Raw genomic sequence first — 144,179 nt, forward strand, 5'->3', positions numbered from 1 at the left:
CCAGGCAGGTGCCCCTACCGCAGATCTTCTTGTCGCTCCGTCTTCGTCGAAGGTTGATCCATGCGCCCAACTCTTGGGTTGCTTCCGCGTGAACTTCGAGGCTCTCCAGAAGAGAAGGGAGGCCCTGGGCGACGATTACCCTTGTCGCCTGCTGAAGCGTAGGAAGTACTTCGCCACTGATGAGTAAGCCTTTTCCTTTCCCGGCTCCCGATCCTTCTATTACTTGTACTGACCCTTGCTCCGCAGGGCCCTTTCCAGCCGAGCTTGCAGAGACGGCTGAGGAGCCGTCCCCCTTGGCTTCGCCCCCACCATCGTCCTCGAGCGCTCCGAGCAGCGGAGCCCTTGTGGTGAGGGCGATCGAAGAGGCAAACCATCCCGAGGCGCACCGCGGCCCCGCGCACCTCGCGATCCTCCTTCACGGTCCTTCTCGTGGCGTAGCCAGCCTGCCATGGGCCTCTCGCCTGGTCGTGAACTGTGATTGGCTGAGGCGCTTCCTGCGCTCTTCTCTTGAGGACGGGCTGGCCCCAAGCCGGGCTTCTGACACGGCGTGCCCGGCCGTCGCGAGGGTGCCAGCCCCCAGCCCCCAGCCCGGAGGGGGAGTGCTGACTCATGGCCCCCAGCCCTTGCTCGGGGCGGATGATGGTGTGGAAGACGTGCTCGAGCGCGCCCGGGAGCGCCGCGCTCTCCGCCAAGGGTTCCTTCGAAGGGCGACTGACACAGTGAGCCTGCTTGGTGCGGAGCTTGCTGATTAAGACGCGCGCCTTGAGGCCAAGGGCCTGCGCCTGGCTGCAGAGAGGCGCGCGTTGGAGGGCGCCATCGCCCTTGCGCGCTGTGAGCGTGATCTTGATGAATCAGAGTCCAAGGCGTCGTTGGTGGCCTCTCGGGAGGCCCGGTCTCGTGCCGCTAAGGAGGCTCGGGAAGCTGACCGGCGGAGAACGGCTGCGGAGGAGCGGTCTCGGGAGCTTCTGGCCTGGTGCCACTCGCTGGAGGAGCAGGTGGAGCTACGCGAGGCAGCCCTCGCGTTGATGAAGGTGGCCTCTGGCGACTCAACTGACACTGGAAGTTGCCAAACGTACCCGCGAGTACGAGCGTCTGGAGACGAGGGAGCGGGCGGAGGATGATGTTGCTGCACAGGAAGCCCGCGTCCTGGAGGAGCTCGGACGTCGAGTGGCGATGGCGCATTTGAACCTCGAGCACGAGTTCGAAGAGAAGCTGGGGTTGATCCGGGCCGAAGCTGAAGGCAGGACTGCCGCTTTGAGGGCCAAGCTGGAGGAGGCGGTGCGGCGGGCCGATGCTTCCCGGGCCGCCCTTGAGGTGGCGCGAGGTGAGTTAACCGCCTCCCAGGTAGAGGTGCTCCTTCTTCGCCAGCGGGCGGAGGAGGCTGAGGCCGTCGCGCGTCAAAATGCGGACGAGATACGTCAGCGGCGGATCTTGGAGCATGAGCACGGCCCCATGCTCACCACTCTCCGGGAGAGAGCCAACGCGGCCTTGGGCAACATCTGCGAGGAGGCCGTCGGTGAGCCGCACGCAATCAACTACGCGGGCAATCTCCAGTTCTTCACTGATGTGGTGACGCAGCTGGAGGCGCGGTCGACCAGGGCTGACAGGTTGGTGGAGGAGAGGAGCCGCGCCCTGCTCAGGCGCGCCTTTTCCCGCGTCTTTAGTCACCTCCGGAACATGGATCCCCATTTTGATTTTGATGCCGCCATCGCCCCAGTCCCCCAGGCTGTCCGAGGCGACCTGGCGCACTGGGTGGAGGACAATGTGGACGCTCTTATCAGGGCCTTTGCCTCAGACAACGATGATGCAATCGTGGCGGTCGATGAGGGCGGCGCGATGGGCGGCCCTGATGCCGCTGGCGGCGACGCGGACAGCGATGGCGAGTTCAGCGGTGCCAGCAATGGCCCAGGTGGTGCTCCTAAGGACGCATTGGGGGATTCATCCGACTGACTGTACATCGTTCCTGCTTCCTTACCCTGCATGAATAGAACTCAGGTTTTGGCCTGATGACTATGAGAGCATTTTGGAGGGGGGCCCCTCCTGTAAAACTTGTGTTTATCGTATCAGTAGAAGCCACATCGCCCATGCGCCCACACCAAGTGGCTAGCTTAAGTGACGCGCTGGTCGGCTAGTATACCTTTGTTCCACGCTAGCCCTGAGGCAGCCTGCGGGGGTTGTGGTGTCCTGAGTGTCCCCTGATTGAATCCATAGGATGTGCAATAAAACACCCTCCTGAGAGGACGCGGCGGTGGCAGTCTGGGCTGCGCGCAAGCTAGGCCTGACCCGGCTCGCGAGGGGCTCACGAGGGGAGGCGGCTGAGGCGAAGTGGTAACCAAAACGCGAGAAATTGCTCGAACGAGACTAAGCACCCCTCCCCGAACACACGCAAATCTCAAATTCGAATCCATCTTGAATCCAGCGGGGAAAAGCGACAACCAAGGGGAAGAGCAACAAAAGCAAACAAAAGGCCGCGTCCGGCACCTAGTCTAGTCTTGGACGTCTTCTCACCAGCGCGGAGCTAAGTGCTGCCACTGGGCGTGGGAGGGAGCCCCAGGGCCTGAGGCCGGCACCCCTGAGACTCCGGGGCGTGTACAACCCCACTCATTATTACGTGAGGGTGTCACAGGGCGGCGAGCTTCACAGGCACTGGGCCTTCTTCACAGGTACTGGCCTTGCTTCATATCGCCAGATGAGGGCCCCGCCTTGCGCCACACTCTAGTGCCATCAACGACGACCGGAAACCAGGACGCCGCCGATGGGGTAGAGCGGTCGCCAGCGGTTCCCCCGACGACCACGGGTCCTCCGCCGGGGGCAGGCCCTGGGGCACCTCCCCAGCGGAGGGCCTACCTCCTGAGAACACCTTGCTCCGAACGCCGCGGTGGTGATGTCGAATCCCTGCCCCTCTCCTGCAGCCCCCTGCGTCCTCCTCCCGAGGGCTAGGAGGCTGTGGGAGCGGGGCAGCTGCCCGCTGCGGCAACCTGCACCTCCTGCGATCCATGGTTAGTGTATGCCTATTGAAGAATTAGTAGTACCCGATAATCGCTGCTTCCAGCATGCCCAGTGGGACCGTCCCGAGAATCCTGGAAGGGCTCAGCTTCTGGCGCCTCGTCCCCCCGGCTCGGGCTGAGGAGCGAGCCTGGCTCGCCCTCGCGTGAGTGTCCTTGAACCATCATGAGGGGCACGTATTCCTCTAGCGCCGCCACCCCGAAGGCCACGCCGTAGTGCTCTGCGCGCCATGCGGTCCTGCGTGACGCGCCTACCATGGGGTGGCAGCGCGACTGTCCACTAGGGCCGCGGGTCGCGTCGAGCCCTTCTTCTTCGCGGACCAGGAGCGGGGGCTGTGCCGCTGCCGGTCCGGTGCTAACAGCCTCGCTGGTGTTGGTGTAGCCTTGGAGCCGGCGGGCGCGCGCGGGGCCCCCGTGCGGGCCGCCCTGGGTTGGAGCTGGTAGCTGGATGTAGAAGGGGTGAGCCCCCGAGGCGGCGAAGCCCAGGAGCTTTGCCACCCGCTCCAGCAGCACGTCATGGCTGCCCTCCAGCAATCTGCACTGCAGCAGCTCTCGAGCCACCGTGAGTGCGGCCCTCGAGTTTGCTTGCTCCCGGCAGGTGTACGGTGTCGTGGTCGCGGCGTGATTGGAGGCCCTTGCTGCCGACCGCGCCTGCCGCTGTGTGAGAGCTGTCGAAGCCTGTCCGCGTCGCCCGAGGCCTGTAGCGCCCTGCGGACTGCGAGCTGCCTGGGCATGGGGTCGCCTGAGGCGAGCGGCTCTGCACGGGCGGGCCATGCCGCCCATGGGTCTGGGTTGCCTTCCTGGTCGCCGGGCATGGTGATGACGACGCGACGGGGCACGGAGCGGTGGAAGACGAATTCCGGCGCACCCCTACCTGGCGCGCCAAATGTCAGATTTCGGGTTCCGGCAGACCCTTGTGGTTCGAACACTGGGGTGCGCGCGGAGATTTCGCCTCCTACCTACCTGCACCCCTCTGCCATGCTAGGATCTAAACTAAGGAAAGAACAACACAAGAGACACAGGGTTTATACTGGTTCGGGCCACCGTTGTGGTGTAATACCCTACTCCAGTGTGTGGTGTGTGGATTGCCCCTTGGGCTGATGATGATGAACAATACAAGGAAGAACAGCCTCGCGAGGGTCTGTTCTTGGCTGAGGAGATGAACTGCTGGGAGGAGTTCAGCCACCTTTCTCTCTCTCTCTCTGATCTGCTCTGACCGACCCTTCTAACGAGCCCTTTCCTTCCTCCTTTTCGTCCTCCCCAGCCATGTGGGTGGCTGGTCCTATTTATAGTGGCCCTGGTCCTATGCCCGAATATTGATCGGGAAGGGAGCCAACAATGGCGGGCTAATTTGAAGGGGGACAGCAAGTATCAGCTATCCTGACAAAAGTAGTCTTCGCCTGCGCAAAGCTCTGGTGATGACGCCGTCTTGGGCTCCACGGTGACCTCCGTCTCATAGTCCTCCTGGTCTTGGTCTTGTTGCACCGAAATGGCAACCTTTGCCTGATGCCTCGGTACTCTGCAGCTGAGCTTGCCCCCTTTGCACCAAAGAGGAAAGGAGGACGCTGCGCGGGCTGGCACCCGCCTGGCACCCTGAGTTGTCACGGCTTGCGTCATGGGCACCTCGTGAGGTACCCCGCCTTGATCTCTCCGCCTCCTCGTGAGCCAGCCTGACGAGGCCGTGCCTGAGGAGGCTTCGCGTTGTCTGCCCCGCGAGGCTTGGCCCCTCGCGAGGGTCTTGGGTTTGTGTTGGTGAAGATGGGTTGTGCTGGGCCCCCTTTTGAGCCACGCCGCAGTCCGCAGGCAGGCAAGTCTGGGGACCCTCGTTCCCAGAATGCCGACAAAAACGATTTTCGAAAAGATTTGTGAGGGAGTCCTGGATTAGGGGGTGTTCGGGTAGCCGGACTATACCTTCAGCCGGACTCCTGGACTATGAAGATACAAGATTGAAGACTTCGTCCCGTGTCCGGATAGGACTTTCCTTGGCGATGCGGATATTCAAGATCTCCTACCATTGTAACTGACTCCATGTAACCCTAACCCTATCCGGTGTCTATATAAACCGGAGGGTTGTAGTCCGTAGGCAATCGACTCCATACACAACAATCATACCATAGGCTAGCTTCTAGGGTTTAGCCTCCTTGATCTCGTGGTAGATCTACTCTTGTACTACCCATATCTTCAATATTAATCAAGCAGGAGTAGGGTATTACCTCCATCGAGAGGGCCCGAACCTGGGTAAAACAAAGTGTTCCCTGCCTCCTGTTACCATCCGGCCTAGACGCACAGTTCGGGACCCCCTACCCGAGATCCGCCGGTTTTGACACCGACATTGGTGCTTTCATTGAGAGTTCCTCTGTGCGGTCGCCCTTAGGCCCGATGGCTCCTTTGATCATCAACAACTATACTATCCAGGGTGAGACTTCTCTCCCCAGACAGATCTTCGTCTTTGGCGGCTTCGCTCTGTGGGCCAATTCGCTCGGCCACCTGGAGCAGATCGAAAGCTACGCCCCTGGCCATCAGGTCAGGTTTGGAAGTTTAAACTACACAGCCGACATCCACGGGGACTTGATATTCGACGGATTTGAGCTACAGCCAAGCGCGCCGCACTGTCTCGATGGGCATGATATAGCTCTGCCACCGAACAGCCCTTGGAGGCCGCATACGCATTGGTTTCGACCATTGATTTGGAGCCTACTGCGCCGATCGAGGATCAGCGGTTGGACGCTTCCTCAGGGGCTGCGATCTCAGAGGCGATCGAGCCGAACGCTAGCCCCGCACTCTGCACTATCCGTGACTCCGAGGATCCGGACTCTACCCCGGACTCCGAACCCCCTTCGCCCCTGCCAGTCGAATCCGATTGGGCGCCGATAATGGAGTTCACCACCGCAGCCATCTTTCAGCATTCGCCTTTTGGCGACATCCTGAATTCTCTTAAGTCTATCTCTTTATCAGGAGAGCCCTGGCCGGACTACGGTCAGCGATGGTGGAATACGGACAATGAGGAAATTCAAAGCCCACCCACCACCCACTTTGTAGCCACTGTCAATGATCTAACCGACATGCTTGACTTCAGCTCCGAAGACATCGACGGCATGGACGACGATGTAGGAGACGAACAGGAACCAGCACCTGTAGGGTGCTGGAAGGCCACCTCATCATATGACATATATATGGTGGATACTCCAAAAGATGGAGATGACGATGGAACAGTGGGGGATGACGCCCCAAAGAAACAGCCGAAGTCAGCAGCGCCGGGGCAGCGGCGCCGCTCTAAATCCCGCCAAAGTAAAAACGGTGATTCCGGCACGGGAGATAATACTACCCCGGATAACGCCGAAGAACACCCACCTCAGCAAGATTCAGCGCAGGAAGATGGAGAAGCCAGCCCTCATGAGAGAGCGGCAGATCGAGAGGTCGAGGATGATAACTATACACCTCCCTCCGAAGACGAGGCAAGCCTCGATGACGACGAATTCGTCATACCATCAGACCCCGCCGAACAAGAGCGTTTTAAATGCAGGCTTTTAGCCACGGCAAGCAGCCTCAAGAAAAAGCAGAAACAACTTAAAGCTGCACAAGATTTGCTAGCTGACAGATGGACTGAAGTCCTTACGGCCGAAGAGTATGAACTTGAACGCCCCTCCAAGAGTTACCCGAAGCACAGGCCGCTACCCCGATCAGAGGAGGAAGCACCTACATCACCAGTGCATGACATAGCAGACCGGCCACCTCGCGGCCGCGATAGAGAGGCCTCTCAGCCCTCCACCCAAGCCATGCCCTGACGCCGCTCAACTAAGGCACGGGAAAATGTGCCCGACCTGCGAGACATACTGGAGGATAAGGCAAGACAAACAAGATCGATCTACGGATCGCGCAGGCACCATACGGCATGTGACAATGATCTTCACTCCGGATACAACAAATCCGGCCGGGCCAAACACAACAGACATAGCGCTTTCGAGCTACATCGTGATATAGCCCAGTACAGAGGCGCCACACACCCACTATGCTTCACGAATGAAGTAATGGATCATAAAATCCCAGAGGGTTTCAAACCCGTAAACATCGAATCATACGATGGCACAACAGACCCGGTGGTATGGATCGAGGATTATCTCCTTCACATCCACATGGCATGCGGCGATGATCTACATGCCATGAAATACCTCCCGCTCAAACTTAAAGGACCGGCCCGGCATTGGCTTAACAGCTTGCCAGCAGACTCAATCGGTTCTTGGGAGGACCTGGAAGGCGCATTCCTCGACAACTTCCAGGGCACTTACGTGCGACCGCCGGATGCCGACGACTTAAGCCACATAATTCAGCAGCCAGAAGAATCGGCTAGACAATTCTGGACACGGTTCCTAACAAAGAAAAACCAGATAGTCGACTGTCCGGACGCAGAGGCCCTAGCAGCCTTCAAGCATAACATCCGCGACGAGTTGCTTGCCCGGCACCTGGGACAGGAAAAGCCGAAATCCATGGCAGCCCTCACGACACTCATGACCCGCTTTTGCGCGGGAGAAGACAGCTGGCTAGCTCACATTAACAACTTATCAAAGAACCCTGGTAATTTGGATACCAAGGACAAAAGTGGCAGGACACGTCGGAATAAGCAAAAACGCCGCGTTAATAGTGATAGCAATGAAGACAAGGCAGTCAACACCGGATTCAAAGGCTATAAATCCGGTCAGCGGAAAAAGCCATTCAAAAAGAATACTCAGGGCCCGTCCAGTTTGGACCGAATACTCGATCGCTTGTGCCAAATACATGGAACCCCCGAAAGGCCAGCCAATCACACTAACAGGGATTGTTGGGTGTTCAAGCAGGCAGGCAAGTTAAGGGCCAAAAACAGAAACAAGGGGCTGAACAGCGATGACGAGGAGCCCAAGCCGCCGAACAACAATGGACAGAAGGGCTTCCCCCCACAAGTGCGGACGGTGAACATGATATACGCAACCCACATTCCCAAGCGGGAGCGGAAGCGTGCGCTATGGGACGTATACGCGATAGAGCCAGTCGCCCCAAAGTTCAACCCATGGTCCTCCTGCCCGATCACTTTTGATCGAAGGGACCATCCCACTAGCATCCGTCATGGCGGCTTCGCCACATTGGTTCTCGACCCAATCATCGACGGATTTCATCTCACAAGAGTCCTCATGGACGGCGGCAGTAGCCTGAACCTGCTTTATCAGGATACAGTGCGGAAAATGGGCATAGATCCCTCAAGGATTAAACCCACAAGAACGACCTTTAAAGGCGTTATACCAGGTGTGGCAGCCAACTGTACAGGCTCAGTAACACTTGATGTGGTCTTCGGATCCCCGGACAATTTCTGAAGCGAAGAGTTAATCTTCGATATAGTCCCATTTCGCAGTGGCTATCACGCCCTGCTCGGATGAACCGCATTCGCAAAGTTCAATGCGGTGCCGCACTACGCATATCTCAAGCTCAAGATGCTAGGCTCTCGAGGAGTAATTACGGTCAACGGAAACACCGAACGCTCCCTCCGTACGGAGGAGCATACGGCGGCTCTCGCAGCGGAGGTACAAAGTAGCCTTCTCAGGCAATTCTCTAGTCCGGCCATTAAAAAGCCAGACACTGCCAAGCGCGCCCGGAGTAACCCACAGAAGGACCGCCTGGCACACTCTGAGGAAGCGTAGCAATGCGGCCCCAACCCCAACTTTCGCGACATAGCGAAACCAGTACCTAGCGTACATAACTACGCCCTTGAAATACCATGGGCACAGGGGAAGGGGCACAATAACGGCATGCCCAAAATACGGCTTAAAACGTACTAGGGGCTGCCGGATTCTTTTTTTAATTTTTTCTTACTTTCAGGACTCCATACTTCGGACGACCTGTTCGGCAACTCGACTACCGCACAAACGACGCAAGATCCAGGGAGGTAGACAAGCCATGCCGCATTATGGAACTATCAGGTGGTCTCTGTTACGAGCGGTATACCTGTTTTAAATACAATTCCGCGGCCTCCCCCTGGTCAGGACATACTGAATAGTCCAACATCTTTTTTCTTATCGCACTACTTGTATTGTTCGGCTTTGATAAATAGCCTCTCTATAAACAATGCATAGCTTTTGTCTATTTTCTACATTACTCTCTTTTATATATGTTCATTAATGACATGTTGCACCCGTACACTGTGGTACGGCAATTACGCCAGGGGCTTCAGTACCCTTTAATATGGTATGAGAAGTCCGTACACTTTCACAAGTGCGGCACCCCGAACTTATAGCACTATATGCATCGGCTCCGAATCATGATTTGGGTCAATAGTTGGGTTTGCCCGGCTCCTATGTTTTGTTGCCTTACGTTCCGCTCTATCGGCTAAGGTAGCACTAGGAGAACCACTGGGATTGTGCCCCGGTTGAGCTGGGTTAAGCACCTCAGTGGAGAAAGCTAAAACTGACTGTCATGATGAGGCGAGAGACCAGTCGCTGTTCAAGAGGTTTTTTGAGTCCCTAAAGACTTATGCCGCTTCGAGCGAGGAGCCGGATTTGTCCGGCCAAGGCGTGGATAGCACCCCGAACTCGGTCTTCCGAACTAGGGGCTTCGCCGAAATTTAAAATTATAAAGTTCTATGGCTAAGTGAGAGTGTTCAAGCATTATAGTCCGATTGCCTGGTTCGTCGTGCTGAGCGCCTCCCTCGAAGGACCCAAACATGGGAAAAAGAGCGCTCAGGTTTATCACCGAAGACCCCAGCACTAGTGGCATGGGGGTAGAAGCCGACGACTGGCCATCTCTCAATTTTTAATAAACGGCCGCACAGAAAATAATATTTTAAATTCAATAAGCATTGCTTAGCGCATATGAACGGCAAGGGAGCCGGATAGTTAATCGATCCAGACTTCGCCCGCCAAGCCTGTCAAAGGTAAGGGAGTTTAGATCCCGCATAGAGTCAAACTATGAAAAAACTTGACATCCTGTAAAAGGTGAAAATGGCTTACCTCGCTAGCGTGACGCTGCGAGCTGTATCCGCGGTCCTCGGAAGCGGATGTGGGAGCCTCGGCGCCTTTGGTTAGCACCTTCCAAACGTCTTCACACGTCGTATCGAAGAGCCTGTTAAGGGTTTGGTGCTGCGCCGGGTCGAACTCCCACTGATTAAAGTCCCGTTGTTGACATGGGAGGATCCGGCGGACGAGCCTGATCGGCTTGCTCACCAGGGACTGGATGCATGTCTGCTGTCCGGTCAGCTCTTTTTCGTCGCCCCACGACAGGCCAGTCTCTTTCCAGGACATAAGCCGTGTGGGGGGTCTGGATCGGAACTCGGGGGCTGCGATCCATTTCGGATCGCACGGCTCGGTGATGTAAAACCACCACGATTGCCACCCCTTCAGGGTCTCCACGAAGGAGCCCTCGAGCCATAGGACGTTGGCCATTTTGCCCGCCATGGCGCCTCCGCACTCCGTCTGGCTGCCGCGCACCACCTTGGGCTTGACGTTGAAGGTCTTGAGCCAGAGGCCGAAATGGGGGCAGATGCGGAGGAAAGCCTCGCACACGACGATAAACGACGAGATGTTGAGGACGAAGTTCGGGGCCAGATCGTGGAAATCCAGGCCATAGTAAAACATGAGCCCCGGACAAATGGGTGGAGTGGAAAACCCAGTCCGCGGAGAAAGTGGGGAAGGAATACTACCCTCTCATGGGGCCTTGGGGTGGGGAGAAACTGCACCTCCTCGGGAAGCCGGTGCGCGATGTCTTTGGACAAGTATCCGGCCTTCCTTAGCCTTTTGACATGGCCCTCCATGACGGAGGAGACCATCCACTTGCCTCCCGCTCCGGACATTGCTGGAGAAGGTTGAGGTGGGAAGTGCGGGCTTGGGCGCTGGAGCTCGAGTGAGCAGGAGATGGATAGGCAAAGGAGGAAGAAGGCGTAGGTAAAAAGGTGGATCCTTATCCCCTTATATGGGCGGATGCGGTTGTGCGTCCCCACCTGCCTAGTAAAACTCGCTTGCCTCCCAAGCGCCGTGATAAATGGCGCAGTTGGGTTATCCACGTCCGTATTGATGAGAATCCCGTAAAGGGGGTACATGATCTCTGCTTTGACAAGACGTGCCAAGGAAACCGCCTCGCAAAACATGCTGAGGTGGAAAAGTAAAAACGATTCGAGTAAAGGACTTGGCCGTAGTGTGATGACGCACTGCGGAATACGTCAGCAGATTTGATTTGTGTCAATATTATTCTCTCTATGGCAATATGTGGAAACTTATTTTGCAGAGCCGGACACTACTCTTGGTGTTACAATCTTCAACGAAGGACTTGGAGGAGCAACCCGCCTTGCAATGCCGAAGACAATTTGTGCGCCGGACTCGTCGTCATTGAAGCCTGGTTCAGGGGCTACTGAGGGAGTCCTGGATTAGGGGGTGTTTGGGTAGCCGGACTATACCTTCACCCGGACTCCTGGACTATAAAGATACAAGATTGAAGACTTCGTCCCGTGTCCGGATGGGACTTTCCTTGGCGTGGAAGGCAAGCTTGGCGATGCGGATATTCAAGATCTCCTACCATTGTAATCGACTCCATGTAACCCTAACCCTATCCGGTGTCTATATAAACCGGAGGGTTGTAGTCTGTAGGCAATCGACTCCATACACAACAATCATACCATAGGCTAGATTCTAGGGTTTAGCCTCCTTGATCTCGTGGTATATCTACTCTTGTACTACCCATATCATCAATATTAATCAAGCAGGAGTAGGGTATTACCTCCATCGAGAGGGCCCGAACCTGGGTAAAACAAAGTGTTCCCTGCCTCCTGTTACCATCCGGCCTAGACGCACAGTTCGGGACCCCCTACCCGAGATCCGCCGGTTTTGACACTGACAATTTGCATTTTCTTCGCCATTCTTTTGTTCATCTTTTTTTGTTTTCTTTCGGGTTGCTCGTTTGCTAGATTGGTTTGTTGGCACCATATCTGAAATTGGGGAGGTTATCACTGAAAAGGATATAGTAACGATGGGGGAAACTTTGATGCTTTTTCTAATACTAATCCTCATGAAGAATCTACTATTCTACACACTAAAAGGCTTCTCATAGGTAGCGGCAATATTATTGGAAAAGGGGTTATTCAAGACTTCTTTACTTGTGCCGGTGCGCTTCCCGCTTTGGGTGGATCCATTCTCCATAAAACTAGTGTCTTGTGGATCCTATATCTTCGCTCATAGTCGAACTTGAAAGACAATTTGTTCATATGGATCCATCCATACAAAGGATTTTTCTAGAGTTTTCTAATATTGAGCATTCTTCTATTAAGCGCGCCGCCACTGTAATTCTAGCCCACGAGTTCAGATTTATTATGAAAGAAGCTAGTGAAATATTTGCGCATTATGAAGTAGATGGTGGTCGTCCTCCCATAGAGGGAATTCTTTTTAACCAAGAGGACATAATGCATTTACGTTCTTTAGATCATGTTGCTTATAACGAAAATTTAAGAAAGAGGGTCACTGCCGATGTTTTAGTTGATAAGATTTCCGAGCATAATGATAATATTTCTATACAAAACAACGGATTGGGTTTCTCTCTTGGACACAAGCTCATGACTTTTCGCCAAAAGAATTCTTATAATGATGAGTTGGTCATACAATATGAGGGGCCAAAGGTGGAACCAATTCCTCCCGAACATGATCTTGGGGATTCTTATCCCATTAAATTTAGCCATTTTCATTGCTTTTGCTTAACAAAAAGAAAACTTGCTGCTAAACGAAGGGAGTATGAGAGTTTTAGAGATTTGCCTTACCATTATTACGATTACACCTAGATCTATTCATGTTTTATGCCTAGCTAAGGGCGTTAAACAATAGCATTTGTTGGGAGGCAACCCAAGTTTATTTTTGTTTTTGCTTTTTAGGTTCTGTTTTGAAATAAATAATTCATCTAGCCTCCGGTTAGATGTGGTTTTGTATTTTAATTAGTGTTTGTGCCAAGTAAGACTTTTGGGATGGCTTGCGGTGATAGTTGATTTGATCTTGCTGCAAAACAGAAACTTTTGCACTCAGGAAAACAATTCTCATTTTTAAAAGAAGTTCGATAAAATACGGATTCTTTTAGTAGAAGATTAACAAACAAATTTCTCAGGTTGTCCTAATTTTTCATAATTGTTGGAGTTACAGAAGTATTCTAGAGTTACAGATTACTACAGACTGTTCTGTTTTCAATAGATTATGTTTTCTATGTGTTGATTGCTTATTTTGATGATTCTATGAGTAGTATTGGGGGGTACGAACCATGGAAAAGTTGGAATACAATAGATATTACACCAATATAAATAAAGAATTAGTTCACAATAGTACCAAAAGTGGTGATTTATTTTCTTATACTAACGGAGCTTATGAGATTTTCTGTTGAGTTTTGTGTTATGAAGTTTTCAAGTTTTGGGTAAGGATTTGATGGACTATGGAATAAGGAGTGGCAAGAGCCTAAGCTTGGGATGCCCAAGGCACCCCAAGTTAATATTCAAGGACAACCAAGAGCCAGGGCATCCCCTCTTTCATCTTCGTCTATCGATAACTTTACTTGAGGCTATATTTTTATTCACCACATGATGTGTGTTTTGCTTGGAGCGTCTTCTATGATTTGAGTCTTTGCTTTTTAACTTTCCACAATCATCCTTGCTGTACACACCTTTTGAGAGGGACACGCATGAATCGTGATTTATTTGAATACTCTATGTGCTTCGCTTATATCTTTTGAGCTAGGCAATTTTGCTCTAGTACTTCACTTATATCTTTTTAGAGCACGGCGGTGGTTTTATTTTATAGATATTGATGAAATCTTATGCTTCACTTATATTATTTTGAGAGTCTTTAAATAGCATGGTAATTTTATTTGGTTATAAAATTAGTCCTAATATGATAGGCATCCAAGAGGGATATAATAAAAACTTTCATATAAAGTGCATAGAATACTATGAGAAGTTTGATTCCTTATGATTGTTTTGAGATATAAAGATGGTGATATTAGAGTCATGCTAGTGAGTAATTGTGAATTTGAGAAATACTTGTGTTAAGGTTTGTGAGTCACGTAGCATGCACGTATGGTGAACCGTTATGTAATGAAGTTGGAGCATGAGATATTTTTTGATTGTCTTCCCTATGGGACGAGCGATGGTCTTTTCCTACCAATCTATCCCCCTAGGAGCATGCGGCAGTACTTTGTTTCAATGACTAATAGATTTTTGCAATAAGTATGTGAGTTCTTTATGACTAATGTTGAGTCCATGCACTACAAAAAATACACTTCCATGATGATACGTGTTTGTCATAGTAGGTCATGTTTTCTGTCATGCATGTACATCCATGACAATTTTATGAAAGAATCAAGATAGTCATACCTGTGTTGTCATAGAAGTGTTACATGACATTACCAAAATTATCATCACGGAAGTTTCCACTTCCATGATGATAAATGGCACAACAAGGAAGTGCTTTCATCAAGGGTGACCGACACATGGCATCCACCGTAACGGGTCGTCGTTAAGCTATGGACTCCGGTTTTGGATCCGATAACCCGCTAACAGCCCGGACCAATGAGGATTTTCCACGTGTAAAATTCTCATTGGCCGGAGGAAACACGTGTTGGCTCATCGTTGGGACAGATGTCATCCATTAATTGGACAGGAGGTGCCTATGATACGTCCACACGTGGCACGGCCCAAATAAGGCCCATTCAAGTGAAAAGGTTGGCCCGTTTGACTTGGTCAAAAGGTAATGGACCGGCCCACGGACAACCTGTTAACGGCCTGTTTGTATATAGCCCATTTATGGCCCGCTAACTCACGGCCCGTTACGGCCTATTGGAATTAAGCCAGTAGCTCCATCTGGGCCGCCCAATATGATTCCATCCCCATGTAACTTCCGGCCCATGTATGGCCCATGATGTCTTTCGGCCCATACGAGGCCATTTGTAACTCTTGGCCCATTAACGACCCGTGGTGAATCTGGCCCACAATAAACAGTGTACCGCTTTATACCCATTAACGGGCGATTATTTCATTGGGCCATTTCCAACCCGTGTTATCTTTCGGCCTTCTCACGGCCCATTTATTCTTGGGCTCATTTCCAGCATTCGGTTACTTATGGCCCGTTACTGGCCTTTTCTCCTTGTGGGCCAAATTTAGCCCGTGGTTACAATCGGCCCGTTTGCGGCCCATTAATCTGTTGGGCCGTTTTCACAACATCATCAAATATGGCCGATTAATGATGGCCTGTTATTGTCGGCCCATGAACGGACGATTCAAAATCTAGCCCGTTTACGGCCCATAATGTGGTCTGTTATTGGCCCATGTTTGGTCGATCGATCATACGGCCCGTACAAGGCCCATTGATGCTACAGCCCGTAGAAACCCCATTGTTTCTATGGCCCTTAGAAGGCCCATTGCTTCTACGGCCCGTAGGAGGCCCATGGTAACTACAGTAAATATGTTGCCCATGGTTATTATGGCCTAGTTTTAAAAAATAGGCTATTGCGGCCACTAGCAAACCGCGGAAAAAGAACTGCACTGACTACAAATAACAAATAAACAAGACAACAAGGAAATAAATAAGAAAGCAACTTATGCTAGGCTATCATGGCTGTAACACATATTACATCCACTAGGCATCAAAGTTCGCCACCAGTGCAAATATAGGGAACAAAACAGCATATCATATACACTGGTTGTCAAAGTTGGCGACTAGTGCAAATAAACGCCGTAGCAAAACAAGTCCAGAACTGAAACCTCTTCAGAAGAGCTCAAGAAACAATATCCTGGGTACCCATAATGCTGGCAAGATGCTTAGCAAGCTTATTAACTTTCTCTTGTTTGGCGCTTAAATCCTCCAGCACTTGTTGTTGCACCAGAAAGTATGCATCTGAATTCTGTTGGGACTTCCTCAGTCCTTCGGCTTCCTATCGCATAACATCCGCTCGATGTCTTTGAACTTGAAGTTGAGACTCAAGAAGCCAAACTGATTCAGGCAGCGAGTTCTAAGAGCTGGTGCCAGTAGTAGTAGCCAGTAACTCAAACACTACATCAAGACAGAACTTTGGGGTTGTCTCAGTGTCTTCAATATAGTTTTCATCAGCTTTCTTGGAGACCAACAGGGATGTCTCACTATCTTGAACATCATCTGCATCACTTCCTTTACCATTGCATAACGGGGTACTCTTCTCCAATATTTTATCTGCGTTCTAAAAGAGAAACAAACAAACACATCACAGGTTTACTATGTTTGGTAAACCAGTTCAGTAGTAAGGTGGATAGGATAACAGCATGAAACAAACATATATCTATGTAGTATGGTCATTATATGGTCTATATCATTGTAGTTTATGTTGCCAAATCAAGATAGAGACAGTTTGAATCATATCTATTTAAGACAAAACAACATAGACATAATTTAAGTGTGGGAAACTACACAGCAATAACAACACTTGTAATCTGCATGGCATGAGAACATAAGTGTTTATTCAATTGAAACTGAAATCAACATAGAGCAAGTTACAACAGCAAACACATTAAATAAACAGGTTTAAAACATACCTGTTGCACCATTGGAGTTTCAATTGCATCCTTCAAATATGAAATTAGTTGGTATGAGTAAATACAGTGATGCAAGAGCAAAGTAGTATGAACCATAGCTACGGAACCTGACCTGAGAAATTCTTCTTCTGCTTTAAGCGTTGACTTGAGGTTCGGAGTGGTGGTCATCATGCTTTGGGCACTGCAGTTGCCTTACTAATTGCTCGTGTTTGGGTGCTCTGTGGTGGAGACGGTGTTGTGTCAATTGGAACTAGGTTACTATCTTCTAGGGTTGGGGTTAGAAGGGGTGTAGCTGGTTCTCTGTCCAACTGGGTAGGGATACAATCTACGTGAGTCTGGGTTATGTGTGGTGGGGCTGGTTCTTGGGCATGTACAATCGTGGTTCTATCTACATCAAAAAGTAGCACGATCTTTTCTAAAGACCGTGTTTTTACTCCCACATATACTGCCATCACCCCCTCCAATTGAAATGGCTGATAAACAAGAAAAGTAATTGAATGTACAGACATTGTAAGATAGACAGGTGCAATGGATATTAGGGAAGAAAACAGGGCATGAAATAATTCACATTTATGTTGTCTAACCAAACAGAATAGCAGGAGATAATTTCACATATATGATGGCTAATTAAACAGGATAGCATGACACAATTTCACATGTATGATGGCTAACTAAATAGGATAGAATGACAAACTTCAAAATATGATGACTATGTAAACAGGATGACATGATATAACTATACAATTTGTCTATTGAAGTGTTTGGCATGCGATAAATTACAAACCTGTCATCAATGGAAACATGATGGCATGATATAATTCACCGATAGAATGACATAATTCAAAATATGATGACTATATAAACTGGATGAGACGATATAACTATATTATGTCTTTAGAAAATGGGTTGGCATGCCATAATTCAGATACATGATGTCTAGGTAAACATCATGGCATGATATAATTCAAATATATGATTTATATACTAAGCAAGTGAGGAGAGGGCAATCGCATATATGATGTGTCAACTAAGGAGATGGCATTCAATATTGTGTATATGATGTAAAAAACAAAGCATTGCAATATAACATATGCATGATATGAGTAATATAACCCTGCCAAGTTTGAGCATACACCTCAGGGGGATAATAGGACCGGTCATCTGCCTCTGAATCCTCCTCTGAAGAGCTATCTGTAACCAGCAAGATATCTTCTTCAGTAGGTAGCATTATCTGCTCTGAAGACCTTGTTTTCACTCCAGAATTCTCCATCACCAATTCAAATGGTTGATGCACAGGAAGAGCATTTGAATATACAAACATTGTCGACAAATGCAACGAGAAATAGAAAAAAAGGACGGCATGATATAATTCACATATATGACGCTTGGCTAAACAATATGGCATTGCATAATTAACATATATGATGCCTTGCAACAAGATAGCATTGCATAATTTGCATATATAATGTCTTGCAACAAGATGGCATTGCATAATTCACATATATGGTAATTAGACACTAAACAGGTGGCATTCACACAAAGCATGTCTAAACTAAGCAAATGACATAGCAATGCAAGATACCATACGCACGATATGAGCGACATAACCCTGCCAAGTTAGAGCATGCACCTTGGGCGGAAATAGGAGTGGTCATCTGTCTCTGAATCCTCCTTTGAGGAGCTATCTGTAACCAGCAAGACATGTGCTTCGTCAAATAGCATTGTCTGCTCTGAAGACCTTGTTTCCACTCCAGATTTTTCCATGACGTGCCAAATGGCTGATGCACAGGAAGAGTAATTGAATGTACTAAAATTGTTGACAAATTTAACACGTAATAAAAAAATGATGGCATGATATAATTCACATATAAGATGACTGGCTAACCGGGGTGGCATTGCAAAATTCACATATATGATGCCTGGCTAAACAAGATGGCATTGCATGATTCACATATACGATAAAGAAACTAAAAAGATGGCATTCACACAAAGCATGTCTAAACTAAGCAGATGACATATTTTATGTATAAAGTAAGCAATGCAAGGCACCATATGCATGATATTACCAACATTAGCATGCCATGTTAGAGTGAAGACCTTAGGGGGTAAATAGGAGTGGTCGTCTCCTTCTGAATCCCCCTCAGAACAGTTATCTTCCTCTTGATTACAATCCGAAATGGGTGGAGGGGGGCTCCCTTTGCGCCCACCGTGGAGCGACGTCTGCATGAAATTTTATTGCCACACAAGGCTCGTCTCTTTTGCTCTACATGTTCAGTTCCATTGTGTACAATAACTGACATGCATAGGAATAAAACATAGTGATATTACGTAAGGAGTGCATGCACAAATCCAGAGTGATGGTAGCAAACTATGGATAGACCCAAAACCAATGATAGCAGGCAGATAATAGCTTTAGTTAAAAATACAGATAATGGCTCCTTTAATGTTTGTTTGAGCCCAATATGAAACTGATAGTACACACCCGAGATTAACCAGATAGTAGACAGATAGTACTGATTGCTGCCCCAATATGTACCCCACAACCATTTAAAAACTGAAGTTTCAACATTAGTTTGGACCTGACTCGGAGTCTAATAGGTGTCGGGGCGGTGTCAAGGCGGCGGGGCAGCGTCGAGGCGGCGGGGCAGCGGCGTCGGGGGAGAGGGGAAGGGGATCGAGGGCGAGGGTGAGGGAGAGAGAGGGGATAGGTTTGGGCCAGGGTGGAAATATGGATGGGGGCGGCAAAATACTAATGGCGCACCACCCCTCGGTGCGCCATAAGTACATCCATACTAATGGCGCACCTCACCCTGGTGCGCCATAAGTACATCCATACTAATGGCGCACCTCACCCCGGTGCGCCATTAGTATTTGTGTTTAAATATGTTCAAACTTGTTTTATAAGACAGTAATAATTTTTTTATAAGACTGTAATAATTTTTTTATAAGATGGCTACTGCAACAGTAATATTTTTTTTATAAGACAGTAATAATTTTTTAAAAAATATCATCAAACAGTAATGCCGGTTGAGCGGGGGAGGGTGCGGGGGGTCGGCAGCGGCGGTTGAGTAGGGGAGGGGTGCGGGGGGTCGGCGGTGGCGGTTGAGTAGGGGAATCGAGGGTGCGGGGGGTCGGCGGCGGCGGCCGGTGGACCGGGGGGTGCTCGGCGGCGAGGGGGACCGCATCTGGCGAGGTGGGATAGCGATCAAGATGGAGGGGGATCGAGATCGAGTGTCCATGAAATTTAAAAATATTCATGATAGTTCAAAAAGTGCCCATGAAATACAATCGAGAAATGAAGGCTATGATTTAAATACAATCGATCTTAGCTAGCTATCTGTTCACAATCTTCTTGCCCTTCTTTTTCGCAAATGGAGTTCTTCTGTGGAACGGACGTCCTTTAGGTAGGGTGGTCCTGCTTCTTCTTGTGGTGTATGCTGCTACTTCATCATCGTCGTCATGTTCGATCCTCGGGTCACCGTACTTGTCGAAGTCTTGCTCATTGGCTACTCCATCCATTCCGATGATCTTCCTTTTGCCTCTCCTCACGACAACACGACTGGGCTTTGACGGGTCGGTAATGAAGAAGCATTGGTCCACTTGGGAAGCCAGTACCCATGGCTCATTTTTCGCGGTGACGTTTGCGCCCGCGGTCTTGGATTTGGCTTCGGGTATAACCATGGTGGTGAAATATCGGTCTTCTTTTAGGACGCTCTTCACCCATCTGACACGGAACATCGGGACCTTCTTTCCAGCGTAGCTCAGCTCCCAGATCTCCTCGATCCTTCCGTAGTATCTGTCCTTGTCATTACCGGTGTAGGATTCCATCGTTACCCCGGAGTTCTGATAACCATCGCTCTTCATGTCCTTGGCCTCGGTGTAGAATGTGTAGCCGTTGATATCGTACGCCTCATAGGTCATCAGGTTGTGCTCGGCGCCCTGTGACAAGGCGAATATGAGTTGTTCTTCCGTGGAAGAATCCTCATGTAAAGGGTACGACAGAAGCTTCTGCTTGAACCAACACGTGAAACATGAGTTGTGCTCTTTTAAATCTGAGGGTATATCTCCGTCCGTCCTCTGTTGGCCTCGGTCATTGTACGTCATCTTAATAAAGGTTTTGTGCTCTACCACCCAAGGATCGACCATGTCTATGTGTTGTAGCGCGACTAGGTTTGCTCTTTCAAAGTCGGCGAGTCGACCCTCGAAGTCGACATGCATTTCGCGGCGACCCTCACAGTGACCCCATCCAGCGAGCCTGCCGAGGTGCCTGTTGACGGGCAGACCAACGGGGTTCTCGATGCCTAGATAATTCGTGTAGTAGGAGATGCACTCTTCGGTCAGAAAGCCCCTGGCTATGCTTCCCTCTGGACGTGACATGTTGCGAACGTATCCTTTGATGACACCATTCATCCTTTCGAACGGCATCATGCTGTGCAGGAACGTCGGCCCGAATTGGATGATATGGTCCATGATATGGACCAGCAGATGCACCATAATGTCGAAGAATGCGGGCGGGAAGTACATCTCAAGCTCGCATAGTATCACCACGATCTCTTCCTGTAGCCTTCTGAGTTGCCACACGCCAACAGACTTCCGAGAGATGACGTCGAAAAAGTTGCATAGGCCAAATAGCGTTTCACAGACGTGCGCGTCCATGATCCCACGGATTGCAACTGGAAGTATCTGCGTCATCAGCACGTGACAGTCATGAGACTTCATCCCGCTGAACTTCTGCTTCGCGGGGTCTAGGTATCTGCTTATCTTCCCCGTGTAACCGTAAGGAAGTTTTACTCCTAGGAGGCAGGTGAAAAACTGCTCGATCTCCTCCTGACTTAGAGTGAAGCACGCGGTAGGGTAGTCATTTCCGGTCTTCTTGGCCTTTTTGCCTTTGCGACGACTTTCCGTGTCCTGCTTCGCCTCATCATCATCATCATCATCATATATATAGCGTGAAGCTCCTGCCTGATGCCCATTGATTTCAAGTCTGCCCTTGCTTTTTGCCCATCTTTGGTCCTCTCTGGCATGTTGAGCAGGGTACCAAGAAGACTCTCGCACACGTTCTTCGTGATATGCATTACATCAAGGCTGTGAGGCACATGGTGGATCTTCCAGTATGGCAAGTCCCAGAAAACAGACCTCGTTTTCCATACCTTCACCAGCGGCTCTGGCGCCTTTCGCTTCTTTCCCGGCTCTGGCGCCTTTTGCTTCTTTCCTAGCAGTGGGCAATCTTTCCAATTTTTCAACAGCTCGTCTATTTCCTCGCCGCTCCTCGTACGCGGGCGTCCTCAGGATTCGGTTTCACCATCGAACAAATCCTTGCGTTTTCTCCACGGGTCATCGTCGCGAAGCCACCTTCGATGTCCCATGAACACGGTTTACGAAGACCCGGGATCTCTATCTAGCTGGCGATACGTTGTGTCATCCATGCACCTGACGCATCCAGAAAATCCGTGGACCACCTGCCCCGTGACATATCCGTAACCGAGATAGTCGTGCACCGTCGTGAGCAGCGCGGCTCTCATAGGGAAATATTCTTTCTCTGCGGCGTCCCACGTATTGGCTGGCGTTTTCCACAGCGTGTCAAGATCCTCTTTCAGCAGCCCCAGATAAAGATTGATGTCGTTCCCTGGTTGTTTCGGTCCTTCAATTAGCATACTCATGTGAATGTACTTCCTCTTCATGCACAACCAGGGGGAAAGGTTGTACATCGACACAAACATAGGCCAGGTGCTATGTGTGCTTCTCTGGCTGCCAAACGGATTGACTCCATCGGTGCTCGCTCCCAGCACGATGTTCCTTGGATCATTCCCAAATTCTAGGTCTTCGAAGTTCAACGCTTGCCACTGGCTCGCATCCTTAGGGTGACTCAGCATCTTGTCTTTTTTATCTATCTCCGGATCATTTGCGTCGTCTTCTCGCTTCTTCTCCTCCCTATCCGCGTGCCAACGGAGGAGCTTTGCTACCTTAGGGTCTGCGAAATACCGCTGCAGACGAGGAGTGATCGGAAAGTACCACACCACTTTTCGAGGAGCTTTCTTCCTCTTCTTGTACCGAGTGACGCCGCACACCGGACATATGGTAGACTCCGCGTGCTCGTCCCGATAAATGATGCAATTGTTCATGCACACATGGTATTTCACGTGTGGTAAATCCAGAGGACACACGATTTTATTCGCCTCCTCCAAACAGGTCGGGCACTTGTTCCCCTTGGGAAGACGTTCGTGCCAGAATGACATGTTCTCGTCGAAGCATGCGTCGGTCATTTGTGTTTTACCTTCATCTCCAGAGCCATGAGCGTTACTTTCAGGCGGGTATCCTCGGGCCTGCATCCTTCATACAATGGAGTAACCGCGTCTAACTCAAGTTGATCCATCTTGGCTTTCTCTCGGGCGGCAGCTCTTGCGTTATCCGTCTGCATGAGAAGCAGCTCTTGAATATGAGGGTCCTGCACCCAGCCCATCGATGGTCCAGCGTCGTCTGCTCCGCCGGCATCATCATCTTCATGATCATGCCCGTCGTCTGCTCCGGCATCTTCCTCATCATCATGTCCTGCATCTTCTACATGATGACCGTGTATAGCATCACCGTCATGATCATCTCCTGGGGATTCTTTGCCTTCTCGCCTGCCCGAGCTGCGGTGGTTGTCTTGCTGCCCTTCCTCATTTCTTGCCCGGCCCCCATGGACGACTTCGTAGTCATCTTCATCACCTTGCCACCGATAGCCATCCATGAAACCACGCAAGAGCAGGTGGTCCCGCACCTGCCCAGATTCCGGGTCCACAATAAGGCTCTTCAGCTTGCATCTTCGACACGGACATCTTATCTCCGTCTCGTTCTTTTGAAGCATCTCGGCCTTCGCGGACCTCAAAAACCTATTCACGATGCCTTCGGTCATCGTGCGGACCATGGTCACCTGCGGGGTAGAGCAAAACGATATTTTAGAACCAAGAAAAAATTTGGCATGACTTTCCCTAAAAATAGGACCAAAAAGAATGCTTAATGCCAAAATTCTCGCCGAAACGGAAATGAATCAACATTCCGGCAAAATATTGGCAACTATCGCATTTCAAATACCGGTACACCTCCAAACACAAACACATATGCAACACCACAAACATATGCAACACCACGAACATACATAGATCTAGCTAGGCCATAAAAAGTGCATGTGCACATTGTTGTAGGGAGAACAACATAAATATAGCTTCCCCCCTTACTTACCTATCAAAACAAGGTAATTTAACCACATAAATTGAATGAATCTATGGTGGAAATGAGGTGAAAAAGAGGAGGCACCCGAGACAAGGAGGAGGTGGAGAGAATGAAGTGGGGATAAAGTGAGTGTGGGTAGGAGAGGCTGTCCAAAATGTCTTGTTGCTGCCCACTTACTAATGGCGCACCAACTCTAAATGCGCCATTAGTAATCCAGGTTACTAATGGCGCACCTTCTGGTGGTGCACCATTAGTAGTTTTGCAAAAAAAAACATACTAATGGCGCACTGTTCCACAGTGCGCCATTAGTAGTTTTGCAAAAAAAGGAATAAAAAAATATAATAAAAAAACAACATTAGTGGCGCACTTTCCGACTGGTGCGCCATTACTAGTTACAACTAGTAATGGCGCACTGTGTCTGGATGCGCCATTAGTATGTTTGGACAGGCGCACTAGTTAAAAAAAAATTTTTGATACTAATGGCGCACCCTGGACCAGGTGCGCCGTTAGTAGTTTCAGCTCTAATGGCGTATCGGAAGGTGGTGCGCCATTAGTATATACTAATGGCACACCGCTTGTCTGGTGCGCCATTAGTGTCAATCCCATCTATAGCCCTTTTTCTAGTAGTGTCCTCCAGACGGCTGATCCATCTGTTCTCTCCCGCCACATAATCCTAGTGGGAGGCGGCCTCATTCGCCCGCAGCTGCTTCTCCTCCTCCAGGCTCCTGGTCAGGATCTCCTCCCGAGCCCTTCTCTCCGATAGCATCTTCTCGAGATCCTCCAGCTTTAGCTTGAGGTCTCTGACGGAGTTCTGTGCTTCGGAGAGCTCCCCAGCCCTGCTGACGACCGCTCCTTGCGCCTCCACCAAGGCACTGTTGAGCGTGCTCTTCTCATTGGACAACTTGAGGGCCTGCTCCTTCAGCTCGTCCTGCGCCACCTCCAACTCCCTTACCTTGTCGGCATGGGCCAGAGCCTGGGCATCGAGTGCCTCCTTGTGCCTCTACTCCAGTTCGCGAGTCCGCTACGCGACAAGGGCCTCGAGCTCCTCATCCTTGCCACGGAGAGCTGCGGCAAGCTTAGCCTCACGCGCGGCGAGGTCCTCTTCCTGGGAATCCAAGGTGGCTTGATGCTGGTTCTGGGCGGCCTCGGCCGCGGCAGCCAAGTTCTCCGCCTTTTCCTGGGCCTTCTCGATGTCGGCCATCTTCATGGTGAGATACACATCGCGCTCGGCCAATTTCTCCTGAAAGGCCCTCTGCTCCTCGCGAGCCTGGGGGAACCAGGTCTGCTTCTCGGCACCGCGCGCCTTGAAGTCCACCTCCGCGTTGTCCACCGTTGCCATCCTGGACTTGACCTTGTCCAGGCGAGCATGGTAGAGCACTTGGAGCTTCCGGAAATTGGCCCCCATGGCACGAAAAAGCTGCTCTTCTGGAGAACCGTCGCCACCAACGCCCGGCTCATCAACCACCTCGAGCCCGGTGGCGGCAAGCACCTCACCGTCGAAAACTTCCCCTTCGGCGGGCGCCCGGCTTGACGCCCCTGGGAGGTGGACGAAGAGATCGTCGCCCACCTTCAGATATCTGCCGAGGCCCGAGGTTGAGGAGGAGGGAGGCTGGTCACCCACTACCTCTTCCTCAGCGGAGGCCTTGCCGGCCTCACCGGCAGGTCCACCGCTGGCGCCCTCGGCAGAAGCCTCGCCGGTCGCCTTGGCGGCCCCCGCCGCGGTGTCCTCGGCAGCATCCTTGGCGGCCTCCTCTGCAATGCTCCCAGCAACGGTATCCATGTCCTCCATACCTGTTGAAGGAGGGCCTAGGCAACAACGGGAGCAATGAAGCCAAGAAAAGAGTAAGGGAAAAACAGAGACGAAGGACAGGCGACTCACCGGTGCCAGGCTGTGAAGCAGAAGTCCCCTCTCCGCCAGTATTTGGCGCCACGACAGAGCCACCAGCGCCCAAGTTCCCCTCTTCCTCCATGCGTGTGGGCTCCGTGCCTGATGCCCTTGCCGGGGACGCCCCCTGCGGCGGCGTAGTCGATGGCGGTGGTGTGTTAGGAGTAGCTCTCTGTGGCTCCTCCTGCTGCCACTCCCCTCCTGCAGACCCGGCAAGGTCAGCACCATAACATCGAGCACCTACCACATGTCGAGTAAGAAGAGGGTGACGAACTTACGCTGGGGGCTGTGCCGGGGGCTGCTGTCCGGGCTGCTCAGCACCACCAGTGGTGTCTTTGAAGCCCCAGCCGGGGGCTGGCTGCTCGCCGAGGTCCTCGCCCTCTTCACCCTCTGGGCCAACGTCTTTGTCTCCCTACGGAAGCAAAAATGGATCAAGACAAGCGACCCAATTCGACGAAATTGAAATGACAGTAAGGAACGGAGAACTTACCCGTCATCCGTCTCCTCCTCTTCCACCAGTTTCCTTTTCCTCTCCGGGCTGAGAGGCCCGAGATCAAAACGGAGCTCCACATCAATATCCGAGTCGACGCCTGCCGGAGGAGGCGAAGGAGGCGGCGGGGTTTGTGCACGCCCGGATGAGGAAGGGGCTGTGGTCTTCTTCTTCTCAGCGGCCTTTGTCAGCCTCTTGGCTACCGTGGCCCTGATGTGGCGCCCAGACCCCTCCAGGGTCAATTGAGGCCGCGCAGCCCTGCCGGGCGGGACCATCTCACCGAAGCCAGCCCGCCGCGGGACTTGCCCTCTTCCCATGGTTGGCGTCGAGCCCGCCGCCATGTCCTCCTCCTCCCCCGATGACTCGTCGGCCGCGTCCTCGCCAAGAGGAGCTCCGGTGTCGGAGCTACTGACCTCCCCGGGGGCCGCCGCCCACCGAGTGAGCTCCTCTTCCTCTGCCCCCGTTGCGGCCTTGTCCTCCACACCCCCGACGCTGCCGGCCTCCATGGCAAGCTGTGCCTCCCTCGCCCTAATGGCGATGTAGTCCAGCTCTGCCTAGGTGGTGGCCATGATAATCCACCGCTCGGCGTCGGCATTGACGTACACCTCAATCAGGGTGTCGAAGAATTGCTGCACATCCTCGTCCTTCGGCTCCTCCCAGCTCGGGGCAGGGCCGTGCGCATTACAATCCAGCATCATCGCGATGATCTCGGACCAACGCGAATTGTTGCACAACGGGACCACCCCCACTGGCAGCTTGAAAAATGGCCCCTTGAGGGCCTTGCCAACCTTTGCGGCAGCCCTCACGACATTGCCGGTCTGCTCGACCTCGCCATCACGACACACATCAAGCTGGAAAAGTCGCTGGCAGAAGTGGGCATGCGCCAGCACTGTGAAGTTGTGATCGAGGCCGGAGTGGAGTCTCATAATGTCAGCCGGGTTCGTAAAGAGCCATGCTGGCCTCCCCTTGCTGTGCAACGGCGCGATCCGGCGGCGAATGAAGTCCGCGCCGATCATCTCAAGGGTGAGTCCGGCCTGGGTGAGCCGGAGAATCCTGGTGGTGGCGACGGTGAGCCTCCTGTCGGCGGCGTCGACATCGCTCCAATCGCTGCCGCGGACCGGCGGCACTCGGTGGACCTTGCAGAATTCCGGCGGGTTTTCATCTTCAATCCAGCACCACCGGCCACGCCATTCCTCCCACCTCTCCTTCACGGCACCGTTCGGGTACGCCCCCTTGGATCTTGGGATCCAGGTGACGCAACCGGAGACGGCTCCTCCCGGCTGGATTCGAGGGAAGAAGTAATGGCAGAAGAGCGCCGTGTTGGGCTGCACCCCGGCAAAGCCTTCGCAAAGATGCGCGAAGAAAGCCATGCACGCCACCGCATTCGGAGTAAAACCCAAGAGGCGAAAGCCGAAGGTGCGCATAACGTCGCAGAAGAAATCGGAGAAAGGAGGACATAACCCGCAAGAAAAGTAATCAACGAAGAAGGGGTACCGATTCGAGGCAGGATCAGCGCAAGCAGCAGGAATGATGCGTGTCGCCAGGTGTCCCGAATCCTCTCCCCCCGTCTTCACTCCCCATAGGGGCTTGAAGGAGGCTCGGAGCTCTTGAACATCAACCGTCAAGGGGAAGAAGAAGGCGGACTTCGTCCGGTCCCGCGACAGCGCGCTCTCCGGCGGCTCCACCGTCCCGGCGCCCTTAGCCACCCCCTTGCCCTTGGCGAATTTGGGAGCCATGGCGACCAAGAAGTTCAGAGGGCTGAGGAAGGGGGATGGCAAAGCAGCGGCGGTGGGCGACAGCGAAAGCTTAGGAAGGAAGGAAGAGAGGGAACGGCGGCTCTGAGATTGGAAAAGGAACAAGGGAAGAAGGGGAAGTGAGCAGCGCACCCACGGTTATTCCTTCTTATGGGGGAAAAATGTGGGCCGCCTCCTTTCACATTAACTGTGATGTGACGCATGCCCGCGGGAAGCAACCCCACGCATGCCGCCCATGTCACACATGCCTCCCCACGCCGCGCCATGCGCTGGAAGCATGGGAAGCGCAACGCGCGAAGAGACTTACCGCGGTAAAAACCGCCCCGCCTGCCCGCACACCGTTTTTGGGCCTAGCCCAACGACGCGATTGCGCTTACCTGTGGCCCAGGACCGGGGGCTCCTGTGTACCCCTATAACTATGCACGGGCAGTCTGAGCCATGGGCACCACCACACTGAGCAAGGCAAGGGAGGTGAGCCTAGGTAAGGCCGAAGCTCAGGAGAAGCAGAACGACGCCAAGACAAAGACCACAAAGAGCAAAGGGGACGAAGCGGACCCCCGGCAAGATCATTGCCGGGAGGCGGTTTTACCAAACCCGGCAAGACCCTTGCCATGGCAGCTCGCCCCACACCTATGGAGTGAGTCACCCTTGAGTCCACTGCCCCCATGGGGCAAGGATTCGGGAGACATCCCCGTGGTGGCTTGCAGATCTTTGTGAAGACATTCAAGATCAGATACACCCTTTAGGAGATGATGATCCCTGGCGGGATCCCAGCCAAGGAGGACCACAAGGCCCCCGGCAAGAGCCTTGCCGGGGATGACAGCAGGCGCCACGGCAAGACCCTTGCGGGGCCCCGGCAAGGCCCTTGCCAAGAACACCCGTAGGGCCACCATCAGGCCCACACCAGTCAAACCTCCACCGTCGTTCGCATGCAGCTGCCGACCCATCCAGCTGGGCAGGCACCTACGTGGCGGCATGAAGATCTTCATGGAGACCCACCACTGCGCCACCTCAGCTACCTGCCTGCCTACATGGCATCGCGGGCGCCGCTGCCAGGGCGCGTGTCGACGCGAGAGGGAGCGGCGACGGACGAGACAGGGCTCTCCCCCGTCCCCGATAAAGCAAGGACACCTGGGTAAGACGCATTAAATGCGCCTTGTCATGTAATGCGAGGGATAACCTCACATCACTGTACCCTTTCCACCTCCTGTGTGCTACTGTGGCAACCCCTTTCCTATAAAAGGAGGCCCGAGGCGACCAGGAGGAGGATTCAGCTCTTTGGAGCTCCTCACGGCCCATAGCTAGCTCAAGAACACAGATATACAATCCACCAAATCAGGAGTAGGGTTTTACGCATCCCCGCGGCCCGAACCTGGATAAACGAACCGTGTGCTATCTATTTGATCCGCTCTTCTCATGACCCCGCGCCCCGCAACCGTAGTAGGGATTCTTGTGATCCCATAGGTGTCATTCCCACCGACAATTCCCCCTCCGGCAGGGTGCCGGAACGGGGTCTATATTGGTTTTCGGTGGCTACAGAGCCTTGCCGCGGTGGAATTTCTGATCTAGGTTCACCTTGAGGGTTTTTGTAATATTTGTTTATTTATAGGGTAAAGAGGGGGGCGGGGGCCACCGAGGTGGGCACAACCCACCTGGGCGCGCCTGGCCCCCCCGGGCGCGCCCTGCTGGGTTGTGCCCCCCTTGGGGCACCCCCCCCCCCCCCAGGTGCAGCTCTGGCCCATCCTGGGTGTTCTGGTCCATAATAATTCTCCAAAAAGTTTCGCGGTGTTTGGAGTCCGTTTGATATTGATTTTCTGTGATGTAAAAAACAAGCAAAAAACAACAACTGGCACTGGGCACTGCGTCAATAGTTTAGTCCCAAAAAATGATGTAAATTGCAATAAATGATTGTAAAACATCCAAGAATGATAATATAACAGCATGAATACTTCATAAATTATAGATACGTTGGAGATGTATCACCGCCCCGCTGCCGGGCTCGGATCGGGGAACGCGACGGGTCGTCCCGCCACCGTGCTCCGGTCAAGCGGGAGGAGGACTCCCGCGGAGCATGCGGCTGTTGGAGCCTGGCTCGGGAGCTACTGTGGCCGTGTGGGGCACTTTTGTTTAACCTTTCCTTTTTCCTACATTTTGAGAAAAAGTAGATGGCCCCGCTAGGGTGTGTAATGAACTGCGGCACTTATGCCACTATGCTATGCTTATTATTTTGATGTTACGATATGCTATCTATGTTCCGAATAGACGTGGTTTGGGTAACTTAGCTTGGCAGGCTCGCGGTAGTTTAGTTTCCCATCCCGCGAGGGCGCGCCCTTTGGCATCTGGTGAAGCTCCCTTCCCGACAACTCAGGAGCCATCGGCCTCAGGACATGTTGTTGAGCTCCAGAGATGTTAGAAAATCTGACAGGGTGCCTTTTTCTTCCTTGCGCGAGCCCCCCAGGCATGAGTTAGTTGTGGCTTAGTGCACCGCGTCACGCTGCCCGAGGGGCACAGACTTAGATTGTGCTCAGGCCCACGAGCTCATTCGAGAGCGCCTCGCGAGGATCAAGGAAGCTGAAGCCCTGGAAGTTGAGGCTCTGGGGTGACAGGGCTTTGGCGAAGTGTGTTTGCGGCTTGGGCGAACCCAACACGCGCACACACCTGCCCAGCCCAGCCCCCACGCGAGAGACAGGCGAGGAGGAGCAATGGGAAACTGCCGCTCCCCTGAGCCAAGACTAAAATGCGAGATAAATAAAAGGGGAGAATTCAACTTGTCCATCAAAAAAACGCAAGAACTCCAAATTCCATGAAGAAGTTGCAAACCAGCTACGGAAAGCAAGGAAATGAACAGCCGCGTCCTGCACCTAGTCTAGTCTTCTCACCTACGCGGAGCTAAGTGTTACCACTAGGACGTGGGAGGGAGCCCCCAAGGCCCGAGGGTGGCACTCTAGAGACTCCGAGGCATGTACAACCCCACTCTTTATTATGTGAGAGTGTCACGAGCGGAGACCTTCACAGGCATGGGGCCTTGCTTCATGGGTAGAACTTCCAGAGGTGCTGGATGTTCCAGGCGTTCAGGATGGGGATCCTCTCATGTGTCTCCAGGCACACGGCGCCAGCCCTGGCGACACGGGTGTTCCTGAACGGGCCCTCCCACATGGGTGAAAGCTTATGCAACCCCTCCCTGGAGAGCACCCGCCTCAGGATGAGATCAACCACCTGGAGCATCCTGGAGCGGACGCTGCGGCAGTGGTACCACCGCAGCGCCTGCTGGTACCTTGCTGCTCGGAGCACGGCTTGACGCTGGCGTTCCTCCCCCAGCACGAGGTCCATCCCCCACGAGGCATCCTGGCGTGCCTCGTCAAACTCCAAGACCCGCGCGGAGCAATGCCTGACCTCATGAGGGAGAACCGCTTCGGCTCCATAGACGAGGAAGAATGGAGTATCGCCTATTTGCTTGGTTGCGGTGGTGCGGATGGACCGTGGCATGGACTGGAGCTCGTCCAGCCAGCCCCTGCCGCATGCCTCGAGCTTCTTCTTGAAGGTTCTTGCCTTGAGGCCTCTCAGGACCTCTGCCTTGGCGCATTCGGCCTAGCCGTTGCTCCTGGGGTGTGCCACTTAGGCGTAGCATATCTGCGATCCAAGGTTAGCACAATATGTTTTGAAAAGGTTGCTAGTGAACTGCGAGCCGTTGTCGGTGATGATGCGATTGGGGACCCCGAACCGGCTCATGAGGCCCTTGATGAACTTGACTGCCGAGCAGGGTGGGATAGTGCGGACAACCTCCACCTCCGCCCACTTGGTGAATTTGTCCATGGTGATGTAGCGGTAGCGGTAGACCCGGGACGCCCAAGGAAATGGCCCCAAGATGTCCAGCCTCCAGACCGCAAATGGCCACAAGAGCGGGATGATCTAGAGACCCTGAGCGAGCTGGTGGATCTGCTTCACATGGAATTGGCATGCTTCACAAGATCTCACCAGCTCTATGGCATCATTGAGCATCATGGGCCGGTAGAACCCGTTGCGGAATGCTTTACCCATGAGGGTGCGCGATGAAGAGTGATGCCCGCAGTTCTCGCCGTGTATGTCAGCCAACAACTCATGTCCCTGCTCCCTGGAGATGCACCGCAAAGAAACATCATTTTGCTATTTCCTATAGAGCCCACCGTCTTGGATGCAGTAGGCAGTGGCCTGTCGAGCCAAATGCTTTGCATCCTCCTTCTCCGGCAGGGTCCCCTAAAGAAGGTACGCCTTAAACTCTTCGATCCAGCACCCCTCCTGAGGCTCGAGTGTGAGAAGTAGATGCGCTCCCGAGGTTGGGCCGCAAGCGGGGGCTCCTGAGAGGGCCGATGGTGGGAGATCCTCCTGAGGCAATGTTGGTTCCGCAGCAAGAGGGGCTGCTGAAGATTTGAAGAGCCGCTCCTTGAAGACGCCATGACCCTAGGGGGAAGCGTCGGGACGCCCTCTTGGCGTTGTCGTGAGCTTCCTTGTTCGTTCGGTGCGGCACATGCTGCAGTTCCAGGCCCAAGAAATGTTTCTCAATTTTTCGTACTTCCGCAAGGTATGCCTCCATGTGCTCGTCCTTCAGCTTGTATACTTTGTTGGAGAAGTTAACGAGGAGCTGGGAGTCGCCCTTGATGGTGAGCTGCTTCACTCCCAAGGTTACTGTAGCCTTGAGACCGACAATCAGGCCTTTGTACTCCGCGATGTTGTTGGAGACCTTCTCCCCCTACTGGAAGCAGAGCTGCATGGCATAGTAAAGCTTGTCCTGGGTGGGCGAGATGAGCACGACGCCAGCCCCCACGACCTGACGCACGAAGGCTCCATCGAAGTACATGACCCAGCCGTCAGGTGACTCGCTCCCTAGTGAGAGGGATCGGTCCTCTCCCACTTCGGGGTTGGGGATGTCAGTCCATTCCGCTATGAAGTCGGCGAATGTGGTGCCCTTGATGACTCTGGTGGTGCTGAACTCCAACTGGAATGCCTGCAATTCGATGTTCCATTCTGCCACCCTTCCTGCTGCATTGGGGCTCCTGAGCACTCTCTCCAGCGGGTAAGCTGAGACGACCTTGATGGAGTGGCCTTGAAAGTAGTGGTGCAACTTGCATGAGGCGACGAGAAGCACGAGCTAGAGCTTTTGTGTCATCGCGCAACATGGGAGTGCACCCGCGCACCGCGCAACACCGTACTGACGAAGTACCCCGGGTGCTCGACGAGGGCGGAAGTGTGGGTGACACATTGCGCCTCCTGAGGCCCGATGGTCTCAGGAGGCTGGTCACCGGTCGAGGCAGTCAGGGCCCCATGAGCTCCGTCCTGAGGGGCTTGGTCTTCTATTGGGGTAGCCGAGGCCTTAGGAGCGACATCCTAGAACCGATGCGTTCCGGCCGGCCGTGGGGTGCTACTTTGAGAGTCCTTGGCCGGGCGTTCCTCCCAGACTGCCACCAGCGCCGTGCTGGCCGAGTGAGGGGTGGTGGCCAGGTAGAGCACCAGTGGCTCGAGGGGGCATGGCGCTACCATCACCAGCGGGCTGGTGAGGTACTTCTTCAGGTCTTGGAATGCCGCGTCGGCCTCCGGAGTCCACTCGAATGGTCCCTTCTTTTTCATCAGCTTGAAGAATGGGAGGGTGCACTCCCACGGCTTGGAGACGAAGCGCCCCAACGATGTCACACAGCCCGCCAGCTTCTGCATCTTCTTGAGGGTATGTGGCGGGCTCATCCCTTCTATGTCCTAGACCTTCTCGGGGTTGGCCTCGATTCCCCTATGTGACACCAAAAAGCCCAGCAGCTTGCTGGAGGGGACGCCAAACATGCATTTCTCCGGATTGAGCCGTAGATCCACCTTGCGCAAGCTGGCGAATGTTTCCTCCAGGTATTCAATGAGAGTCCTTGCCACCTGAGATGTCACCACTATATCGTCAACATAGGTCTCAGCGTTCCTCCCGAGCTGCCAGCCCAGAGTGATGTGCATTAGCCGCTGGAAAGTTGCTCCGGCATTACGCAGCCCGAACGGCATGCAGGTGTAGCAATACACCCCGCATGGGGTCAGGAAAGCCGTCTTCTCAACATCTTGCACTGCCATCTTGATTTGGTGATAGCCTGAGAATGCATCTAGAAAACATAGCAGGTCGCACTTGGCGGTGGAGTCGACGATCTGATCGATACGCGGAAGTGGGAAGGGGTCTTGGGGCAAGCCTTGTTGAGGTTGGTGAAGTCGATGCACATGCGCTCCTTCCTGCCCTTCTTGGGGACGACGACCAGATTCGCCAGCCATTCCGGGTACCGCACCTCCCGAATGACACCGGCTTCTTGCAGTTTGCGAGTCTCCTGGACGATGAACGATTGCTTTTCTATGAAATGCCGCCGCGTCTTTTGCTTCATTGGCGCACGTTAGGGCATGCCCTTAGGTGATGCTCGATTACCCCCCTCAGGATCCAGACCAGATCCTTAGGCTCCCATGCAAATACATCGTTGTTCTTGCGCAAGAAGCTGACCAACGCCTCGTCTTGATCTGAAGGGAGGCCGACACCTATGGTGAAGGTGGCGCCCGACGCCCCATCCTCATCAACTGATACTTGCTTCGTCTTGGCGTGATCTTGGGAGAATAGTTGCTTCCTGTTTGCTGGTGCAGCTCCCATAGCATTCGGGGCTCCTTCCTCACCTGGCCGCATAGTAGCCGTGGCACTGAAGGCGAGCTTGAGGGCCGACAAGGCTTCCTTGGTGTCCCCGGCCACAGTGAGGACGTCACTGATCCCCGGCATCTTCATGAGATTGTAGGCAGGGTGGGTTGCTGCCACGAACTGGGCCAAGGCCGGGTACCCGAGGATGGTGTTGTAAGGGAGGCCAATGTGGGCGATGTCGAAGTCGATGAGCTCAGTGCGGTAGTTGTCGCGGGTGTCGAAGGTGACAGGGAGGCGGATCTACCCCAGTGGGCTGGTGGAGCCGTAGATGACCCCAGAGAAGGGTTTGGTGGGGCGGAGCCGGCCATGAGGCACATGAATCAAGCCGAATGCCTCAACAGAGAGCACATTGAGGCCGACTCCACCGTCAATGAGGGTCTTGGTGACCGCCATGTTGCAGATGGTGAGGGTGCAGAGCAGCGCCGGCACCCGTGGTGCTCGCAGGATGGTCCCTCGAGTCAAAGGTGAGGTCTGCCTTGGGTGCCTCCTAGCCCGGCGGAGGCCCCCATTGCTCGCGAGCGGCACCCGCCTAGCAAAGGAACTGCTTAACATGGCGATCCGAGGGCGATGCCCGCGAACCAGTGAGGAGGGTCGCGACGGCATGGGGCGCCGGAGCTGCGAAGCGCGCGGCGAAGAGGCTGCGCAGTTCTTCCCAGGAGGCCACATAAGACCCTGGCAGGTTGAGCAGCAAGGCGCGCGGCGCGCCTGTGAGGGCCATAGGAAGCCAGTTGGCCATGGCCTTGTCATCGCCGGCGGCCATCAACACAACTTCCTTGTACGCTTGGAGAAAGCCTGTTGGATCCGTCGCGCCATCATGTTGGGGCGGCAGCTCCGGCCTGAACTTGGGTGGCCACTGCACCCGCCGTAGGGCAGGGGCAAAAGCTCGGAGGCCCTCAACCTCTCCGAAGGTGCGTGCCGATCTGGTCGATGGAGGAGCTTCCGCCATGAGAGCCGACAGTGGAGCGCAGCGGACAGAGTGGCGGTTCGATGCACCCCTACCTGGCACCGCCAACTGTCGGATTTCAGGTTCCGCCGACCCTTGAGAGGTTCAAACTCTGGGGTGCGTGCGAAGAACTCATCCTCCCAGTCTGCCTGCTTGCTGATCTCATGGCCTAGCTCAACGAACTAAATGGACAAGAGACATAACTGTTTACCCAGGTTCGGGCCACCTTGCGGTGTAAAACCCTACTCTTGCTTTGTGGTGGATTTGCGTCGAGGGGCTGAGGATAAACTAGTACAGAGGAGAACGACCTCAGTTGGAGAGGTGTTCTTGTGCTCGGTGAGCTGGTGGGTGTGAGGATGATCTGAATGATCTGTCCCCCTACTACGGTGGTGATGTTGCTATATTTGTAGGGGCCTTGGTCCTCTTCCCAAATGTAGGCGGGAAGGGATCCCACAACGGCCAAATTCGAAGGGAGAAAACTAGTACATGCGATCCTGAAAAAAGTGGTCTTTGCCTGCAAAAGCGTCTGGTGGTGACGCCGCGGTGGACTCGGCGATGACCTCCGTCCTGCCATCCTGGCGGTCTTGGTCTTTTTGCACCAGAATGAAAACCTTTGCTTGATTCCTCGGGACTCTGTGCCTGTGCTGGCCTCCTTAGCACCAAAGAGGAAACTGGTACACTGCGCCCACTGGCGCCTGCTTGGCCTTGGTCATCATGGCTCACATCATCTGAACCTCGCAAGGTGAACCTTGCATAGAAATCTCCGCTCCTCGGGAGCCATCCTGGGCAGGCCGCCCCACGTGAAGGTCTTGGCGTCGTCCACCTCGCGAGCCTTGGCCCCTCGCGAGGGTCTTGAGTAGTTGATGTCGAAGCTGGGCCATACTAGGCCGTCGATGGAGCCACGCCGTGGGCCGCAGGCAGGCAAGTCTGGGTACCCCCGTTCCCAGAACACTGACACCGTCGATCGTGAGATTGTTTTCCTGCATGGCGAAAAACTCCCCTTCGAGGAACACGTGGCGTTGGAGCTGATTATCGAGGAAGAGGTCGCAAAGCCATGTCCAGATGACGTGTGTGGATGAGTCGCGGCAGTTCACCATGTCAAAGAGCCCTCACGAGAACATGAGGAACATCCACTTGATGATGCGTGCGTCGACGGCCAGCCACTCATCGTCACCTTTCATGTTGCGGATGTCGATGTTCCCATCAACATGGTCGATGAGGCGGTAGGAGCGAAATAGGAGCGCGAAGTAGGTGTGCCATGCGTTGTAGGATGGGGAGTCGAGCCTGAGATGGGGACATGGTCTTTGATGTGAAGTTCGTTGAGGTGATCAGAGGTGAAGGCGAGAACGGTGGTGGAGCCGTCGAGGGAGGAAGCGGAACCAACCATGGTGAAGGTGCGGCGGCGGCTTAGGCAAAAGCGACGGCAGGAGGGTAAGTTGGAGGGTGGCGGTGGCGGCTGAGGGGAGAGTTAGCTGCAGCAGCCTAGGAGGTTTTATGGTTTTAGATGGGTAGAGTTGGGGAAGCGGCAGCAGCGGCTTGGGAAGGAAGCAGCGGCGGCGACAGCGTGGGAGAGTTACGGTTTGGGTGCGGTGGTGGCTTGGAGTGAAAGCAACATCGGCAGTGTGGGAGGATGAGGGTTTAGGTACGGTAGCGATGGAGAGGAAGCGACAGCGGCAGAAGAGGAGGAGGCGGCAGCGGCGGGGGCGGCGGGGAGCATGGCGACGGCCTAGAGCGGAAGCGATGGAGATCGGAAGAAAACTGATACCATGTAGAAGACTATATGATGCAACTCAATTGTATCCATCGGAGTCTGTTACAATATATACAGGTGATTGAGGGAGTCCTGGACTAAGGGGTCCTAGGGCGTCCAGCCTGTTAGCCATGGGCCCGACTAATGGGTTGTGAAGATGCGAAGACCGAAGACTGCACCCATGTCCGGATGGGACTCTCCTTGGCATGGAAAGCAAGCTTGGCGACCGAATATGTAGATTCCTTTCTTTGTAACCGACCTTGTGTAACCCTAGATCTCCCCGGTGTCTATATAAACCAGAGGACTTAGTACGGAGGGGGAGAGATTCATTACCATAGCCATACAAGATAGACCTCTAGGGTTTAGATATTACGATCTCGAGGTAGATCAACTCTTTTAACACTCGTATTCATCAATATCAATCAAGCAGGACGTAGGGTATTACCTCCATAGAGAGGGACCAAACCTGGGTAAACATCGTGTCCCCTGTCTCCTGTTACCATCGACCTTACACGCACAGTTCGGGACCCCCTACCCGAGATCCGCCGGTTTTGACATCGACATTAGTGCTTTCATTGGGAGTTCCACTGTGCCATCGAGGAAAGGTTTGATGGCCCCTTCAATCGTCGATAGTGACGCTGTCCAAGGAGAAACCTTTCTCCCCGGATAGATCTTCGTGTTCAGCGGCTTCGCACTGCGGGCCAACTCATTTGGCCACCTGGAGCAGATCGAGAGCTACGCCCCAGGCCATCAGGTTGGGTTTGGGAGCTTGAACTACATTGCGGACATCCGTGGAGACTTGATCTTCGCCGGATTTGAGACCGCTGCTACCACTCCTGGCCACCCCGAGAGACATGACCTAAATCTGCCGTCGGACGGCATCCAGGAGATAGCTCCCGTAACCGCTCTGGCCTTAAACCCAGAGCAGACTGTGCCATCCAAGGACTAGAGGCTCAACCCTGCCATGGAGACCACAGATTCCCCGGCATTGGAGCCGCACATAGACTTGATCTCATACGATACCTGTGCCACCGGAACTCCGGACTCGCCTCCGGCCGTAAGTTCCGAACCATGTGAGCACGCGGACGCCGAACTGGATCGTTTATCGATCTTCAAATTTAGTGCCACAGACATCTTCCAGCATTCGCCTTTGGGTGACGTGCTAAAATCATTAAAAACCTGTCCTTGACAGGGGATTTACAGCTGAACTATACCCGGTTCGAACTAGAAGCTGGTGGTAAGGAATTTCGCTCCCCACCCGCCACCCACTTTAGAGCCATTGTCGAAGACTTAACTGGCATGCTCGATTATGGCTCCGATGTCATTGACGGTATGGACGATGATGCCGGAGATGAAGAGGCCCAGGACCCGCCATTCATCGGACGCTGGACGGCCACTTCCTTGTACGATGTGTACATGGTGGATGCACCAAAGGAGAACAGCGGCGATGACAAGGAAGATCCAGCTGAGGATAAACCTTCCGAAACACAATCCAAGCGTCGGCGTCAGCGGTGCCGCTCTAAGTCATGCCGCAGTAAAGACAGCAATACCGGCACAGGAGAAGATAACACTCCAGAAGGTGCCGAAGACAACCAAGACCCTGTTGATACAGCTAATGAACAAGATGAACGGGAAGATGGGCAGGTCAGCCCTGGTAAACAGGCCACGCATGAAGACTCAGAGGATGGAAGTTATCTTCCGCTCTCTGAGGACGAGGTGAGCCTCGGCACCGACAATTTCGTCGTGCCTGAGGAACCTCTTGAGCAGAAGCGCTTCAAGCGCCAGCTAATAGCCACTACAAGGAGCCTGAAAAAGAAGCAGCAGCAGCTTCGAGCTGACCAAGATCTGCTCAACAATAAATGGACCGTCGTCCTAGCAGCCGAAGAATACGGCCTCAAGCGCCCGGCCAAAAGCTACCCGAAGCACAAATTACTACCTCAGTTCGACGATGAGGCGCCAGAACACATACCACCATCGCGCAATGCGGCTGACCGACAACCACGTGGATGGGACAAAGCGGCAACTCAAGCCGAACACCAGCCCGCCCCGCCTCATCGCAAAGGTAGAGGCAAATCAGCTCACGGTCATACATATGACCTTCGACAAGACCTGAACAATAAAGCAGGATATACCCGGTCGATTTACGGATCGCAAGGATGTTCCTCGACACGTGATGATGGCTACCTATTCGGAGATGACAAACCTAGTCACGCCTGAGCCGACAACCGCAGACGAACTCCATCGGAGCTACGTCGTGATATAGAGGCGCCGCACACCCTCTTTGCTTCACCGATGAATTAATGGATCACGAATTCCCCGAATGGTTCAAACCCGTTAACATTGAATCATACAACGGAACAACCGACCCCACGGTATGGATCGAGGATTTTATTCTCCATATCCACATGGCCCGCGGAGATGACCTTCACGCTATAAAATACCTCCCACTAAATCTCAAAGGGCCAACTCGGCACTGGTTAAATAGCCTGCCTGAAAATTCTATCGGCAGCTGGGAGGACTTGGAAGAACCCTTCCTCGACAACTTCCAAGGTACATATGTCCGGCCACCAGACGCCAATGATTTAAGCCACATAGCCCAACAACCTGGAGAGTCAGCCAGGAAATTTTGGACTAGGTTCCAAACCAAAAAGAACCAGATCGTCGACTATCCGAATGCTGAAGCCCTAGCGGCCTTTAAATATAGCATCCGCGACGAATGGCTCGCCCGCCTCCTCGGCCAAGAAAAACTGAAATCTATGGCAGCCCTCACGGCACTCATGACCCGCTTTTGCGCGGGTGAGGATAGTTGGTTGGCTCATAGCAAAAACACAACCAGCGAGGCAGGCCCCTCTAAGGTTAAGAACCGCAACGGCAAGCTCCGACACAGCAAACACAAACGCCGAAGCAATGACGACAACACCGATGACACTGCTGTCAATGCCGGATTCAGCAGCCCCAAGTCTAGTCTATGGAAAAAGCCGTATAAAAGAAACAATCGGGGACCATCCAGCATATACCGCATACTTGACCATCCGTGCCAAATCCATGGCACCCCATACAAACCAGCCAACCATACCAACAGAGATTGCTGGGTTTTTAAGTAAGGCGGCAAGTTAAATGCCGAAAACAAGGAAAAGGGATCGCACAGCGAGGACGACGACGAGGAGCCCCTGCAGCCAAACACGGGGGGACAGAATAAGTTTCGCCCTTATGTCAAAACGGTGAACATGATATATGCTACACACAACCCCAAGAGGGAGTGCAAGCGCGCACTCAGGGACGTCTGTGCGATAGAGCGAGTCGCCCCAAAATTCAATCCATGGTCATCGTGCCCGATCACTTTTGATTGTTGGGATCCGACCAGTATCCGGCATGGCGGATCAGCTGCACTAGTCCTAGACCCAATCATTGATGTTTTCCACCTGATGCGAGTCCTCATGGACGGTGGCAACAGCCTCAATCTGCTCTATCAGGATACAGTGCGCAAAATGGGCATTAACCCATCATGGGTCAAGCCCACAAGGACTACCTTTAAAGGATTCATCCCAGGCGTAGAGGCCCGCTATACGGGCTCAATCACACTAGAGGTTGTCTTAGGATCTCTGGACAACTTCCGAAGTGAGGAGTTAATCATCGACATCGTCCCCTTTCGTAGCAGCTATCACGCACTGCTTGGATGAACCACATTTGCTCGATTCAATGCAGTACCTCACTACGCTTATCTCAAGCTCAAGATGCCCGGACCACGTGGCGTCATAACAGTCAATGGAAATACAGAACTCTCCCTCCATACCGAGGAGCATACCATGGCCTTAGAAGCAGAAGTACAGCGTGGCCTTTCCGGGCAGAACCTTAATTCGGTGGCCGAGCCCCCGGACACCATTAAGAGAGTCCGGACTATCCTGTAGCAAGACAGCCCGGCTCGTCAAGAGCTTAACTAGCAATTTGGCCTTCGTCCCAGTCCCAATCAAATGGCGGCATTTGTACCGCGTGTACATAACTACGCACTCAAAATCCATGGGCATCGATGGAGGCATAGCTAGCCCGCGATCCACAGTGCGGCTCGACCGACCCTAGGATTCGCACACCTTCACTTTTCCTTTTCATTTTGGGTTTTTCTCTTTTCGAGGTTTCTTCCAACAACCCGTTTGTCGGACACACCAATGAGGCAAGGAGCTTTGGCGTACAAGGGAATCCCCAGGTGCTCTCTGCTAACGATTGCTATACCTGTTTTACATACCTGCACACAGCTCGCTCTTGGTCATGGCATGCTAAATAGACTTACTTGCTTATCCAATTACTTGTACAAGTACGCTTCGACGTATTAATCACTTTACAAATGGTAAAATAAATGGTAGCGTTAGCTTATTACTTAATTTTCCCCTTTTTCTTACCTTTGTATTTATTACTCATTGCACACATACACTCTGGTACATTTTACTTCACCACGGGCTTCATCGCGCCCCGCAATACGGCAACAAAGTCTGAACACTTTTTACAATACAGTTTGGCACCCCAAATTCATTGCATTATATGCATCAGCTCCGAATCATGTCTTTGGTCAATAGTTGGGTTGTCCGGCTCCTGTGCTTACTACCTTATGTTCCGCTATATCGGCTAGGGTAGTAAAGGGAGAACTACTGCGATTGTGTCCCAGTTCTTTCGGACAAGCACCTCACTAGAGAAAGCCGAAAACTGACTGTCATGATGCAGCGAGAGCTGGTCAGCTGTTCGAGAGGTTTCAAATCCTTAGAGGATTTTTTCTGCTTTACACGAGGAATCGGTTTTTATCCGATCAGGTGTATAGAGCCCCTAGATCGGCCTTCCGAATACGAGGGGTTTCGCCAAAATTCTCATTCTCAAACTCCTATGGCTAAGTGAGGGCGATAAAGGCCGTATAGTCTGATTGCCTTGTTCGTTGCGCTAAACACCTCCTTTAAGGACCAGAATATGGACTAAATAGTGTTTAGATTTACCCTAAACACCCCCGTACTATCTACGTGGGGTAGAAGCCGACGACTGGTCAACCCTCAGATTTCATAAACGGTCGCACAGGAGGTAAAATTTTAAAATCACAAGCATTATATTACATAGCATCATTGTTCCATATTACAGGACAGGATAATACGAATGTTTTCATGGGAATATAACATCCTTCATACATTGCTCCTCGACAAGGTGGGATCCCTCCAGGACACCATCAAAATATAACTCGGGTCGGCGGTGCTCCTTGCCCTCAGGCGGCCCCTCGGTCATTAGCTTCTAGGCATCCATATTCGCCCAGTGCATCTTGACGCGGGCAAAGGCCATCCGGGCACCTTCGATACAGACCGACCGCTTTATAACTTCAAGCTGTGGGCAGGCACCCACAAGCTGCTTCACCAGTCCGAAGTAGCTGCTAGGCATGGGCTCGGTAGGCCATAGTCGGACTATTAGGTCCTCCGTGGCTAGCTCGGCCGCCTTATGCAACCCGACCAGCTGTTTCAGCTGATCGCTGAAGGGCACCGGATGTTCTGGTCCAAGGTATTGACACCAGAACAGCTTCTCCATAGAACTCCCTTATTCGGCTCGATAGAACTCGGCAGCATCCGCTACACTGCGCGGGAAATCCGCAAATGACCCTGGAGAGCTCCAAATTCGGGTAAGTAAAAGGAGTGTTTCCTTGATAGACATGCTTTGCATAACGAAAGCCTTATCAGCGGCGATCTTCTTGGCCGCCTGGATTTCCTGAAGGGCGCTCTGGCCTTTGGCTCGGGCATCTTGTGTGCTCTGGCGGGCCTTCGCAAGTTTGGACCCTTGCGTCTTAGAATCATGCTCCAGGGACTTGTACTTCTTGACGGCGTCCTAGAGCTCTTGCTGGACCTCGCTGATCTGAGCCTCGTGCTTGTCGCGCGCGGCCCGTTCCTTGGCCGCTTTGTCCTTGGCCTCGGTTAACGCCTTCTTGAGGGCCGCCACCCCGGTCGTGGCCCCTAATAAAGTTCATGGCACTTTAGTCAGCACGAACCATTTATCCTTCCTAAATATACATGCATGTTACTACATACCTTGGCTGTCCTCCAGCTGCTTCTTTACAAGGCCGAGCTCTTTCTCGGCCCGCTCTAGGTTCTGCTTCAGTCCGGAGACCTCCACAGTATGAGCGGCAGCAGCCAGCAGCGACGTCTGCTTATTGTAATGCCCTCGATGTGGCTATATCTCCCATGTGTCGAAGCACGGCTTAGAGGCATAACCGCATTGAAAGCAATCTCGCAAGTGAGGTAATCTTCACACAACCCATGTAATACATAAGGGAAAAAGATTAATAGTTGGCTTCCAATCGCCACTTCACACAATTACATGAATAAAGCATTACAACATCCAAATATAATCAAGGTCCAACTGCGGAACCAAAATAAAAGAAGAACCCCAAATGTGACAAGGTCCCCGATCGACCCCAACTGGGCTCCACTACTGATCAACTAGAATGAAACAACATAAAGGACACGATCTTCATCGAGCTCCTCCTTGAGCTTGGTTGCGTCATCTGCTCGGGAACATCGGCACCTACAAACTGGTTTTGGAAGTATCTGTGAGTCACGGGGACTCAGCAATCTCACACCCTCGCGATCAAGACTATTTAAGCTTATAGGTAGGGTAATGGTATGAGGTGGAGCTGCAGCAAGCGACTAGCATATATGGTGGCTAGCATACGCAAACGAGAGCGAGAAGAGAAGGCAAAGCACGATCAAACATCTGTGATCAAGAAGTGATCCTAGAACAACCTACGTCAAGCATAACTCCAACACCGTGTTCACTTCCCGGACCCAGCCGAGAAGAGACCATCACGGTTACACACGCGGTTGATGTATTTTAATTAAGGTCAACTTCAGGTTTTCTACAACCGGACATTAACAAATTCCCATCTGCCCATAACAGCGGGCACGACTTCCGAAAGTTCAAATCCCTGCAGGGGTGTCCCAACTTAGCCCATCACAAGCTCTCACGGTCAATGAAGGATATTCCTTCTAGCGGGAAGACCCAATCAGACTCGGAATCCCGGTTACAAGACATTTCGACAATGGTAAAACAAGTCCAGCAAAGCCACCCGAATGTGCCGACAAATCTTGATAGGAGCTGCACATATCTCGTTCTTAGGGCACACCGGATTGTCCAAACTTCCGGTAGGCCATCCCAGAGTTGCCCCTGGTGGCTACCGGCGGCTGACAAGGTGGACCAACACTCAGAGGAGCACTGGCCCGGGGGGGGGGGGGGGTTAAAATAATGATGACCCTCGAGAGCACGACTCCCAAGGGAAAAGAAAAGGCTAGGTGGCGAATGGTAAAACCAAGGTTGGGCCTTGCTGGAGGAGTTTTATTCAAAGCGAACTATCAAGGGGTTCCCATTATAACCCAACCGCGTATGGAACGCAAAATCCGGGAACATAACACCGATATGACGGAAACTAGGGCGGCAAGAGTGGAACAAATCACCAGGCATAAGGCCGAGCCTTCCACCCTTTACCAAGTATATAGATGCATTAATTAAATAAGAGATATTGTGATATCCCAACAAGTAAACATGTTCCAACAAGGAACAACATCTCCATGTTCCAACAAGGAACAAACTTCAATCTTCACCTGCAACTAACAACGCTATAAGAGGGGCTGAGCAAAGCGGTAACATAGCCAAACAACGGTTTGCTAGGACAAGGTGGGTTAGAGGCTTGGTTCAACAATATCGGAGGCATGATAAGCAAGTGGTAGGTATCGCAGCATAGGCATGGCAAAAGAGCGAGAAACTAGCAAGCAAAGATAGAAGTGATTTCGAGGGTATGGTCATCTTGCCTGAAATCCCGCAAGGAAGAAGAACGAGTCCATAAAGAAGACAAATGGGCGTAGTCGAACGAGTCCTCACAAACGCGACGTTATCGGAACCAACCCGAAGAAGCAACACCGAAAAAGAGCAAACAACATAGTAAACAACCACCACATAATCATGGCATGATGCACAAACAATTATGATGCATGTCTGGTTTAACGAAGCATGGCATGGCAAAGTGCACAAACAACCCTACAAATTAAGTGGAGCTCAATATGCAACTCCGTTGCATAGTGATGAAACACCACATTCAAGTTATTTAGTTCGATCTCGTTTATGTACCCAACAATATTAAATGTTGTTAAACAATGGGAAGAGGGGAAGCATGATGAAACTATCTAATCTAGGCATGTTTAAATGAGGCCGGAACAACAAAACAACAAGTCCGGAAACTCCTCATATGCATATATTAGGTTTGGTACTGTTCTGCCCTAAACATAATTTTAGAGTTATTAAACATGCAAAGTAAAGCCACCATCTTAAACTAGGCATTTTTCTACCCCATTTACATATAAAGTTTATTAAATTTGGAGCTACGGTTATTAAGTTATGAAATAAATCATTTTAGCATGGCATTATGGGAAATACACACAAAAATCATTTTAAACATTCTAAACATGGATGAAAGTGATATATTATGAAACTAAACAAAATTCTAAGCAACTTTCATATTAAGTTTGTTTAATTCCGATGCACGGTTAATTAGTTATTAAATGCATGGATGCTGAGGGTTTTTCTGTAAAACATGTAAACTCTAGATAAAGAATAAATTCGTAGCAGGAAAAAAAACTCATCGGGCCGAATCTGAAGGCTGGCCCAACAGAGAAAGAAAAAAAAGGAGGGCGCTCGGGGGGGGGGGGGCTCACCCAATGGGCCAGGCCTAGCTCGGAGGGGAAGCAGGCCGGCCTGGCAGGGCACGCTGGGCCTTGGCGCTTGTTCTTGCTTGCACTGGAACAGGTCAATGCAGGGAGCGAGCGGGCGAAGTAGAGAACCTCGACAGGGGCGCTAGCACGAGGTCGACGCCGCGGGGCGAGGCGGCGCTGTACTTGGCGCGGTCGTCCTCTGAAGGCGGCGCCGCTTGAGGCGGGGTTGGGCTGCAGGTCGTTGGCGGGAGCAGAGCAGGCTTCACGCGAGCGAGTGGCTCGGTCAACGAAGGAACTGATGCATTGCCGAGGCGAAGGTGAGGCATGGCGTCGGTGGACATGGCACGGAGGAAGGAGGTCCAGCGGGCCCGAGGGCACAGGGTGTCGGGGTGGCCGGATCCGGTCGCGGGAGATCGCCGGGGTCCCGTTCCCTGCCGGATCAAAGCGGAGGCGAACCGGTGGACATGGATCTCCATGGCGCGGGGCCCCTGGTCCAAAACAGAGTGAGGGAGACAGAGGTCAGACGAGGTAGGAGCACGGGAGAAAAGAAGAACGCAGGGGCGACGGGACTGGCCTGGTCCAGCGGCGCATGGTGACAAAGACGAGATGCTGTTGCGCGAGAAGAGGAAGAGCTCAACAGGGGCTCGGGTGCTCGCTCGTGGCTGTCTTTGGGAGTAGGGAAGGAAGGTGCGAGGAGGCGTGGGCGCGGAGGAGCTCCACTCCTCTGGATTGAACAGGGAGGAGGAGGCGCTCGATGGATCAGGAGGAGCTGGTGTGGTGGGATTGGTTCGATGGGACAACGAGGAGGAGACCAGGGGAGGTTTATGGTTGGCTGTGGGTGAGATCCCAATGGGGATTTGGGGAATAAGTGCGGCGGCGGTGGCAGGGACAAGTGCCTAGAAGTTAGGGTTTGGTCTAGATTTAGACTAGAGAGTATATATATATAAAGAAAGAAAGAGGAAGACATTTAGGGACTAATCTGTCCCTTCGATCGTAATCGGACGGTCGGGAAAAAATAGACTAGGAAGTACAATTAACAAAACGGAGACGTTTTGTAGATGTTTGGGGATGATCTGGACACAACAGTGACGAAAGTCCGGTTCGGGTCTGGGGCAGCTTTCGGACGCGCGCGAGGAGGGCCGCGGGCTGACAAGAGAGGTTAGGTTGGACCTGACGGTAGGTAGTGGGCTGTGTAGACGGTCTAGAGAGGAAAGAGAGGGAAAGCCCGGCAACAGTTTTCGGAGACCGAAAACGTCCGACGTTAGACCAGCTATACTGCCGCTATAGTTATCCGTTGGGGCATCAAACGGACTCCGAACGTGATGAAACTTGGCAGGCGGCCTACCTACAACATAAAAACACCGCATGCCAACTTTCATCCCATTCCGAGAACATTTTCCGGCCACTTATAAAATAATATTTCGGACGTGTCGCGGGCGCGTGCAAGTGTGGCTGGGCTCAGAACAGACAACAGAAGGAACTAGGGGAACCCGGACGGATGCAGGTGTTGAAAACATGATGATGCAATTCACATAATGACATGATGAAATGCAACACGCAAGCAAATGACATGGCAACGACAGCGAATAACTGGACGACACCTGGCACATCGGTCTCGGGGCGTCACACTTATTCACATAGACATCTTATGTTAGACTCCTGCAAAAATTATTTTTATCTTCTGTTCAGCTTTTCCTTTCCGGACACCGAATAGAGCATCAGGGGCTACTGTCTACACTGTGATATCCTTTCTACAATTACATTACTTACCTCAAAGCCTGTTAAAAGGCTAGTGCAGGCTTCAGTCAGTCCGCTTTTGGCGGACTGAACCTTCTCGATTACCGTGCCCATAAGGACATGGTGCTCATCCACAATGGAAGTGCTTCCAGCAGATTATCCCATGCCCCCGATTGGACAGGGGTCACCGGTGGAATACACATACCCCCTTTTTTCGAAGGAGGTTGCGTGCCGGATTCGGGAGCCGCATTGGTCTCTGGAATTGAATCCGGCTAAGGGCTGGACGGAACACGGCCCTCCTCACCACCAGTCTCCATGGGGATCGGCTCCCACTGATGTCTGGCGACAGAGGCATCGCCTTCTGGTGCCTCCTGAGCCTCTCCCCGGGCTGGGAAAGTCCTTCGGGACAACACCTCTGCGTCGTCCTTGGCCTTGGGGGAGTGAGCGGGCGGCGGTGACACGCGGGCCATCTCCTTTGAATCTAGTGAACCCTCTGTCAAGGATCGCAGGGAGCTGTCGCGGGCTGGACTGTGATGGCATAATTTAAACATATTAATATCACAAAATGGAAAGGCCAGACATTTGGATGTGCATAAGGTACTTATGAGGAAGCCTGAGGCTTGGTTCGGGGGGTCGCTCCAGACTGCTATCGACATCCCATGCGGAGTTATCCGTGAGGAAGCCCTTCCCCTCTTGGGCGCCTTCGCCTCAGAGTTGGGGAGGCCCCCTTTTCTTCCTTTCCTCCTCAGGGGGAGTTTTTTTCTTCCTCCTCTTCGTTGTCGTCTTCGGTGGCCGAAGAGGGAGTCTCATCTCCGGACGTCACGTCTGAAGCACCTTTTCGGCGAAGGCCACTCTTGGCCCCTCTAGCCGTTTTCTTGGCCTTCTTCTCCACCACCTCATAAGGCGCCGAAAATAGCATCTTCGTCAGAAGTGGGGTTTCTTGGTCTTCGGTTAGCGGATCTGGACAGTTAACCCGCCCCACTATACCGATCCAGGCCTGAAAATTGATAGGAAGGCTTAAACTCCTTCCTCAAAATATGCCTGTAGGGGGTATACCTTGAAAACATGAAAGAACTTACCGAATTGGCCTGGTGTTTTAAGCTGAGCCCGTGATCCTTGGTCGTGGGCGGTGGTGTCTCGCCGACCTTGAAGAGCATTTTCTATATGTCTTCGTGCGTTGTGTCAAAGAGCTCTAGTAGCGTCTGGTGCTTGGCCGGATCAGACTCCCACAAATTGCAAGTCCGGTGTTGGCACGGAAGAATCCGGCGAATGAGCATAACCTGGATCACATTGACGAGTTTGATCCTCTTGGTTATCATGTTCTGGACGCACGTCTGGAGCCCAGCCAGCTCGCTTGAAGAGCCCCAGGTTAGGGCCTTCTCTTGCCAGGAGGTGAGCCGCATCGGAGCTCCGGATCGGAATTCGGGGGCCGCCGCCCAATTGGTGTTGCGCGGCTTGGTGATGTAGAACCACCCCGACTGCCACCCCTTCAGTGTCTCCACAAAGGAGCCTTCAGGCTAGGTGACACTGGTCATCTTGCCCACCATGGTGCCTCCACACTCTGCTTGTTGGCCACTCATCACCTTCAGCTTCACATTGAAGGTCTTCAGCCATAGGCCGAAGTAAGGTGGGATATGGAGAAATGCCTCACACATGACAATAAATGCCGAGATATTGAGGATAAAGTTGGGGGCTAGATCATGGAAGTCCAGCCCATAGTAAAACATCAGTCCACAGACAAACGGGTGGAGAGGGAATCCTAGCCCGCAGACGAAATGTGTGAGAAACACAACCCTCTCATGGGGCTCTAGGGTAGGGACGATCTTTCCCTCGGCCGGGAGATGGTGAACGATCTCCTTGGCCAGGTATTCGGCCTCTCGGAGCTCCTTGATGTCTTTCCTCTTAACAGAGGAGGCCATCCACTTGCCACCATCTCTGGATCCGGACATGGTTGGAGTGCTTTCTCCGGCGTGGGAAGCTAGAGCTTGGGCGTTGGAGCTCAAGAATGGATGGGCAGAGGAAGGAGGAGGCAGGGTTGAGTGATAACGAATCCTTATCCCCTTATAAAGGCTGCGAATGTCAAACACCTCCCTACTCGCCTTAAAACTCGCCTATTCCCAAGGGTTGTGTAAATGGCACGGTTGGGTTACCCACGCCCGTGTTGATGAGAATCACGTAATAAGGGGACACGATCTTTGCTTTGACAAGACGTGCCAATGGCAACCGCGTCTCGAGACGTGGAGCTGCAGACGAAAAACGGTTCGAAATTATGACCGGACAGATGTGATGCCATGTTATGGAAAGTTGTCAGCAGATTGGACTCGTGTAAAATTATATTTTATCTACGGTTGTGTGTGTGGTGTGTGTTACAGGTCCAGACACGATTGTTTCGTCCGAAGACTATCTTGGAGTTCAGAAGGAGGAACCCGCCTTGCAATGCCGAAGACAGATCTACGCGCAGGATACCTTGTCATTGAAGCCAGGTTCAGGGGCTACTGAGGGAGTCCTGGAATAAGGGGTCCTCGGGCGTCCGGCCTGTTAGCCATGGGCCGGACTGATGGGTTGTGAAGATGCGAAGACCGAACACTGCACCCGTGTCCGGATGGGACTCTCCTTGGCGTGGAAAGAAAGCTTGGCGACCGAATATGTAGATTCCTTTCTTTGTAACCGACCTTGTGTAACCCTAGATATCCCAGTGTCTATATAAACCAGAGGACTTAGTCCGGAGCGGGAGACATTCATTACCATAGCCATACAAGCTAGACCTCTAGGGTTTAGCCATTACAATCATGAGGTAGATCAACTGTTGTAATACTTGTATTCATCAATATCAATCAAGCAGGACGTAGGGTATTACCTCCATAGAGAGGGCCCGAACCTGGGTAAACATCGTGTCCCATGCCTCCTATTACAATCGACCTTAGACACATAGTTTGGGACCCCCTACCCGAGATCCGCCGGTTTGGACGCCGATAGTGATGTCTTGCGTGATAAGCCAACTAACCCTACAATATCTCTAGGAGTTAACCTATACAAGACTAGAGATGGTAGGAGAATCAGTCGGTAATAAATACAAATATGTCACGGTTCAACAAGGTGAAACTTGTCTGGGCACGTGGCATCTTGCCTATGAAGATACAGCTTTCATGACATCCGTCCAAGTGATGTGTCGAAGGAATAGAAGGTAGATGGGCGAACGACACAGAAGGAGAGACCAACCTTGTTGGAGAGTTCCATCCACAAGACACCTCATAGTGCATTTAATGCATTTGTCCTAACTCATCAGAGTTAGGTATTTAGCACTGTAGCCACTATCTATAGTGTAGATTTATCATTTCGCCACTGTGGTGAACCCTTAGTCTATAAAAGGAGGCCCATGACTACCTTAACAAAGGTCGAAACCCTGTCCATTCTATGCGCGAGCTCCGTGTCGAACGTGTGCTCCTTATAGCTGTATCCATACACACAATCAATACATAAACCATGAGTAGGGTTTTACGCTTCACAATGGCCCGAACCTAGGTGAACACTGTGCGTTCTCTGCTGACCCAGCTCTTTATGACTATCGATCCCTGAAGTCGAACCACAAAGGGATTGACATGATCCCGTAGATGGTCATACGCATGACATCTATGGTGTACCAGGTAGGGGGATCACTTGTGCAAACCAGGATTAGTAGTTAGCACGTGAGCTTCATCATCAACTTCACTGCCATGGCGCCCAAGAAGAAGGGCAGAAGGCGGGTGCTCTGTCGATGTCCAAGCCACTAGTGCCTCCGCCGACAGGTGATGACACAGACGGCGACTTGAGTGGTGGAGGCAGAGACCAAGATCAGCTTCTGTGATGCTCTCGCGATCACAGCCAGGTGAGTGGCAGCGTCTGCACCAACCTACCAGTTGTCATCTCCAAGGACAGAGCCACGCTACCCATGGGGGCAGTGCGACGAACTCCAGGCACAACAGGGCGCACTCCAAGATGCCCACGCCGGCGCACACTCTGTGGCCATCTTAGACCGCCGGCGATGAGTAGCGCTGCGATCGCAAGACCCCTGTGGATTATCCTCGTGATGCCCAGGGCCAACGCACGTGCCAGCATGTTGGCGAGAATGGGGGACAGTCACAAATTCGAGACAGAGCTGATTCCATGTTAGGCGGAAGCAAGCCAACCTCTTGTTCATCACACCTCTCCATGCTCTCCATGCCCGAAGAAGTACTAGCCCGCGCCAAGTTACTCTTGGAGTTTCCTCCCGCATCAGACAAGATGGAGGATTGGAGAGCCACCATCGAGAGTCTTGTTGGATATTTGCCAACAATGACAAGCCACAGCGCACAGGGCCATCACAACAGTAGCCTGCCGCACCGGCGTGTGCTGCTGGAGAAGGGACTGGAGGTGTAGAACCCACAGACCACAGTGCAGCCCCTCCACGACCGAAACAACCTCAGCGGCAAAGCCAGCGGGTCGTATGATCCGTGAACTCACCGGGGTCATTGTCAAGTTCAGCAAGAACAACGCAGAGAAGATGCCCGTACTACCATCGAATGGTAACAGCAAGCATGCCATCAATCTGACAGGCGTGCATGGTCCACTGTTGATGAGCCCACGCCAGGGAACAACGGCAAGTCTAGTGGCCTAATTCCCGAAACTTCAAGCCGGAGGTGGAGAAGTACGACGACAAGACGCACCCATCAGAGTTCCTAAGAATTTACACCATCGTGGTGCAGGCTGCTGGAGCCCGCGACGACAAGATTTTTGCCAACTATTTCCCGTTGGTTCTCAAGCCGAATGTGAGGTCATGTTTGATGAACTTACCAGAGGTTCAATTTCCTGCTGGGCCGATCTGTGCCACAAGTTTGTCGGCGCCTTCACCACAAAGTTGGAGGCCAAGAAATAGATGTGTAGTTGATTCCTCAGAAGGAGGACGAATCGCTCCGCAAGTATATGCAGAGGTTAAATCATGTGCAACATAACATTCCCGATATCCACCCCATGGCAATCATTGTCGCGTTCTGTCAAAATGTGAGGAACCGCAAGATGCGGGAAGAGATGGCCATGACCAAGGTGAGCGATGTCTCCGAGCTATATGCTCTGGCTGACAAGTGCGCACAGGCTGGGGAGGGAACGAGACTTCCTGGAGAGAAGGTTGGCGCAGAATCAGATTCAGAGGATGATGATGTAGCCACCACATCAAAGAAGAAAAGCTGCAAGCACAACAGGAAGCGCAAGGGCAAGGCTGTTCTTGCTATGGAAGGATCCTACAATAGTGGCCCCACCAGGAATGATAAGGCTGAGACCTTCGACAAGGATGTTGACGGGTGTGAATCATGCCAAGCCTTGGTGGTCGCTGATCAGACCGAGGGCTCTGGCAAGCCGTACAACAAGATCCACATAACCAAAAGCCATGACCTTCAAGAGTACCGGCAAGTAGAGCAGCTTGCCGAGAAGCAGAAGGTTGAATATGAGAAAAGAGATAAAGAGAAGGCCAATGGTGCAGATGGATCCAGCAAGAAGCATGGTGGCCGAGAGGGTCACCGTGGCAAGACCAAGCAGCAGAAGGAGAAGACTGCAAGAGGTCGAGACAAGAAGGAAGATGATGATGACGACGATGAACAAGAAGATGATGATGAATATAGTGAGACAAAGTTCAAGAAGCTACGGAAGCAATGTGCATTGATAGAGGGGAATCTTTGCACTCTTCTCACCGCCAACTCAAACAGTGGGTGTGTGAAGTCAATGCTAAAGAGTCGGTTGTAGGTGCCCGGAAGCCGTTGAGATGGTCTAATAGCCCGTCATCATTGACGCCGAGGATCACCCTGATCGTGCAACTGTAGTCGCATGTTTGCCATTGTTGGTTTCACCAATGATACACAACGTCAATATAACAAAGATGTTGGTTGTTGGTGGCACTGGTACAGCGAGGTGCTATACAAACGGTTTTTAACCCCTTTTCACGATGGAATTTGGAACCGTCGCCAAGTGAGTGTGGGTGATAGGGGGGTCCTTCTCACACGAACCAAAAACCATCGGGGATAGGGAGCCTTGATGCATATACAGTACTCGCTACTCATTTGTGCTCGCATTGCCATCGCAGTCGGTATTCTGTGGTGCTACGTTTACGATGCGCGGCTCATCACAAATGGTTCACTATTATAGAACGTGTATGATAAGCAGACAATCACACACATTCGCTTTTCCCAAACCGTATGCGATAAATAATTAAGAAGATTAGCTGATCGTTGTATGAGTTTCGGGTAGGATTACGAAATGTCGGACCGTTGTAACATCATTGTACATGACAACTATTGGACACGCTATTTTGTGGTGCAACATTTATGATGCATACCACAACGAAAACAGTTCAAGGTTGTGAATCGTGTACAATAAGACAACTATCACAAACGTTTAGTTTGCCCGCACCATTTGTGATATTGTCTAACATCACACACGCTTTGCAAACGGCAATGGTGTGCATGCTTTCACATGTTTCCTCTTTGTGAACCATGTCGGATTATGGTGTATATCACAAACGTTTGTGTTTTACCAACCATGTGTGCCATAACGACCTACAGAGCATAATTTCACCATAATTTAATTACTGCTATTTCAAATTGTACCGGATTTGAATTGGAATGTATGCTATAGATTTATCCATATCCATCAGGTTCAAACAACCAATGCATTATTCAATTCATAGGTACATATGTTCAAGTATTACATAAGAACCAAATAAAGAATGATGAACCACAATTGTATACTTGTACTATTAAAGACGGTAAAGAAAGAGGCAAAATACATTCTGGTTGTTGAACAAGGTGAAGCGGAATGCCCATATTGTGCCCTCCTCCATGCAGAAGGAACGCACGACTCTAGTCCAACCCCTTGTGATGGCTGACCGCCCATCCTTCATGGTCTTCATGAAAACATCTGGATAATCATCATGTTCTGGTAGAAATACTTTAATATTTGCATGCCCACCAATCATGTAGTTTGATAGGTAATCGTGAGTAAAGTGCTTTGGGAACCACTGCAAAGGAAAAAGATTCAGACATTGTCATCTAACACAACTCATTATGGGCAGTAAAAAGAAGGCTGCAGAGTTCTTACTTACCATCCTGCAGTTCGCTGTTGTCTTGGATAAAGTGCAAACAAATAATTTAATTGCCATCTTTTGACCCATTTTACTAACAATATTTATCAGCTTCCTCACTTGATGCTGGTTCATCGATATCTCATTGCCCCATACGCAAAAAGGGTCGAAGAGCGGATCTTTACCAATGCCATATGTACCTAAAAGCACCAAGTTAATATTATAAGCTAAACAATAATTGCACAATGATGTAGTACAACACTCTTTTATAATATCTTATAACATCCAATATAATCATATATTAGATGAATTAACATCTCATATTATGGGCCGAAAGGAGTTTATTGCATTCTTACAATTTATCGGCTGATTAACTACTGCTGTATCCGTGGGTTAGAGTTAGTTTGAGCTAGTTCGGTCTCAAATAGCCCTAAAGTATATCCAAACATGAGGGCTAGTTTGAGCTAGTTGCATCTAACCCACCCAAAAGAACTATCCACCCGAAGAGGTGCTAATTGGAGCTAGTTCTCCTAGTGCATTTATTGTCAATCTAAACCTGTCATCCAAACACCTCTAGCTAGAAACTAACTCTAACCTCTAGCTAAGTTGAGTACCAAAGCAGGGCTAAGTTGAGTATCAAAACAGGGATGTGTTGTTGTTGTTATGGTTGTTGTTGTTGTTGTTGCTCTTGTTGTTGTTGTTGCTGCTGTTGTTGATGTTGTTGCTGCTGTTGTTGTTGCTGCTGCTGTTGCTATTGTTGTTGCTGTTCTTGGTGTTGTTGCTGTTGTTGTTGTTGTTGTTGTTGTTGTTGTTGTTGTTGTTGTTGCTGTTGTTGTTGTTGTTGCTGCTGCTGCCGTTGCTGCTGATGTTGCTGTTGTTGTTGTTGTTGTTGTTGTTAGTTGTTGTTAATGCTGCTGTTATTGTTATTGCTATTGCTATTGTTGTTGTTGTTGTTGTTGCATTAAGTACAGTGCATGTTGCTATGTAGCCTCAGATATATTACATATGGCCGTAGTTAAACTAACGTAAATTGGTTATAGATATATTCAGTTAAAAGTCCGATTCACCGATTAGTCCCTTATTAGCCCCCGGCCTATATGGTACCAGCTACCTTTATCCTGAATAGTGAATATATATAAGCCATGGGATGAAACTAACCTTGATGGAAAACATCAGTCGTTCCAAAAATTGTCCTGTGTAGGTACATCGAGAGGCATGTTAAACACAACAGGCTAAACATCAACAAAATATATCCATGTCAGACAAAATAATCTCCAAAAGATAACTTCAGTGTGTAGGTTTAAGCACGCTAGTAAAGCAAAACAAGTGGAAAGATGTGTCAACTGCAAGAGGCCTAACATTTAACAACAAGCAAACCTAGTCATTCAAACTGGTATTGTGCCGGTCTAAGTACTCTGGTTATTGTTAAATAAAAATGGAAAAGCGTGTTAACTACAAGATGCAGCAACCAAATGCAGTCCTTCATAGTGGTATTGTTGAAACTGGCATTGATGAAATTGAACTGCACAGTTCATACTTGCACATATAGAACATCACGATGTGAATAAGTGGAATAAACAAGGCATACTACAAACAAACAAAGATAGCATTTGAAACTGGACATATGCTAACTACAAACAACTGAACAATCCAAAAACTTTAAAAGAGGCATATGCTAGTTATAACAGACTTAACAGGAAGCAAATATATGCATTCCTATCGGTATATTTAAAACTGGATTGATGAAGTGTACTTCATAGTAAATAATTGCACATATAGAGCATCACATTGTAAACAACTGAAATAAACAAGGCATACTCCAAACAAGCAAATATATCAATTAAAACTGGACATATTCTCACAACACTACAAAAGGGACTCGACAAAACAAATCATGGGTTCCCCCCTGTGAAGAGGCACTACAAAAAAATCTTGGGTTTCCTCATTTGTCACAGATGGGCTCGTTCCGGTGGGAAGAGCACGGACTCTGGATGCGCTCCATGTTGTCGCGGATGGGCTCCTTCCCCTTGGAAGAGCACGGCTGTAGGGTGCCCTCCCTGATCTCGCAGATGTGTTCTTTCCCCTTGGAAGAGTAGATAGGCTCTTTCCCCTTGGAAGAGCCAGAGAGGGTGCCCTCCTCGTGGTCTCCGTTGATGAGGTCTGACTTGGAAGCTGTGGATCCCAAGCTAGCATCACAGAACATGTCCTTCAGAAATGACAAAAGGGGCTCGATGGTGATGTAGGATGGCAAATTCTTGACAGCAAGCCAGATGAGATCAATGGTGGGGCCATGGATGAGATCGACTGCGGTTGAACCCGAGGGTTTGGGGGTGGGCCACTTAACGTGTGACACAGCCCGCCTCAGGTCGTCGCTGTCGACGACCTTGATGTCGTAGCCGACGTCCGTGACATACCCGCATACTCTAGCCCGCTGACTGAGTGCCCGCGACCTGTAATGGTCGTCAGCTTCCTCGGCGACGTCGGGTAAAGAGACCGCGATACACCTATTTTGGGCCAGTCGCTCCTCGAGCTCCATGGGAAGCGTAGCTGGGCTTAGGATGCGACACTCTAGAGTGGCGGGTGGGGATGGGGATGTGGATCTATGGGAAAGGGGGCATTTGGCAGGCGTCATCTAAGAAACTCAGGGTGGCCTGGGTATGGAGATCGGTGGGTAAGTTGCACAGGAAAACCGACAGATGTTGATAATGGAGGCCTTGCGGCAGCGGCGGCGGCAACGACGACGACCTTCCTAGGGTTTCGAGCGAGGGAGGGGTGTGTGTGTATGTGTGTGCGTGCACCCGAGGAGGTTTTGGTGTGTGTGTGGAGGGGGCGGTGGTGTGTTTGAGGAAATGACGTGGCTACTAAAAATTTTACTACGCGGGAGTCAAATGTGGGAGTGAAATGCTGGGGCTATTGAAATTTTGGATGATGGTTCGGAGATAACAACCGTGTGTTATGAAAGAGAAAAACCCTCGAGGCGGGCAGATATTTTCGAGGGATGCAGGCGGGAGCAGGAACAGAAACACCACACACGGTCGAAACATAATAACCGTGTGTTATCAAACAGAAAAGAGCTGCAGGCGTGTAGATATTTTTGAGAGGGGAAGCCTCATGGAGTCCAATGTATTGTGTGGATGTGCATGACAGGGGCACCGGCGTGGCACATGGTTAGTGTGAGTGAACCATGTCTGTTGCATCATCCGACTTGTCTAATGTTCATAAATTAGGCAAAAAAATGGCGTGGGAGAGGGTCAGGACACGAACATACTTGCATGTGGACCAAATATATGTATGAAAAAGGTGGTTTGATGTTCAAATGCCAAATGCAACTTCGATGTGGCACCTATCTCACAAAGTGCACGGTATTGCTTGCCCCCACCTCGTGTTGGTGGGATGGGAATCCTAAGCTATGAATGCATGCCCCCCATGGAGGTTCACCTAGCAAAGTGCGAAGTAGTAGTCCCCCCACCCCCCCACACACACACCCACTTTCAGTCTGCGGGCCAGAGAGGCATCTCACCAAGATCAATTATAAAACGGATCGAGAATAATCCACCTTGGTCGTACAACCTCTCTCTTGTTGTTGGTCAAAGTGATCACCGTCGATGCAACCTCGGAGATGGGCTAGCTCGCCAATAAGTATGCAAGTAGCTAGTCCCCGAAGACAACCACTGCCTGCATGTGTCCCAAACATATGTATGGAGAGGTGTGTTTGAATACACAATGGAACAATTTTGATGTGGCACCGTGCTTTCAAACCAGAAATTCCCACAACGAGTGAGGGTTAGTTGACGATGTATATGTATGTCACACCACACTTCAAGCTGATAACGTGGATTCATGCATGCATGCGTGCATAGTATGCGCTCAAACCTAATTAGGTCTGAATCTCACCATGACCTATACTATGGTAACACGAACCAAAGGAAGAATCTGCCATGGTAACTTATCTTCTTGTCGGTGAAGGTGATCATGGATGTCCACGTGAGGTGTGTGTCAATACACAATGGAACAACTTTGATGTGGCACCGTGCTTTCGAACCAGAAATCCCCACACCAAGTGAGGGTTAGTTGACGATGTATATGTATGTCACACCACACTTCAAGCCGATAATGGGGATTCATACATGCATGCGTGCATAGTATGCGCTCAAACTTAATTAGGTCTGAATCTCACCATGACATATACTATGATAACACAAACCAAAGGAAGAATCATCCATGGTGACCTATCTTCTTGTCGGTGAAGTTGATCATGGATGTCCATGCCGGCCCACGAATATATAGGCTTGTCGTCGATAACCACGCGAGGGAGTGTACCGTTCGAAGACAACCACTACATGCATATGTATGGAGGTGATACATGCATGCATGTTTGAATACCATTTCACAACATAGATGTGGTGCGTGCGTCAAAAATCGTATAGTCCCCGCACAGAGTGAGATCGGTTCATGACGTGTCGTGGTACTAGCCACTTTGAGTCGATGGGAGGGATTCGTGCGTGTGCTCAAACTGTATCATGTCATCCCAGAGCATGACCTATATATATATATATATACCTATATATACCATATTACAAACAAAAAAATAATCCCCTGCTAAGTCAAATTAACCTCTCTCGTTGTCAGGAAAAGTAGTGATGGACTAAGAGGGACCACATATGGAAAACATTGATATCGCTGATAACCGCGTAAGTGGGTGCGAGAGGACAACCACCATCGCTTTGCATGTGGGCCAAACATATGTTCAATATGCAAAATGCACAAATTTGATGTGGCACATGCCTCGAAAACTGTAAAGTCCCCAACAGTGCGAGGTTCATGATGTGTACTACATATGATGGTCCCCTTCCCCCTCTTCGACGCATACTATATGCTCCTACCGTATTACAACCCAAAAAGAATCCCCCTTGATGGTGAAATTAATTAACCTCTCTCGATGCGTCACACATGAGTTTCCTAAGATAACCACCGCCCGCATGCATGTGGCCCAAAGAGGTGTTGTCTGATGTTTGAATAGCTAATTTCACAACTTTGATGTGGCATGTGCCTCGAAAATAGAGAAGTCCCGACACTGAGTGAGGTGTACTTGTTCACGGACACGTACGTATAGTATGTATGCTAGTCCCCTCCCACCTCTTCAACGCGTACTATATATATACTCCCACCATAACACAAACAAAAAAGATTCTACCTTGCTGTTCAAATTAACCTCACTGCCCGCTGTTCATCAAAGTGCTAGACGATGACCTCGTGGGCCCACAGAAAGCGTCACACCCGAGTATTGAGTGTCGTGTAGGACAACCATCGACTGCATGTGGCCAAAACATGTATGTATGAAAGGGTTGTGTAATGTTTTGAATAACGAATTCACGACTCTGATGTGGCACCTACCTCACAAAATGGCCAACCCACATGGTGGCTCATGACTCGTAGTGTACTGCGAGCCACCCGCCACCCCAGACGCACACACACACAAACACACACACACACACACACACTGTGAATCCACCGCAACTAAGATGAATGTTAAATTATCCCGCTGTGAACATATGTTACCAAAGGAGGGATGTTTTAGTTTTGAAAAAAATAGAGATAATTAAGATGTTTTAGTACATTGATTGATTTTCTAGGGGTATAATGTGCAAAAATCAAATTTGAGCTACATGCACATGTGTCAGTGCGCCTAAATGGATTGCAAAAACACATGTGTCTCACTGGGTGCATGTTTACTCCACGTGCAAGAAATATCAAGCATTGAGAATCTTGATTTTTAAATTCTAGTACATCCAAAACTTATTCGAAATTCATGAAAATTATCATGTTGTCATATGGACACCAATACAAAGTGGCATTATACTTTTTTGGGTCAAATTTGAGACCAGTTTGGATATAATCTTTATCTTCTTACAAACGGGAGATTATTAATAATTGGGAACCAATATACCAAATGGATTATTTATTCGAACTATGAGCATTAGACCAACAATGGATACGTGCCATCCTTCGGTTAAGCGATAAAGCGAGAGCATCAATCATCCAAATAGAAAAACAATATATGTGTCGCCACCCGACCCATGTGCCATGCGAGCAGGCGTGAGTTGACGGTGAATGAAATATGCCCTAGAGGAAATAATAAATTTGTTATTTTATATTTCCTTATATCATGACAAATGTTTATTATTCATGCTAGAATTGTATTAACCGGAAACTTGATACATGTGTGGATACATAGACAAAACACCGTGTCCCTAGTATGCCTCTACTAGACTAGCTCGTTAATCAAAGATGGTTAAGTTTCCTAACCATACACATGTGTTGTCATTTGATGAATGAGATCACATCATTAGGAGAATGATGTTTTGGACAAGGCCCATCCATTAGCTTAGCATATTGATCATTATGTTTTATTGCTATTTCTTTCTTCATGTCATATACATATTCCTTTGATTATGAGATTATGCAACTCCCGGATACCAGAGGAATACCTTGTGTGCTATCAAACGTCACAACATAACTGGGTGATTATTGTAGCGCCCAAGATGCGATTCTATCCTAACCACGTGATGAATTCATGGGGAACAATTGCATTTTTAGCGCATAGCAAGGTGGATATCATTACAGCATACCATGTACTGAATAGACGAGAATACAAGGTAAAGGCTTATACTCGCCACAAGCTACAACATGAATACGACAGTTCATCAATACATAGCAATCATCATACAGAAGAGCAGGATCCGACTACGGATGAAATCAAACGAAAAAGAAGAACGACATCCACCCTGATAATCCCAGGCTCCCAACCCGGAACCTATCCCTTAATTGAAGAAGAAGAAAAACTCACAAATCAATCAAGCATTGCTCTGACGTCAGATCATCGCATTACCTGTACCTGCAACTTTTGTTGTAGTAATTTGTGAGCCACGAGGACTCAGCAATCCCATTACCATGGGTATCAAGAGTAGCAAAGCTTAATGGGTATGGAATGGTTAAGTGGTGAGGTTGCAGCAAGCACTAAGAACTTTATGGTGGCTAACATATGAATACAAGAATAAGATGAGAAACTACGCAAACGGTCACAAACTAGTAATGATCAATAAGTGATCTTGAACTACTTACATTCAAACATAACCCCACCGTGTTCTCTTCTGGAACTCACTCGAAAAGAGACGGTCACGGTTACACACGCGGTTGGTGTATTTTAATTTAGATCTGGTGTCAAGTTCTCTACAACCCAATATTAAAAACTCCCATCTGCCACATAACTGTGGGCATGGCTCTCGAAAGTTTAAACCCTGCAGGGGTGTCCCAACTTAGCCCATGATAAGCTCTCATGATCCGCGGAGACAATCCTCCATCTCGTGACACCCCGAGTAACCACGGAATCCCGATTCACAAGCTCTTCGAAGAAAGGAAAACTGTCCCAAGGAGATCTCCCAGTGAGTCAGATCCATGTCCAGAGTCGCACGGTCTCTATCTACGGACTCATCCATCTATGCAAAGTGGATGAGAGCCAAAATACCTCGAGTTGCCCCAAGGCGGCACCGTCGACTTCTAGGTAGGTGGGCCAACACTCATGTAGGGCACTGGCCCGAAGGTTGTTGATTAATTATCCTCGGGGCCCAGGAAGTCCCTATGCAAGTCTTAGTAGTTATTAGGCAAATGGTAAAACCAATGTTGGATCTCCTCAGGAAAGCTTTACTTTAGACAAAGAAAGAAGGGGGGCCCATAAACCCCGACCGCGTTAGGAATGCAAAATTCAAGGAACATAACACCGGTATGATGGAAACTAAGGCGGTAAGAGTGGAACAAAACACCGAGAAAAAGGCCAAGACTTCCACCTTTTACCAACTATATAGATGCATTAATTAAATAAGAGATATTGTGATATCCCATAATATCCATGTCCCCCCATGGAACAATCTACAACCGCATCTGCAACTAGCAGCACTATAAGAGTGGCTGAGCAAAGCGGTAACATAGCCAAACAATGATTTTCTAGGATGGTGGAAAATATTAGAGGCCGTTTCATGGCATAATGGGAGGCTTGATAAACAAGTGGTAGGTAGCGCGACATACTGATAGCATCAAGACAACTAGCAAAGCAAATATAGTAGTGAGATCCAAGGTGACGGTCATCTTGCCTGAAATCCCGCTAGGAAGAAGACCGAATCCATGAAGTAGACAAACCAACGTAGTTGAACAAATCCTCGCAATCGCAACATCACGAGCAAGGTTGTCAAATCAAAATTTTGAATCGGATCAGAGCTCTGATGGTTGGATCACAAATAGTAGAATCTTCACTATCCGAATCATAGGAACGTAGATTATATGAACTAAAGTCGTAGAATCAGAGGGGTTAGTTTGGATCGTAAAGTCATAGAATCGTATAACTGAATCGCGATTCTAACAACCTTGATCACGGGAACTATCAAGAAGAACCACAATTGGAAAGAAGCAAACAACATGGTAAACCAACAAGCGTAATCATGGCATGATGCACAACCAAGTATGATGCATGTCCGATTAAAGATGCATGGCATGGCAAAGTGTAACAAACAATACTATAAGTTAAGTGGAGCTCAATATGGAACAAGTTGCATATTGACAAAACACCACATTCAATTATTTAGTTCACTCTCGTTTATGCTACTCATCAAGACTAAATGTTGGTTAACTTGGCAAGAGGAGAAGCATAATAAAACTACCTATCTAGGCAAGTTTAAATGAGGCCGAAACAACAAAATGTGAAGCATGTCAGTTCCATTTCAAGAGAACACACCTGCCTGCCCAAGCCCTTCAGACAATCCCTCTATCATGGTCATTTTTGGTTTGGGGGCTCAATATTCTCGGCCCCTTCCCCCGAGCAATCGGGGCCTTTGAATTCTTGTTTGTTGCCATCGACAGGTTTACAATGTGGCGGGAAGTGACTGCTATGAGAAAGGTGAATGCTCAGTCAGCTATCAAGTTCTTGAAAGAATTGGTGTGTCGTTTCGGAGTTCCGGCAAGGATCATCACAGACAACAACACCCAGTTCACGAGCCACGCCTTCATGCCATATGTTCACACCCTCGGATGCAAAATATCATTCGATTCCGTGGCACACCCCCGGACCAATGGACAAGCTAAGAGGGCGAACGCTAAAGTGCTTCATGGACTCAAGACAAGAACTTTCGATACACTACAGAAGCACGGCATGCGGTGGATTGAGGAGCTGCCAGTAGTTCTCTGGTCCCTCAGAACGGCACCTAACCGAGCTACCGGGCAGACTCCCTTCTCCCTGGTCTACGGGGCAGAAGCAGTTATCCCCACGGAACTCATTTAAGGGTCTCCTCGAGTGCTTACCTATGATGAAGTAGCGCAAGATCAGCACCGGCATGACGATGCTGTGCTACTTGAGGAGAACCGTCTCCGGGCTGCTACGCGTGTTGCACGCTACCAGCAAGCCCTGCGTCGCTATCATAGCCGCAGGGTTCATGCCCGGTGTTTTGAGGAAGGTGACCTTGTCCTTAGGCGCGTTGAGTCTGCCAAGAGTACAAACAAGTTATCACCGAAGTGTGAAGACCTGGCACAGTCCGTTTGGAGACCGTAGATGGCACACGGTTGCAAAACTCATGGAATATTGAGCATCTCCGTAAGTACTACCCGTAATGCGCGAGACTGCCAGGCACCGCCCAGCAGCCACCCTTTTGTACAGGCGTTGCCTCAGTTGCATGTAACCCCTTGTACAAAGTCAGCGCGATGACCCCGTGTGAGATAAAATAAAGAAGGGTTGTAGGGGGGGGGCAACTAAGATTGCATGCATGCACAAGCACATCCAGATCATTGCACAAGCATTTCATGAGCATTTTCATATGCACATAGATAGGACTGCATCCTGCATTCATTCTCATCTACATGGAGTTGCAGGTTCCTGCCGTGAACTTGACTCCGACAAGGGATCACTACAAAAAAAGACACATCCGTGACATTTTGGGCCGAACGAATTTTTTTCTGGTCATACTTATGACAATAATTGTGACAAAACACGGTATCATCATAGATGTGGTGGGTTCCTACTTCTATGACAAAAAATCATGACAGAAAATGGGCTTTTCATTCTAGGCGGGCCGGAGACGCAGCTGCATGACATTCTTTGGGCCATCCATGACGGAAAAAAACCATGGTAGAAGCGAGGGCGAGGAAAATATCGGGGTGTTCTCGGTTACGGTGGGTGGTCGGGGCCGAGCGATGCACGCTTCTCTCGTACACGCACACGCATGGGTGCAAGGCGTTGGGCTCTACCTAAACCCGAGCGAGGCGTTGGGCTCTAACTGAACCCGAGCGATTGCACTGCAGGCTACACGTTACTGAACCCGAGCAATCGATCGATGGCTATTAACTAAACCCGATCGAGCGATTCCTTCGCTACTGCTGCTAACTGAAGCCGATCGATGTTGCCTCTGGATGAACAGTGAGTGTTGCTAGGGGTTTGGATGAACAGTTCCCGGTGGGGGTGGATGAACAGGAACCCGTGGTGTTGCCTCTAGATGAACAAGACCTCGATCGATCGAGCCGGTTGGGGCTGGATGAACAGGACCCCGTGGAGGGCAGGATGAACAGGACCACCCTGTGGAGGGCAGGATGAACAGCAGACGATGGAGGGCTGGATGAACAGTAGCCCATGGAGGGGTGGTTGAACAGGAGCCCATGGAGAGGGCTGGTTGAACAGTAGCCGATGGAGGAGCGTGCGGTGGAGGCTGGATGAACAGGAGCCCGTGGATGAACAGACGCAGGTGGAGGCTGGAGGAGGTCGACGGTGGATGAACAGTAGCCCGTGGAGGCTGCAGGGGGTCGACGGTGGAGATGAACAGTATCCCGTGGAGTCCCGTTTTGTGGTACGCCACACCCCTCCTGATGAACAAGACCCCCGTTTCGACCGTACCGCTCCAACACAAGTCCATTTCCTCCGTTTTGCGGTACGCCACACCCCTCCCTATAACAGGACCCCTGTTTTGACCATAGGAGGTCTGTTCCTCCATTTTGCGGTTGCTAGACCCCTCCCGATGAACAGGATCCCGTTTCGAACGTGGCCGGCCGAACACAAAGCCGTTTCCTGTGTTCTGCGGTACGCCAGGCCTCATTTCCATCGGCTGTTCCGTCCAAGCCCTCCCGATGGACACGACGACGCATTCCGTTCCAACCCAGCCGGTTGGCTCCCCTTGAACATGACAATGACACTGTTTCTCCGTTCCGACTCAGCCATGTACACGAGCCCTGGCCGTACGTATGCGCGAGTAGGCGTTCGAGACCCTGCCTGTATGTACGTAAATGGCCATATTTTCTTTCTTGCACACTGGCCGCTGTACGTACGTGTACATGCTACATGCACGCATCTACTACGACACGTGCGCGCCTCTACATCGACCAGTATGTACATACACGTTCGCGACTAGAATGACAATGCTACGTACGCTTCGACTAGGTGGGTCCCGACTGTCAGGCACTTCTTTGCATGTGAAGATGTAGCTGGTGGGTCCCAGCAGTTAGGGGGGCGAATCGTTTTTTTGCTCGGACGCACTTCCTTGCGTGCGAAGATGTAGCTGGTGGGTCCTAGCAGTCAGGGGCAAACGTTTTTTTTTGTGAAATACGGTGGCCCGTCCGGTAGGTCCCCGCTGTCAGGTGGAGGAATAATTATTTTGCACGTAATAAGGAGGCACTTGCTTGCTGCGGCCGTGGACCCAGCTGTCAGCCTCTCCATGTACAGTCCACGTCCGTTGGAAGCCATTCCTTGACCATGTTGACCACACCGCGTCGAGAGCACCAGGGAGGTGGACGACGGCGAGGCCTAGGAAGGGGATGACGCGGAGCCGGGGAAGACGCGACAGTGGATGCCCATGCGTAGAGGAGTATGAGGGTTCACTAGTTCGCTGCGGTGTGAGGCTACCGTCACCGTGGAATAACAGGGGTGTGGGTGAGTGGAGGGATGGCCTGGCCAGCGGTGGGAATAGTAAGGGGCGGTGAGGCCTCCGGGGCAGCACAGCCAGCCACGGGAGGCAGGAGCATGTGGCTTGACTGGCGCTGCTTTGGGCGGCTGGAGCAAGAACACCAGAGGTTGAAGAAGCACGACAGCCGTTGGATGGACATCGTACGGTCAGTGCAGCTAGAATCATTTATATGGACTAAGTTGACAAAGCCCTTGGTACGTGTCAACTTAGTAGGCCCACAGGTCAGCTTCCGAAATGGTGCACCCCAGATGTTAGGGGAGGAATCATTTTTTGGGCGGGTGAAGCTAGAATATCCGAGATTAAAGAAGAAGCACGGCATCCGTTGGATCGACATCCAACGACCACTGCTGCTAGAAGCGTGTGTTGAGTATAAGTTGACAAAGCCTTGCATACGCGTCAACTCTCTTTTTTTAGGGGACGCGTCAACTTAGTAAGGCCACAAGTGTGTGGTAGAGAACTTGTAGCCCGTTTGAGATTTGTAAGAATATGCAGCCAATTTTTGAATTCTAATGGAATTTACTATAGCCCATTTACAATTTGTTAAAAGTACAACCCATTTCAACCAACCGTTCAAAACAGAATTCAATAAAATTTCCCACATTTTGATGGGATCCGAAATATTTTTATCGAGAAGTTTCTAGTCAAATCAAATACAATTTCAATATAAATTTATATTACGTAAAAATCCAATGAAACATTGCGCTCACAACAATTAATGAAATTAAATTTTTCAACATCCAAAAATAATATTTTATAAAGTAACTACGTGTTTGGTGCATATTTTATAGTTACTGCCCAGTTTTTATAATTACATCCCATTTATTATTTCTTAAAGCCCATTTTCTTGTTAAGCCTAATGCATCCCTCCTAGGAAAGATTTGCAGCCCAGCGGGGCGGAGAATAACAACTTGACCTTGCTTGGGTATTCCTAAAAAAATTATAGCTGGGCTAGCCATTTCCAGCTTGAAAATAATTAATATCTGGGCTGGATATCTGGCCTGGGCTAGACGGGCCACAACCCGCCCAGTTAATAGCTGCAGCGACGTTTTCGTTTTTGTTCAGAGGAGAAAAATTAATATCTGGGCTAAACATCGCTCAAGAAAAACTCTGCAGTGCTCATACCTCAAAAACACAAATACTGCTCGAGCTGCTTGGTGCTAGCAGTTGGCCGCTTCTTGTGCAATTCTCTCATTTATTGACTACATAGGTTGACAATGGTGTGGGACCCTGATGTCAGGAAACCAGAAGGAAGCAAAAACAATTATTGTTTTATATACTAATAAGGAGGCACTTGCGTGCGTGCGGCTATGGCCCTGGTGACTTCCCACTGTCATCCTCTCCAAGTAAAGTCGTCCCCTCATCCTCATGTCCGTTGACCATGTTGACAATGCGAGACGGCAGCGCCACGGCGAGCGCAACAACTCGAAGGAGGACGGAGAGGGCCTCGCGGGCCCTACGGATGGTCTAATACAGCGCCCGTTGCTCATTCGGGAAGCCAGGATCATAGGGCCACATGTCCGCGACAACATTGTCGTTCGCTTGTTCATCGGTGCTCGTTTAGGAGACAGAGGTTGCAGCACAGGTCCTCCTGCGCTGGTAGCTCTTCCGCCATTAGGGCATCGCAGTGCGGCCGCACCAACTCTATGGTGAACACGGCATGAACCGACTTGGACACTGGCGCCGGCTCCTGGTCGGAAGCTACATCCATCGTCTGATTGTCGTCGCTCAGCTCGGCAAGGTAGCTGGTGAGCTAGCATGTCCGGCTGCTAGACCGACCCACTGCCAAGCATGAGTCTGACTGCCCTGGCCCACCCAGACCGCCTCCCTCGCCCATGCGCGCTTTCCGCCCGAAACGGTCAGCGCCGCCCGCCCCGCTTCCTGGTGCATGCGATTGCTCCGCCTTTAAACGACACAAGTGTCATCAGTACGTCCTTCTGCCGCCCACATTAATTATACACGGTTGCCGAGGCGGCTACTCTGGTGCCACACGTCCGTCCCTCCGCCGCCCACCATTGCTATATAAACTGCTGCGCCGGCATAGCCGCAGTCATCTGCATCCGTTCCTATTCTCTTGTCCACACCACTACTACCCACCATGGCTTTCTCGTGCTCCAGCGCTCTTCGGGACGGGCACACGATGGACCACAAGGAGATGGCAGCCATTGCTACCGGCTGGCTGGCCGGCAGGCAGCCGGAGGACGACGATGTCCCAATGGAGAACATGGTAGTCAACGAACTGGCGCCAACCCCCTCCTCCGCGCCATCCTCGCCGGTGCATTGCACCATGACCATCAGCGAGGCCCGTGCCCAATATATGGACACGGTGAGGCAGAAGCGAGAGGAGTAGTTCCGGGAGGCGCAGGCCGACGCCGCCTACAACCACCATCTCATCCAGGAGCACCTACCAGCGGAGGAGCAGATCACCGTGGAGTGGGCGGAGCAGGAGGCGCTACTTGACTCGTACCTCTCCACCCGCGAGGGCCGCCTCGAGCGCTGGCGGTACCGCATGTGGGTGGCGGAGGCTGCTGCCGCCTACAAAGAGGGCGATGAAGCGGGCGAGGCGCTGTTTGGCGAGACCGAGGACGAGGCAGAGGACAATGCCGGCTTTGACGAGTCCCTACTCCGCTAGCGTCGACGAGGCCTTGCTCCGCCGAGGCCTCGTGGCGCCAACAACGAGGCAGAGGACACCGCCGGCTCCGCCGAGGCCCCACCTTGCCGGCAACAAGGGGGGTGATTTCCCCTGCTCCGCCGAGGCACCGCCAGCCGGCAATGAGATAGAGGACATCACTGGCTCCACCGAGGCCCCGCCCTGCTGCCAGCGAGGCTGTGCCACACAGAAAACGAGGAAGAGTAGAATAGGTAGGTTACCGCCGCTCGGGTCCAAGTAAGGCCACCGCTGCTACCCTCGGTTGAAGCCAAGCTAGGCGGGTTGACCACTTACGGCCGGTTAGCTTCTTGGCGGTGACATGGAGTCGAAGAGCTATGTTGGAGAAGGACGCTGCTTCTACTTAACTGCTGGTGCAGTTGGCTGACTGACATGTGTGCCCAACAGGCATCTAGGCCACATGTCATTTATGCAATTGCACCTGCAGTTAAGTCCTGAAGCTTTTGTTCGGCTCAGCAGGACACAAGTGGGTAGCTTCGGTTAATTATTTATACCTCCAGTGCACCCCTTTTTAGTTGAAAATGTATGAAATGTAATGAAATCCGGCATGTTTATATGAAATCCGACCGTGTATGAATGAATTTATTTCGATTAGTTCAAATTCTTGTATCACTGGCATTGGATGAACATGCAAAACAATACGTACTAGCATTATTCCCAGGGTGATCACCTTGTTTGCAGCAGTTTCACATGTACTCCCTCCGATCCTTTCTAGTATCTCTACTTTGACCAATCTTATAGAAAAAAGTATGCACTTTCACAATGTGCGAAGTAAAAAGGAACAGAAGGAGTAAAAAGAGTTTGAGCAGCTTTTTAGCATTCCTGTACATTGCAATCAAACACACAGGCCTGACAATTCACACAGAACATTCAAAACAATCGATGATTATGCATCTCAGCGATTCACATGTCAGAGCCAATATTTACTTCACAACTAAAGAATAAAGAAAAAATGGATCGACGCTGCTGACATCAAAGGGCATCCCATTCAAAAATATCAAATGCATGTCTTCTTGCTAAAATCAATGAGCAAAATTTGACAAGGTTTTCCCATTCCACAATATCAAATGCCTACGATTGTGGAATGGGCAGGGTTTGCCATCATTTCGGACATTGACATGGCACCTCGTGCTAAATAAACCAGCTGTTCTTTTTGTGCAGTTCCACCAAAATCAACCAAATTCGCGCGTAGCTTGTATGATTTCGCCCTTATATGTTGCAACACCTTGAACTTATCGGCACCTCCTTTCTTGTGGTGGAAATGAATGATTCGATGTATTCATGAACATTTTGTGTAGTTCCCATTGAAATCAAGTTGAGCACCCTCTTTGCACAAATACAAAAAAAGTGATTAGTATAAAGCAAAATGTACTATGAATTGACAGTTTAAACATGCACCGACATGGTCCATGTAGAGCACACTTTTCGAAAAATGGAACTCGCCGGAAAGAATCAACATTATACTCACGCATCACATCAAGAAAATGGAGATTTGTCATTCCTTCTGAGCTGAAGTTAGTTTGGTCTTGTGGGGGGTAATGTAACCATCCTTAAACTGCTCCTTCTGATGAGAAGATAGATAGGGCTTCTTCATCATGGCATGATCGGAACTAGTTAATTCATGTACTCCATATTCTTCATAGGAGGAGGATGATCCTGTTGTGCAAAGACAAGAGGATAACTAAATGCTAGCATCCCTGTTTGCTCAAAAAAAAGGAAAGGAAATATTTAAAATAGCACAGATGAAGCACTTCTCGAGGACAATACCACTTTTTGATGATAGTATCTAAACAGTAGCACAACACCAATAGAGATGACAAAGCTCAATCATATGGGTGAAATCAGTGGGCGAGTACCAACCTTTTTCAGGAGGCTTATTGTGTAGAGCATACAGATGAAGCACTTCTCCAGAACCATCTGTTTCTATCTACTGTGGTGGCCATGCTTAGTATATACTCCTCGATTAGATTAATGTTTCCAACTCTTGTGAAGTTCCACTAAAATATATGGTATCTTCAAAGAAGATCCATGTTTGCACAAGTAGAGATAATTACGTATTACATTGAGAGTGGTATCAAATCAGTGGCAAAACAATTGATCGTTCCAGCCATAGCAATAAATTAAGATGCAAAACTATATCATTACTTGTGTCATCACAGTTCTAGTGCTTCATTACGGCACCAGGAGTTGATTTTTGTTTTTATTCTGCTTGTTCTTCCCCTTCATCACTTGGTTCAATAACAGACAAGCTTCGCCATCAATGTAAGATTTGGCATGTCAATTAGGTTGCACAAGTATAGCACTAAACAATGACATTAATTTTCTGATAGAAGTGGCAAAATACAGGCCAATAGTTGCGAAATATCCTTATCTTACTTCAATGGGATATTGCGGTGCACATACGGATTGGAAGTCTTGTCTCCATTTGTGCAGTTCACTAAAATCAAGCAACATTACCATACAAGTAGCACAACATATGAAAGCACACTATAGAATCATGTGAAGCAAGGCTAGAACTGACCTCTGATGATGCGGAATTCGAACAACTCAGAAGAAGAAGATCTGAACCAAATTTGCCAACACGGATAGGAAGTAAGATCTCCTCTTGTGCAGTTCCACTAAGATCAAGCAATAAACCAACGTTGTCAGTGTGACATTTTGGTTGAACTGAACAAAACACTCTTAAAACAAAAGTGTTTTGTGAAGTGCAACAAAAGGTCACAATGGCAACGAGGTGAAGTAGATAACCCTGTTTACACACAGGTGCAAAGGAAACAACTAGTGGTCAATAACGGTGCATGACACAGAAGCCAACAAAAAGAAGCATCTACCTTACCTAAATGGGAAAGAAAGCAAGACAGTAGCATTTCTCAAACGGTGGCATTGATTAATATTAACAAAGAGATTATATTAACAATAAACATCATTAAACATGTAATTTTCTTTTAACTGTGGCATTACATCAATTTTCCAGCGGCATTATTAGAGGGTGCTTGTTTACAGGGACATTTTGGTGGACGGACTAAAAAAACTCAGTGTCAGTCCCATCTAAACCAAACAGGAGGGACTTTTAGGGACTAAAAGTGGGCATTTGGGACTAAAGAAAGAAGACCCCGAGGGAGAGTCTTTTTGGGACTTTTTCCAACAGTTGCCCCTGCCACGCATCGCACCTTGTCTCTATTAGTTCATTACTAGGGGTAACATGGTCTTTTAGCATGTCATTTAATAACCTCTAGTCCATGTTTAGTCCCTGGAACCAAGCAGGTAGGGACTAGGGAGTTTTTAACCAAACAGGGCCTTAGATTAACAATAGCTAAAGAGTTGCACGGGACAATGGACGCATCAGCACCATGTAGATCTACCGATGTACTGTGGTGATGCATAGTTTGTCGCAACAAAGAACAAACAACCAAGGAGCATATTTGTGTTGGTCTCAATTTTGTTATCTTTAGACACCTTTCCCTATGTGAGCGCAGCAAATCTAGTGCTGCTCAAACTCTACAGTCTTGTCCCCCAAAACAAAAGATCAGTTCGTTACAGATGTGCGTACTGCATTTGTCATTGTTTTCCCTTTTCAACCAATGTAGGTGTTGGACAGCCAGTCTGTACTAGTACTTTCCCCACTTCCTTTCCTCTGTGAACCACGTCCTAGATTTATGCTATACAACTTTCCCCACTACTTTCCCCCATTCATGTCATCTTTGAACCATGTCTTAGATTCATGCGATACAACTTTCCCCCTTCCTTTCCTTTTTGAACCACGTCCTAGATTCATGCTATATAACTTTTCCCACTACTTTCCCCCATTCCTTTCCTATTTGAACCACATCCTAGATTCATGGTATACAACTTTCCCCACTACTTTCCTGTTTGATCCAACACCTAGATTCGAGTGCAGAAGCGGAAAAGCCCACATGCAGCTAGAGCAATGCATGTGGCATAAGTAAATTATACCTTAAGGTTCTTGGGGTGTGGTTCGGTGGGCGACCAGAGGCCATTCGACCCACACTATGTACGGCAGCGAAGAAGAAGGGGTTGGAGGCCCTGCCGCGCCGCTGCTGGGTGTAAGTGAATAGCTGCGCCGGTAGTAGATTCCCTCCTCCCATGCCGATGGCGACAGTGTTAAGACTCCTTCCCTTCCTGGCAGACGGAGCCTGCCGGCTCTTTGACCAGCAGTAACAGGAGAGAGAGAGAGGCCAACGAAGTCTTGTTTAGATTTGGAGAGGGTGAGAGAGTGTGAAGAGAGCAACTACAAGAAGACCAGCAGTGAGGGGAGAGAGAGGCCAACAAAGTCTTGTTTAGATCTAGAGAGGGTGAGAGAGTGTGAAGAGAGCAACTACAAGCACCGAGGCTCCAACGTGTATATATATACTGGAGAGAGTGTGAAGAGTGCAAACCCTAGAAAACAAGTGCCGAGGCTGCAGCTTATACGTGATGAGGTGATTATACGATTACTACTAGATCATATAGCTCCGTATCCATCCATTTTGACCAGTCCAAGAATCCTCCTGGCACGAATTATGCTAAAGTGTAGTTATCGAACCCGAGACCTCAAGTTTGATGAGCGAACAGGCTAACCAGCTACACAACCCTCCCTTATGTTCAACAAGAGGAAAATAACCTTTTATACATTCCTGCATTCGTGTGACAAGAATGCCATGTTTTTTTGTGTGTGGGAGTCATTGTGATTTAAATCATAATCGTGTCATGTGGCTTTGGTGGTAAGACTATCCACAGTGGTGCAGAAATAATGCAGCCTTAGTCACCTTACCTCTTTCCACGTAGTACGTTGGGTCCCACCAGTCAGAGGGTGAAACAAACAAATTAATAAGAAAAATTAAAAGCGACAGCGGTGTATCTTACCTCACATATCTCGCTACTACTCGGGAACACTATCCAATTGATGCCTCTGTTCGCTCACATACTATTTTAAGTGAATCCTTATTATAACATGCACACAATTTTGGGCACTTGTATTCGACCTAAGTCAGTGTGCCACCGTATCTACGACTCCCTTCGTCTAGGTGTAATAAGTCGCATTAGAAGGTGCAGCGGGACCAAGGTGCAAGCAGATTGGAGGAGAAGGAGAAACTTGACTGGTCATTCCTCCAATCAAAGCCCTGATTTCTGTCTCTAAATGCAACAATTAATCGAAACAACTAAGAGTGTCGTTTTAGCTACCATGCAGGGCCACGTATTAACTCGCATGCAAACCGACTTTGATTTCTTGACTGATCAACGCGTAGTTGCGCTCCATGCATTGGGTTTCCGAGGGGGATAATAAGACAGAGTAAGGAGCATTTTGTTACATTTCTTAGGCTGGTCATAGTGGTGAGTAACTTGGACTAGTACAACATGCATATGTTACTAGTCTATGTTACTACTATGCGAAGTTTTCCATCGGAAGCGAGCCGATCTGGCTCTCCTAAGCTAGCATGGTTTTTCTAGCCCACCTAAGCTAGCTGGCCCGCAAAAGCTAACATATTTTAATAGTTACAAACGCCTAACCTTGCCCGGCTATGCTATAAGCTGTTCTTGCTAAGGATCCAAACGCTCCCTAAGTAACAACGCTCGCTAGCAACGAGGCTAAGAGGGGATTGAGATGCGAAGTTAATGGACGACGCCTAAACATTTTGGGAATATATGATTTCCGTAGGATGACTTAACACCTAGACTGTGGGAGTACTACTCCCCAGTCTAGGTTTGATGGAATATTAGTCACCTCTTATCTTCTTGTATGTACTCCATTTGTATCTCACTTCCTGTGGCTTAGCACTCGCACGATTTTCCTATTCTATGAACCTGTGTGTGCGTGTGCATGTGCGTGTGTGTGTTTAACAACATGTGGGTGTTAGAGAGAGCGACGGATCGACCTACTCCTACAGAGAGATGGTGTGTAGTGTACGATTTTAACCGCCAGAGTCGGTGCATCCTCTCATTTCCGGGCGTTCGGTAGGGACAGGCGGACAGCTGCCACGCCTGCTCCTGATCAGCCTGGCCCACCCAAAGCCCCTCCATTGCCCGCGCGCGCTTCCCGCCCGAAACGGCCAGTGCTGCATTCATGCCCGGGCAGAGCGGACATGACCTCTCACTGGCGCCTGCGTTGAAGGGAGAAGTGGATTCAAGAGTGATGGTGGCTTCGTCCGTCCAACTTACTGCTGGGTCTATGTGATTTGACAGCTCATTGGTCATTATTACTGAGGTGGTAGGACTGCTAGATGTCCATCAATTTCGGCAAAAGGAGGTACTACTCGATTACAATTTTCTCCATTCTTACAGCGGAGGAGTGCAAGAGTAGTGAAAACACGCAGGCTCAGTGATTACATGGCCCACCTCACAATATCACCATATTTTCTAGACACCGTGCGACACCTAACTCTTTACATAGTACTCCCTCCGTTCCTAAATAGAAGTCTTTGTAGAGATTCCACTAGGTGGACTACATACGAAACAAAATGAATGAATCTACACTTAAAATGCATCTATATACATCTGTATGTGGTTCATGGTGAAATCTCTACAATGACTTATATTTAGGAATGGAGGAAGTACTTGTATAGTACGTACTGTAATTTATCAGCGAGATAGTACAATGCTATGAAGCTTCCAGCTTCTGTTACATGTATCTTGCGTCCAAGGATGCCCACTGCAACATTTCATCAAATACAAAGGAGACTAACATGCATGCTATTCCATCTCAATGATTCACAGATCATAGCAAATATATACTCCCTCCGTCCCAAAATAAGTGTCTCAACTTTATGCTACATACGAAGCAAAATGAGTGAATCTACACTCTAAAACACGTCTATATACATCAGTGTTAGGAGTATGTACTAGTAGTTCATATTGAAATCTACTAAAGGACATATATATATTCCAAACAATATGATAATCTCTCTAACCAAGGTAGTAGGGATGAGGAGTAAACGGAGGGAGTAGTAAACTTTTCTCCTCATCCTACGAGCCACCGCGCGCATGGGCGAGGGAGCGGCCATAAGGCGTACAGTACTACTACTACTCATGCAGTCCCTAGCCATTGAAATAGAGACAGTTAAAGAAAAAACGATCCATGCAGTCCCTAGCCCTTGAACCGTAAACCCTAACCATGCTTTAATTTGCTGGCAACATCGGCGCTTCCTAACAAATGAAGTTTGCAACCCTTTAACCATCGGATCATTCTGTGCAGTTTCACCAAAATCGAGATGAGCTTCCCTGTGGCAAAGAAATTGAAGAAGAGTGATTACAATAAGATTACTGGGACTAGTTGATGAGACATAAACTCATCACAAATACAGTACGTAGAAGCCAGTAGAGGTATGTGCGGGGCAAAGAAGTAGAGAAATATCCACATGAGTGATGTGGGCAGCTGGAGCAGTGGTGCAAGCCGGCTGTAAAGGGTGTTGTACCCAAGGGATGTCGGGACGTAGCTCAACCTAGAGGAGGGCGGTGGGAGGAGGCAACTACCCTCGTCGCGGTAGTGAGCAATGGTTGAAGGCAACCTCACTGGCTTTGTGAGAGAGAATGGCGGGGACACCTGATCGCGACGTGCCGACAATGGGTTTTCACCGTCGGCGACGGTGGCCACATCTACACAAAGCATCCACCCCTTCCCCCGGCGGACGTGATCCGTTCGGATGTTAGAGATGTGGCCACAATGGTTTTGTGCGAGAGATTGTGAAAACTGAAGAGAGCAACCCCAGCAAGCACCCGTGTAGGCTTGTCTTGCCTATGTATATACTGGAGCGGTGTCCTTTTCTCTCCATATGAACCTATTTATATTGCGTACGTGCCACCGAAGAACAAAAAACTTTATTTATAAATGACGCGAGACCTACTACTCATTCTCATATAAACCTTGCGCTTGGCATCTCCAAACTATTAACCTTGCGATTGGCTCTTCGCCTCTTCGGGAAGTCGAGCAATAATGGTACTGCAGTATATATCGTTCTAGCTATATGAGACCGAATGAGTTACTGCATGTCCACCACGTGGCTAGGGTCGAGGGGCGAGGGAGAGTGCGTACTATTACGTCTGTTTCAATATGGACTACATACAGAGCAAAATGAGTGAATCTACACTCTAAAATACGTCTATATAGATCAGTTTTTGGAGTATGTACTAGTAGTTAATCTCTCTAACCAAGGTAGGGACGAGGAGTAAATGGAGGGAGTACTAGTAAAATTTTCTCCTCGTCCTGCGAGCCACCGCGCGCGTGGGCAAGGGAGCGGGCGTACTAAGCAAGCTTCTCCTCATTCTGCGAGTTGACGGGACACATCAAAAGTACTCCAGTGTATAGAGCCTTGCCTCTAAGGTAGGCCCCACATGGTTTGCCTCTTTTTTAACATAACGCGTCAAGTCACAATTTGTTTGCTCACCCGTGGTAGACGATCCTCCCTCCATCTAGTGGACGACTAGTACACGTGTCAAGTTACCACGTGGGCTGCCTTTTCGTACAGAAACGAGCTCCACCGTGTACCCGCGTGGGTGTGGTTGGGAAAGAGATGGGAGTACGTGCATCATGCATGCACCTCTTCTCTTCGTGCACGTTCCCCACCTACGTGGGTGTGTGTGAGAGATACAAACCTAGACAAATGGCTTGTGCGTTCATGAGTGTTTTTTGTTTTGGGGGGAGGTTGATTTCGTGAATGTATTTGTGGGAATATGTGTCGATGACATCACAAACAAAATTTTGCATGCAATGTGTGTGAAATGGAGGCCTATCCATATCATATATAGAAGGTCGGGCGATCCACGAGAAGAGAGGGAGGGGTCATAGATATCGATAGAGTCGAAGAGAGGATCAAGTGGGTGAGTGCAAGATCGATGAAGAGAGCCATCAAAATTGTGTGTGTGTGCAAGTCAAAGATATAGGGCGACTGACCTAGCTACCGGAATGTCAGAGTGCATAGGTCAAGTTTGTGTGTGGCAGGGATACATGACTAGAGCGCTCGACGTATCGGTGTGTGTGTGTGTGTGTGCGAGGGGGTGGGGGAGGGGTAGGCAGAGGCCTAACTATAGAGGTAGAATGACTCGTATATGTGTTGACAAGGAGAGACCCAGCTATGTCTTGAGGGAGATCGGTCAACGTCCATACATAACTGAAGTACGGGAAATAGGATGGGATGGAGAGAGAGAGGAGAGAGAGAGAGGGAGGGAGAGGGGTAGAGTGTTGGATGGGTGATGAACTTGCTTCTCGAAGATGGTGGGAGAGGCCAACTAGACAAACTGAGGGTGGAACTGCAATATTATCAATAAGAGTGGGGATCTGTTTTTGTGTGTTCCTGTGCGCGATAGATCTGCCGAGACACATCCATGGATGATGAAGGGGAACCATGTGTTTGGTAAGTAAACCTAACTAGATCGGTAGATCAATTGTTGTTTGTTGGAGGAAGGGAGAGACACAACTAAGGAGGTAGATCGATCAACGCATGGGGGAAAACGAGTTATAAGGACCTAGCTAGCTATATGTATAGCGGGAGATTGGTCGGTGTACGTCCATTTGTTAGAGGCAAATAAGGCCCAGCGAGACGGATAGACAGAGAGAATGGAGCTAGGAGGTGGTGCGAGAGGCCCAGCTACTAGCTAGATAGGGGGAGGAGTGTGCGGTTGTGAGATCGATGAAAAGAGGGGCGAGACTTTACACGTGTGTGGGACAGTATGAGAGACACGAGACAAGGACACATAAAGGAGGAGATTGAAGGTGTGTGTGTATGTTGTAGGCAGACATCGCTGGAGAGGTTTATCGATCGGTGTGTGTTGGAAAGCAGTTGTGGAGACTGTGGGAGAACAACCTAAAGAAAAAAAATGAATGTGCGCGATGGATAGAATGTTGAGGGAGGGGGAGGGCGAGGAGTGCGTGTGCATGCATGAGAGAAACTTAGTGGTAGCTACAAAGGTTAGAGGATTGTGTGGTTGTAAGAGACTAACAAAGATCCTAATTTGATATGAAAGTGGATTCATATATTTGAACAGGAGAGCATAGTCTTTTAAACATATGCATGCATGAATATAGCAGTGATACGCGTGTTGTGGTTTTGCACATGTTATACCATAATGTGATAATGCATGGCGTTTGCAACTCACAACTAAATGTCAAACAATCTAAACCATACTATACATCAAACAATCTCACATTTTATTTGAATTTGTGATAATGTGTGGCGTTTGCAGCTTACAACTAAATATCGAACAATCTAAACAATACTATATATCAAACATTCTCACATTTTATTTGAATTTGTGGTAATGTGTGGTGTTTGCAACTCACATATAAATACTTGTAGGCGTAGGGGGCGGGGCACCATACATAATGTGACAAACACATTATACATATGAGACATGGTTTAGTTTGTGAAGATCTAGCTAGAGCTTGAAATGTACTATGATTTGAAATCAACATAACGTGGATTCAAAAAATCGAGTTCGAGTTCATATAGTACACATAGTTCATATGTAACTCGAGACTAATCATGTGGTGTGCTCTGAAGATAATACAAAAATGATGGTTTAACTTGCCAATAATGACGATTGTAGATCTTATTACAATAGAGAAACGAATTCAAATGCTTTGACTTCACAACAATCATTATTGTAGATCTTATTCAAATAGAGAAACGAATTCAAATGCTTTGACTTCACAACAATCATTATTGTAGATCTTATTCAAATAGAGAAACGGATTCAAATTCACTTCATATTAAAGCGGTAGTATATACGTTTGGAATGCACTAAAACGTTCATTTGAGTACTAGGTTGCATGCATTATACATGTAGCAAAATATTTTAATTGAACATAACATGAATTTAATGTTTTGAATGACATTTGTAGTGCGAATTGATTTGGTACAGTACACGTTAGGCTTTTCCAGAAATTTCAACCCATGCCTTGTTAGCCCGAAATATTTAAGATATATCTTTGTCTCGTTGTGCTCCGACAACTCCCTCCATCTCAACCCGCGCCTTGCTATTCCAAAATTACAACGCGCACGAAAACTCCCACCTCCTGTGAAATCTCGACACGTGAAATGCCCGTGATACCCCAGAACCGAAAGAACCGCCTGAAATCGGTGGGGGTACTTTCGTAACTTACCCCACATTTCGGACAAGCCCGTCCCTAAGCCATGGTTCCCCACTCCCATCCCATCTGCCCACCCATTCGTACACCGAGGCCGGGAAAACCCGCGAAGCCCCACACCCTCCTCCACCCGCCACCCAGCTGAAGCCTCTTCCCCGATGATGTCGTCCACAGCAACACCTCGATGTCCCTCATCCACCGTACTGGATGAGGATCCATCGTCGATCTGGTCATCCCGCTGGTTCAGCCACCCCGTCCTCCACCTCCAAGGAGCTGCCCTGATGTTCCCCTCGTCTTTCGCGCCACCTCCATTCCCACACTGCCGTCTTCACATGCACCACCGGAAGAGCATCATCATTACCGTTTCCTCGGATGAAGCTGGGGCCTAATCGGCGCCACCAAAGAGGTTGTACACAAATCGCCGCATTTTCTTCTTGATTCGATCTCACGGTGTTGCCGGCGCTTGGTCCCGAGCCGACACGGCGTGGCTCTATCCACGGCGGCATCGCTGGCCACTGCCTCCTCGGCGTCGCTCCCTCGGCGGCGGCGGCCACATCAGTAGGAGCTGCTGCTGCTTTAGCTCTCGCTCACGCTGCTGCTCTGCTCTTGCTCTCGGTCCCCTTCCCGGTCTGCTCTTGCTCGCTCTGCTGCTCTCACACTTGCTCTTGCTTGCGATGCTGCTCCGATTTAGCTACACTTCAATCGACCGAATCGACTTTTGGGTTAGTCGATTTTCAGGGGGTGGGGGGGGGGCTCGTCGGAGTTAAGGAAGAACCAGCCACAGCGGGGAGGGGGGCTCGCCGGAGAGGTACCCCACTATCTATCTTAGGGTTCAGGGTGGGGGTGGTGGTCGTCGGCGGTGGTTGGGCGGTAGCGTGGGGATCACCGGAGAAAAAGCTCGGCACGGGGGGCCTACAGGGATGGCCGGGGCACGGCGGACCGACGATGGGGAGTGTTTTCGGGGTGGGCGGGGCGGCGCACCACCGGCCGAGGGCGACGGGGGCGGCTGTTTGGCCGGTGGTGGCTGGCGGCTCAGGGGGTGGAGGTTGAAGATGAACTGCAGGCCCTTGATTTCGTATCCAACGGCTGCAAAATCGACTGACCAGAGATGAAAAAGTCAGTCGACTGCCGTGTAGCCTCACCTCTAGTGCGTTCAGTTTCGATAGTAAAATTTAGTTTCGACAACAAAATTCAGTTTTGACAGTTAAGTTCAGTTTGACAGTTAAATTCAGTTTCGACAGTTAAGTTCATAGATGAGCGGCTGATGTATACATCTAGCACTTTGTGATTATGTATTTTACGTCATATATTGGAGATGCTATTAGAATTCCACTCAGGTTAACGTTGTCTCTCTTGTCCTGCTTCAGCCTCGGCATCGTACAGGTCACCGGAGCTGCTCCAACAATGAAACCCTCCATCACAGTGGAGCAGTACCTCGGGCTCCATCTCCAGACACCTAAGATCTTCTTCCCCTCCTCCGACAGCCAAGTCAGCCGGAGCATCCTCACCGGCCAACCCAATCACGCTGAGACCGAAATGGCTTCGCCAAAGAGGTTCTACACTTGTTGCATATCTTTTTTACTCTACATGTTATATATATTGTCCACTGAGCACACAGAGTAACGGGAAATACGAGCATTTTATCCTACTATATGACAAGCAGTGAGGTACCAGGCAACTTAACTATCCGTGATGGACTCTCTTGAACGCCTTCATTATTTATCTCTGCGTGTTTGAGCTGTGCATTTGTCGATGGCCCTGGGAGTTGAGCTAGTAGGGCAGTGGCCTGGGACCAAACTAATAGAAGTAGCACAAAAACATTTTTTAGTGTAGGCTTTTCCTTGCTCATGCCTTCCTACTAGAATCGCCAGTGCTTGAAAGGAAATGTGAATGAAAAACACAGGAATTGGAAAGTTTCGTATGGTACTACTTTTCATGAATTTGGTGCAAAGGAATGGAGCAAAGGAAAACTGTAGGATTTGTTCCTTTAGTGTCTCCTTGAAAGAAAAACTGTAGGAATTTTAATTTCCACTTGTCCTCCTTTTAAAATTCCTATTCATGAAGCACAAGACTAAGAGATAGTAGCATAATAGCATTATGACCATAAATTTTCTTGTGGTTTGACTTAATCTCACCATGCTTCTTTGCATCATGTGATCTTCCAATTCTTGTGAACCAAACACCCAGATTGGCAGAAATCTTCTGTTTTAAAATTCTCTGTTTTGCATGTGCATCCCTATCCTATTCCTGTCTATTTCCTATCCCTGCATTGTTAGAATCCTCAAATTCAAACAAGCCCTTACACAATTACTTCTATTACAGATATGTGTCAAAGAAAACCTTGTGTGGTTTGTCTTGCTCCTGTGGTGATGTGTTCCACCCCAGCTCAGCTGCTCCAACGACGGAAGGGTTCACCACAGTAGGGATCTGCTCTCCTGACTGTCTTTCGCCGCCTCAGATCTTCTTCCCCGCCGCCGGCAGCCACAACAACTACATTACCATCATCAACTGAGCAGATGACCTTGAGGACTACACGGGTCCACAAGAGAGGTCGCACTCTTCCGTGTCTGCTTACGTTATGCATCGCTTAATATGATGACATGCTACTTTATCGTCGTGTTCACCTATTAGACTCCGAGTCAGGTCCAAACTTATGCTGAAACTTGAGTTTTTAAATGGTTGTGGGGTACATATTGGGACAACAATCAATACTATTTGTCTACTATCTGGTTAATATCGGGAGTTTCATGTTGGGTGCAAACAAACATTAAATGAGCCATTATCTATATTTGTTAACTAAAGCTATTATCTGCCTGCTATCATTCGTTTTGGGTCTATCCACAGTTTGCTACCATCACTCTCGATTTGTGCATGCACTCCTTACATAATCTCACTATGTTTTATTCCTATGCATGTCAGTTATTGTACACAATGGAACTGAACATGTAGAGCAAAAGAGACGAGCCTTGCGTGGCAATAAAATTTCATGCAGACGTCGCTCCATGGTGGGCACAAAGGCAGCCCCCCTTCACCCATTTCGGACCGTAATCAAGAGTAAGATAACTGTTATGAGGGGGATTCAGAACAGAAGACCACTCCTATTTACCCCATGAGGTCTTCGCTCTAACCTGGCATGCTGATGTTGGTTATATCATGCATATGGTGCCTTGCATTGCTTAGTTTATACATCAAATATATCAACTGCTTAGTTTAGACATGCTTTGTGTGAATGCCATCTGTTTAGTTTATTCATCATTTATGCGAATTATGCAATGCCATCTTGTTTAGCCAGGCATCATATATGTGAATTTTACAATTCCATCCTACTTAGCCAGTCATCTTATATGTGAATTATATCAGGCCAACTTTTTTTCGTTACGTATTACATTTGTCAACAATGTTAGTACATTCAACCACTCTTCATGTGCATAAGCCATTTGACACGGTGATGGAAATTCTGGAGTGAAAACAAGGTCTTCAGATCAGACTATGCTATCTGACGAAGCGCATATCCCGCTGGTTACGGATAGCTCGTCAGAGGAGGATTCAGAGACAGATGACCAATCCTATTCCCCCCCCCCCGAGGTGTATGCTCTAATTAACTTTGTAGGGTTATGTTGCTCATATCGTGCGTATGGTGTCTTGCATTGCGATGTCATTTGATTAGTTTAGACATGCTTTGTGTCAATGCCACCTGTTTAGTGTCTAATTACCATATATGTGAATTATGCATTGCCATATTGTTGCAAGACATTATATATGTGAATTATGAAATGCTATCTTGTTGCATAGGCATTATATATGTGAATTATGCAATGCCATGCTATTGAGCCAATCATCATGTATGTGAATTATATCATGCTATCATTTTTTTGTATTACATGTTCCATTTGTCGACAACATTTGTATATTCAACTACTCTACCTGTGCATCAGCCATTTGAAGCGGTGATGGAAGTATCTGGAGTGAAAACAAGGTATTCAGAGTAGACAATGCTATCGTCTGAAGCAGACATCTTGCTGGATATAGAGAGCTCCTCAGAGGAGGATTCAGAGACTGATGACCAGTCCTATTTCCCCCCTGAGGTGTATGCTCAAACTTGGCAGGGTTATATTACCCATGCCATGCATGTTGTCTTGCATTGCTTTGTTTTTACATCATATATGGATTGCCATCGGCTTACTTGCTTACTATAAAAATCATATATTTGAATTATATCATGCCGTCTTGTTCACATACACAACATCTATCTGAAATATGGCATGGCAACCCATTTAACAAAGCATCGTATAGTTATATCATCTCATCCTGTTTAGTGTTTACAGTCATCATATTTTGAATTATGTCATTCTATCCAGGAATTATATCATGCTATCATGTTTCCATAGGCGGCATGTATGTGAATTATGGCATGCCAACCTATTTAATAAGCACATTATATAGTTATATCATGTCATCCTGTTTACATAGTCATCATATTTTGAACTATCTCTTTCCATCTTTTTTAGTTAGGCATCATAATGTGAAATTGTATCATGCTATCCTGTTTAGTTAGCCATCATATATGTGAAATTGTGTCATGCTATCCTGTTTGGTTAGAAAACATAAATGTGAATTATTTCGTGCCCTCTTTTATTCCCCACTATCCATTGCACCTGTCTATCATACAATGTCTTTACATTCAATTACTTTGCTTGTTTATCAGCCATTTGAATTGGAGAGGGTGATGGCAGTATCTAAGGGAGTAACAACATGGTCTTTAGAAAAGATAGTGCTACCAGTTGATGCAAATAGAACCACGGTTGTACTTGCCCAAGAACCAGCCCCACCACACATAACCCAGACTCTCGCAGATTATACCCCTACCCATTTGGACAGATAACCAACCACACCCCTTCTAACCCCAACCCCAGCAGATAGTAACCCAGTTCCAGTTAACACAGCACCGTCTCCACCAGAGAGCACCCAAACACGAGTAGTTAGTAAGGGAACTACAGTGCCCAAAGCACAAGGACCACCACTCAGAATCCCAACTCAATGCTTAAAGGAGAAGACGAATTGTTCTCAGGTCAGGTTCTGTAGCTATGGTTCATACTCCTTTGCTCTTGCATCACTGTATTTACTCCCACCAACGATTTCAAATTTGAAGGATGGAATTGAAACTCCAATGGCGCAACAGGTATGTTTTAAACTTGTTTCTTTAACTAGTTTGCTGTTGTAACTTGCTCTATATTGATTTCGGTTTCAATTGAATAAAAAGTTATGTTCTCATGTCATGCACATTACAAGTGTCTCTATAGTTTCCCAAACTTATATTCTATCTATTCTGCTTTGTCTTGAACAAATATTATTTGAACTGTGTCTCTATCTTGATTTGGCAACAAAAACTAGAATGATATAGACCATAAAGTGACCATGGTACATAGATATATGTTTGTTTCATGCTGTTATCTTGTGCACTTTACTACTGAACTGATTAAAATGAGTTTCATATACAACATTGTAAACTTGTGACGTGTCTGCTTGTTTCTCTTTTAGAATGAGGACAAAATATTGGAGAACAATACCCCGTTATGCAATGGTGAAGGAAGTAATGCAGATAAGGTTCAAGATAGTGAGACATCCCTATTGTTCTCCAAGAAAGCTGATGAAAACTACCTTGACGAAAGTGAGAGAACCTAGAAGTCATGTCTTTATGTAGTGTTCGAGTTACTAGCCACTACTGCTGGCACAAGCTCTTCGAACTCGCTGCCTGGATCAGTTCGTCTTCTTGAGTCTCAGCTTCAAGTTAAAAGACATCGATCAGATGTGTTGCGACAGGAAGCTGAAGGACTAAGGAAGTCCTTGCAGAATTCAGATGCATACTTTCTGGTGCAACAGCAAGCGCTGGAGGATTTAAGCGCCAAACAAGAGAAAGTTAATAAGCTTACTAAGCATCTTGCCAGTAATATGGGTACCCAGGATATTGTTTCTTGAGATCTTCTGAAGTGGTTTCAGTTCTGGACTTGTTTTGCTGTGGCGTTTATTTGCACTGGTTGCCAACTTTGACAACCAGTGTATATGATATGCTTCTTTGTTCCCTATATTTGCACTGGTGGCGAACTTTGATGCCCAGTGGATGTAATATGTGTAATAGCTGTGATAGCCTAGCGTAAGTTGCTTGCTTATTTATTTCCTTGTTGTCTTGTTTATTTGTTTGCTTGTAGTCAGTGCTGTTCTTTTTCCGCAGTTTGCTAGTGGCCGCAATAACCTATTTTTCAAACTAGGCCACAATAACCATGGGCTACATATTTACTATAGTGACAATGGGCCTTCTATGGGTCGTAGAAACAATGGGCCTTCTACAGGTCGTATCATCAATGGGCCTTCTAGGGGTCGTATCATCAATGGGCCTTATACGGGCCGTATGATCGATTGCCCAAACATGGGCCAATAACATACCGCTTTATGGCCGTAAACGGGCTAGAGTTGGAATCGTCCATTCATGGGCCGACCATAATGGGCCATCGTTAATTCGCCGTATTTGATGATGCTACGAAAATGGCCCAACGTATTAACGGGCCGCAAATGGGCTGACTGTAAGCACGAGCTGAATTTGGCCCACAAGCAGAAAATGACAGTAACGGGCCGTAAGTAACCGAATGCTGGAAATGAGCCCAAAAATAAATGGGCCCTGAGAAGGCCAAAAGATAACATGGGCTGGAAACGACCCAACGAAATAATGGGCCGTTAATGGGTATAAAGTGATACACTGTTCATTACAGGCCAGTTTTACCACAGGTCGTTAACTGGCCGAGCGTTACTAAGGGCCTCATATGGGCCTAAATACATCATGGGCCATACATGGGCCGGAAGTTAAAATGGGTTGGAATTATATTGGACGGCCCAGATGACGCTACTAGCCTAATTCGGATAGGTCGTAAACAGGCCCTGGGTTAGCGCACTGTAAATGGGCTATATGTGAACAGGCCGTTAACAGGTTTGTCGTGGGCCGGCCCGCCACGTTTTGACCAAGTCAAATGGGTCGGCCTTTTCATAGGTATGGGCCTCTGTTGGGCCGTGCCACATGTTGACGTATCATAGGCGCTTTGGGTCCAATGAGTGGATGACATCTGTCCCAACGGTGAGCCGACACGTGTTTCCTCCAGCCAATGATGATTTTACACGTGAGAAATCCCCATTGGTCGGGGCTGTTAACGAGTTATCGGGTCCAAAACCGGAACCGATAGCTTAACGGCGTTCCGTTATGATGGATGCCACGTGTCGGTCACCCTTGATGAAAGCACTTCTGTGATGCGCGATTTATCGTCATGGAAGTGGACACTTCCGTGATGATAATTTTGGTAATGTCATGGAACACTTATAAGATAGCACAGGTATGACTATCTTGATTCTGTCATAAGTTTGTCATGGATGTACATGCATGACAGAAAACATGACCTACTGTGACAAACACGTATCATCACGGAAGTGTATTTTTTTTCTAGTGGATGAGAAGATTGCATGGCACCATGGTCCCCGGCAAGCCAAACAGATAAGTTTACCTCTTCTCCATTAGTGTTCTGTAAGCTATAACTTGTGCATAGAGAAACCTTGCCTCCCTGGGTGCTCCCATCCTTGGCTCGAACGTTGTGTCGGCCTGGATGGTCGCAGTGGACCTTGATGAAAAGGGAGTGGGCGGGGAGCTGGCGCCTCGGTCTGTTCCCCGGTAGACATGGTTCTCCGGCAGACGAAAAGGGTGGCGGCAGGATATCCTGCCGGGATAACTTGTTTAATTACAGTAAAGAGGTACTTCACCTCAGCTTGGACTTATACATGCACGAGTTCTCGGCAAGGTTTATTTATTTTCACTGACATGTGAATACAAGTACAAGCATTACAGAACACAAAGATGGACTCGAGCGATTACATTATTTGAATTAAAATTTGGCAATTTCCTACAAGTTTAGGATTGAAAGAAGATAAGTGCTCCCTAAAATCCTCTCCTTGTCCCTCTTATCCTAGATATTGCGGTGGGAAGAGAAGAGGGAAAGCGCCGCGCTGGCGCAACGCCGCCCCGATCCTTGTCACGAGCTGGCAACCCTGGCCTGACAAGGTCGGGAGTGGCAAGGCTGCGAAGGAGGAAGACGTGCGGGGCTCCATGACGGCCCCCTGGTCACCACCCCCAGAACCGGGAGGGGCGCTCCAGCATAAGCACCAGCAGAACAAGACGCTGGCGCCCAGACAGAAGACCTCAAAAGGAGGAGGGACCACTAGGGGAACGAGCCTTATCCCGACATCTGGAAGAAACGGTGATGACAGCGCCGGGAAAAGGGGGAAGAGCCAGGCCGACGGGCAGTAGGTCCCCAGTATGACACGAACGCGTTGAGGCGGTCATGCTCCTACTGGGCGGCCTACGTACCTCTCATCTTCTCCTTCTCCCCAGGATTCATCCCCATCAACACCGCTCCAGGAGGGGGCCGAGGCCCTAGTCCAGCGCTCCCAATAGAGAAAACAGCAAGCAGCCAGGACGGCCAAGGGGCTCAAGGCGTGCCGCACCCCACCTTGGCGGGCAGGAAGGCACGCCTCTCGTCGACATCAACTCCAAGGCCTCTGGGAGGGGCGATACTGGGATTACCAATAATCTCCAGCTCCTCCTCCTATACGATCCTTGAAGATGCCAAAAGATTCGCCATGCCAAGGACCAGGCTCACTCCACAAGCATCAGCACCAGCATGAGGATGCCCCGAGAGCCCCGGGGCTGGAATCAGGCTTCCTTCTCAAAAATGACCAGCAGAAACAGAAGATGAGGAGAGGAGGACCACGGAAATGGATGACTCCGCCCTCCTCCACTCCTCGCATTTATAGGCCAGGTGGGGAGGGGCAGGAGCTCCATCCACGGGTGATCACCGCCCTCCTCCGCCAATTCAAGACGGGCGGGCCCTTCCCAAAGTACTCTCCCGTGACACGTGCCTCCGTTACCTACCCCACGCGATGCATGCTGCATACGTGGCTAAGGATAAGGGCGCGCTGTGGGAAGAGTAAATTGGCAGTTTCTACCCCGTGCATTAAAGTCATTCACGGGCCATTACTGGAGCAACCCCACCACTATTGGCTTTATGTTGCACGCCAGAAACCCGGAAATTGGCCCGGAATCAAGGCTGAAGAAGCAGCAATGAAAAACTTAAGGAGCCAACCCCTTCAGCAACCTTGCATGTGCACTTATTAGGCCCTACCCCGATGATGCTCAGTAGCGCGTTCGGGGCAGGCCCGGGGGCTTCTATCGGTGCAACAAACCCTGGGTCTATTGACCAACCGCGCACATGCACAAAATCAAGATTGAAGCACCAGCTTAAGATAGAGATTGGAAAACCAGGAGATTTGAAGAGCCAACATGCAGCTCAGATGGACCAAGGTTGAGGCAAAGGAGCAAGGCATCGGCAAGAGAAGGGCCTCCCTTGCCGGGAAGGCGATCCCGACAAGGGGCGTGGTCACCACCAGAAGCAAGAAACTGAGGCTCCCCGGTAGACCCTACTGGGGTCCGCAGGTGTAACGCCCCGAGACCGATGTGCCAGTTGTCGTTCAGTTATTCGCTGTTGTTGCGTTGTCATTGCTTGCGTGTCATGCATTGCAAATCATGTCATCATGCGCATTTCATTTGCATACGTGTTCGTCTCATGAATCCGAGCATTTTTCCCCGTTGTCCGTTTTGCATTCCGGCGCTTCGTTCTCCTCCGGTGGTCATTTCTACCTTTATTTTGTGTGTGGGGATTAAACATTTCCGGATTGGACCGAGACTTGCCAAGCGGCCTTGGTTTACTACCGGTAGACCGCCTGTCAAGTTTCGTACCATTTGGACTTCGTTTGATACTCCAACGGTTAACCGAGGGACCGAGAAGGCCTCGTGTGTGTTGCAGCCCAACACCCTTCCATTTTGGCCCAAAAACCCACCTAACTCTGCTCCATCATCTTGAGCGTTCGATCACGATCGCGTGGCCGCAAACCGCACCTCATTTGGACTCTCCTAGCTCCCTCTACCTATAAAAATGCACCCCTCCCCGAAATTTCGGATCAATTCGCGGCCTAACCCTAGTCTTCTTCCTCCACCGCGCATCCGGACATGTCCGCTCACCGCCGCCACATCACTCCGACCAATCAGAGCATGCCACGTCACAGCCGCCGCCTCCCGCATCCAACCCGCGCGCGCCACATGTCCTCCCCGCGCCCACTTCGTCGGGGCCCGGAGGAGCCCAGATCCGGCCCTCCCCGGGCCCGAGACGAGCCGCCGTTTTCCCGCACAGCCGCCGCCCACGCCCGTCGTCTTCGCCATCTCCGGTCGCCGGAATCGCCCCGCCGGAGCGCTCCGCCTCGCCGGCATGGTTCCCCACGCCCGTCGCCGGCCACCTCCAGGTCTTCGCGCCGCCGCCCACACCCGGCGCCGCCTCTTCGCCCGACGCCTCGCGCCGTCTCCCGGAGCGCGTCGCTGCCGTTGACCCTCGCCGGAGGCCCGCCGCCCGCGCCGTCCTTCGTCGCCTCGCCCCGCCGGCGGGAACCGGCGTAGCTGCCCCTGCCTCCCCGATCCGATCGGGATCGAGGGAGACGAGCGTGACCCCGTTGACTTCTTCGCGGGCCCCGAGTCCGGCCCAGCGCGCCGCCCCCGCCTTCGGCCCAGCTCCAGCCGGCCTCATTCGGCCTGCCTCTCCCTCCTTCCTGGGCTGAGCCCATGGGTGAGCCGCCCCAGCGCCCACCTGTTTTTTTTCCCTGCTATTGGGCTTGCCTCAGATTCGGCCCGCATCGTTTTTTTCCAGATCTGGACGATTTAGCTATTATTCCTAAGATTGCTGTTTTACAGATTAGTCCCCCTAGTTCATGCATTTAATAACTCACTAACCGTGCATCGGATTAAAATGTTTTATATATGAAACTTGCTCAGAATTTTGTGTAGATTAATAATATCCAACTTTCATCCATGTTTAAAATGTTAAAAATGCTGTTTGCATTAATTTGCTCCTATGCCATGTTAAAATGATTTAATTCGTATCTAAATAACCGTAGCTCCGATTTAAATAAACTTTATATGTAAATGGGGTGTAATTTCGCCTAGTTTAACATGGTGGCATCATCTTGCATGTCTAACAACTCTAAAATAATGTTTAGGGCAGAACAGTACCAAATCTAAAACATGCTCATGAGGAGTTTCCGGAATTGTTGTTCGTTGCTTCCGGCCTCATTTAAATTTGCCTAGATAGGTAGTTTTGTTGTGCTTCCCCTCTTGCCATGTTAATCAACATTTAATATTGTTGGGGTACATAAACGAGAGAGAACTAAATAATTGATGTGGTGTTTTGTCAATATGCATCCCGATGCATATTGAGCTTCCCTTAATTTGTAGGATTGCTTGTGCATTTTGCCATGCCATGCCTCATTAAACCGGACATGCATCATACTTGTTTGCGCATCGTGCCATGTTGTTGTTGTGGTTGTTTACTATGTTGTGTGTTTCTTTTCCGGTGTTGCTTCTTCGGGTTAGTTCCAGTAACGTCGTGTTTGTGAGGAACCGTTCGACTACGTCCGTTTGTCTTCTTCATGGACTCGTTCTTCTTCCTTGCGGGACCTCATGCAAGATGATCATACCCTCGAAATCACTACTATCTTTGCTATGCTAGTTTGCTCACTCTTTTCCTATGCCAATGCTACGATGCCTACCATTTGCTTGTCAGCCTCCCAAATTGCCATGTCAAACCTTTAACCCCCCATGTCCTAGCAAACCGTTGATTGGCTATGTTACCGCTTCGCTCAACCCCTCTTATAGCGTTGCTAGTTGCAGGTGAAGATTGGAGGCCGTTCCTTGTTGGAACATCTTTTATTTACTTGTTGGGATATCACTATATATCTTATTTAATTAATGCATCTATATACTTGGTAAAGGGTGGAAGGCTCAGCCTTATGCCTGGTGTTTTGTTCCACTCTTGCCGCCCTAGTTTCCGTCATATCGGTGTTATGTTCCCGGATTTTGCGTTCCTCACGCGGTTGGGCTATAATGGGAACCCCTTGACAGTTTGCTTTAAGTAAAGCTCTTCCAGCAATGCCCAACATTGGTTTTACCATTTGCCACCTAGACTTTTCTTTTCCCTTGGGAGTCGCGCTCCTAAAGGTCATCATTATTTACCCCCCCCCGGGCCAGTGCTCCTCTGAGTGTTGGTCCAACTTGTCAGCCGCCGGTGGCTACCAGGGGCAACTCTGGGCTGGCCTACCGGAAGTTTAGACAATCCGGTGTGCCCTGAGAAAGAGATATGTGCAGCTCCTATCGGGATTTGTCGGCACATTCGGGCGGTGTTGCTGGTTTAGTTTTACCCTGTCGAAATGTCTTGTTGTACCGGGATACCGAGTCTGATCGGAACGTCTCGGGTGGAGGTCTATTACTTCGTTGACCGTGAGAGCTTGTGATGGGCTAAGTTGGGACTCCCCTGCAGGGATTGATCTTTCGAAAGCCGTGCCCGCGGTTATGGGCAGATGGGAATTTGTTAACGTCCGGTTGTAGAAAACCTGAAGTCGACCTTAATTAAAATGAATCAATCGCGTGTGTAACCGTGATGGTCTCTTTCCGGCGGAGTCCGGGAAGTGAACACGGTTGTTGGAGTTATGCTTGACGTAGGTAGTCTAGGATCACTTCTTGATCATACTTTTATCGACCGTGCTTTGCCTTCTCTTCTCGCTCTCTTTTGCGTATGTTAGCCACCATATACGCTAGTCGCTTGCTGCAGCTCCACCTCATACCTTGACCTTTCCCATGAGCTTAAATAGTCTTGATCGCGAGGGTGCGAGATTGCTGAGTCCCTGTGGCTCACAGATACTTCCAAAACCAGCTTGCAGGTGCCGATGAGTCTGTGCAGATAACGCAACCAAGCTCAGGAGGAGCTCGACGAAGATCTTATCCTTTGTGTTGTTTCGTTTCAGTCGATCAGTAGTGGAGCCCAGTTGGGGTCGATCGGGGACCGTGTCGCATTTGGGGTTCTTCTTTTATTTTGGCTCCGTAGTCGGGCCTTGATTGTATTTGGTTGTTGTAATGCTTTATTCATGTAATTGTGTGAAGTGGCGATTGTAAGCCAACTATGTATCTCTTTCCTTTATATATTACATGGGTTGTGTGAAGATCACCTCACTTGCGACATATGCCTTCAATGCGATTATGCCTCTAAGTCGTGCCTCGACACGTGGGAGATATAGTCGCATCGAGGGTGTTACAAGTTGGTATCAGAGCCTTCCCCGACCTTAGGAGCCCCCATTGCTTGATCGTTTTTAGAAGCCGAGTTGTGTCTAGAAAAATGTTTTGAGTCATTTAGGAATTATATATCGGAGAGCTTAGGAATTCTTTTTACTTCCCAGTCTCCTCATCGCTCTGGTAAGGCATCCTGACGTCGATTTTTGACTCTTCTCTTCTCAAATTTCACTAAATTTTTTTTAGGATCACGCGGGTATCTTGGAATCGTTCCGATGGTTTTATGATGAGAACATTGTCTTGGTGCCTCCTGTCAGGGGTTTTGTGGAAGTGTCCCGGGGAGTTGAGCTCTGAGGTGTTGTCGTCATAATTTTATCGTTGCAATTCTGGAATACCTGAGTTTAGTACGCCGACATCGAAAATCTCTTTTATGCAGTTCGTTGGTGAGATAACCTCGACGCCACCCAGTACTGGGGCGGGAGTTCGGGAGTATCGCCATAACTTGTATAACGGATGCTTTTCAAAGGTTGAGATAGATGGGTTTCCGAAGGTTTCTTGGTTATGTGTTGAAGGATGGATACAGCTGGATGTAGGATTTGCTAGCTTGAGTGAGATATTATGCTCCCCTGTATCCCCAACACCTGATTGCATAACCGGGAAAATTTCAGGAATTTCATAGGTGGGAATTCAAGTAGCCTTAGGATATCTTTCCGACAGATGTATGATATGAAATTGGGGGTTCGACGTCTAGTGGTTCGCCTATTCACGGTCGATTTTACAGTGGTCTCGTTGTGTCTTAAAGAGTCCTTGGCTATGCTGACTCGGGGACGCTTCGTATGTCATGTGCACTGCCTTGTACATGATGGTGCTGTACGATCGAGCCCGTGTAGGCCCCACCACGAAAACTTCGGACGAAATCTCTATCATATGTTTGTTCCGGCTTATTTTGCAAGCCAATCCTTTGTTTTGTTTTGAGTTGTGGTATTCGAGTTGCTTCAAAGTCAAATGTTGATTCCATACCTTCCCCAAATGGTGTTCTCATACTTCGGTGTGAATACCAATCCTTCTTGATCATCAAGATTGCTTTGTCAATCCTTTTCAACCGGCGTGTTTTTCTCTTCAAGTGGATCTGATCATTTCAACATCAGTAAGATCAATTATCTCTTCTTCTCAACGGTGTTATTTCTTCCGTCTCCAAGTTGCCTTTGTTTTTCCCACCCTCCCTCTCTTTGTTTTTCTCCAAGGATTCAGATCTCTTAATCGAGTATCCTTCTTATTGATGTGAGGTCTCTCCATTCTTTTCTATCAATATTCTTATCTGGTGATTCTCATGAAGATCGTAACGGAGCTTCAAGTTATCATTCTTTGTCTCTTCTCTTCTCCGGTGGTTTCAAGTCAAGCTTTGTTGATCATATCCTTTCCTCGTTTCAATACTTTCTCATGCCGGTGCACATCACATTTAGTCATTTCTTGCTATTCTTTTGTTCCAGAGTCCTCAAGATATCTCAAAGATTCGTGTTTCCACTCTGTTTTCATTCAAACTCTTTTGAGGATGTGATCTCGTTCTAGCCATTTAATTCAACCGGTGCAATCTCTCTCTTTAAATCATTTCAACGGTGCTTCTTTTAAGTGGGCCTTAACCCACAGGTCTTTTCCCAGGATCTTACCTGACTCTTCTTATTTTCCCGGAGTTATTCTCAAATTCTTTTCAAAATTTTTGACGTAAGAATGAATTGCCATCAGTCAAATGTCGTCCTCTAAAACCTTTCAAATTCTTTTCATCGTGGGCTCAACCTCTTCATTTTGATTCTTCCGGAGTGCCTAAATAAGTCATGATGGTATTTCTCGTCGTCATTCTCAGATTTTGAAGACCGAAGAAGGTTTGTTCCTCCATATATTGCTCCATTCTCTTCAAGATTCGTGATTCCACCTTGTTGCCATCCTCTCATAATTATATTCGATTGTGAGAATTCTTTTCACCCATCCGGAGCATTTCAAGGGTATTTTTTCAGTTTGATTATCCGGAGTCCATCATTTCAGAAGACTTGTTCATTCTCATCTTTCAACTCTCGTTCCCCAAATCTCACCGGTGCATCATTCAATATTCTCTCATCAGCTCATGATCTTTTGTTCTCGTGGATCTATTTTCCATCAAGTATTTTCATTCGTTCTCTAATTCTTCCTGGTGTTTCTTTATCTTTACTTCGTTCATTTCCAATTCTTACGGTGATTCGTTCAAGATTTCTCTTCCTAATCAATTTATTCATTATTTCAATTCTACCGGTGGTTCGTTCAATATTTTCCAAAGTTGGCGCTATATCTATCTTAATGCTCTCTACGAGAATAAGTAGTATGCCAAATCCATTGATTGTCATCAATTTAATTGGTGAAGGATAAGCATAATGTAATTCTTATTCTTGTTTCATTCAAGTGATTAATTCTTTATTCCGGAGGCTCATCAAAATTCTTGATCTCAATTGTTCATCTTATCTTTCCCGGAGTTCCTACCTCTCGTAATTATATCACCACGGAGGTTCATCTAAATCATTGCAAGGTTTCACCTTGTGTTTGCAACTTCTCTTTCTTCTCGTTATCCTTTCGTTACAGGAGTTCTTCTTGGAGATTCTACATGTTGGTTCATCAAGGATTTATATTCCTTCTCGAAACGTTCATCGAGATTCTTTTCTAAGGAGTTCAAGCATTCTTCATCTCACTATCCGGAGTGCATTTCTGTCGACCCTATCATTCGAGGTGGTATTATGTCATTCTTGATAATTTAAGTTCGGGTTTTCATGATTCACATGCTGTCTAGAATGAGACATTTTTAAATCCATCAATCTCGTCATTGGAGCTATCTTGGGTTATATTTCACCTAAAGCTGTCCCTAAGGGTTGTTGCTATTATGGTGCTCATAAATGATCCAAGCTCTTCGTTTGTCCTTTCCGGTGCGACATACCTTTCTCATAAATTTGTTCATATCAATCCAATTCTTTTCCGTGAGTGGTAGGTTGTCACCTCATAATTCGAGATGTATTCCATAAGACCATATCAAACTTATCCTTTTCGTTGTTGCTTTTCCAACAACTCCGTTCGACCTTTCTCCTAAAGATGCCTTTTCAAACTCTTTTGTGGCAGAAATTGGCATTTTCTTCTCAATTCTCTTATTTCAATTTTCTATCTTCTACTCTTTTGTTCTGGAGGCTTTCTGATGTTTCTCTCTTCAACCCATCTTCTGGCTTTGTCAGGATCATGTTCTTTTCATGCCTATCCTTTTAACCGGAGTGTTGTGTCCTCTTTTCAAGTATCCTCTCATCTTGTCAAGTTCAATTCCTTCCATTTACAGGCGGAGTGCTGTCCAAATTATATCACTCTTATTCCTTCCCTATCTTGCTTAACCGGAGTATTGTTCCCCTTTGTTCAAGTTCTTCTCGCCTTATCAAGCCTTGCATCTCTTTTCAACCGGAGTGCTGCCCGAATTTGTTCTTCCTTGAAACTCTTCCCTACCGGACTCCTTTCAACTTTGTTCTACTTTGTTGCATTCTTTATTTCAATTTGTTCAACCTTTTCAAGGTTCTTTGGTTTCACTCATTTGTCAAAGGAGCAACTTAGTTTTACCTCTTCTCTTTCTCTTCCGTTTTCCCTCCGGTGCCATTCTAGATCTCGGGACGAGATCCTCTCGTAGTGGTGGAGTGTTGTAACGCCCCGAGACCGATGTGCCAGTTGTCGTTCAGTTATTCACTATTGTTGCATTGTCATTGCTTGCGTGTCATGCATTGCATATCATGTCATCATGTGCATTTCATTTGCATACGTGTTCGTCTCATGAATCCGAGCATTTTTTCCCCGTTGTCCTTTTTGCATTCCGGCGCTTCGTTCTCCTCCGGTGGTCATTTCTACCTTTCTTTTGTGTGTGGGGACTAAACATTTCCGGATTGGACCGAGACTTGCCAAGCGGCCTTGGTTTACTACCGGTAGACCGCCTGTCAAGTTTCGTACCATTTGGACTTCGTTTGATACTCCAACGGTTAACCGAGGGACCGAGAAGGCCTCGTGTGTGTTGCAGCCCAACACCCTTCCATTTTGGCCCAAAACCCACCTAACTCTGCTCCATCATCTTGAGCTATCATCACGATCGCGTGGCCGCAAACCGCACCTCATTTGGACTCTCCTAGCTCCCTCTACCTATAAAAGAGCACCCCTCCCCGAAATTTCGGATCAATTCGCGGCCTAACCCTAGTCTTCTTCCTCCACCGCGCATCCAGACGCGTCCACGCCGCGCCGGACATGTCCGCTCACCGCCGCCACATCACTCCGACCAATCAGAGCATGCCACGTCACAGCCGCCGCCTCCCGCATCCAACCCGCGCGCGCCACATGTCCTCCCCGCGCCCACTTCGTCGGGGCCCGGAGGAGCCCAGATCCGGCCCTCCCCGGGCCCAAGCCGAGCCGCCGTTTTCCCGCACAGCCGCCGCCCACGCCCGTCGTCTTCGCCATCTCCGGTCGCCGGAATCGCCCCGCCGGAGCGCTCCGCCTCGCCGGCGCGGTTCCCCACGCCCGTCGCCGGCCACCGCCAGGTCTTCGCGCCGCCGCCCACACTCGGCGCCGCCTCTTCGCCCGACGCCTCGTGCCGCCTCCCGGAGCGCGTCGCTGCCGTTGACCCTCGCCGGAGGCCCGCCGCCCGCGCCGTCCTTCGTCGCCTCGCCTCGCCGGCGGGAACCGGCGTTGCCGCCCCTGCCTCCCTGATCCGATCGGGATCGAGGGAGACGAGCGTGCCCCCGTTGACTTCTTCGCGGGCCCCGAGTCCGGCCCAGCACGCCGCTCCCGCCTTCGGCCCAGCTCCAGCCGGCCTCATTCGGCCTGCCTCTCCCTCCTTCCTGGGCCGAGCCCCTGGGTCAGCCGCCCCAGCGCCCACCTGTTTTTTTTCCCTGCTGTTGGGCTTGCCTCAGATTCGGCCCGCATCGTTTTTTTCCAGATCTGGACGATTTAGCTATTATTCCTGAGACTGTTGTTTTACAGATTAGTCCCCCTAGTTCATGCATTTAATAACTCACTAACCGTGCATCGGATTAAAATGTTTTATATATGAAACTTGCTCAGAATTTTGTGTAGATTAATAATATCCAACTTTCATCCATGTTTAAAATGTTAAAAATGCTGTTTGCATTAATTTGCTCCTATGTCATGTTAAAATGATTTAATTCATATCTAAATAACCGTAGCTCCGACTTAAATAAACTTTATATGTAAATGGGGTGGAATTTCGCCTACTTTAACATGGTGGCATCATATTGCATGTCTAACAACTCTAAAATAATGTTTAGGGCAGAACAGTACCAAATCTAAAACATGCTCATGAGGAGTTTCCAGAATTGTTGTTCGTTGCTTCCGGCCTCATTTAAATTTGCCTAGATAGGTAGTTTTGTTGTGCTTCCCCTCTTGCCATGTTAATCAACATTTAATATTGTTGGGGTACATAAACGAGAGAGAAATAAATAATTGATGTTGTGTTTTGTCAATATGCATCCCGATGCATATTGAGCTTCCCTTAATTTGTAGGATTGCTTGTGCATTTTGCCATGCCATGCCTCATTAAACCGGACATGCATCATACTTGTTTGCACATCGTGCCATGTTGTTGTCGTCGTTGTTTACTATGTTGTGTGTTTCTTTTCCGGTGTTGCTTCTTCGGGTTGGTTCCGGTAACGTCGTGTTTGTGAGGAACCGTTCGACTACGTCCGTTTGTCTTCTTCATGGACTCGTTCTTCTTCCTTGCGGGACCTCATGCAAGATGATCATACCCTCGAAATCACTACTCTCTTTGCTATGCTAGTTTGCTCGCTCTTTTGCTATGCCAATGCTACGATGCCTACCATTTGCTTGTCAGCCTCCCAAATTGCCATGTCAAACCTTTAACCCCCCATGTCCTAGCAAACCGTTGATTGGCTATGTTACCGCTTCGCTCAGCCCCTCTTATAGCGTTGCTAGTTGCAGGTGAAGATTGGAGGCCGTTCCTTGTTGGAACATCTTTTATTTACTTGTTGGGATATCACTATATATCTTATTTAATTAATGCATCTATATACTTGGTAAAGGGTGGAAGGCTCGGCCTTATGCCTGGTGTTTTGTTCCACTCTTGCCGCCCTAGTTTCCGTCATATCGGTGTTATGTTCCCGGATTTTGCGTTCCTCATGCGGTTGGGCTATAATGGGAACCCCTTGACAGTTCGCCTTAAGTAAAGCTCTTCCAGCAATGCCCAACATTGGTTTTACCATTTGCCACCTAGCCTTTTCTTTTCCCTTGAGAGTCGCGCTCCTAAGGGTCATCATTATTTACCCCCCCGGGCCAGTGCTCCTCTGAGTGTTGGTCCAACTTGTCAGCCACCGGTGGCTACCAGGGGCAACTCTGGGCTGGCCTACCGGAAGTTTAGACAATCCGGTGTGCCCTGAGAAAGAGATATGTGCAGCTCCTATCGGGATTTGTCGGCACATTCGGGCGGTGTTGCTGGTTTAGTTTTACCCTGTCGAAATGTCTTGTTGTACCGGGATACCGAGTCTGATCGGAACGTCTCGGGTGGAGGTCTATTCCTTCGTTGACCGTGAGAGCTTGTGATGGGCTAAGTTGGGACTCCCCTGCAGGGATTGATCTTTCGAAAGCCGTGCCCGTGGTTATGGGCAGATGGGAATTTGTTAACGTCCGGTTGTAGAAAACCTGAAGTCGACCTTAATTAAAATGAATCAATCGCGTGTGTAACCGTGATGGTCTCTTTCCGGCGGAGTCCGGGAAGTGAACATGGTTGTTGGAATTATGCTTGACGTAGGTAGTCTAGGATCACTTCTTGATCATACTTTTATCGACCGTGCTTTGCCTTCTCTTCTCGATCTCTTTTGCGTATGTTAGCCACCATATACGCTAGTCGCTTGCTGCAGCTCCACCTCATACCTTGACCTTTCCCATGAGCTTAAATAGTCTTGATCGCGAGGGTGAGAGATTGCTGAGTCCCTGTGGCTCACAGATACTTCCAAAACCAGCTTGCAGGTGCCGATGAGTCCGTGCAGATAACGCAACCAAGCTCAGGAGGAGCTCGACGAAGATCTTATCCTTTGTGTTGTTTCGTTTCAGTCGATCAGTAGTGGTGCCCAGTTGGGGTCGATCGGGGACCGTGTCGCATTTGGGGTTCTTCTTTTATTTTGGCTCCGTAGTCGGGCCTTGATTGTATTTGGTTGTTGTAATGCTTTATTCATGTAATCGTGTGAAGTGGCGATTGTAAGCCAACTATGTATCTCTTTCCTTTATATATTACATGGGTTGTGTGAAGATCACCTCACTTGCGACATATGCCTTCAATGCGATTATGCCTCTAAGTCGTGCCTCGACACGTGGGAGATATAGTCGCATCGAGGGTGTTACAGCAGGGGCAGAACTGCCCCACCAACCACTCAAACACGACTCACGTCCTCAATCAGTGCGGTGTCAAGCCGCAAGATGATTAAGTGGAAGCTATTTCCTACAGAGAAGCCTACATATGACACTCATCCTGCGACGTGTCAAGATAGCAGGTGCGGAGCTCGCAAGATAGCCTGGCAGGCCTTGCCGGGCACCCAGTGATGTGACACTAAGCGGTGCATTTAATGCACCCTCTCAGCCCACAGAGTTTGGTATGATAGCACTGTTTGCTATCATATCAGTGGATAATGACCACTTTGCCACTGTGGTGACCCATTAATCTATAAAAGGAGGCCCATGGCACTCGTACGAGGGGTTAGAGGGTTGGGAAGTTGACAACCCCAAGCTACCACACACACGTAGTCGCCATGGGCAAACCTTGCCGGGCAAGTGTACTACGCGCCACCACATCCATTCCTCCATCAATCCACTAAAGCAAGAGTAGGGTCTTACGCCTCGCAGCGGCCCGAACCTGGGTAAATTGATTGTGTACTCCCTGCAGCGCTGCCATACGCTAGTCTACTCTTTGTGCAACACGTCGTCCCCTGCCGAACCAACAAAGGGCCACCTGGTCCCATAGGTGGCCACGGAAATCCCGCGACAGCGTGGCTCCATCGACGGCCTGGTACGACCCATCTTCAGCACCAACAACACAAGACCCTCGCGAGGGGCCAAGCCTCGCAAGGCGGATGACGCCAAGATCTCCAGAAGGAGCGGCCTCCTTAGGCTGGCTCCTGAGGAGAGGAGATATCTATGCGAGCCCTCACCTCGTGAGGTTCGAATAATGCAAGCCATGACGACCAAGGCCAGGCGGGCGCTAGCAGCCGCAGTACAATAGGTTTCCTCTTTGGTGCTAAAGAGGCAAGCACAGGCGCGGAGTCCCGAGGAATCAACCAAAGGTTTCCATTTCCATTCAACAAGACCAAGATCGCCAGGACGGCAGGCCGGAGGTCATCGCCGAGCCCACCATGGTGTCACGACTAGAAGCTTTGTAGGCGAAGACCACTTTCATCAGGATAATATGTAGTAGTTGTCTCCCTTTGAATTTGGCAGTTGTGGGATCCCTTCCCGCCTTTGTTTTGGGGGAAGAGGACCAAGGCCACTATAAGTATAACCCAGCCACCACCATAGAGGGGGGAAAGATCCAAAGAATGACGACGGATCCGAATCCAGAGCATCCGCACCCTCACCAGCTCAGACGAACACAAGAACACACCTCCTGAGGTTGTTCTCCCATTGTACTAGTTCATCTTCAGCCCACCTCGAGGCTTATCCACCACAAAGCAGGAGTAGGGTTTTACACTGCAAGGTGGCCTGAACCTGGGTAAATTGTTGTGTCCTATTTCTTTCCAGTTCATCGAGCTAGGCCGTGAGATCGACGAGTTGGCAGAATGGGGGGTTGAGTACTTCGCACACACCCCTGAGTTCAAAACTATCCAGGGTCTGCGGAGCCCTGAATCCGATAGTTTGCTCTCTCCACTTGACCATTCGATTGCGGGTGTGCGACAGATGCATAATCTACCCGAGTGCCTTGAGTGGCGCAAAACGCTGTGAACTCTTCTAAGTCAAAGTTAAGACATTGTTAGTAATGATGCAGTGAGGGACTTCGTATCTGAAGACCACCTCTTTCATAAATCCGATGGCAGTCGATAATCTAGTTTCTTGATGGGTTTGGCCTCGATCCACTTGGTGAACTTGTCGACTGCAACAAGAAAATGAGTGAATCCACTCGCTCCTATACCGAGGGGCCCTACCATGTTGATCCCCCAAACTGCAAACAGAAAGACGAGTGAGATAATCTTCAAAGCATACGCGGGACTGTGTGATAAGTTCGCATAGAACTGGCATCCGGTGCAGTGCTGGGTTATCTCTAGGGCGGCTTTTTTGTTAGCACGTGGCCAGTAAATACCAGCTCGGTAAGCTTTAGCCATGATTGTCCGAGAGGACGCGTGGTGCCCGCAAGTTCCCGAGTGAATCTCTTCCAGGATCAGTCGACCTTCTTCTGGGGAAATGCAGTCCTGAGTCACACTGGTGATGCTCTTCTTGTATAGCTGATCACCCATCATAGTGAAACACTACAAAAAAGACACATCCGTGACATTTTGGGCCAAACAAAAAAACTTTTGTCATGCTTATGAAACTTCTATGACGATAATTGTGACAAAACCCGGTATCATCATAGATGTGGTGGGCTCCTACTTCTATGACAAAAAATCATGACAGAAAATGGGCTTTTTGTCCTAGGCGGGCCGGAGACGCGGCTGCATGACATTCTCTGGGTTGTCAATGATGGAAAAAACCGTGGTAGAAGTGAGGGCGAGGAAAATATCAGGGAGTTCCCGGTTACGGTGGGTGGTCGGGGGCCGAGAGATGTGTGTTTCTCTCGTACACGTACGCGCGTGGGTGCGAGGCGTTGGGCTCTAACTGAACCCGAGCAAGGCGTTCGCCTACTAAACCCGAGCGATTACACTGCAGGCTGCGCGTTACTGAACCCAAGCGATCGATCGATGGCTGTTAACTAAACCCGATCGAGCGATTCCTTTGCTACTGCTGCTAACTGAAGCCGACCAAACCTGCTGCCTCCTTCCCTTGATGAACGGTGAGCATTGTTGGGGCGGGGGTTTGGATGAACAGTTCCCAGTAGGGGGTTGGATGAACAGGACCCCGTGGTAGTAGACATCGTTGCCGCTGGATGAACAGGACCCCGATCGAGCCGGTTGGATGTGGATGAAGAGGACCCTATGGAGGGCTGGATGAATAGGACCCCGTGGAGGGCTGGTTGAACAGTAGCTGGTGGAGGGTTGGATGAATAGTAGCCCGTGGAGGGGTGGTTGAACAGGACCCCGTGGAGAGGGCTGGTTGAACAGTAGCCGGTGGAGGAGCGGTGGAGGATGGATGAAAAGGAGCCCATGGATGAACAGTCACAGGTGGAGGCTGGAGGAGGTCGACGGTGGATGAACAGTAGCCCATGGAGGCAGTCGACAGTGGAGATGAACAGTATCCCATGGAGTCCCATTTTGCGGTACGCCACACCCCTCCCGATGAACAGGACCCCCGTTTCGACCATAGCACTCCAACACAAGTCCGTTTCCTCCGTTTTGCGGTATGCCACACACCTCCTGATCAACAGGACCCTGTTTCGACCTTAGGAGGTCCAAGAGAAGTCTTTTTCCTCCATCTTGCGGTACTCCAGACCGCTCCTGATGAACAGGATCCCGTTTTGACCGTGGCCGGTCGAACACAAGGTCGTTTCCTCCTTTCTGCGGTACGCCAGGCCTCGTTTTGATCGATTGTTCCGTCCAAACCGGTTGGCTCCCGATGAACACGATGACATGGTTTTTCCATTCCGACCCTGCCGTGTACACGAGCCCGGCCGTACGTATGCGCGAGTAAGCGTTCGAGACCCTGCCCGTATGTACGTACGTGCCCGTATTTACTTTCTTGCACCCTAGCTGTACGTACATGTGCATGTTATGTATGCGCCTCTACTACGACACGTGCCCTTCCTTATAGGGCCACGGTTCATCGCTGCAGCTTGCAGACAGACCGATCGACCAGTATGTGCGTACACGTTCACGACCACCATGACAACGCTACGTACGCTTCGACCAGGTGGGTCCCGACTGTCAGGCACTTCCTTGCATGCGAAGATGTAGCTGGTGGGTCCCATCAGTTAGGGGGCAAATCTTTTTTTGCCCGTAATATGGACGCACTTCCTTGCTTGTGAAGATGTAGCTGCTGGGTCCCAGCAGTAAGGGGGGGAAACATTTTTTCACGAAATATGGTTGCCGGTCAGGTGGGTCCCTCCTGTCAGGTGGAGGCATGATGGTAGCTGGAACTACGTCGGTATTTCCCTGGAGAGGGAGGGATGATGTAGCACAACGACGATAGGTATTTCCCTCAGTTATGAAACCAAGGTATCGAACCAGTAGGAGAACCAAGCAACACAACGTAAGCAGCATCTGCACACAAATAACAACACACTACTGCAGGATACAGCTAACGCGACAATACGATCAGAGACCCATTGCCGAAACTGTGTGTGATGCATTAATGGCAAACGATGGTGTAGAAAAGCCGTCAAAAAGGTGCAAAATGTTTGCAATGGCGGATCCATCAAAAACGGTTCATATTTTAGTTGTGTGTGCGATGCAGGACACACGGTTAATCCATTCACACTATCTGTAATGAGGCAGAACAATAGAAACGGGTAGCCATAACAATGTGTGTGCGATGCAGGACACACGGTTAATCCATTCGAACTTTTTGCGATGAGGTAGTGATGCGTCTCCAACGTATCTATAATTTTTGATTGCTCCATGCTATATTATCTACTGTTTTGGACTATATTGGGCTTTATTTTCCACTTTTATATTATTTTTGGGACTAACCTATTAACCGGAGGCCCAACCCAGAATTACTGTTTTTTGCCTATTTCAGTATTTCGGAGAAACAGAATATCAAACGGAGTCCAAACGGAATAAAACCTTCGGGAACGAGATTTTCTCACCGAACGTGATCCAGGAGACTTGGACCATACTCCTAGGAGTCAAAGAGGCGATCACAAGGGTGGGGGAGCGCCCCCCTGCCTCATGGGCCCCTCGGTGCTCCACCGACGTACTCCTTCCTCCTATATATACCTACGTACCCCCATACGATCAGAACAGGAGCCAAAAACCTAATTCCACCGCCGCAACTTTCTGTATGCACGAGGTCCCATCTTGGGGCCTATTCCGGATCCCCGCCGGAGAGGGCCGTCATCACAGAGGGCTTCTACATCATCATAGCCCCTCCGATGAAGTGTGAGTAGTTTACCTCAGACATTCGGGTCCATAGTTAGTAGCTAGATGGCTTCTTCTCTCTGTTTAGTTTAATTTCGTCTACGTTTAGTCCCACATTGCCTAGCCTTTGACTTCTAAACCTCTTTTTCACTTATAAATATAGACCAGTAGAGCCCTCAAAAATCATTCGATTCGGGTTAAATCAATATTTTGGTTTGACTAGATTCATTAAATAAAAATATGTTTTCTCCTCTCCGGCGGGACTTCTGAAAATTGTCTCCTCTCTCCGAAGTCGTTTTTTTCTCTACCTTATAAAGGTATCTTTCTTCATATTTTTTTTATACTCCCATAGCTTATTACTTCCAGTACGGTAGAATAATTAGATTACCAATTAGTCTTTGTATTTATATATTAGACCTAAAATTCTTTTAGCCGTAGATATTTTTTTTCTTCCGTAAAATAGCTTGGACCTGATTTTTCAAATAGCCATAATTTTTTACTCGTTCATCCAAGTTAGATGAAACCAGCGCCTATAGTTTTGTCTTATTTTGAGCTATCCAGTGAACCTGTCACATCAGCTTTTTGAAATTTTCAAATTTCGAAATTTGTTCAGATTCATATTCAAACTTCTTTTGATCATAACTTGAGTTTTATAACTCTGGTATAATTGATTCTTTTTGCAAATAGAAGCTCTTGACCTAAACTTTCTGATAAAGCCGAATTCACATAATTTTGGTATTGTTAGAAATTGTTTTATGTTGCAAGAGTTATTTGCTTGGTTTTATGTTTTCCGAAATGTCCTCTTCGTTTTTCCCTATCTTTTGAGTGATTGCTTATGTGTAGTTACTATTGCTTGCTCACGATAGATTGAATGGAGTGTGACGAGTAGAACTATCAGGAGTTATGAGTGAGAATCATTTTCATCAAATGTACAAGGCAAGTAACACTTTGATCATACCCCTTTACTACCCAGTTTTTATTGCATTAGATCAACCCTCAAACAATTGCATGGTAGGAACTGAATAAATTGTGGGTTGGGAAGTAGATGAGGTAGTACCTATTCACCTATTTTATTATCAAACCCTGGGATTTACTTCTACGTTGCTCATATTGTTATGCTATGCTAGTAGACGTGGTTTGGGTTTGAGTGTATCCATGACAAATGTGAGTTGTTAGTTAATGGTTAACTTAAGGTGGAAACTTTAATACACATCTGGGTGGATTGAGGCACCTGGGGAACCCAGTGATTGCCTGTATTTTTTTGGAAATCCCGGGGTACCGTGTGATTTTCTAATGGACTGCCACCCAGGCTTAAAGGAATCATAAGATTATTCATGCTGGAAACTTCCATGTGCAGCCACATGCCATTATGGGCTCTGGTATAGTTGAGTAAGTTGCAGGAAACCTTTCCATGATGGGCTAGCAGTTGTAGGGGATTATAGGTGTACCGACCTATCTATCAGTTAAGGGGACCTCTTCGGAAAGACTGTGTCTCGGTCATCCATTTCTCAAACATTACGTAGTGCGAGAAATCCAACAGAGGAGGTCGAGTCTTGTGGGGAAAGGTGCACAAACCTCTGCAGAGTGTACAAACTAATCATGATTAGCCGTGTCCCCGGTTATGGACATCTTGAGTATCTGGTTCTTGGATTATCATATTAATCTCATCATGTTACTTAATTAATTTGTTGGATTGTTAACTTTTAATTGGGATTGAGTTGGAGGAACCTTCTCAATGTTTTTCAACAAAATTGTCTAGTTAAATAAAATATATTCCTTTGCAGTAAGGAAAAATTGGCTTTTTCGCAAAAACCACTACTAGGAAAAGGGCTATAGATGGAAATGACACTAATGGCGCACCAGACATGTGGTGCGCCATTAGTATATACTAATGGCGCACCATGTGTTGGTGCGCCATTAGTGTCCAAATACTAATGGCGCACCACATCTACTGTGTGCCATTAGTAACAATTTTTTTTAATTTTTTCAAAACTACTAATGGCGCACCATGGGAGGGGTGCGCCATTACTAGTTGAACTAGTAATGGCGCACCGCTCCCACGGTGCGCCATTAGTAAAAAAAATTTAATTTTTTTCAAAACTACTAATGGCGCACCGTGGGAGTGGTGCGCCATTACTAGTTGCGCCATTAGTAAAAATTTAGTAAAAAAAAAATTAATTTTTTTCAAAACTACTAATGGCGCACCGTGGGAGTGGTGCGCCATTACTAGTTGAACTAGTAATGGCGCACCACTCCCACGGTGCGCCATTAGTAAAAAAAAATTTAAATTTTTTCAAAACTACTAATGGCGCACCATGGGGGTGGTGCGCCATTACTAGTTGAACTAGTAATGGCGCACCACTCCCACGGTGCACCATTAGTAACTTGGCCCAAACATTCGCCCGAATGCACTCCCCCCCCCCCTGTGCACCGCCTTTTCAGTTTCAAAAAAATAAAAGAAAATGATAGAAATGTCAAAAAAATAAAAGAAAATAAGATTCCCATGTGATATGTGGTCTAGTTGTTAGCACAATTTAGAAACATGATTTTTCGGCTTTTTTGCAAAATCTCTCGAGAATTTGTAAAAATGGGCATAACTTTTGCGTACGAACTCGTCAAAATCTCTCGAGAAAATAAAATAACTTAACGCCGGAAATGGCAAGAGTTGGAGTACAAATTGGGTAAGTTACATCCGGGGTGTTACAGGGGGTTCACTGGTTCGGCTACGGTGTGAGGCTGTCGTCGCCGCAGGGCCTGGCTAGCGGTGGAACTAGTAGCGGGTGGGGTGGCCTCCGCGACAGCATAGCCGGCCAAGGGAGCAAGAGCACGCAGTGGTTTGGATGGATGGAGCAAGAAAATCAAAGGTTGAAGAAGCAGGACGACCCTTGGATGTTAACAATCCAACGGTCACTGGTGATAGAATTGTTTGTTGACTAAGTTGACAAAGCCCTCTGTCCGCGTCAACTTAGTAGGCCCACAAGTCAACCTCCCACTATGGTGGGTCCCATCTAGTAGGGGAGTACTCATTTTTTTGTGCCTAATAAGGAGGCACTTCCTTCGTGCGAAGATATAGCTGGTGGGTCTGAGCTATCAGCGGGAGTATTCATTCTTTTTGGCGTAATAAGGAGGTACTTGCTTGCGTGCGTCCATGGACCATGTGGGTCCCAACTGTCAGCCTCTCCATGTACATCCCTCTTCAAATGTTATCGTTTGTTAACAATGTTGACCACGCTGTGGCAAGAACACCAGTGCGATGGATGACGGCGAGAACCAGGAAGGGAATGACCCGGAGGCGGTGAAGCCACAACAACGGAGGGATGTGGGTGAGTAGAGGGATGGCCTGGACAGCGGTGGGAGTAGTAGGGGGCGGTGAAGCCTCCGTGGCATCATAGCCGGCAACGAAAGGCAGGAGCACGCGACATGACCGATGCTGGTTTGGGCGGCTGGAGCAAGAAGACCAGAGGTTGAAGAAGCACGACGGCCATTGGATGGACATCATGCGGTCACTGCGGCTAGAATCGTTTATATTGACTAAGTTGACAAAGCCCTTGGTGCGCGTCAACTTAGTAGGCCCATAGGTCAGCCTTCGAAATGGTGCGCCCCAGATGTTAGGGGGAGGAATCATTTTTTGGGCGGCTGAAGCAAGAATATTCGATATGGAAGAAGAAGCACGATCCAACGGCCACTGCTGCTAGAACCATGTGTTAACTATAACTTGACAAAGCCTTGCATACTCCTCAACTTAGTTTTTGTTTTTTAGGGGACGTGTCAACTTAGTGGTCCCACAAGTGTGTGGTAAAGAACATGTCATGGAATTGTCACGGTAGTTGTCCTCATGGAAGGACTTAGTTGTGGAGCCATGGCGACGAGGTTAGCTTAAAGGGGTTAAACGGGACAAAGGACACGAGGAGCTTATACTGGTTCGGCCCCTTGTGGTGAAGGTAAAATCCCACGATAGTTTGAAGTGGTATTGCTAGGGTTTCGATCACCAAGGAGCGAATCCGCTTTGCCTAGCTTTCGATCTTTTGTTTCTTGCCCTAAGCCGCTGCCGGGTCGTCCCCCTATATACATGGGTTAACGCCCTGCGGCAGACAAAGTCCCGGCCGGCTCAGACAAACGTGTCCGGCTTGGTGACTTATCCTACATGCCTTACAATACAAGTCATACATACATGGCGATTTACACTTACAGACCTTAAGCCGTCGTCGGGCTTGGGCCCTTTAACAAGCCTGTCTTATGAACCGCCATCTTCAATATACTCTCGGGCTTCAAGGAGATGAACCACCATTGGGATAACCCGGCCCCTCCTGGGCGGGTCATATCCAATAGCCATATCCCCAGCATTAGGCCCCACGTTGATTTGAACTTGTTCATGTCAATCTTGAACACTTAGAAAAAATCCTTCTTCATCTTCCGGTGTTATCTGTAACCCGCCATGACATCATCTCCTGAAATTGCGGTAACTCTCCATGACGTCACCTGTTATTAATACCACATACGGCCCAAATCTTTAATAAATCTTTCCGTTACTGATCCTCTGAAAATCGAGGCGCCCATGCGGTCACATATCCATTTTCTTGTCTCCTCGATTCCCGCACATGCCATTTGTCCCTTCAGCCTTATAAATAGGGCCACAAGTCCTCTTTTCATTCTCCCCCTTTTACCTTCTTGCCTTCTTCTTCCTCCTCGCGACACTCCACTGCACCCAAGCTCCACCGCCATCATCCTTCGTCCACTCCTTCGACTCCGGCAGATGCATCATCCTGAACAGACCAGAACATTGCGGCGCTCCTCCGCTGTCCTATCAACATCGGTAAGTCTTCTCTTTCCTCGTAATGGATCTATCTTTAGGGTTTCTTTATTCGTCGGTGTTCATCATCGCCCCTCCTTTTCCTTCCTACATCGTATGTCTTGGACCTAAAAACAAAGTAGGTCTTCTGCGATAGTTGTTTTAGCGCTCGTTTTTTGATATCAGACTATATCCTCATTGCAATAGATCTCATCTGGGCACTCCCATTTTTCTGCTGCCGCCACTTTAGGTTTAGTTTTTATTTCCTTTTTCTGAACTGCCGCACATCCAATCTTATCACTATAATCAGTAAAATCTGTTTGTCCCAACACTTAGTAGAATTTGCTCTTGTCAGATTTCGAATATCCATGCTGGTCATGGTGGCTTACATCACCGGCTTACCATTACCCATATATCATTAGGCCCCACTTAAGCCGCCATTCTGAATATGTACTGTAGCTTTTACTTCAGGCTTAAAGGAATGTATTAACTTAAACCGGCAAACTTTTCTTCTCTTTTAGGCTTCTTTGTTCACAATGCCGCCAAAGACAGACACTTCATGTAACTGGGTTCCCTCCATCATCAATGAGAACACATTGAAAGATTTTGTTAAACTTGGGTACTTGCCAGCAAAAAAATGTCATGCATTATCGCGCCCCTGCTCCAAGCGAAGAAAAACCTCGGCCCAAAGATGACGAAGTCATTGTGTTTACTGATCATATGAATTGGGGCATCTCACCACCCAGTTCCAATTTTTCCCAAGATGTTCTGCACTTCTTTCAACTCCATCCTCAAGACATCAGACCCAATTCCGTGTCAAACATCTGCAACTTTCAAGTCTTCTGCGAAGTGTATCTTCAAGAGGAGCCCAGTATCAAACTTTTTAGGGACTTTTTCTATTTGAACCGCCAAATCGAGTTTACAAACGGGCCCAACTTGGAACTTGGCGAAATCTCAATCCAACAAAGAAGAGACTCCATCTTCCCTTATGCTCGCCTGCCGAGTCACCCCAAGGATTGGAACCAGACATGGTTTTACTACAAGGATACCTCTCCGGCTGACGAGAATCCATTGTTGGGTTATCGTACTGAACGTCTTGACCCGAAGCATAACCTCCTAGAAAAGCTCTCAGGCGCCACAATTGCGAAGGTGAAGGCTCTGCTGGGAAACGGACTAACTGGCATTGATTTGGTCCGGTGTTGGGTCTCGTGGCAAATCATACCCTTGAGCTGCCGACCCGGCTTAATGTGTACTTATACATGTGGTATAAAGGATCCATTACGCCATAACCCCTTGTGTTTAACGGATGATGCAATTACTGAAATGACAAAAACTCTTCTGAATGAAGATACAGAAGACTGCAACAAAGTGGGTCTGAACCCTTTCTGCACACTTAACCCATCGCCAGACGTGAGCCTCTTAACTTACTTTATTTTCATCTCATCGGTCAAATATTGTACTAACTCAATGTTACTGTATTTCACAGGCTAAATCTGATTTTTGGAAGGCAAAGTATGACCATGAAGCCGCCAAAAAGGCCAGGGTTGCTAAGAGAGCCGCCAAGAAGCCCACCAAGAAGCATAATAAGAAACCAAGCGCATCTGGGATGTTTGAGCTAGATGATAGCTCTGAGTCGGAGGTAGCCCTTGACTCCCTTGGCACCTTTTTCAATTATCTTATTGACATTGACTACTCTCAGGATGACACGGGGGGTAGCCAAGTAGTTGAAGAAGAGGTAACCATTATTCCCTCTGGCTCAGCACCTTTTCCAAGACAGAAAATTCAACGAGTAATCCGAATAGTAAGCTTTTCACACCCCTTAGCTCATTTGGATCCTCACTTTCTTTTGAAGCAACTGCAACACGAGAGCCGGTGCCAGACTCGGAACAGCGGAGGTGAAGAGTTGTCCTCTGGCTGCCCAAACACTCCAGTTCCACGGAAACACCAAAATGAGGTTCTTTCAAACTTAAATTCTCTTTATCCGCTGGCGGGTCTCATTCGCTGATCACTCAATTCTTCTGATTCAAATTAGCAGGAGGTTTCTCGTTCTTCCTCTGGTGACTCATCGCAGACCCACCTGCCGGCTTTCAAGACTGCCCCTGGGTAATAATACTTACTTTTGGTTTTGTACCTCTTTATACTCTTATGATTATATCAACTTGTCACAACCCATGTAGTGGACAAGCAAAGCCTAGTAACAAGGCAAAGGTGACCAAACCAACTAAGGCACCTGAAGTTGTTGAAACGGAGCAGCAAGTCTCTACACCCGAAGTCTCTGAAAAACAGCCAGAAGAACCTGCCTCTGACGCTCCACCTGAAATTCCTGACCTCTCCGTTGATTAGACCAATACTGACTCTTTGGACATTGAACCATCAAACTCACTTAAGCCGTCAGAGACTCATGCTGATGACGTTCTGATCACTGGCACCGGTTTTACAGAACCGGGAAATCCAACCGTCTTGGCCAAGCACTCCACCAAGCAAGAGGTTATTGAGAGGCGGAAAGTGAGGTTTGATGTCTCCCACTATGCCCAATTGAGCAGCAGTGAAATTCTGTCTAGCTACCGTAACCAAGTACACTCCAGTCGCAATCTTGAAATTGATATGGTGAAGCAGATGCATCAAAAGTATGAGGTATGACTTCCGGCTTTAAATAAGTTATGTATATCCTGCCAGCCCCCAAGTCTACTGGTTATGATAAGATTGAATATGTTCTAGACTTAGAATAATCCATAAACATCTGTAGTAGAATCCTTCCATTAAACCAGATGTTTAAACAATTTAGCATTGCATCCGTAGTCCCCAAGGGCCGGTTTAATCAGCATGAATGAGCCTGTCCTATTTACCATTGTTTGAAAATCAAAGCTTATCTATGTAGCCCCCATGAGCTGGCTGTGATTGTTTACAGCACAATCGGGTCATCATAAAATAGTAGGAAGATACCAGCGATATGCATTAGCCCTCAAGTGCCTAGTATTCTTGCTTCCAAAGTGCTTGGGACTTATTCACATGAGTCGTTTTGTATGAATAAATCTTTCGGCAGGCATTACTCCCCAAGTGCCAAGTGTTGTTGCTTGCAAAAGACTTGGGACTTATATTCCTGTAACTCTGATATGAACATGTTGACAACTTTGTGTTTCATACAGGCTGCTACTGCTGAACTTGAATCACAATTGACTGATGCAAAGACTCGGCTGGAAAATCAAGAATCTGAGACCCGAAAGGCTGAGTCAAAATTCCAATTCAGCATATCTGAGACGGAAAAACTGAAAATCAGCTTTGATGGAGAAAGAAAAATTTGGGCTGAAGAAAAGACTGCTTTGATGCAGCGAGCTGAGAAAGCATAGGCAGCTCTTCAAGAGGTGACCACTGAGCTCATCGTCTTAAAACACCATGTATCTCAGATGGTTTCTGCTATCTTTGGTGAGTCGCCTCGCTGTCCATCACAAGTGTATCTTTTCTTGATTGTATAAACCGCCGCTAACCAATCTGCAATGTACTCAGGTCCGAGGAGCAGCAATCTCAACCAAGATATGGTTTTTAAGCTCAAAGTTGTTTACACTCTTGTTGAGCAACTTTATACTAGAGCTTAGCGCACCTTAGTTACTATTTCACCAACAAACCAAGGACCCAACCTGCTAAGTGAAGTTTTGAAAAAATTGTCAATCCTGCCTACAAGGATTCAGGAGATAAAACGGTCTTGTGCGAGAGCCGGCGCTATAACAGCCTTGAGCCGTGCCAAGGCATGGGTACCGGAGCTAGACCCGGCAGAGGTGGCTACTTGGTATCCAAGCCTGAAGGAAGATGGCACTCCTTTTCACCAACAAGACTTCACCGCTTGTGTTAAAGAAATTCGTCCTCATGCGACAGTAATTGCTGAAGAAACCAATCTCTCCAAATATCAGCCGGCTTACGATGCAGAAAACTAGAAGATCCCTACACCAGCGTATAAAGTGATGGATCTGATTCCTCCGATTCATAAGCACACTTTCGCCCCTGACATTGACCCGTCAAATCTTATTGATGACGAAGCTGAATTCTATGCCTTACGTGGCATTGATTGGTCAACACCAAACTTCCAGATGGTGGAGGAGGATGAAGAACCGGAAAGGGATGATCCAGAGCCTTCAAGTCAGCAAGGCCAAGAAGAATGAACCGCCAGGAGGTTTATATATGTGATCCATGGAAATAACACTTGATCTTATTTGGCTCAGGGAATCATGTAATAGGGTAGTGAAACTTTAATCTGCTACGCCATCGTGCACGCTTCTGTTTTGCGCAATACTGTTGATCCACCAATCTAAGAAATCATCAGTTTATGCTTATGAGAGCGTCAGATTGCCTATTACCCTGCACTCAAAATAGATCACAAGTGCCCTGGCGGTTTACCGCCGGGCGGGTCATGATACCCAATTGAAGCCATTGGGGACAAATAGTCCATTACCAGAGCCGGTCTGACCATAATGCTGACATAATGAAATATCGTACCTGTGGTATAAGCTTAAACTGCCGGTTTTGATGCAGTCAGAGTTTGTAGAGCTGTAACTCCCAATTTATGATACTCTAGCGACTTAGAGTCTAGCATCCTGGCGGGATGTAGAAACCCAAAGGATGCTTCAAATATGAGCCATAAGTAGGGCAGCTTGGCCCGATTTGTAAAAACCAGATGGCAAAAAGAGATGAAAGAATAAGAAATCAAAAACATTCGAGGCTTTTGTAGGCCGCCAAGCCAAATTGTCTTCTACGATGAAACTAGCCTGAGCCACTGGAAGGTATGTGCTTTTCGTGAGCCGGCACTCACAGTACCCAATCGACATTTGAACTCCGATAAAGTCAGGTCTTGTCTAAAGATAGACTTATCAGGAGTATGCGGGGTCAGGGTAGTAGTATGCATTACGGGCCGATTTATCCAAGTTTCAAGGAAGGCGGCTTACAAAGCCTGGATCTATCCTGACTATCTGTAAGCCGTGCTCTCGCATGACAAACCGCCATTTGAACCTTAACAAGCTCAGATCTTTGGTCAAATACGCCGTAAAGATTGATCGTTAAGAGTTCGGCGGGTCAATCAGGATGACCTGATGGAGTTGAAGCAGCTGGTATACAAGTAGGATGACCCGGAAAGGTTATGTTCTCTTTGGTGGAATACGCCTATGTTTGAACAAGATAACCTGGTCAAGAGGGTAGTCACGCTATGTTTTCTTTGGTAAAATACGCCTATGGTTGAACACGAACCCCCCAAGTGACATACTTACAAATTGTGCTCGTCGGGGACCTATGTTTGAGCTGTGTTGTGCATTCAACTCTCTTTGGTCCCTGTAGTTTGGGCGTCAAGCCTCTTTAAGTGAACATATAAGATGATAATAAAGACTCAACTTCGATGAAGCGAAACAACAGAGGCCCTGAATTATGAGGGATGCCAGCTTTAATATATTGTTTATAATATATACATCATCAGACTATGTACATCATGAGAGCCGGTGGCTCAAGTATAGTAGGGCCAAAGATGAGCAATGTTCCACTGCCGACGGGTCTCCTCCTCCGATGTGTGTGAGTCCTTGTTGTCTCGAACGTAGATGAGGTAGTATGACCCATTATGCAGATTCTTGCTGACCACAAAAGGTCCTTCCCAAGGTGGTGATAGTTTATGCATATGCGTTTGATCCTGGATGAGCCGGAGCACTAAGTCGCCTTCTTGAAAGGTTCTGGTTTTGACCCGGTGGCTGTGGTAACGACGTAGATCTTGCTGGTAAATCGCCGAACGAGCCACCACGAGGTCACGCTCCTCATCTAACAGGTCAAGTGCGTCATGACGTGCCTTTTCATTGTCAGCTTCAATGTAAGCTGCCACCCGGGGTGAATCGTGACGGATGTCACTAGGGAGAACCGCCTCTGCTCCATAAACCATGAAGAAAGGTGTGTAACCCGTAGATCTGTTGGGGTTGTATTGATACTCCATAACACTGAAGGTGACTCCTCCACCCAACAACCCGGCGTTCTTTGTAAAGGAACCATGAGCCGGGGCTTGATGCCTCACAGAATTTCTTGATTAGCCTATTCTACTTGACCATTGGACTGGGGGTGAGCCCCAGAGGAGACATCAAGTCGAATATGCTCTCTTGAAAAAATTCTTTCATAGCACCTTCAAAAAGATTAGTGCCATTATCTGTTATAATGTTGTGGGGAAAGCCAAAATGGAAAATCACCTTCCTGATGAATTTAACCACCGTTGCGGCATCACACTTGCTAACTGGCTCTGCTTCAACCCACTTAGTGAACTTGTCAACTTCCACCAGAAGGTGGGTCTTCTTATATGGGGACCTCTTAAAAGACCCAACTATTGAGCCAGAACATGAGCTCGTTGTGAAAATTTCTGACAACTGTCACATCTTCTGACCAAATCCTCGGCGTCAGCATGAGCCGTCAACCAATAAAAACCATGATGAAAAGCCTTGGTGATGAGAGAATGACATGATGACCACAATAACATTCATGAATCTCTCACAGAATCTCACAGCCTTCTTCAGGAGAAACACAATGTTGAAACGCTCCTGTGACACTGCGATGGTGCAACTCCCCATTAACAATGGTCATTGACTTAGGTCGCCGGGTTATCTGCCTGGCTAAAATCTCATCCTCGGGTAACTCGCCCCGGGTCATGTAAGCCAAATACAGCAATGTCCAATCAGGAATAGCATGAAGAGCCGCCACCAATTGTGCTTCCGTGTCTGGAACGGTCAGATCCTCCTTTGTAGGCAACTTGACAGAAGGGTTAAGCAAAATATCTAGGAAGGTGTTAGGTGGTACCAGCTTACGTTGAGACCCCAACTGGCTTAAAGTGTCAGCCACCTCATTCTTCCTATGATCAATATGCGCAATTTTTTAACCCTTGAAGTGACCCGCGATAGCATCAACCTCTCGACGATAAGCCTCCATGAGTGGGTCCTTGAATCCCAAGTACCAGAAAATTGCTGAGCTACCAAATCTGAGTCGCCAAAGCATCTCACCCCGATTATTCATCTCCTTAGCCATCCGAAGACCGTGGAGCAAGGCTTCATACTCAGCTACATTGTTAGTACAGGGGAACATTAACCAGACAACATAAGAAAATGTATCACCTCATGGGGAAGTCAAGACAACTCCAGCCCCCGAGCCTTCCAACTTCCTGGACCCATCAAAGTGAATAGTCCAATATGTGTTATCTGGCTTTTTCCTCAGGTGTCTGCAACTCTGTCCAATCATTGATAAAGTCCACGGGTGCTTCTGACTTAATAGCCATTCGAGGTACGTACTTTAAACCATGGGGTCCAAGATCAATAGCCCATTTGGTGACCCGGCCCGTAGCTTCTCTATTTTGAATGATATCCCCTCAAGGAGCAGAACTAACCACCGTAATGTGGTGACCTGGACAATATTCCTTAAGCTTCCGGCTTGCCATGAAGACCCCATACACAAGCTTCTGCCAGTGCGGATACCTCTGCTTGGACTCAATAAGCACCTCACTGATGTAGTAAACCGGGCGTTGAACCGGATAGTCTTTGCCTGTTTCCTTCCTTTCCACCACAATAGCAACACTAACAGCTCGGCTATTGGCAGCCACATATAGCAGCAAGGGCTCTTTATCAGTGGGAGCAGCAAGAACCGGCGGCTCAACCAACTGTCTCTTCAAATCCTCAAACGCTTGATTAACAGCATCACTCCAAACAAAGTGGTATGTCTTCTTCATCATCTGGTAAAGAGGGATAGACTTCTCACCTAACCAGCTTATGAATCGGCTTAAGGCCGCAATATGACCCACCAGGCGATGAACATCATTGACACATGTCGGTTTAGCCAAGGAAGTAATAGCCTTAATCTTCTCCGGGTTAGCTTCAATTCCTCTGTTAGAGACCAGAAAACCCAAAAGCTTACCCGTTGGTACCCCAAAGACACACTTGCCCGGGTTAAGCATCATTTTATAAGCCCGAAGATTATCAAACATCTCCTTTAAATCATCAATCAGGGTCTCCTTCTTCCTTGATTTCACCACAATGTCATCTATGTAAGCATGAACATTTCGCTCGATTTAATTGTGAAGGCAATTTTGCACGCAATGCTGGTAAGTCGCCTAGGCTCTCTTGAGCCCAAAAGGCATAGACACATAGCAAAAGCCTCCAAATGGAGTAATGAAAGTTGTCTTCTCCTGGTCCTTAACTGCCATCTTGATCTAATGATAACCAGAATAAGCATCCAAAAAACTCAAACGCTCACAACCCGCCGTAGCATCAATAATTTGATCAATATGAGGGAGAGCAAACGGATCAGCCGGACAAGCCTTGTTTAAGTCCGTGTAGTCCACACACATTCACCAAGTACCATTTTTCTTAAGCACCAACACCGGGTTAGCCAACCACTCAGGATGAAAAACTTCAATGATAAACCCGGCCGCTAAGAGCCGGGCCACCTCTTCACCAATGGCCTTCCGCCTCTCCTCGTTAAAACAACGAAGAAATTGTTTGACCGATTTAAACTTCGGATCAATATTAAGAGTGTGCTCAGCGAGTTCCCTTGGTACACCCGGCATGTCTGAAGGCTTCCATGATAAGATGTCCTGGTTCTCACGGATGAACTCGATGAGCGTGCTCTCCTATTTTGGATCCATATTAGCACTAATGCTGAACTGCTTGGATTAGTCGCCAAGAACGAAATCAACCAATTTAGTGTCATCTGCCGACTTAAACTTTAACAAAGGATCATGCTCTATGGTTGGATTCTTCAAGGACGTCATCTCTGCCAGGTCAACATTATCCTTGTAAAATTTCAGCTCCTCCGTTGCACAAACTGATTCAGCATAAGCATCATCACCTTCTTCACACTCCAAGGCCACGTTCTGACTCCCATGCACTGTGATGGTGCCCTTGTAGCCCGACATCTTAAGCTGCAAGTAAACATAACAAGGCCTCGCCATGAATTTAGCATAAGCCGGCCGCCCCGAACAGAGCATGATAAGGGCTCTTGACCTTGACCACTTCGAAAGTGAGAATCTCATATCTGGAATCATGCTCATCTACAAAGGAAACTTCCAAAGATATCTTACCCACTGGATAAGCTGACTTACCCGGCACCACACCATGAAAAACAGTGTTTGAGGGCTCAAGATTTTTGTCAGTCAGCCCCATGCGACGGAAGATCTCATAATAAAGTATATTAATGGTGTTGCCTCCATCCATGAGTACCTTAGTGAATTTATGGCCTCCAAATTGAAGCACCACCACCAGAGCCAGGTGACCTAGATTATCAACCCGGAGCGAATGATCCTCACGACTCCACACAATAGGCTGCTCTGACCACCACAAATAACGTGGCACCGCTGGCTCAACAGCATTCACCGCCCTCTTATGAAGCTTCTAATCCCGCTTGCACAAACTGGTGGTGAAGACATGATACTGTCCACTACTCAATTGCTTCAGGTTGCTCTGATACCCAGACTGTTGCTATTGTTGATTTCCCTGACTATTATGCTGGTTGTAGCTACCCTGGTTGTCATGGCCTTGAAACCCGAAATTTGAACCGCCGCCTCCATGAGACCGTGAGAGCCAGACCCTGAACCGTAGTTCAGGCCATGGTTGTGCTGGATGGATGCCCTAAGATGTCTCATTATATTGCAATCCTTCCACAGATGGGTAGTTGGCTTCTCATCCGTTCCATGTTTCAGACATGGCTAATTCAGTATTGCCTCAAGGTCAAATTTCGTCCCTTGAGTCGGCTTCCCCTTACGATGCTGGTTATAATTCCATGCACTGGTGTTAGCCACAAATTCATCAGCTTTGCGATTACCATTGCCACCCTGATTGGCCGGGTTGTACTGTTGTCCCTTCATACCACCGTTTTTCTTTCCCTTTCCCGATCTTTCATCTTCGGAGTCGGGTTCCTTGGTACTATCAGAGTCGGCATATTTGACAAGAGCCGCCATGAGCTCCCCCATCTCATTGCAATGACGCTTAAACCGTCCAAGTTTCTGCTTGAGTGAAATGAAACAGCAATTTTTCTCCAGCATTAGAACCGTTGAGCCGACGTTGATGTTATCTAAAGAATGTATGATAGTCAAGACCCGGCACACCCAGCTGGTTGCCGACTCGCCCTTAGCTTGAACACAAGAAACCAAATCCACAATCGACATAGGTTGCTTGCATGTATCTTTGAAATTCTGGATAAACCGGGCCTTCAGCTCTCCCCATGATCTGATGGAGTTAGCTGGCAACCCCTTCAACCAGGTACGAGCCGTCCCTTCGAACATCATGGTGAAATACTTAGCGTATGCAGCTTCGCTAACATCTAGCATCTCCATAGCCATCTCATAACTCTCCACCCAAGCCTCAGGGGGCTGATCTGTTGTGTAATTAGGTACATTATAGGGGCCTTTGAAGTCTTTGGGCAATCATTCATTTCGCAGAGTCGTCGTTAAGCACAGCACACCCAAAGCTCTAGAAGTTACACCCGCCTCAATTGAGGCCGTTGGGTAAGCCGGCGCATACTGATGAGCCGCTAGCTGAGCCGCCAGCTCGGCCTCCAAACGCGCTTTGCCCTGGTCCACCAGGTCCTATGGATTGGCACCATTACGCGTCGGGCCGTGCCTATGAGGTTGATTAGGTGCTGCTTAGTACTCGAAACCACTGGCGAGTCAATGTGCCTACTGTAGCTCCGTCTTGGACGAGGGGTTGAATGAATCCGATCACGACTATAAGAATAAGCCTGCTACTGCACCAGCGCTATCTGAAGAAGCTCCCTGGCCCTTCGGGTTTCAACCACAACCGGAGTCTCGCCCTCGACTGACAGAGCCGCCAGTCGTATTGCTGCAGCAATCATGTTGTCCAAAGGAGTGGAATAGTGACCCGGCAGTGTTACCACATGCTGAGGCGGGGTGCTGTTCATATACGGAGAACCTATCACGTGTGGCTAACCCGGCACCCCACCCCATGGCGCCTCAGTCATCCGGTTTATCATCAGCGGGTTACTGGCCCGGCTCCAGGGGTGTTGAAGAGGTCCCTTGACTTATAAACTAAGGGCAGACGACTCCGGTATTTTCTCCTCAAAACCTCATTTGACGCGTTCTGATCCACCGTGAGTCGGTATGAATCGGCTTGAATCTGCTGTGCTTGGGCATTTAAAATGGCCTGCTCTATAGCCATCCTTGTGTTTTCTGCTGCCAATTCTGCCTTAGATTGCGCTATCTCATCACGCAACTTAGCCACTTTTGCCTTATGCTGCTCCTGGTTGTCTGAGGTTACATCAACCTCCATCAGAATCGCTAGCGCATCCAATAGATCTGTTAAAACTTGAGCCGGCAGGCGCGCTGAACCGGCAGCACCCGCTGCTGTTACCACCGATGCACTGGATTCATGGCCGCAGCGGCTGTCGAACCGAGAACCGGCTGGGTGCTAGCCATGAAGATTGCCACCCTGTTTGGTGGCTCACGGGGGTCCGGAATACTGTCGCCATCGGAGCAGCCCCCAAGTTGTCCATCTTCTAGTTGGTACATTAACTTGGTCTCACCCGTGGATGATTCACCATCGGAATAGATGGCCGTCTCACCGCCCGACATAGAGCCTTCTAGTTCAGCCCCATGGATAAATCCAACAAAGGCACGCTTCATAGCAGGCTGAACCCGGGTGAGTTGTGCACGTTGAGCCCTCTCCATGATGTCGGTGTAGATGGCCGGCTCAAGGCCCGGTTCGCCGATCTTGCCGATGAAAACGTGGATTCCGCCGAAGGGAACTCAGTACCCGTACTCAATTGAGCCAGCCTCAGGGCCCCAGACTGCACCATCGATGTAGAGCTTGCCGCGACGACTCTTGGTCACCCGGCCCACAGCGTATCCCTTGAGCCCTTCAAAGCTGCCCTTTAAGAACTCAAAACCACCATGCACAGGCCCCACGGTGGGCGCCAACTGTCGTGGAATTGTCACGGTAGTTGTCCTCGTGGAAGGAGTTAGTTGTGGAGCCATGGCGACGAGGTTAGCTTAAAGCGGTTAAACAGGACAAAGGACACGAGGAGCTTATACTGGTTCAGCCCCTTGCGGTGAAGGTAAAATCCTACTCCAGTTTGAGGTGGTATTGATAGGGTTTCGATCACCAGGGAGTGAATCCGCTTTACCTAGCTTTCAATCTTTTGTTTCTTGCCCTAAGCCACTTCCGGGTCATCCCCTTATATACATGGGTTGACGCCCTATGGCCTACAGAGTCCCGGCCGGCTCATACAAACGTGTCCGGCTCGGTGACTTATCTTACATGCCTTACAATACAAGTCATACATACATGGCGGTTTACACTTTACGGGCCTTAAGCCGCCGTCGGGCTTGGGCCCTTTAACAATCCTGTCTTATGAACCACCATCTTCAATATACTCTCGGGCTTCAAGGAGATGAACCGCCATTGGGATAACCCGGCCCCTCCTAGGCAGGTCGTATCCAATAGCCCATTCGCGATTTGTAAAAATGTACATCCCATTTTTGAGTTTTAATGGAATTTACTACAGCCCATTTACAGTTTGTTAAAAGTACAACCCATTTTCTAGCTAGGACAACGATTAATAATTTCAGCCAACCGCTCAAAATAGAATTCAATAAAATTTCCCACATTTTGATGGGATCGAAATATTTTTATCCCGAAATTTCTAGTCAGATTAAATATAATTTCAAAATAAATTTGTATTACGTAAAAATCCAACGAAATATTGCGTGTTTGGTGCATTTTTTTTATAGTTACTGTCCAGTTTTTATAATTACATCCCATTTATTATTTCTTAAACCCATTTTCTTGTTAAGCCTAATGCATCCCTCCTAGGAAAGATTTGCAGCCCAGCAGGGCGGAGAATAACAAGTTGACCTGAATATTGTGTACAACTATTGGCCTAGTTGCATTGCTGATGTTGAAAAAAAAGGCATGTATAGTACAGTACAACCATACATGGCTCCTCAGCCCACATTCAACGATGCCAGAAAAGCCCAAACAAGGCTTCTATACAACTTTTTGAAGTCACTGAGCTCAATTAATAACTTAAGAAAAAAGTTAGAGTATAGTGGAACCGAATTAAAGCTATCACGAGCGAAGAAATAATTCAACGGGTCCCACTTGTGCGTGTGTGTGTGTGTGTTTGTGTGTGTGAGAGAGAGAGATGCATCGGTCGATGCTTGTAAATACATCTTTCAACCATATGCATTGATGATGCTCAGTAAAAACTTGTATAGTTGACACAATCATATAAAACATCGTAGCACACTGAACTTGCATACAAATATTTCACGCAGGTGGCACAATCGGGGTGGAAGCAGTGGATCGCTACGGGTAGGGCTATGTTGAAACCAACGAACTCGTACATAACGGTTCATCGTATTTATCAATGACGGGGAAATATCTTAAATGTTGTGCAAAGAAAACAGATAGACAACACAATATATAAGTTCTGCTAGAACATTAAGTTGACGTACAACCCTTTCTAAAAAAAGTTCAGGTAAAAAAATAAAACAGGTCACAATCAAATGTACTGGCACATCAGTGCTTCACACCCATAGCTCGGATTTAACTAGTATCTGACAAGATTTAGTTTTTACCTCACATTAGAGCACATCAAGGCAGCCAGCCGTGCCTCTTCTCCCAAAGAAGCAGTGGCCTCCGCCGCGCGATGGAGTAGGCCCTCTGCCATCCATCATTCCGAGCAACATGGGGAAAGTCCGACGTTGACTCATGTAATGGACATCGTCGACGGACCCGGGCACCAGCGGCGGTGGCATGACTTTGATTGATGGATTGACCACTTCTTCGACATGAACGAACACTCGATACAGGTACATCCCTAACGTGGTCCATGGCGGCATTGGTGGCGATGAATAGTACAACCCCGGTTCCTGCACCGGTATCTGAACACCAATCACCTTCGGTATGCTGGATGGCTTCTTCATCCATGCCATAACCGTCAGAGCCGAGCTATCTAGAGGAACAAACATACTTACGAGCTCACCTCCAAGGTCATTGATAAGCTCTTTCATGGACTCGCTGTTCCAAGCAAGTCGAGGCATGCCGTGGAAGGTAAGCTTTGTTAAAAACTCAAGATCATAGGGCACCGAGCCCCATCCTGGGTGCCACCGATCAAAGCTCACCAGCGTGCCATCGTAGAACAAACGTCGGGAAGATTTGAACACACGACTGCAGTCGAAAGTTGTCCGAAACCTGACGAAGAAATCAGCTGGTGGCGGACAAAATTCGATCAGCAAGTCACTTATTTGGATGTCATGCGCAATGCCAGGAGCTTTGACAAGGTCGTCCGGCAAGATGGGAGGCCGGTCGCTGTTGATGGTCATTAGCACTTTGCCAACAAACTGGTCATCAAGCGTCACCATGCCACTGTTGAGCGACAGCATGCAGCGCCCGAAGGCAGGACAGACCTCGGGATCTCCGGCTCAGAGATCCACATTGACTGATGACATGATAGTGCGCTTGAGTACAGAGAGTACAAGAGGGGGATTTGGGGGAACTAGAGTAGGAATTGAGATTCTAGAGGTGGGGGAGGGCCAGGAGATTGGAGATGAAAAGGTAGCATGAATTTCGAACACGTGCCAATATGCTCTCGGCGCGCAAGCGCATGAAAACATCGGTGGTGCCCACATGTCGGTGCACAAGAGTCCCAATTCTTTCTTTTTTTGAGAGCCTGACCTTTTTTTGAGGATCTTTTGAGAGCCCGACCTGAGAGTCATAATTGACCTATTTGGCATTGCGTTACTACTCGGCCCATATTCAACGACACCTCACTGGCCCAAACAAGTGTACATCATCGAAAAGACACTGAGCTCAAATTATCTATCTATCTATATATATATATATATACTTTTATAAAAAGCAGAGCAGGTGATGAACGTGTGCCTGCCATCCTGCAATATAGGCTGTCCGATCTACATCTAACGGATAGGAAGGAAACTACGACAATTTACCCGCACTCCTATCCACATTTGTAGATAAGGCCTTCCCTCATTCATCCTTTTCTCCCACAAGATCTTGATGTTCCGTGAAACGCACGGGCATCTTGCTAGCAACTTGAAAAAAGGAGATATACTCCAAACACTGGAGAATGGTGATGCCCTCATTTAGCCCACCAGCAGTTCGAGACAATAAACAGTTCGAAACAATGATATATACAACATTCAAACACTGACTAGTGACACTACTGACATAAACAGCAGGACATGATGGTCCCCTCAAGTCTTGCTACACCACAAAAACGCACCCATCTGCAGCACTCAGACTCTCGTGATCCAGACGAGAATGACATTCTAAATGGAGGCAACTATTACATAGTAAGAGTGACATAGACGAGGTTGACCAAATGACAAGGAATATGCATAAAAAAAGAGAGAGCTACCCATCCAGAACAAGCAGCAAAGACAACAAGTCATTCGAAGAGGGATGATCCAACACCATCATGATTTGCAGCCCCGCTTCAGCCACTAGTGATCCGGAGACACTAGTACTCCACCCTTTCGACGCAGCAGCCCAATTACCTATCAAACTAAAGGCTTGAACCACATCACTACCTATCAGACTCGACACATCCAAGGATCAAAGTTAATCCAGATGTCTTTGTCATTCTCACCTTCTTTTAGCTGTAGGTTGCATCATTGACAATCAGGGGAGTTTGCTCCCGAACTCCTAGGGCTCGCCGTGTAGACACGGTTTCCCAGAGCAAACAATGCCTCTCTGCCATCAAGGTCCTTTCCAACGGAGATCTCTTGGTTAATTGGATAATTGATTCCGAGAAACAAAGAGTGTGAACCAAGGTTGTTTACCCGCCTCCAACTCAAAAATCCTGAAAGGCCCCAACAAGCTGGTATCCTTCTCATAGACGTAACAGCCACTGTCTGGATACTCACGTATTTCATGGTTCTTGTATATAGTGGGGTTTTTGCAATATAACTTTTTTGGCTCATGTGTCCAAATGATCATCAGTCTTTTGTCGTCATCTGATCGAGCGAGGAACTAGTTGTGCTTCCCTGTTTTTGGCAAAGGTGGTATGTTTACAAAGGGCAGTAACTGTAGGGACACTGCATCATATCAAAAAGGATAGGCACTGTTAATGTAAGATCAAGATTATTCAGAGTATGAGTAGGATAATGCAACAAACATCATTGATATGTCCCTGTTGGAACTAGGAGGAAAATATAGGGAAATGTATACTGGGTTTGAAAATATAGAAGTGCCAGGCATGGTTATACTCATGTTATCTCACAATTGATTCTTCACAGGAAACTACCATGGCATGCATGTTATGTCCGCCTCCGTATCATGGTGAGCAAATCTCGCAAGACCAGATAGCAGGAAGCAGGGTGTCTTGAAAAGCTTAGGCCTCGCTTCGACGATGGTCGTGTGCATGTCCCTCGAGCATGCAGCCAGCCGCAGGGCGCTCAACATATCCATACATGAACAACAGAGGTCGAGGATGTCACTGGGGAGATTGCTCCAATCGCGGCTCATATGGATGTTGCGCAGTTCGCATTCGGCCATGGTGGAGTTTGGAAGGTGGGGTTTTGGGGGGCTTGATTTACGGGGGAGAAGGCTCTCGATGCTGGAGCGGCTAGCGAGGGAATAGTGGTACTGGGGGAGGTGAGGGTATGCGGGGGCATAGTGAGATGATGAAGAGTGACCTTAGGATCTCCGGCGAGATGGAGATGGAGATGGAGTGGTGCTAGGAGAGAGGGAGATGAGGCGAGGTATGCTATACAGCGGCGGTGATAGGGACTGCACAGTGCACAAGGTGAGGCTGACTTTGGTAACCCGAACACGCCGCCTGGACTGGTGTCACCTCGGGTGCAGGGTCTTGTCAGTTCACTGTGAGGACCGAATGAATAATATTTTGACCATCAAGTGTACCACAGTTGTACTACTACTAGTAGTAGGAGTAGTAGGTACATGAGTAGTACTATATAGCGGAAATAGGTCTCCCGTGCTAGCATGCCTCTGGGTTCACTTCATCCTCTAGGTATCATCCATATTGCGAGCAGAACCAAATTCTTGTGCATGTGGAAGCACGAAGAAGGCCTTCTCTTTTTGAGGATAACCACATATTCCTTAACTAGAGAATGTTATGTCTCCCATGCACATGGCAATATCCATCCAAACCAGCTATGGCACATTTTTTATCCGTTTGCATAGGTCCCACCTGTCAGGAGGGGTGCAGAAATAAAAATGAATCATAAAATGTCTCGCCATGGTGATTCGAAAGAGTGACCTCAACTAGCCAGTGGCACATGTAGCACTAGAAGGATGGGCACGTACAGGGATAGTACCACTCCTCAGTCTACCCGCGTAGCCTTTTCGTTTAGTCTACCTAGCCGTCTAATCAACTGCTTGCAGGCCACTTCTCCCATTTACTTCTCCATCGGGAACCGTTTTTCTTCGGGTTCTTCACTACTCCTTCATCTTCATTTGCATCCAAACCACACTGCATTCACATTGTTTTAACCTCTTCACATCTTCCTAGAGTAATTCTGAAGCCCCTTTAAATAATCACTTCTTCAGTTAGACTAGCCATCTAATCCTAATTCTCCAAACCATAGCCCTCCGGTCCAGCGGTTCCAAATGGCGAAAGAGATCGAGATGCAGGTTTTTAGCATCCAACATGTCCTCGTCAAAGGCTCGTTGAGCATAGTTGCCACAGTCACCGATCACCCAAGGGTTGTTCGGAAGTGGATAAACAATGTATCCAACTCCCTCCAAAAGTTGGAGATGAAGGTCATCGGTCTCGACGCAAAGTACACGGAGCATGCCACTGGGAAGATACAAAGCGCCGCCGTCCTTCAGTTGTGCCTCGAAGATGATGTTTTGGTGTACCACATCATACATGTGCCCTCCATACTAGGTGAGCTTCACGATTTCTTGTCTCATGAGGACATATACTTATGTGGGGCAGCCATCGCATGAGACAAATAGAAGTTGGAACCGTACAACCTTGATTTGAAAAGCATCACTAACGTACAAACAAAAAAAAATCCTGTAGAAGATTGTGATAAACAGACACCATCCCTATTCGACGTAGCAAATTTTGTGCTTGGAACAAATCTTCAGAAAGGTGACAAGACGCTGGCATTAAGGTCGTCTGGATGGGAGAATTATCCCTTGACCTACGAGCGGATAAAATATGCTTCTGTTGATGCCCATGTGAGTTTCGAGATAGCTGCAAGGTCCAGAGAGCTTGTTGCGAAGCCATCTCCCACTGAAAATGAGAAGAAGAAGAAGAAGAAGAAGAAGAAGAAGAAGAAGAAGAAGCTGCAGGGTATTATGGACGGATGGACTATTTCCTCTCTTGTAAAAAATGTATTCCCTCTCTATGTATATTGATATAGATGGACTATTTTGATGGTGTGCATGTCTTTGGAACAAGTAGTAGCATGGGTCCGCTTGACTATAAGGAACTATTTATCCGCCTAGCTTTCTCTACTACTCCTTCCAGTGATCGGTATGCAATGCATGTGTCCATAGACATGACAGCTTGTCCATGGAAGTTCAACTACGGCGACCATCACGTTTCATCCACTGCCACTCACGGTTCCCACGATGCCGCTCCAACCCACGCAACCAGGCCCCCGACGTGCGCCTCACCCCTCTCGGCTGCACCGCCCCTCTACCTTTGTGTGCATGACATGTGGGCCACCTGAAATGCGGCGAGCATCAAATTTCTACCACAGCCACACGCGATTCCCACGATGTCGCTCGAACCCGTGACACCACACGTCCCCCGACCTGCGGCTCACCCCTCTCGGCCACACTGCCCCTCTGCCTTCGGGAGTATTACATGTGGACCATCCAGCTATCGGGTCCACATGTTATTGACTCAAAGGCAGGTGTAGTACGGTGTTGAAGCTCAGTCCCGAGGGCCCCGAGAGGGAAATGTAACTCCTGCGCCAGACCTTGTGGTGCTACCGCTGCACGTACTCGTTCCAAACTCGATATTTGTTTCCTTACTATACATGCACGCAATGATTTATTGGACATTGTAATCTCAACATGTGATGGTGAGCTCTAAATTTTAATTTGAAACTTATAAAACGAAAAAATTCAAAACAAATAAACTGGGAGAGAGGGAGTATACTGTAGGATGTGTCCCATACGAAACAAGTCCCCTGGTTTGTCACCACGAAGATGCGGTTAGAAAGGAACACAGCGTCTTTGTACTCGTACGGCAACAAATCGGCCGCAGACAGCATGGTCCACCTTTGACCGCCATGTGCAAGGTTCGTGCTATCTTCTTCAATCTCACTATGGTTCCATTGTACCAATTCAGGCGGTGGACAGCATGGTCCACCTTTGACCGCCATGTGCAAGGTTCGTGCTATCTTGTTCAATCTCACTATGGTTCCATTGTACCAATTCAGGCGGTGGCCCGTTGCATGGCTGATCCCAATGTTGGACAAAGGTTCTACGAGAATGGTGTCACCATTGTAAATGTTGTGCAAATTGATGTTGGTACCCTCCCGTACATATGCAAGCCAATATCCACTCGCACCAAGCCTAACCTTTGAAACAGTGGGCAGGGGGAGAATTAGGAAATCGACACGGAAATAGTCTTTAGAATGCATTTACTACGTGATCAAACTCAACTTACCTGCTCATCGGACAAAATCCGAGTGCCCCTCAACGTCGGCATCTCAAGGGGCGTCAACTTGCAACTACGGCCACGCCGCGCTGGAGAGGCCCCCAAGGAAACATCCTCGTGCGTTGCACGGAACATCAAGAGGCATTTGTATGATTAGTTTATCTTGTGAGAGAAAAGGATGAACGAGGGAAGGCCTTATTTGCAGATGTGGAGAGGGGTGTAGGTATCTTTTTGCAAAATTGCCATAGTTTTTTTCCTGTCCATCAGATATAAATCGGACGACTATATTGCAGGATGGCAGGCACACCATCATCACCAACTCTGTTTTTTTATAAGACTAGCAAGATGCCCGTGCATTGCACGGAACATCAAGATCTTGTGGGAGAAAAGGATGAATGAGGGAAGGCCTTATCTGCAAATGTGGAGAGGAGTGTGGGTAAATTGTCATAGTTTCCTTCCTACCCGCTAGATATAGATCGGACGGCCTATATTGTAGGATGGCAGGCACACCATCATCACCAACTTTGCTTTTTATAAGAGTAGATCCTGCAATATAGGCCATCTAATTTATATCCGATGGATAGGAAGGAAACTATGGCAATTTGGCAAAAAGATACCCACAACCCTATCCACATTTGAAATAAGGCCTTCCCTCGTTCATCCTTTTCTGCCACAAGATAAACTACTCATACAAATGCATCTTGATGTTCCGTGCAACGCACGGGCATCTTTTGCAAAAAGATACCCACACCCCTCTCCACATTTGCAAATAAGGCCTTCCCTCGTTCATCCATTTCTCCCACAAGATAAACTACTCAGGCATCTTGCTAGTATAAGTACCCTCATTCATCCTTTTCTCCCACAAGATAAACTACTCATACAAATGCATCTTGATGTTCCATGCAATGCACGGGCATCTTGCTAGTACATACTTATACTAGCAAATGTATGAGTAGTTTATATGGACATCTTGCAACACACGGGCATCTTGCACGGAACATCAAGATGCATTTGTATGAGTAGTTTATCTTGTGGGAGAAAAGGATGAACGAGGGAAGGCCTTATTTGCAAATATGGAGAGGGGTGTGGGTATTTTTTTGCAAAATTGCCATAGTTTCCTTCCTATCCATTAGACATAAATTGGATGGCCTATACTGTAGGATGGCAGGCACACCATCATCAACAACTCTGTTTTTATAAGAGTAGAGTAGAGATAGAGATAGAGACTACTAATACCAATGTGCTGGCCCGTGCGTTGCAATGGATCCAAAGTAGTAGAATAATACTTGTTCACGGGCTTGAAATATAAACACTCTAGTTTTGATATACATATATTAGTAAAAATTAAATCATGCTTCACTCAAAATATATTCCTCGGGCTCTTTTGATAGGGTGAGGGACGGGTGTGGCTGGTTTGTAGATAACAAGTTTTAAAAAAATGGAGCTTTTTTTTTACATTTTATAGCATGGCACGGCATCCGGTGCACCTAACCGTCTGAAAAAATTGAGTTTGGGTCGGTGGCACACCTTGCGGCAAGATGCCCGTATGGGCTTCTTCTATAACTAGTGCATTGCAGGGAACATCAAGATGCATTTTTTTACAAAACACCTGTTGTGATTGACCCTTGCAGGAGTAATCCCATGTGTAAAAACTAATAATATATCGTGAATTTTAATGTAAAATGGTATCTTTGGAATAATTTTTCTCTACTACTGCTCCTTGCAGTGAGCGGTATGCAATGCATGTGTTAGCAGACATGACAGCTTGTCCATGGAAGTTGAACCACATCAACCATCATGTTTCTTGTTTCTACCACTGCCACACCCACACGCGATTCCCACGATGCCACTCCAACCCACGGTATGACGTCCCCCGATGTGCGCCTCATCCCTCTCGGCCCCACCGCTCCTCTGCCTTTGTGTGCATGACATGCGGGCCAGCTGAACTGCGGCGACCATCAACTTTCTACCACAGCCACACCCAATTGGACGCGGTTTGCCTGCTCCGATACGTACTCCCGCATCATTGAATTTTCATCCTGCAGCTATGACACATTTTGTCCCGGGCATCAATCCTCAGCTGGAGTACTTCTGGACTACAGGTAGTACCCATCGGTATGGCCATCTACGCCTCGTAACGCCCCGACGCCCAGCTGTGGCACCCTCGCCATGGCCACGCCACCACCAGCTGGTTCACCTCGAGCGAGTGAGCCGCGAACCACGCCACCACCATGAGAATGACATGTGGGCCATCCGCACTTAAGGTCCGCATGTCATTGACTCATAGGACGGTGCACTAAGCACTGAAGCTCAGTCCTGTGGGCCCCGAGAGGGAAATGTAACTCCTGCGGCAGGCCTTGTGGTGCTCCCGCAGTACGAGCTCATGCCAAACCCGGAATTTGTTTCTTACTACTACCAACTAGTAAGGTACACATGCATTGCATGCATGAGATTTGGTAACCAAATTATGAATAAATAACACACTATAGTGTGTAAGCTTCGAGTCATATATGCTTCATGTAGATGTTCGTTTAATTCTCATAGTTCATCTAGTTCAAAATCAATTAGTTTTATATAAAAATTCTAATTTAAGATTCATGGAATTGTGCATTGTAAAGCATAAAGTAAAAACAAATAGTGACAATTCATTTTGAAAAAAGAAGTTTGGGCAATTATGATATGGAAGATTCTAGAACAAAGGAGAAGTGCTTGTGTTTTGAGGTTTGTGCATTATGCTTAAGTTCAACCATGGAGTCTTCTAGATTCTACATGTGGCAGAATCTGGTGGAATGTAGATGATATCCAACAGCCAGTAGTGCTCGGATTTGCCATCTTTGTACCATCAGATTGGCTTCATCCAGCGTCCAACGTTCAAAGTTATTCACACACTATATAGGGGTATAGATGTGACGGCCCATGCGTTGCAATGGATCCAAAGTATATCTATTTAGTGGAGTGCACTCTAAACATATTATCTATTTATTTTTCTCTAACCTTTTGTAGCCATGCAACCAAGCCAAATAAGCTTCATGGGTGCCCCCCACATCATATTATTCATACTACGTTGGCTGGAAAAAAAGATAAATCGCCCAAAACAAGATCTTCTCGTTTTTTGTTCCTACGATGATGTGTCGTGCACGTACCTAGTTGTATAGTGATACGTCTCCAATGTATCTATAATTTTTGATTGTTCCATGCTATTATATATTCTGTTTTGGATGTTTAATGGGCTTATTTGTACGCTTTTATATTATTTTTGGGACTAACCTATTAACCGGAGGCCCAGCCTAAATTGCTGTTTTTTTCCTATTTCAGTGTTTCGTAGAAAAAGAATATCAAATGGAGTCCAAACGGAATGAAACCTTCGGGAGCATGATTTTTGGAATAGACATTTTCTAGAGGACTTGGAGTGGATATCAAGCAATCAACGAGGAGGCCACGAGGCAGGGGGCACGCCCACCCCCCCTAGGCGCACCCTCCACCCTCGTGGGCCCCTCGTGGCTCCACTAACCTACTTCTTCCTCCTATATATACCTACATACCCTGAAAACATCAGAGGGCACCATGAAAACCTAATTCCACAGCCGCAACCTTCTGTACCCGTGAGATCCCATCTTGGGGCCTTTTCCAGCGCTCCGCCGGAGGGGGCATTGATCACGGAGGGCTTCTACATCAACACCATAGCCTCTCCGATGATGTGTGAGTAGTTTACCTCACACCTTCGGGTCCATAGTTATTAGCTAGATGGCTTCTTCTCTCTCTTTGGATCTCAATACAAAGTTCTCCTTGATTCCCTTGGAGATCTATTTGATGTAATCTTCTTTTGCGGTGTGTTTGTCGAGATCCGATGAATTGTGGGTTTATGATCAATATTATCTATGAACTATATTTGAATCTTCTCTGAATTCTTTTATGTATGATTGGTTATCTTTCCAAGTCTATTCGAATTACCAGTTTGGTTTGGCCTACTAGATTGATCTTTCTTGCAATTGGAGAAGTGCTTAGCTTTGGGTTCAATCTTGCGGTGCTCGATCCCAGTGACAGTAGGGGAAACAACACGTACTGTATTGTTGCCATCGAGGATAAAAAGATGGGGTTTATATCATATTGCATGAGTTTATCCCTCTACATCATGTCATCTTGCTTAAAGCGTTACTCCGTTCTTATGAACTTAATACTCTAGATGCATGCTGGATAGCGGTCGATGTGTGGAGTAATAGTAGAAGATGCAGGCAGGAGTCGGTCTACTTGTCACGGACGTGATGCCTATATACATGATCATACCTAGATATTCTCATAATTATTCACTTTTCTATCAATTGCTTGACAGTAATTTGTTCACCCACCGTAATACTTATTCTATCTTTAGAGAAGCCACTAGTGAAACCTATGGCCCCGTGGTCTATCTTCCATCATACAAGTTTCCAATCTATTTTATTTTGCAATCTTTAATTTAAATATATATCATAAAAATACCAAAAATATTTATCTTATTATTATCTCTATCAGATCTCACTCTTGCAAGTGGCCGTGAAGGGATTGACAACCCCTTTATCGCGTTGGTTGCGAGGTTCTTATTTGTTTGTGTAGGTACAAGGTGACTAGCGCGTGGTCTCCTACTAGATTGATACCTTGGTTCTCAAAAACTGAGGGAAATACTTATGCTGCTTTGTTGCATCACCCTTTCCTATTGAAGGGAAAACCAATGCATGCCCAAGAGGTAGCAAGAAGGATTTCCAACACCGTTGTCGGGGAGATCTACGCAAGGTCAAGACATACCAAGTACCCATCACAACTCTTACCCTTCACATTACAGTATTTGCCATTTGCCTCTCGTTTTCCTCTCCCCCACTTCACCCTTGCCATTTTATTCGCCCTCTTTTTCCTTTCGCCCTTTCTTTTGCATGATTCATCATTATGGCTAGTCCTTTATCTACTCCTTTATCCCCCGAGAATGAGGTCCTTAATTTTAAGCAAAGGGAGGGAGAAAATATGAAAGATGCTCGGTTCGAAATTTGCAATGCGCAACATAGATCTATTAGGAAGCAATCTACTTCCGTTCTTCTTCGCAATTTTTATGTAGGCATCACTCCTTGGAATAAATATATTCTTGATACCATTACCGGAGGAAATTTATTGGGTAGCCATACTTTTGATTCTTATAATGCTATGATATATTTGTTTGGCCCACCACCTCTTTTGGTTAATGGAACTATTTTAACTTTGGAACATGTGATGCAACGACTTGAAATTATTGAAAATAAAGTTGCCACTGTAGAGTTGATTGAAAATTTGGATAGAAAGATCCATAACCAAATTACCCAATACGGATCTAAGGTAGGAGTTGCTCTTAAAAAAATTACAGAAAGGGAACCTATGGTTAATGAAAAAATAGATCAAGACTCCACTAGAATTGATAAAATTGAGGATATTATTACCAACCTAGGGTCTGTCTTTTCTTCCGTGAAAAACACTCCTTCTAATGCTAAGATTTCCAAATTGATGTATGTTCCTAAAAATAAGGGTGAAACTTCTAGTAAGGGAAATGCGGACCTCAAATCCATAAGTGTTCACCCCAACTTTCTAACTATCCTTAAGGAACCTTTTGCTACAAATGATTTTCTCGATTTCGTGCCTAGGATTTTGATAATTAGTAAAAATAAAGAAACTCCTAGGAGTTATAGGTGTCTTATTGAAGAATTGCCTACCAAAGATGGCAATACCTAGATCTATCCTCGCTTTTATGCCTAGCTAGGGGCGTTAAACGATAGCGCTTGTTGGAGGCAACCCAATTTTATTTTTATTCCTTGCTTTTTGTTCGTGTTTATTAATAAATAATTTATCCAGCCTCTGTTTTGGTTGCATTTTTTGTGTTTAATTAGTGTTTGTGCCAAGTAGAACCGTTGGGAAAACATGGGGAAAGTCTTTTTGATCCTGCTGTAAAAACCAGAAACTTTAGCGCTCACGAGAATTGCTGCCATTTTTATTAGAGATTGATATTTAGTTAATTATTTTTTTAGATGATTAATATATAAATTCATCACGTACAGAAATTTATTTTAGAATTTTTGGGGTTCCATAAGTATGTGTTTCATACAGATCACTACAAATTGTTCTGTTTTTGACAGATTCTGTTTTTCATGTGTTGTTTGCTTATTTTGATGAATCTATGGCTAGTAATGGAGTATATAAACCATAGAAAAGTTGGAATACAATAGGTTTAACACCAATATAAATAAACAATGAGTTCATTACAGTACCTTGAAGTGGTGTTTTGTTTTCTTTCCCTAACGAAGCTCACGAGATTTTGTGTTAAGTTTTGTGTTGTGAAGTTTTCAAGTTTTGGTAATGATTTGATGGTATGTAACAAGGAGTGGCAAGAGCCTAAACTTGGGGATGACCAAGGCACCCCAAGTTAAATCCAAGGACACCAAAAAGCCTAAGCTTGGGGATGCCCCGGAAGGCATCCCCTCTTTTGTCTTCGTTCATCAGTAACTTTTCTTGGAGCTATATTTTTATTCACCACATGATATGAGTTTTGCTTGGAGTGTCTTGTATGATTTGAGTCTTTGCTTTTTAGTTTACCACAATCATCCTTGCTATACACACCATTTTAGAGAGACACACATGAATTGGAATTTATTAGAATACTCTATGTGCTTCACTTATATCTTTTGAGCTATATAGTTTTTTCTCTAGTGCTTCACATATATCTTTTAGAGCATGGTGGTGGTTTTATTTTATAGAAATAATTGATCTCTCATGCTTCAATTATATTATTTTTAGAGTCCTTTAGAACAGCATGGTAATTTTCTTTTAGGAATAATAAAAACTTTCATATAAGTGCATTGAATAGTATGAGAAGTTTGATACTTGATAATTGTTTTGAGATATGGAGATGGTGATATTAGAGTCATGCTAGTTGAGTAGTTGTGAATTTGAGAAAAACTTGTGTTGAAGTTTGTGATTCTTTTAGCATGCACGTATGGTGAACCGTTATGTGATGAAGTCGGAGCATGATTTATTTATTGATTGTCTTCCTTATGAGTGTCGGTCGGGGACGAGCGATGGTCTTTTCCTACCAATCTATCCCCCTAGGAGCATGCGCGTAGTACTTTGTTTCGATAACTAATAGATTTTTGCAATAAGTATGTGAGTTCTTTATGACTAATGTTGAGTCCATGGATTATACGCACCCTCACCCTTCCACATTTGCTAGCCTCTCTATTACCGCACACTTTACACCAGTATCATACACCCACCATATACCTTCCTCGAAACAGCCACCATACCTACCTATTATGGAATTACCATAGCGATTCCGAGATATATTGCCATGCAACTTTCCACCGTTCCGTTTGTTATGACACGCTTCACCATTGTCATATTGCCATGCATGATCATGTAGTTGACATCGTATTTGTGGCAAAGCCACCTTTCATAATTTTTTCATACATGTCACTCTTGATTCATTGCATATCCCAGTACACCACCGGAGGCATTCACATAGAGTCATATTTTGTTCTAAGTATTGAGTTGTATGTAAAAAGTGTGATGATCATCATTATTAGAGCATTGTCCCAGCGAGGAAAGGATGATGGAGACTATGATTCCCCCACAAGTAGGGATGAGACTCCGGACGAAAAAAAGAGAGAAAAGAGGCCAAAAGAAAAAATAAGGCCCAAATAAAAAATGAGAGAAAAAGAGAGAAGGGACAATGTTACTATCCTTTTTCCACACTTGTGCTTCAAAGTAGCACCATTATTTTCATGATAGAGAGTATCCTATGTTGGCACTTTCATAAACTAGTGGGAATTTTACATTATAGAACTTGGCTTGTATATTCCAATGACGGGCTTCCTCAAATTGCCCTAGGTCTTCGTGAGCAAGCAAGTTGGATGCACACCCACTTAGTTTCTTTTGTTGAGCTTTCATACACTTATAGCTCTAGTGCATCTGTTGCATGGCAATCCCTACTCACTCACATTGATATCTATTGATGGGCATCTCCATAGCCCGTTGATACGCCTAGTTGATGTGAGACTATCTTCTCCTTTTTGTCTTCTCCACAACCACCATTCTTTCCACCTATAGTGCTATGTCCATGGCTCACGCTTATGTATTGCGTGAAAGTTGAAAAAGTTTCAGAACGTCAAAAGTATGAAAAACTTGCTTGGCTTGTCATCGGGGTTGTGCATGATTTAATATTTTGTGTGATGAAGATAGAGCATAGCCAAACTATATGATTTTGTAGGGACAACTTTTTTTGGCCATGTTATTTTGAGAAGACATGATTGCTTAGTTAGTATGCTTGAAGTATTATTATTTTTATGTCAATACTAAACTTTTATCTTGAATCTTTCGGATCTTAACATTCATGCCACAATAAAGAAAAAGTACATTGAAAAAAATGTTAGGAAGCATTCCACATCAAAAATTCTGTTTTTATCATTTACCTACTCGAGGACGAGCAGGAATTAAGCTTGGGGATGCTTGATACGTCTCCAACGTATCTATAATTTTTTATTGTTCCATGCTATTATATATTCTGTTTTGGATGTTTAATGGGCTTATTTATACACTTTTATATTATTTTTGAGACTAACCTATTAACTGGAGGCCCAGCCCAAATTGCTGTTTTTATGCCTATTTCAGTGTTTCGCAGAAAAAGAATATCAAACGGAGTCCAAACGGATTGAAACCTTCGGGAGCGTGATTTTTGGAACAAACGTGATCTAGAGGACTTGGAGTGGACGGCAAGCAATCAACGAGGAGTCCACGAGGCAGGGGGCGTGCCTACCGCCCTGGGCGCGCCCTCCACCCTCGTGGCTCCACCGACCTACTTCTTCCTCCTATATATACCTACGTACCCTGAAAACATCAGAGGGCACCATGAAAACCTAATTCCACCGCCGCAACCTTCTGTACCCGTGAGATCCCATCTTGGGCCCTTTTCCGACGCTCCGCCGGAGGGGGCATTAATCACGGAGGGCTTCTACATCAACACCATAGCCTCTCCGATGATGTGTGAGTAGTTTACCTCACACCTTTGGGTCCATAGTTATTAGCTAGATGGCTTCTTCTCTCTCTTTGGATCTCAACACAAAGTTCTCCTCGATTCTCTTGGAGATCTATTCGATGTAATTTTCTTTTGCGGTGTGTTTGTCGAGATCCGATGAATTGTGGGTTTACGATCAAGATTATCTATGAACAATATTTGAATCTTCTCTTAATTCTTTTATGTATGATTGGTTATCTTTGCAAGTCTCTTCTAATTATCAGTTTGGTTTGGCCTACTAGATTGATCTTTCTTGCAATGGGAGAAGTGCTTAGCTTTGGGTTCAATCTTGTGGTGCTCGATCCTAGTGACAGTAGGAGAAACGACACGTACTATATTGTTGCCATCGAGGATAAAAAGATGGGTTTTATATCATATTGCATGAGTTTATCCCTCTACATCATGTCATCTTGCTTAAAGCGTTACTCCGTTCTTATGAACTTAATACTCTAGATGCATGCTGGATAGCGGTCGATGTGTGGAGTAATAGTAGTAGATGCAGGCAGGAGTTGGTCTACTTGTCACGGACGTGATGCCTATATACATGATCATACCTAGATATTCTCATAATTATTCACTTTTCTATCAGTTGCTCGACAGTAATTTGTTCACCCACCGTAATACTTATGCTATCTTGAGAGAAGCCACTAGTGAAACCTATGGCCCCCGGGTCTATCTTCCATCATACAAGTTTCCAGTCTATTTTATTTTGCAATCTTTACTTTCAATCTATATCATAAAAATACCAAAATATTTATCTTACTATTATTATCTCTATCAGATCTCACTCTTGCAAGTGGCCGTGAAGGGATTGACAACCCCTTTATCGTGTTGGTTGCAAGGTTCTTATTTGTTTGTGTAGGTACGAGATGACTCGCACGTGGTCTCCTACTGGATTGGTACCTTGGTTCTCAAAAACTGAGGGAAATACTTACGCTGCTTTGTTGCATCACCCTTTCCTCTTCAAGGGAAAACCAACGCATGCTCAAGAGGTAGCATATAGTGGTAGTACTAGTTTTAGTACAAACTTCGTACTAGTAGGAGTAGTAGTATGGAATGCTCCTACTCTATCAACGACCCCATCTGACACGAAATTTCTTGGCTTTCGTGCTACAGCTAGATCTTCCCCTCGTTTCTGTTTTCCAACCCGGCAGCGGGCGGGGTGCGGTTTGCCAATAGTCGGTTTGCTCAACGGCGGTCCCACATGAAAGTGAAAATGCTAGGCAACACACCTTCCCTAGCTATGTGGCGTGGCGGACGGGCCGTGGAGTACTCCCAATTCCCGGGCGTGTGGGGGTGCGACGCGAACGCGGCATGCCTTTTCCTTTTACTAGCAATGTGCCCGTGCATTGCGACGGATCCAAAGTAGTAGAATAGTAGTACTTGTTCACAAACTTGAAATAAATCACTCTTGTTTTGATATACTCCTAATATATTACTTTTCACTCAAAATATATTTCTTAGGCTATTTTGAAATGTATTTCTCAGGCTGTTTTGCAGTAGAGAAGTGGGCTATTGTTGCGAAAATGCCACAACTTACCTCACAGCCGTTAGATGTAGATCTAATGGTCCGAAACGACGAATGGCAGACGCACCACCATCACCAACTGAGTCTTTTATAGGAGTAGGAGTAGAGAAACATGTATAAATTGTAACATTTGGTTCTGCTCCTTGGGACGATCGATAGATAGAAATAATGATTGGAAATGCTAGGGCGGGGCTATTTTTGCCAGATAAGCAGGGTACGTAGTAGCTAGGTTGGCACATTGTCGGTTTGATCACATGCGGTCCGACATGTTCTAGTGTTTCTAGCAAGATTCCAGTGCATTGCACGAAGTTGATGGAAAAGGTAAGCATAACTTATAAATTGACGGATGGAGTACTAGTTACAGTGATGCATATAATTAAGCAAAGGGATCGCACATGTCGGTATTGACTGGAACGAGAATGCAATAGCACAATAAGAATTAAGGCCATGAAGATGTGATCGTAGGGGTGGTTATAGGAGGTAAGAAGAAAGATGCATCCATCAACGTACGACCTCCTCCTCCTCAACTTAGTGTGCCGGGCCACCGACTGGCGGCTAAGGAGTGGTGACTTTTGTGGCGAGGTCAAGGTGCTTCTCAGCAAAGGCATCCAAGGCTTCCAGCCGGTTGAGGAAGGCCAGCATCGTAGCGTCCTCACTGGCCTTGTAGATACCTATGTACATGATTTGCTTAACATGTGGATGTGTAGGTCGGTGAATTCTTGCAGGGCGAGGCGCCTCGCGGCAAGCGTGACCTCTAGGTGGACATTCTTCGTGGCGTCGGTGGGCAGTCGCAGGGCCACTAGTGCTTGAAAGAGGTTCCAGCCATGGAGCCCGATTAGGGTGGTAGGCAATGAGGAGCCTGGGCGCGCAGGCTGGAGGAGTATGGCGATGTCATCCGCAGGCTTCTTGAGAACGGTGAACTTGTTGCTGGTGGCAATGATCATCTGGCCCAACTGAGAGTCGTAGTTGGCATCGACGGCGCCATCCACCAGCCGGTCGCCAACACCATTTGGAGACGATCCTCGGCGCCATGCCGCAGGCCAGCGTCGTTGACCATCTGGCACAGCCACTGGCCGCTCGTGCGCATCACCACCATGGGTGTGGAGTGAGCACTTTTGCGCTTAGTGTAGGTGCTTAGGCAAATGCTTAGGTGCGTACGATGTGGTAGATGCATTGGAATGGAGGCGCGCCTTTATGTGAGTGCAAACTGTGTTGCATTCACATCGTGCAGCCTCTTTTCTCGGTCCTCCTCCCATTACTCCCGTCATGCATTCACGATGCTAATTGAAGGAGGATGCATCATTGGTCGTTCAACATTTTGGGAACCGCTACCCCCTCCCTTGTCTGCATTAAAGCCGTATCGGGAACTGCGCCGCCCGCTGCACGCCCAGCTGAACACGCCTCCTCGCCTACATCAAACCCCTCCGTTAAACCCGCATGCAAACCGAGAAACCTACTCTGGCCACACATCTATTCATGAGCGGGCCAGAATTAAACGCAACACCGACCGAGCTCCTCCCGTCTGGCCTCAGTTTAAACGAGGCCAGACGCCGGCCAAGCTCCTACCGTCCGCCCTCTATTTAAACGAGGCTAGACAGACAGCAGGCAAGAATCGCACCCCTCCACCGCTCCCCCATATCCTCCTTCACCATTCTCTCCACTCTTCTGATGGCTTCTGAGGAGCCGTTGTCCGGCATACTACCCGGCTGGGTAGCCCGCCGAGCCCTCCGAATACGGGCGAGGCCGCTCGGTGCTTCACTAACCTCGCTTGGCCCGACCGAGCCAGTTGCTGCCCCAAGCCGGTGCGTGGTTCAGCAACTCGCCGCTCCAGTTCAGCTCGATGAGGTGTGGCGAGTTGCTCCATGCTAGCACGGTGGTGAGCATGCCGGTACGGGCGTCATCGCTGCTGCATCATACCGCGCCACCAGTGTATGCGGTGGCCGCGCCTCCCGTGTCTGTGGGCATGCCTCCCGTGTCTGTGGGCGCGCCTCCCGTGCATGCGGCGGCGCCATGCATGCAGAGACAGAAGCCGGGTGCATTGAGAGCGATGAGTCGGTGGCCAGCTTCTCTGTGTGCGCCGCCATCATCGAGGAGAAGTAGAACACAGGAGGCAGCCACCACTTGGGTCGCATGAAGACCACCGTCGAGGCGATGACTACGCATTCAGGTGGTTTATTTGCTGCTTTGTCTCTTCTGAGGACCTTCGTCGACCCCGCAATCGTCTGCCGGACATGAGGAAGACAAAGGGATCCGCGGGCGGCCATTTAGATTAGGTACTCCCTCTCTGGCTGGCAGGAAATACTTGTTGTAAGAATGGATAAATTGGATGTATCTATAACTAAAATAAGTCTAGATACATCCATTTCTAGGACAAGTATTTCCAGACGGGGGAAGTATTAATTATACCAATAGAGCTGGATTAGCACCGCTTAGGTCATGTAAATATAATGAAATACATGATGTTTATATGAAGATCTGGCTTTTTTATATCAAATCCTTCATGCTTATATGAAATCAGTCCGTGTATGCATGAATTTCATTTGGTTGGTGCTACCTCTTGACCACTTGCATTGGTTTTCCCTTGAAGAGGAAAGGGTGATGCAGCAGAGTAGCGTAAGTACTTCCCTCAGTTTTTGAGAACCAAGGTATCAATCCATTAGGAGGCCATGCACGAGTCCCTCGTAGCTACACAAACAAATAAATCCTCACAACTAAGACGATAACGGGTTGTCAATCCCTACACGGTTACTTATGAGAGTGAGATCTGATAGATATGATAAGATAATATTTTTTGGTATTTTTATTATAAAGATGCAAAGTAAAATAAAAGGTAAAGGAAATAACTAAGTATTGGAAGATTAATACGATGGAAGATAGACTCGGGGGCAATAGGTTTTACTAGTGGCTTCTGTCGAGAGCATAAGTATTCATGGCGGGTAAACAAATTACCACTGTTGAGCAATTGACAGAATTGAGCATAGTTATGAGAATATCTAGGTATGATCATGTGTATAGGCATCACGTCTGAGACAAGTAGACTAACTCCTGCCTGCATCTACTACTATTACTCCACACATCAACCGCTATCCAGCATGCATCTAGAGTATTAAGTTCAAGAGAACAGAGTAACGCTTTAAGCAAGATGACATGATGTAGAGGAATAAACTCATGCAATATGAAATAAACCCCATCTTGGTATCCTCGATGGCAACAATACAATACGTGCCTTGCTGCCCCTACTGT

Source organism: Triticum urartu, chromosome 4A (genome assembly GCF_056163025.1).
Source record: "Triticum urartu cultivar PI428250 chromosome 4A, HENAU_Tu73, whole genome shotgun sequence".
NCBI lineage: Eukaryota > Viridiplantae > Streptophyta > Magnoliopsida > Poales > Poaceae > Triticum > Triticum urartu.